At 41.0% G+C, this 144,179-nt stretch overlaps 2 protein-coding genes across 3 annotated transcripts; one reads left to right on the forward strand and one right to left on the reverse strand.

The window, feature by feature from the left end:
* Nucleotides 1–9,641: 9,641 nt before the first annotated feature.
* Nucleotides 9,642–105,933, reverse strand: REPS2 (RALBP1 associated Eps domain containing 2). Of its 2 annotated transcripts, XM_071430471.1 has the most exons (18): nucleotides 105,583–105,927; nucleotides 71,953–72,076; nucleotides 69,556–69,704; nucleotides 67,934–68,057; nucleotides 65,033–65,130; nucleotides 63,220–63,358; nucleotides 61,659–61,722; nucleotides 59,198–59,340; nucleotides 56,029–56,123; nucleotides 52,715–52,784; nucleotides 49,738–49,803; nucleotides 45,413–45,455; nucleotides 42,380–42,516; nucleotides 31,764–31,828; nucleotides 20,232–20,315; nucleotides 17,558–17,703; nucleotides 15,331–15,436; nucleotides 9,642–14,766 (listed from the first exon to the last, which is right to left on the reverse strand). In XM_071430471.1, the coding sequence occupies exons 1-18, from the start codon at nucleotides 105,814–105,816 to the stop codon at nucleotides 14,698–14,700; spliced, it is 1,956 nt and encodes a 651-aa protein (XP_071286572.1). In that variant the 5' UTR covers nucleotides 105,817–105,927; the 3' UTR covers nucleotides 9,642–14,697. The 2 variants fall into 2 exon arrangements, with proteins under 2 accessions (XP_071286572.1, XP_071286573.1); XM_071430472.1 differs by lacking the exon at nucleotides 20,232–20,315 and having other exon boundaries at nucleotides 105,583–105,933.
* Nucleotides 105,934–131,906: 25,973 nt separating this feature from the next.
* RBBP7 (RB binding protein 7, chromatin remodeling factor) lies at nucleotides 131,907–141,789 on the forward strand. Its single transcript, XM_071431123.1, is given in 12 exon segments — nucleotides 131,907–133,102; nucleotides 133,388–133,513; nucleotides 135,303–135,440; nucleotides 135,895–136,056; nucleotides 137,492–137,577; nucleotides 137,890–138,090; nucleotides 138,180–138,232; nucleotides 138,234–138,249; nucleotides 138,821–138,897; nucleotides 139,808–139,865; nucleotides 140,377–140,487; nucleotides 141,274–141,789. Coding segments are annotated over 12 exon segments (1,113 nt in total). The 5' UTR covers nucleotides 131,907–133,086; the 3' UTR covers nucleotides 141,343–141,789.
* The last annotated feature ends 2,390 nt before the right edge of the window (nucleotides 141,790–144,179 follow it).

Raw genomic sequence — 144,179 nt, forward strand, 5'->3', positions numbered from 1 at the left:
CCTGGTGGGCACTGAATATCCTCCAGCCTGGCAGATGCTGCCTGGAGAGCTGTCCTGGGGGTGTTGGGTGCCCCTGCAGCCTGATCTCTCACCTGCACCCCAGACTGCTCACACTGCTCACACCCAAGCTGCTGCTTCTCAACTGAAACACTGAAATATCAGCATTGAGAAAATTAGGTGGTCTTCCACCAGAGGAATCCCAGGCCATTTCCAGCTTTTAGAACTGCCCCCAGACAGACCATGGAAAGCGGGGATAAGACACAGATATTTTTCACATAAGATGCACCCAAGGCAGTGCTGCTGATGTCCCCCACTGCCACTGCTGGGAGCCCTGCACTGTGCTAGCCCATTCTTGGGGTATGCAGGTATTGCTCCCTGTACTGCAGTCTGTGAGCAAATTAAACCCAGGAAAAGCCCCAGCTGAACAGAGGAAAAATAAACATTTTTTCAGGTCAGCTGCTCTAATCTGATCATATTTTGCTCAGCTCCCCAAGCAAGCCAGAGAGATACATGATAGACATAATCTATAATCAAGTGGATCTTTTCTCACCACTAACATGCAGGCATCATCAATTCTACCTTGGCTGGGGCCAGCTGGGTCCAGGTGAAGCCCTACCCTCAGCCAGCCTTGAGTAAATGACCTTTCCCTGTAGCTTGGGGCCTGCAAACCCTGATCCCTGTCCCTGCACTGGCTGGCAGGCTGGGAAGGTACAGGGCAAGCTAACAGGCTCAGGCAGTGCCTGCAGAGAATCCATCCATCCAAACAGTTCATGTTTGGAGTGATGGCTGTGGACACTTTGTGTCCCTGCCAATAGCTGCTTACCACAACCATGAGTTTATGCACCAGCAGCTTTAAACAATAGGAGAGGTCTTTCATGACCTCAGCTAAATCTTTAACCTGAGAAGGGGAGAGCAGCTTTAATTTGCACAAGCACCTGCAGATTCAGATGTTTCTTTCAGTTGTTTTGGGGTTTTTTTTTTAAAAAGCTGGACTTGTCTTCTCTGGATATGAGTTTTTCTTGAGACATTCTGCATTTAATTATCAGCTGGGTTAGGAGGCTTGCAAGCACAGCTGTTATTGCAATATTTCAGTGCTTTGACTTTCAGGCCCAGATGGAGTGAGCTGCACAAAAATGAGGAATCAAGAGTAAAGCAAACTTTCTCAAACTTTCAAAGCAGCTGGATGTGAGACAGGGACTGGGATGGATTAGGAGCACACAGGGCCCAGCTGGGCCGATCAGTCACAGTGCCACCCTGAGGGAACACCGTGCTGGGGACACCCTGAGGGGACACCACGCTGGTGCCACCCTGAGGGGACACCGCGCTGGGGACACCCTGAGGGGACACCGTGCAGATGCCACCTTGAGGGGACACCGTCCTGGGGACACCCTGAGGGGACACCGTGCAGATGCCACCTTGAGGGGACACCGCGCTGGGGACACCCTGAGGGGACACCGCGCTGGGGACACCGTGAGGGGACACCCTGAGGGGACACCGCCTGGTGCCACCCTGCTGGTGCCACCCTGAGGCCACACCCCGCTGTGGCTCCCTGAGTGCCCAGAGGAACAGCTCCTCCTCACCGGGCTGCTCTGAATCTCCCCGCAGCGCTGGGAAAGTGTCACTGTCATAGTGTCTGAAAAATCCCTTTGCCAGGATTTCTTCTCTGGGAAGCTGAGGAGCCTCAGAAAAAAAGGAAAAGAATATTATCTCATTTGCTTCTCCCTGTTTTGCTGCTTTGGGATGTGGTTTGGAGGTTGTTTATCCAACATGTGAGTTGTTTTTACTTAATGACCAATCACAGCCAGCTGGGTTGGGACTCTGAGGTGAGGCCACGAGTTTTTAATTAGTATCTTGTTAAGCCTTCAGTAAGTATCCTTTCTCTATTCTTTAGTATAGTTTTAGTATAGCATAATATCATATCAGCCTTCTAAGAACATGGAGTCAGATTTCTCAATTCCTCCTTCATCCTGGGGACCCTGAAAACACCACAGGTAAGGACTTGGCTCTTCCCTTACTTGCTCAAATAGCCTTAATTCTTTTCCAGGAGCCCATCACAGATAATGGTCTTGTTTGCAGAAGAAGGTGTTTGGCTACTGAGTGCAGACATGGGGACAGCATGGGCTCCTTGTCTTGGCTGTTGATCCTCCCCTCAGCCCTGGCTGCACGAATGGCCTCATTGCAAGCCAAAGGAAGGAATTAGTTTGGGGTAAGACAATGTATTTTTTGCCAGGGTGGTGTTAGCTTGTTTTTGTCCCCTGGTCGGGGTGGCAGCAGGGCTCACGGGGCATTGCCATGGCAGGAAGGGGCAGCTGCAGGGCTGGCAAGGCAGGGGAGCAGTGCTGCTGCAAAGTGGTTTAAGACACAAGAGTGACAGGCCACAGTGAGGTGTGGCTGCCCTCCAGAAGTGCTCTTCTATCCTTAGTGCACAGGGAGCCCAGGCAACTAGTCACCAGAGCTTTAATTCCTAACCAGGTGGAACCAAGGAAGGTTAACTCCACCTCTGATGGCTTCCCCAGACCATGGAAAAGGATCTGAATCCAGATTTACATGTCTCAAGCCCTAATGCCTGGACTCTTTCCTTTCTGGATGCAGGCATCTCAGAGCCAGACTCTTGTCTGCAGTGTCAGTGGCAAAGAATCAAACACCATGACAGCAAAGACAGCCTCTAACACTTTTTCCTCTCATAATTAAACCGATGATTTCCTTATTTTATGAATAAAACTGTAACCCACCCCATTAATACCTACATTTACTAGCAGCTTCCTGTCAGGGGCCCCTGCTGCCTGTCTCACTGTGTGGGACATTGGCTGGCAATGCTCAGCACCTGTCCCCAGTCAGTGTCACCAGTTTAGGTTTCCCAGTTGCCTTCATGCTAATGCTGAATAAAGTCCAGGTCTCTATTTCCTCGTCAACTGGTTACAGATAAGGGGAAATGCATCCTGTCTCTCTTTGAGGGCCAAAGAATCCAGTCCACAAGCTTAAAGGAGGGGATTTCTAGGAAGGCAGGATTTCAGACAGCTTTGTGGGGCTCTCTCTATTGCCGGTGCAAGAAAATAATCTCTTTGGCTGGCTCATCCCATATTAGCTTCCCGATCCATCCCCCCTACTCCTGAGCTAGGGCCATCCATACTTCATTAGTTCACTGAGCCCTGTTGCACCTGCCACATATATGTTATTAGGTCACTGCTGATTAAATAATTCAGCCTCTCTGAAAAATTACAGTCCTCAAAAAAGTGGGTTATGTGCTGAGGCCAATCCTGTTTGCCTCAAGGAAGATCACTGCTCTCCTGCCTCTCCAGGGCACAGAAACAAGAATTCAGTTTCATTAAATATCCCTGGAGAAACACTCAGCTCAATAATTATGATCAGCTGCTGCCTAAACATGAGATACATGCAAGCTACAAATCATAAGCAAAATACAGCAAGGAATGTCTTCTAATTTCTTTCATAGAGCAGGATGTGGTGGTCAATGCAGATGGGATGTTCCCATTTCTAATGGGACAATATTATTTTATCAGAGAATCACACACTGGTCGAGCTTGGAAGGGATCTCTGGAAATCCCCTCAAGCAGGGCCACCTAGACCCGGCTGTCCAGACCCATGTCCAAATGGCTTTTGAATATTTTCAAGAAGGGAATCTCTACAAACCTCTCTGGGCAACCTGAGCTACCCTCATAGTGAAAAAGTGTTTCCTGATGTTCAGAGGGATGTTCTGATGTTCAGAGTGTTTCCTGATGTTCATTGCCTCTAGTCCTGGCACTGGGCACCTAACAGTCCCAAACATTCTGGCAGTCTCCTCTGAGAAGGTAAGCCTTGAAGAAAGTACAGGACACACAGGTTTAGTCCTTTGCAATGGGTTCTTGGAAGTCACAGTTACTGAGCCCCCTAGTACAAGGACCTTTAGGCCATTACTCATACACTGAATACAATGCTTTAGGATGGGAGCAGTGCTGTTGCATGAGTATTGACAGCTGAACACCACTGCTGCCTATTTGCTCTCTCCCAGTATTGACTGCATTTCTTAAAGCTCCAGCTGTTGGAAGCAAGGGATTTAAAAAAGAGTAAGCTTAGCTTTAATTCAAAAAAATCTGTGGTGAAGAATTAAAAAGAGGCCCTGAGTAAAAATTCAGGGGCCAGAAGTCACATTAAGACAATTTCCCATTTAATTTTTAGATGTCTCTGTTTTTAAGCTCATCTCATGGTTTTGAAATCTGGATTCATAAATATCATTCACTGAGGCTTGTCACACCTTGGCCAACACAACATCAGGAAAGTGAAAATCAAACCTATTTTAGATAATTTTTCTTTTCCTACTAATTTCTTACACTCCTGAAGAAATCCTAGAATTTAATCTATTTTTGCCACTTTGTGATGTGTATCAACTTCACAATTTATTCCACCCAGATAAGGAAAAAGACCAGTCTCTCTGAGTAGTGTGGCTACCCTTGACCTGCACAATTACTGCTTTAAACCTAAAGCACTTGCCTACAGCAAACTTATACATACAGCAAACAAGTTCACATCTCCCCTGTGTCACCCACTTCCCATTGCAGTAAAAGATGCATAATAAAACTACTGTCAGAAAGAAACAGCTACAAACACATACATCTAGGTTGAGGATTAACATAAATAACTTGTGCCCTTCTAACAGATGAGGGGATTATATGGTATCCTGTTGTGTAGACAGTGCATATATCAACCTCATTTCTTTTAGACAAAAGCTAAATTTGAGGCCTGAATTATTACTTCTTCCCTAATGATAAAAGACAGCTGCATAAGGCAAAATGTGCAGTGATGTCTGAGCACAAAAATGAGTGCAACTCTCAAAAGGCTTTGCAAAATTCAAAGAGGAGCAATAAATACTCCTGTTTAAGGGAAGTAAAAATTGAGACATCCATTACTTTTATTAGAACTGATTTTGTTATCTCACTCTTCTCCTGCCTTTGATCTCGCTTCTTCGTGAGACTAAAAAATGAGTCTGCTAATGAGACACCTCAGGATGTAAAATTACCTGCAAGATGGTCCTTCTCCTTGGGAGCTTCCCAAGCCCATGCTCAGAGTCACCATTATCAAAAATTCCAGAGCAACTTGTGAGCTTGGGATTCACCTTCTCAGGGGATGCACAAAGGGATGCTGTCACCCGAGGGAGTGGAAACCAATGAGCATAAGGTCAGAGGACAGTTTTTATCCTTCTGAAGAGACACTTTTTATTAGCACTGTTTTTCAGGAAGACACAGACTTTCAGTCATCCAGGGCCTGCCTTTCCAGCTCTCACAGAAATTTTCAATGTAGTTGTCTGAAAAATGCAGTTTCAGAATGTATGTGCTATGGGCATCTGATGGTTTACAAAAATATTATTACTTTAAAATGATGCTTCAGGTTTGATGCAAACCCTGCAAAAAGAGTGAGAGACAGAGATTCACACTGTCTCTTACAAACTTGTATAGTGTTATTTACAAATTCTCAATTCATTAGTATGATCCCACCATTCCAGGATGCCAGCTGATGTTTGCAGGGCTGCCAGATAATGGGGAAAAAAGAAAATAAGAACTATAAACTCCTGAGTGTCATGATGCTGTATTTTACAGAGTCATTGCTTTAGAAATGACATGACAACAAACTGGCTTCAATTTGGCTACCTTACTACTACTACTACAAAAAAGGAGAGAACCAACAAAACCAAGTAGAGATGAAGAAATGTCTGGAAGAAGACAGGCTGAACAGATGGGAATTCCTCTGTCTATACTGGAGTAAAATAATATGAGAGGATTAAAAAAAATACGTATCAAATAAGGAACTGCAAAAGGAAAAGTAAAGCAGAAACTTCTGTAAATATGTCTGTATAGATCTTATACTGCTGAGTGTGCATTACAGGTATTTCAACTTAAGGCAGAGAGAAATAGCTGTGGTCAGAAGTGAAGCAGAAGCTGGCCTAGAGCACATGCTTCAGGTTCCAGGGATGCCAGAAGAAACACCAGCATGTCAGCCAAGGCAGTGGTCACCCAAACTCTATTTACTGAATTGGTTTTGACAACTTTAGGGCTCTTCCTTTTTGCTCTAACACTTTTTAGCACTGCATAATGTCAGAGTGACATCTTGAATGAGATAGGCCAACCTGGAGCTACAGCCCAGTGTGTCCCATGCTACTGTTGCTATTAGTCTCAAATACCATTATTTCTGTAAGTTTTCCCAAATTGTGTCATGCACTCTCAGGTTCCTGTGCTCACTTGGAGCTGAGTGCAGGTTTCCACCAACCATTTCAATATTCAGCTTGCAGAGCTGCAATACCATGTCCATCCAGATGATGTGTGATACACAACCCTTGCTTCATCACCTGCAACCAAAGCCCCTTCCAGAGTCAACTCAATCAGAGCAAAGCCATAAACCCAACCATACATTGGTACAGGAGAACAAAAGCAAGATGAGTCCCCCAGGCTATGGGCTGAAAGCAGGACCAGCCAGTAAGTACCTATGCTTTGCTCAGCCTTCCCAGTTTGTGCTAAATCAAGCAAGTGCCAAATCTAGAAAACAAGGCAGTGAATCAAACTAGAGAAAAGAGTAATGAAGTCCAGCTGAGGACCCAACTCATTAAAATATGAATTAGGTTAAGTTAGATTTATAACTAAGGTGGGGGAAATTAAACTGCATTTTTCTTCCTCAAATTAGAACTTACTCATGGTGATAAAATTCAGAACAGGAGAAAGATGTTGTTAGCTTTCCTCCACCTCAGCCCCTGCTGTCCAGCACTAGGCCTGGAGTCTGCCACACTTGACACAAACACCCATAACTTGTTTATTCTCACTCTGACATTGCTCCAGTGCACTTCACAGCCAGCTCTAACTGGAGCATCGCATAGCTGCAGCAGCAGTTCCAAAAGCTGCACGAATAAATGCATGTGTGTTAATATTTTCTCTAATACAAGTGATTGGGTGAGTGACAGGAGTAAATAGTTTGTAGTAAAACGGGAAGGTCAGTTCCAAATCAGAGCCCCTAAAAGTCTGGGATATCAAAAGTCCTGGGATGCTTGGATCAAAGTTCCTGAGGATTTTTGCAGCAACAAATTCAAAAAGTGCAGCCCTGAAGAAGCAGCTTCTGAGTAATACAACCAGATATTTGGAGAGCAATCAAAGCAACAACATTTTTTTCCCCCTAGGTGGTATGGTACTACATTCTGGAAACATACATTTCCCAAGGAGGCTTTTTAAATCCCAGGAGACATTTTGACTGACAGCTTCAGGTGACTGATGATTCTGGCAGCACTGGCTTCTTTAGCATCCAAACTGAGGCACCCAAAAAGGAGTGCTTTTTCTGTTGGTGGAGAATGGTGCCCCCAGTATGACCCACTGGGAGGGCCAATTGCTTTTGGAAGTGCACACCTCCTTCACCCAAGGTGATTACTCTGAAGGGAAATTGCTGTAAGAACTCATTAATGAAACAGGAAGCCATTATTTCTGACCAAGTATACCGTGTCCTTTACAAACAGCACGAGGCTGGAAAACAAATCCAGGTGAGATCATGTGCTGGCCTTTTCCTCTCAGATAAGAGTGTGAAAACTGCAGTAAACAATGCGTGCTCGGTATTGGTCTGCTCAACACCAGTATCACTGCCTTAACACAACCCAAACCTGTGACAGACAGCACAAACTACTGAATTCCTGAAGTGACCTTGGAAGGGAATAACTCATGTATCAAGTGGCAGCCCTACTCCAAGCATCCTGGCAATGAGTAGTCATCCAGCAGAATATTTTTAAGCATGTTATCCTTTCCTGTGGGCATGGAGCAAAGTGGCAGAGGCACACTGACGTCCCTGCCACCTTAGGAGCATGATTACTTCTCCAGGGTCACGTTTTTTCTCCATCATGGTCCTGCCAGAGCTGACATACTGCCTCCTTCTCCTCCTTCCTCCTCGCTGTGCTCTGGATGCCATTTGCTGTCACAGAGCTATCCTGCTCTGCTCCTGCTCATCTCTGGAGGGCAATGAGGTCCTGCTGGAGGGCCTGTGGCAGTGAGGCATTACCTGCACATCTGCTAGCTGTAAAACCCATGTTTTATTGAAAACCACAGCACACTGATGAGCTCCCTACATGAACTAAGGATGGCATGTAAAAAGATAACATTTCTTGTGGGACCAGCCTAGGCTAAGGAAGCAATCTCCCCCTCTCCCTCCCATCCTCTCTCCCTCCCACAAAAACCAGATTAGATGTAATATATAGCCTTAGTCTTGTCTAGCCCATCACATTTCTGATACATAAAGCATCTTCAAAATGTCCTCAGATATTTTTCCTGTCTCGTGCAATTTAAGCTAACAATCAATAAACATAAACCAATCCAGGATTTAACTGGAAATACTGATTCAGCATGTAGTAGGGGGACTACTCGGCTAACACATCTGGAACATAGCTAATGCCACTCCTTCCAGATGTGTGCCCAAAACGGTGGGTACTGAGGCAATATTGAGGATATGAGAGCCTGCTGCAAGTGGAGCTCACATCCCCAAGGCCTCCTGCTCCAAGATGCACAGGAGGAGCAACGAGACCATGAGGTGAAGGAGCTCTGATTTGGCTATGGGCTACAGATACCTAGGGATTCCATTTCTTTGTTAATTTTCCTTTATTCTGCTTTACTGCAAAATCCATGTAAACATCCCACTGAAGCAGGCACACTTGTAAAGCAGCACTACCTTAAAAAACAGATAAAAAAGGGCTTTTAAAGCTTCTCCTACTTCTTTTCTTTCCCACTTCAACTAAGAACTTTTCTCTGGAGCACGAAGATGCATTTTTAATTTTTAAGAAAGATTATTGGAACCATGAATTTAAATATGTAGAGCCAATCTAGATTTGCATGAAGGCACCCCAGAGTACCATCTAATTGTTAAAACTAAGCATGGAGGAGCCATCTAAATCCATCCCACTGATGACGGAGAATAGCTCCCCACAGGATATTTACAAGTTTTTAACGCCTTGGCCTTGTGCCTCATGTGCACCAGAGACATACTTTTAGGCCAATAAAACATCCCTTGTCATGGCTTAATGCTGGAAGAATTAATTTATCACTCATTATTTCCTCTTTTAAAGCTCTGCTCTTTGGATAGCTGTGACATAATTCTTAGAAATCACACTAGTTAAAGAGCAGAATATGCTGTACCCTCTGGCTCCCTGCCCATAAAGGCCAGCTATTCAAATGGTTTCCTTTTCCTAGCTTAATTTCAGCTCTCACAGCTGACAAGGGGCCAAACCCACTGATCACAGGGATTCTGGGTGTGGAACACCTGGAGTCCTCTTGCAGGTCCTGCCTGGCCACCCTCTGACTAAGGGACTCTTGGAGGCTGGGAATGGTTTTTCCTTCACAGTGGTGAAAAAGTGTCCCTCTTTGGGCTAAATCAGGGAATTATGTCTGAATTCTGACTAAGTAAGACCTGACAAAGCAAACATGAAGTTTTGACTTAACTGGAGCCCAAGTCACTTTAAATAAGTCTCTCTCTGTCTCTATTGTGTAGGTACAATTCCATGTAAGTGATTTAATCTTTCAAAGCTGAAGGTCAGCCATTTCAACATGGTATTTTTTCCACTGGGTCTCACAGTTTCTGGTCTCCTGGCAGATCTGTACCATAAACATCCTAAATAAACCACAAAAGCAAGGCAATTTGAACTCATTGGACACTTTTATTTTAATGTAGCACCCAGCTTCATATCACATACATTTTCCAAAATTAGATGGGCATAGTATAGAACATTATACATTTTGCAGCTTACCATGGGGACAGTCTGCAGCTGTGAAAACAAATTACTTAAATCTGGCTATCTAATTTATAAGTTAAAATTCAAATATATAATAGCCTTGGGGCATTTTTTTAGATTAACAACCATAATGCTTGCAATACAACTTTTTTGCATCAAAAAATCTGTAACAGAGTAAAACATAATGCATATATTCATAGCACATATCAAGATAGCTGAAAAAAGCTTCAAAATACATAATCTCTTTTCAAAGATACTAAATCACTAAGATTTACTTCTTTTCCTGAAAAAAAATATTTTACTCTTTAGCCAATAAAATATGTGGCTTCATGAACCCATGTGTTTTCTTGTCAAAGACTGTGTGTGCTGGAGATTGAAAGGCTGATGGTACTGGAAAATGGACATCCCTCATTCCCCAGCTAGCAACTTTTGCAGATCTCTGCCTTTGGAAGCTCAGCTGAGAGGAAAGCTACCTATGCACCCCCAACAGGCAATTTTCACATTATGCCCATCCTAAATGCTTCCCACGAAGGTTTCCAAATCCCAACCATCCCTTTGTGGTCATTTTACCATGCACAGCCCCATCACCCTATGCTGGCTAGCCTTGGCAGTGTTGTAGGAGCAGAGACTGGTTTGGATTGGAAGTGACCATGAAGATCATCTAGTTCCAACCCCTCCTGCTGTGGACAGGGGCTCCTTTCACTGTTCAGGTTGCTCAAAGCCCCATCCAACCTGGCCCTGAACACCTCAAGGGATGGGCAGCCATAATTTCTCTGGCAACCTCTTGCCGTATCTCACCACCTTCACAGTAAAGAGTTTCTTCATTATATCTAATCCAAACCTGCCTTCTTTCAGTTTGAAGCCATTCCCCCTTGTCCTATCACTACATGCTCTTACAGAAAGTCCCTCTCCAGTTCTCTTGCAGCACCTTTAGGTACTGAAAGGGGCTTTAAGTCTCCTCAGAGGCTTCTCTTTTCCAGGCTGAACAACCTGAACTCAGCCTGTCTTCACAGGAGAGGTGCTCCAGCCCTCTGATCATCAGTCAGGCTGGAACTGTCTGGCTAATAGCCAAACAAATTCCTCTCCCTGATGTAGATACAGAATTTCCAACAGGAAAACTACTGCCATGCAGTCTGAAGATAATATTTTGACTTTAACAGGACATCTAACAATTTACCAGTAACAAGGCTGCCTTGACTAAACACACTTTTGTTACATCACCAAAACTCTCTGGAAGGGGGAACTGAGAACTTTCTGGAAAGAGTTGGTAATGTTTCCACTGCATCCTAGTATAATATTAATAAGTAGGAGAAGGACATTGATCCTTAAGGATTAATGTGTGTTCACAGGTAGTTTGTTTAATAAAGGAATGCCTCAGAAATTGAAACTGTTTGCCTTGCTTAATTACCAGGTCTATTTATTTTGAAAGGCTCAAATAAAAATGGCTTATCTACAAAGGCAATCAGTCACTACACTTAGCTGGGCATTTTTCTTTTTTCACCACAGAATTACCATAGATTGAAACAAATATAGGCATCAGGTGATATGAATGTTAACAGACCCATAAAGAAATGCATGAACAAATGGAATACAGCTGAGTGCACACACACAGACACACTGAGGAAGATCCTTATCTGCTCTGCCTAGCCCTGTTCTGTAGACAAAAATATTTATTTGCCCACTGAAGACTTGAGAAGGGGCACCAGGCTCATGGTCAGCACATGCTCTCAGATGCAAGGATGTGCTCCTGTTCCCACTTAGGCTCTCTTACTGGGCATGTTTTGCTCTGCCCAAGTACCTACAGAAACCACAAGCTGAGGACAGTGAGAACTATGCATGGGAATGTGATCCCACTCCTTCAGCAGGCTGGCAGCTGGGGCAGACAAACCTTAGTTTGCTGTTCTGGGTCAGGGATGTCAGGGGCTTAAAGCTGATCACTCACATGTAGCTCAAGAAAGCACACTGAACATCAAGCCTGTGAGGTCTCACTTTCTGACCAAATGGTTTTGGATGTAGGAGCACTTCCCATCCAAAGTCTGAGAATGTAAAGGCTTCTGCAAGAAATTATGATTTTTCTCTTTTTCTAAAGAAAAAGTAATTTTGAAGAAAATCTGTAATACTGGATTTAGATGTGAATTTTGACCAGCCAGGGTCTGCTAACAGTAGCCATAAGCATGGCTGCATGGAGCAACTGACAGAAGCACTGTCATAGCTCCATGATGCCTTCTCCTCTCCTCAAAATGCTAACAGCTTCCCAAGAACAGACACATTTTTTCATTTTGTGTGGGCTACCATAAATGTTTAACCATTGAGACATACAGAAGAGCAACCTCCTGCTTCATATGTATAACATATCAACACCTCTCCTTGAATATTTCACTTTACTGATGTGTGAAGTGGTGTATCATCATCATAGCTGATATTTCACCAAAAAGAATACAAATCAACTCACATCCTAGTCATTGAAGCTGAGTGGAGTATTTGATTGCAACACTAAAAATGCAGGGATTGTTAAATACTTTCATTTATTAATCCAGTGGTAAAGTAACAGCCAAGCAAGTATTTCATTGTTGGCTAAGCAAGTATCATAATTTCCAATGAATAAAAAAAAAAAATCCTGGACTTTAGAAGGGAGACATTTGAAAAAGACAGTATAAAGGAGACTCTTCAACTCTTCCCTTGAAGAGTGTCTATTCCATTAAGAACTCAGGTGAAATAAATGGGAAATAAATAAAGGTGAAATAAATGTTTTTCAAACATGAAGAAGTCCTCTACTGCCTTAAAAATGCAATGTACACACTTCTTTGTAGTAATTTAAAAGCCTTCCTTTAAAAATTACCCATAAAACAAAAGACAAGTGTGCCATATGATTATTTCCTATGAAATAGTAAGGTCTTATTAACCAAATTACAATGTATGAACTAAAAAGCAAACAGGGCAAGCACTTAACCTCATTAAATCTCAGGAATGACTCAGTAGTATTATGAACAAATGAAATAAATGATGATAAATTCTCAGCAATACCACTATTAGCAAGAGGGCAGTGGCTCTTTTGCAGATTCCCAGAAAAGCCTGCATTCCTCACTTTTGTCACTGACCAAGAATGACCATCTGACCCCAGCTATGCAGCAGCCACATGAGAGAAGTCCCAAATCCAGGAGAACAGCTGTGGCTTGTTGACACAGTGATCTTTAGTTGAATCAAAACTAGTGCATTACAAGAAGAGACTTTCAGTAACAATTCTGCCAATGCTTATTTTCACCTGCAGACTTCTGGATTCCCGTCCCCCTTCCACATTCCATTCAGCAAAGCAGACTGTTTCCTTACCACTTCAAACACTCCCAGTGATGCCTTTCTTATCTCTCAACAAAACTTTTGGCTGCTCTGGTGCCCTCTGATATGCCATGGCAGCCATTCCATGACACACCACAAGGAGAGGTTACCCAGCTGCTTCAAACCTGCTTCTCCTTCCTCTCAGCCCCAGGCCATCCCACAGCTACAGGGAGCAAGCAACACACCCACAAGGGTGACAAGACTGCTGCAAGGTTTCTGCAAGGCAACCACATACACTTAAATCAGGTCAGTGAGACATGTGCAGGGGCAAGTTTAAGGTGGACAACAGTTGGTGACATCCCCTTGCAGTAAAGCACACCATACCCATGGTGGGAGCAGGGCTGACTTTTTTTAGTCTGAAGTCACCCAATCCAAGAGTATTGCCCCAAGAAATACTGCAACATTCATAGCCAGCTTCCACTGTAAGAACTGAGACCAAAGCCACCACTGCATCCAGGAAAAACTCCCTACAGGGTTCAGCTGGCCCTGGATCAAATGCAGGTTAAAGATTAATCTTTGCTTCTTCCTTTAGAAAACAGATGGGCATTAGCAGCTTTCTCCTATCAGCAGCATCTCCACTGACGTGCAAAGGAACCTTAACAAAAGCCTGCTGTAAAAGGCAATTACTTCCATCTCACATTTTATAGCCTCATACATAGCACTTCTGCTATCTTCCCTCTTCTGGAAATACAGTTCTTGTACACATCCTTAAAACAAATCAGCAGCTATTAAGACAACAAAGCAAACTAATACAAATGTACATAGAATGGCTTTTATAAAAATGCCCTGAATGCATTTTTAACCTCTTGTTAGAAATACACTGTTGGTTAAAGGAAAAAAAGAAAAGAAAAAAGCTATACACCAGCCATCTCAAACATGCTAAAAGAATGCAGAGACACTGGTAGTTGCAAGCAAGTGCTCAAATACTGGTGATTAGAAACAGCTCTAGCTCAAAAAGATTTTTTCCTAATTTCCAAAATAATTATATTTTAGTATTTTTTACTGTTCTCTTATATGACTTGAACTAATAAAATACAAGTTCTCTAACATTAAAATACATCCGTGATTGCATAATAAACAGTACTAAGAAAATAATTATTTGACATGTGATTGAGGATAAAGATTCTGTACATCTTGCAAGTTCTATTCCTGTGGCATGTTAAATCCACAGGTACTCTACAATGATACAATCCTACAGGAATCAGTAACGTCCAGAAGCCCATCTCAGAGGATGAGTTTTCAATTTAAGCAAGAACTCAGGAATGCTGTACCTCTTAACTATTGGGGCAGGAGGTGCTGCCAAAATGCATATAAATCAGGAATTCTTTACATAAATAGAATACTCTTAGGTTATTCATTTCAGTGATAAACTCCATTTACACATTAGGCTGGGAAGGGGGAGGAAAGAAGGCAAAGCATCCCCCCACTCGGAAATATTCCATAGTCAGGTATTAGTTTTCTGTACCTTCCTCACCTGCAAAGGCAAAATGTGTGTAACAGGGCAAAGAGAGAGCCAGCAAGGCCAGTGCTCCCCCCTGCCTTGGTAGAGACCCTGCTCAGCTGCACAGAATTCCCCTCCTTGCAAGGCTTCTGGACACTGCTCTGCTCCTGCTCGGCCATGCAGGAAGTCACAGGACGGTGACAGGACGAAGCTGCTCCAGCTGCGTTTCCAAGGCAATGCGCTCCTTGTGAACCTCCTGCAGGAGGAGAGGTGTGTTACAGCTCTGGGGATGCTCACATGCAGCACCCTGCTCCAGGAAAGGGCAGCCAGGCAGGCTCTTGCTGACCTCCCCTGCCAATGTGGGAGCTGGGCTGGACTGCAGCTCCTCCAGGGTCTGCTTCCCCATCGGGGCAGGCTCAGAGGAGTGAACCCCCCCTGAACCTCAGTGCAAAATGTGCCTGAGGAGTACCCATCAAGCCTTCTGGTCTCCATTTAAACAGCAGAGCTCTGCTCTGTCAGAAAGCCTCCAGACAGCAATTCAACTTGAAGGACAAGTTCAGTTTTCTTCTCTTTAGTTACTTTAGACAAACTTCTCTGTCTTTTCCTGTGGCAAAACACAAGTAACAGCGCTGGCCTGCTGAAGATGGAAGCAAGTAAGACCTGACCCAAGGAATGATGGCAATGTGTTCTCATTAAAAGCTTTCATCTCTGTGCTTATTTCAACTACTGTTCTATTTTTTGCTCTGATTTCAATACTGCTGGAGGTGACACAGAACTGATTGCAGGGAGCTTTGTCACTGATTTTCAATGCATTCCTTACCTTCAGCTGCTGCTGGAGCTCACTGTTCAACCTGGCGAGCACAGCATTGGCTTCTTTGTTTTTTCGTATAGCGGTCTGAATAGCCCTTTTCTGCTTGGAAGACTGTCTGCCAGACAGATAAATACAAGACATTTCAATTAAGAGTCTCAGCACTGGCTGATGCCAGAAGAGCAGCCACCCATTCTGCATAGCTCTCTGCACCCTGGACTACATGTCAAAGACAAGGTACAAACTACAGATTTAAGAGAAGAAAAATGTAACACTGAAATAAGATGCCCGAATTGAATGGAATATTTGAAACTTGTTAACCTGAATGACAGAAATATTTTAGGCTGTCTCAATTATTTCAAGATCATTGCATTCTCATTGAGCTCAAGAATGATCCCTGCATAGCTGCTTTTATTGCAGTATCTTTGCATTAGCTGTTTTCAGAGACTTGTAGAATTTAAAGAGTCAGGAGTGGTTAACAGAAAATTCAAAAATCATTCTATACAGACAGAAAGGACATTGGCATGAAAATTCTGTCTCAGAGTTTTGCTGATTCTGATGTTTCTTTACTTCAAAAATTAATACTTTTATTCAAAGCAGTCATTTCCACCAAAACCATCTGACATCACAAACAGGAAGATGACTGATTGACTTCCTCAGCTCTTTTGCTGCTAACATAAAGGATGTACCTTTTTATTTTAAGAACTTATTTTATTAATTAAGAGTTTTTATTGCTTCGTAGGCTGTGGTAACTGATCTGGAGGAAATGACAGCTATGCAGACAGGTATAAAAAGAGACAGCTGTAGATAAGGACCAACCTATTCAAAGCAAAAGAGATAACAACAGCAAAAAAGAAAGAAAATACAGAAAATACTGACTGAATATCCAAGCCCCTTTCCAAGTAAATTATCTTAAAGTTTTACATGAGGAAGAGCTCATGTAAACAAGAGCTCTTTAATGCCAGAATAGATCTAAAACAGATGCCCTATTTAAATATGGTCCAGTGGCACACAGTCCCCATTAGCTCTTCTCTCTTAACAGAGATGATGACACTGATTTTTGCAATAGACTCTCCTCAGCATGGTGACAGGACTTTATGCTGTTATCTTCCAGTGAACTGTCAGTTTTCTGCTTCACTATTTTCCTGCAAACTACTCTCCATAGTCTATAAAGTAATAAATGATAGGAAAAAAAATGAAAGCAGAGCAATATATGTCTGTGGCCATTTTAACATTTTAGGAAAGATAGAGACAAGACAGGATTGAGATGTTAACAAATGCTGTTATCTTTGAACCACTATAGAATATGTACTCCCAAAGCACAAAATAGTACTTTAAGAGCATCCTAGGAGTCTTATTACTTATTCTAATCTCCAATTATGCAGCACAGATTCAGTCTACTGATAAACAGTCTGCCAAGAAACGCTCAATTGATTTGGGCAGCATGATTTTGTTTCAGACTGAATCAGATGTCTTTTGCAAGGCCCTGGGTGATGGTGGGGTATAATGTTTGCACAGTGCTTCATCTGAAGGAGATGCACAAACCCAACAGGGTTTCAAGTGCCTTTGCTTACCACTTGTACAGCCCCTTCTCCATCACTATTAAATACACATAGAGTGAAATATCTGATAAGTCAGCTGACAGCTTTGACAGCTGTATTTACAAGAGCAAACAACACACGTTGGTTTGGCCATTATCAGACCAGTGGTCTGTGGCTCATCTCACACCAGTGACAAGCCCATTTCCAACATGCCTCACAATGAAAAAATATCACAAGGATATGACCAACACCAAGCATTTCATAATTCAGCTTCCTAGGCAGTTTTTGGTTATATCTGTCCACATGAAGGAGCAAATTCCAGAAGACACATGCAAGGCAGAAACACAGACCCTCACATATAAGACAAGTTGTGTTAGACAAGTTGTGTAGGCTTGCTCCTCAGCCATGTCTAGCAGGTACAGAAGTAGGACACCTTTGAAGAGGTTATCTACGTATCAAATACCACTGACAGTCACTACAGGCTTAGTCTGCTTTTGAGAAGACTGAGGTAGATTTCAGAATCTACAGAAGATGTAGATTTCAGAATGCAGACATAGATTTCTGATGTAGATTTCAGAATCTGTATCTTGTGAAGCATTCTCAGAAACAGAACTATTAAGTGCAAAATTATACAAAGAGCAAACCCTGCTACATCAGATCTCATGCTGCACTTTGGCATGCTTGGTACAGGCTTTTACTTTTGGACTGGGAGGTGAGGCTTGACTGCTGGCAGGGAAGAAGTCACATTTATAGTGGGAGAAAGCTCAGGGGTCTCCAGCCCTTGTGCCTCTGTCCGGAGCTTCCTGCGCGCGGGTTTGGAGGGTGGCTGAGCAAGAACAACCTCCTGAAAGGAAAAAGCACAGCAACATTAAGTCAGGCCATATGTGTCCCATCATTCAGCTAGAAAAATACTTGTGTCACATAAATTGCTGACAGCTGGTTAAGATTTCATAATTTAAAGACATACAGAGCTTAATTCCAATTTGGTAATAGCCTCTCAGGTTTCTGACTTTGAAAAAGGAACAATAACTCCTGCAATCCCTTCATGAATGAAAGGGTGTTTTACCTTCATCTGGATGACAGGCTCTTCACAACTGGGCTGTACAGCTTAGTGTGCATTGGGTGGAGGTGGAGGGAGAGGTATAAACACATGTACTACCCCCCAGTTGACCCAAAAGCATTAAAACCAGAGCAAGATTTATTTTTGACTATGCTCAGTTTGAAAGAATCAATAATTAATCACTTGCATCCCAACTTACTGCCTCACATGTCTGGCATGGAGCCTCTCCCTTCTCCCCTCCTCTCTTACATAAAGGAACGCTGAATATAGTTTTGAAATACAAATGCATTACATTATCCATGCAAAATTAACATGTTGAAGTATAAAGGCCAGCTATTTCCCTTGATAAGTTACATCAGAGAAATAGTCTGTGTTTTCTAGGTAAAGCAGTCTTGCATTTTTATGACTTCAGTGGTAAGAAGTGTTTTCATTATTATAAATTAAGACATCCTTTCTTTTGCAATGAGAAGTAGTTTTATCACCGTATAGCTGATTTAAATTATAAATATAAATGTATCCTCTTTAGTGTATTTTATTATTAGATCAATTTCACAAGGGATATAGCTATTACTGCCTCATTTCATGAATGAGAAAGCTAGGACTCAAAAAGTTGAATTGAGACAGGTTTTTTCAGCATCAAAGACAAAACCAATGACCAAATTTCACTATCACACATTTTACTGTGCTAGATTACCTTCACTACTGTGTTTTCACCAAACGTTAATAAAATAAGAAGAAAATAATGACAAAGCAATTACAAGGAAAAAAACCAACACTGTAGTAAGCAGCCTGACTCACAAGAAGAGACTTCTATGAGTGATAGATACAAAATGTAACCAATATAAGACCACGAATCATTCATATCAGAAAGGTTGCCATTATAAAAAGAATTTGAATTATAAGGAAAAAGGTTTAAACATTAAAAAAGAGTTTTGTAATTACTGAAAAAAAAAAATCTAAAAATATTATCAGATGTTCTGATCAGGATGTCAGCATATCATGACTGCACAGATCTCTGGTAATGCCATGCTCTGAAATCCTCTGCACAGGCACAGCTCCCTGCAAGGGTGGAACACGCCCCATACAGCAAGGGGGGAACTTGCCTATGCCTTCCACAACAGTAATACCCAACACACAATGCCAGTCTACTTCAAACCCTACCAAATCCACAGGGTAACTCCCTCTCCCCTTCCAAACACAATAGTATAAGCAATGGTCCAAGCAGATCCCTTGGCAGGGCTCTTTGGCTGGTTTCTGCTGCTGCACCAGGCTTTGGAAGGTGGCTCAGCAGTGCAACAACCACCTGCTTCCCACACCCCACAGCCTGGGGCATCACTGCATTTTAGGGAACCAGGTGGGATGAGAGTGAGCATGAGGTAGGAGCACCACAAAGACTTCATTTCCCTAGCACAGCAAGGAAAGAGCAGGGCCAGGCTGGAAGTAGCATATGATGAGCACAAGCAGAGCAAGGACACTGCCCAGAAAGAACGGTCACATGCAAAAAATGATGACACTGGACCCCCCCATGTTACACTAAGAAGTTGTGCTCCCTAGGCAAGGTACATCCAGCACCTGCCAAAAGTTCTTGGTTGGGCTGAGTAAATGTCTTGCAGGTTCTCCCTGGCTGCAGGAGGGGCCAGAATGGGGAGGATCTGTATTTGCCCTCTATCCAAACCTGTTCTGGCTGGGGCTGGTGGAAGGAGGTGGTCAGAGCATGATGAGGAGAGGGAAAATGCTCAGAGCCACTGCTAAGGCCACTCCATCCCTAAGCAAGGCCCTTTGAACTGTGCTATTTTAATTTCAGTGCTTACTTTTTACAACTGATAGGTCCATACAAAAACATATTAGAAACTGCACATCTTGAGCAAATCTCTCCTAGTCTATGTACATTTAGTGGCAGATCCTGACCTCTGGCAAACAGGTGTTTACATCAAAATCAAATCCTCAATAACTGAAACCAAGAAGTGCATCACAATTTGCAGGAACTACAGTGAGACAGGGCTGGAGTACAATCAAACTCTTTTTTGTTTTCCCTAAGGCTCCACAAGCCCCTATTGATTTGAAATAAATGGAAAGCTGTCACTCTCAAAGCACATGCATCAATGTGTACATACTAAGAGGTTTCTTAATGATTTATGTGAGTTGATACCACATATGATCACAGTTCTCCTCCAGTGTCTTGACCTCCAGAGAAGGTAAACATGTAAAAACATAAACCTAACCCTCTGTTTAATTGCTTTTAAACTTAAAACAACCACATCTGTTGATTAAGGAAAATCACTCCATAATGGTACAATGTGTGCAGATCTCACCTTTTTTGCTGAACTGTTTTCTTCTGCCTGTGATGAGGGTCTGTTCATCTGAGGATGTAATTCAACCTCAGATGGTTGCTCTGTCTGCAACAACAAATCAGTCATTGCTACACCCAGAAAATGACTAGCAGTCACTTAAAATAAAGTCAATGAAAGGAAATGTTACACACAAAAGAAAAGTTACTTTAACAATTCAACAGTAGGGAAAATTGAGATCTAGGGTGACAGCTGAATGGATGACATATGTCTTTTGCAGATTTTTAATGAAACCATATTCTTGCATTTTATTGTGCTGGGAAAATGGGAGAAAAGGTTTTTAGTGAAGCATTAGGAACCATGTCTCTGAATGTAAACAATCTAGTACTCAGAATTTCTTATAGAATTATCATTATGGCCTAAATACAGTGAAAAAATAAGAGAATAGAAAAAAGCTAGAAAGACCTTGGATATGCTCTGTCACCTTATTATCACCTGAAACCAATGAAAATTCACAGGAGTAAGCCTCTGTCTTTGAAGTTTGTGAGGCTGGAGTGACAAAGCCAGTATCATACCAAAAATTCCAACAAAGGTACTGAAAACACAAGTCATAAAAAAGCAGACAAGTCTTCCCTCCTCCCTTCTCACATTTCAAGCAGAAACGCAGCTGAAAACCCACCACCCAGATCTACACATCTGCAAAACAAAACACCTGATTCCCCAAAATATCTGAGAAGCAAATTAAAGCAGAGGATTAATCACTTGCTTTGCCTTTTATGAAAGATTTTTGCACCTTTTGATTTCCTCCACCAGGACAGGGCACAGCACCGGCGAGGGTGGCAGGATTTAGAACTGCCTGTCCCCAGGTGCACAGCAGCAAACATGGCATTGTAAACATGGTGTGGCTGTTTTCTGTCCAGAACTGATGGGCTGGCTCTCCAGGATGGGGAAGGCAGGTAGGAGCAGGAGGTTGAGGCTCTTGGCACTGACAGACAGTCAGACAGACAGCCTCTTCTCCTCTTTCCCAGCTTCTGCCAGGTTGGAGCCAGGCTGGCAATGGCCCCCAGGCAGCAGGGGCAACCTGCCATCCTGCTCCCTCCTCAAATGAGGCTCATTTCTACATAGGTGCAATCCTGTGTTTAAAACCAAGTCCAAGGCAAACCTCAAACTTTTAAGGGGCCAGGATTTTAGCCATAATAACAATTTGTTGCACACCGAAGAACCTAAATCACTGTTGCCAAGAGGTTTCTGCACAGGCCCACCAAGCTCTGCAGCAGTCACAAGTTCCCAAGTGCCTAACTGTAAGTTAAATAAAAACAACAGAAAGCACTGAATTTGGTACATTTAAAAAGGAGGAACTTTTCCATAGCATTTTTATTTCTTCCATAACAGACACAGCAAGAGCTGTACAGAAAGGTGCAGGGGCAATGTGGTTCTGTGGTACTGCTCATTTCCAACCACACAGTATCAAACATTGCACAGAGGAGAAAGTTTTGAAACCAATTTCTTTAAAACACATGTGAAATTCCTCAGGAGAGAGGGACTGAGAAGATTTCTCTCCCACCCTTTTTTGAGTGTGCTACATCTGCAGTGTTACCTGATGGTTAAAAAAAACCCCAAAGAGCCCCTCACACTATAATATTTCCAGTATTTGAATATGAATATCTTAATTTTTTAAAATTTTAATAACTACTGGATACATTTGAATTTTGAAAAGCTTTTTATATATTGAAAGTCTTCCTCTGTAAATGTAGATTTGTGGTCAAATAGAGTGAAATGGAAAAAAGCAATTTTTTTTGTGCATCTATAAAAATCAAAGACCTTTAAAAGTCCATTGAATGTAACAGAATATTTCTTTATCAGCAAGCTGAATAGCCCATAACCTCCCTGATTTCTACAGTAGCTTTTTTTTTTTATATTTGAAAGAAATGAAGGCTCTAAGCACTGCTAACAGTAGCCTGGCAAAGTCCACAAGGGTTTCATGAATGATCTGGGGATGGCAAAGCTCAAATAATGAACAGAACCACACAGTAGGTCTGGACCACATAAATTTGATGACCCATTCATTCATTTAGGGACAGCAAGAGTAAATTCAGCCCTTCAGAGGGATATGTAATACACATACTATAAAGTCCTCATGGTGTAGCTTTGCTGCACAACACGTAAAAGTGCAAGGGTACAGGAAAGAGAGCTTTTAATGACCCTTTAGTGACAGGGAGCACTAAATACCTGCCTTAACCTGGCCAGGCAGGCAGTTTCTGGTGCTCACAGTCTTGTTAGAGTCTACACTAAACCTTGCATCAAAAACAAGAATATATTAACTTATTCCACAGAATGGATAGGAAAAAAAAACAAACCCTGACCAACTCCATGTTATTTATGTATAGATAAAAACTGCAGCTTTGAAGAACCAGTTTGTTCCAACAGCGTAGAAGTAACTGCACAGATTGGTATTTTATGATGCCAGTTTCAAATAATCAGAAAAATTGAAATCATGGTCAGATAAGACGCCTAGAGAGGAAAGAAAATTTAAAAAAAAAAAAAAAAAAAACCAGAACACAGACTTTTGCAGAACCATCCTCTCTTTTTTCCTTTTTTTTTTTTAATGGTCTCATTGCAGGAGAGTACTGTTTTAAACCAAAGGGAACTGGAAAGGAAAAGAAAGGGTAAACCTTGTGTTCTAGTGAAGGCAAATATAAATCACAGTCAAAATGTCAAAAAGGGTAAGATTTCAAAATCTGTGAGAGCAGGACATTTTTTGTAAGCTGGGTGCTGGGATGTGTCTGTCAGGGCCAGCCTGCAGCCCATGCTCAGGGCTGTGGTTCCAGCTGGCTGTGGCTGGGTCACTGGGCTGGCCACATCTCCCTGCTGCCAGGACAGGAGGATTGCAAAGTTCAGCAGCCAGCGGTGCAGGGGCAGGTAAAAATAAAGAAATAGCTACATCTGGCTTAAAAAAAAAAACAAAAAAATCACCCAAAAAAACCCTACCAATCAAAAAAAAAAAAAAAAAACCCAAACAAAAACCAAAAAACCAAAACAAACAAAAAGAAAACCAAACAAACCAAGACCAAAGAAAAAAACAAAAACCCCCAAATAAACAAACAAAAAACAACAAAAAAACCCCCCAAAATCGCCCAGTTCTGGTGATGCAGCTCCTGCATAATGAATAAAGCCAAGCGACTGCCATGTCCCTAAAGTGCCACCTAGCGGCCCCTGGGACAGGCCACTTCTGAGCGCTTGGCACACGCACCATGAAAAGAAGGTTTGGTGCAGCCCACCCAACAAAGCCCTCTCTGGAAGGCTTTGTGAATACATCTGCAAGCTGATGTGTCCCCACATGGTCCCCACACAGATTTTAAAGGAAAAATAACTCTTGCTTTTTCTTTTGGCAGAGGGATTCTTCACAGTTTTCCTTCACTGATTTGGATGTGGGGTATTTGTAGCCTGCTGGTATTGGGCAGAGACCCTGACTCAGCAGTACTCTGGTCCTCTAGTGGAGTACAGGAAAAGGATGTCCTTCAGGAGCAGCTGAGGTGAATTCCCTTTAGTTCTTCATCATTTTAATATCATGCTTAGCATAGTGTGCCCACAACTCGTTCAGAAACATGGCAATAAATTACCTCCCTCCAATCACAGAAACGTCTTAAAATTTTCACACAATTATTTTCGGGTTTAAATTCTTCACCATTGGTTTATTAATTATAAATTATGCAATATGGTCTTCTAAGGGAAACTCCATTTATGGTAGTGCAGAAGTGCTTTGATGAAGGTGTCTCACATCCTCAGAGTGGAGTAAACTAGTGACACTGGGAACACTGCTGTGCTATCTGGTATAGCTGGGAACACATACAGTGTTACAGGAGATGGGCAAAAGTTCTGGTCTTCTGCACTTCTTATAGTGCACTGCAGAGTCTGCAGACCAGGCCTGTGGGTATCTTGATTTTGGGAAGCAGGGTAAGACACCACAGAAAAGAGCGAGAGGGTGTTCTTATTCCAAATCTGCTAAAGAGATTCTCTTTGCAGAGACCAGTCCAGTTATACTAGCAGACAGTATCTCCTGTTTCCTTAGCACAGTCTTGACTTTTCTAGGAATAGCCATACCCTTCTCATTCTTATGGGCAGAAGGTAGACCTGGCCAACAAAGTTTCTGTGCAATGGCCAAAGATAGAGCCCAACCTGCAGCCTATGGCCAACACTGAGCATTAGAACAAATAATTCGTCATTGTTAAGAAGAGTATTAAGAGTTGCAAATGCTCATTATTTCATGGCATGATCCCTGAGCAGCTATTGATAATCTTCTCACCGCTCCATGTGACAATACTTAACAGTTCCTTTCTACAAGAATATGTAATGCTCACTCAAGCACTGAGTGCCTCGAGAGCCTCAGATGAAAGATTTTCATAAATGTATGAGAACACAGTATTTTAACAACTGGTTCTTCACTTACATTTCCAGTTCTTTTGCTTTGCAATATTGGATTATATATAGATTACACACCCACTTTTCAAGACAATCCGTTACTGATCTTCCAGAACAGAAGATCTACACCAAGTTTTTGTAATTCCAGTCACCTGATAGGAATTCCTACCTTTTTTCAAGAGGTCAAGTCTACATATTCAATCATTGCCACAATTCAATTTCACCCACACTTGTGCTCCAGGCTAACTTTACACATGGAAATAGTCCCGTTGTAGTCACTGGCACTACTCGCAGAAATGAAATTCTCTTTGTGCATTCATTGGAGTAGCCCATAATCATTACCTATATAGTGCCACTGCTTAGCTTTGCAAAAAAGTATTGAGAACAGCTTATCTGTAAGGAAAAGTAGGCTACTAAATATGCTTAACACTCTGCATGTGCCCATTGCAATCTTCTATCATCTTTGCGTAAGTTCATTTAAGAGGTACTTTGCTCCTTTCTAAACACTCGTATTTTTGTGCTTAAAGCCAATTTCTGGGAAGTCGAGACATCTCAATTCCAGTTTCTGTGAGTCTCCTGCATCCCACACTGAATCATCAATTCTTTTTATTGCTTATTACAAAAACTGAAAATGGTAAAACAGAAAAAAAAAAACCACAGGGATGCAAATGCAACAAGCTGCCAGGGTCTGAGTGTGCTGCCTGCTTTCTCAGCACTGTGCAGCCCTGAAGTTTTGATAAGCTTTTTCTTTCCCTGAGCTATCTGAGGGCTGGTGATAAGGTTGTGGAGAAAGGCAGTAAATACAAACAAATTGCTGCAATGTTCAGCTCATTCACAAGGAAAGAATAGGACCCAGATGGAAGCATTAACAATCTGTTTTAATACTTCAACTTCCACAAAACCAGATTAACGTAAGCTAGAAAGGATATGTGCATTCCACTAGAGATACAGGCATTGGGTTCTTAGCTTCTTTCTTTGTTGTTATGATAAATGTGAAGCCAAATTAAAAAATTGTTACAACACATTTTAATTAAGATACTCGCCTTCTTCCACTCTTCCAGAAACCTCTTTAGAAAGGATTTTACAGCATCCATCAACTACTCCTCAAATTCAATTTTAACTGTGCTACTTTCCACCACTTCTTAAATCACAATTTATTTTGTCTGGCTGTCTTAGATTTAATATATAATTTTCATGAGAGGAAGATAATCCATTTGTATTATATTAAAGTGGCAGATGGCAAAATCTTTCATGTTATAGAAGACTTTCAGTTTCATTACTGTTACATGCCTCTTCAGTACCTATTGCACGGCTTATACAACATATGTTCTTCTGCAGCCAAAACCAAGGAGATAATAAAAAAAAACCCCAACCTTTCTTTGCACAGTGGTTGTAAATGCAAGCTAAAAAATATTCCTTTCATTAAATATAAAATAGTTATTTGGGAGAGTATAAAATTGTATAAAATCATGCATAAAACTGCATGGTGACAAAAGCAAAATATTCATTTTTTTGCAGGGGCAATTTTTATTTATGTAACAGAAAAGTTCCTTCCTGAAAAATTCAAGGTGTCCCGCCAGCACTTGAAAGTCCTCATGTAATTTTGCAGAATAAAGGAATTCCTGAGTATTTTCTCCAAACAACCTTGTAAGCAAGTCCAACCTCATCCTCCATGTATCTCTGCTGTAGCCAAAGACACTGGTGTGGGGGGGACACCTGGACCATCTCCCAGCATGGAGCCTGCACGTGGCCATCCTGCCCTGGAGGCCCAGAGGTCTCAGCAGGATGGATGGGAGTCCTTCCCCACCTCTTGGCCTCAGCATGGGCACATGTAATTGATGGTTAAAAATCCAGCCTGAGCCACATTCGTGGCTCTCCACGGATTCAGCAGAATGTGGAGACATGTTAGTAGAGACAACTTTTTGAAATGGGTCCCAGTTTTCACTTGCAATTCTGGATGATGAATGGCCAAAAAGCTTCAAGGAGCTATGAAGTATCAAGTAACATTTGGAGAGCAGAACATTTCATATGTTAAAAAGAGTACTATCTTTGCTTTCCAACACCACCAGGGGCTGTGACTGGGCAGGGTGACCCACCCATCACCCCTTGCAGTGCTTCATTTCCAGGATTTCACCAAATCAATAACATCTAAAGGTTACAATGGCCACTAAACTGACAGCTGAATTCTGAGCTCATGTAACACAGGGAGATTTTAATCTTCAGAGCTGCACTGTATTCAGGGTACTTCAGTTTGGTAATGTTAACAGCTGCCTACCTACTCTACTTCACTTGAATGCTTTGCCTTCACCCATAATTTTTTCAGTGCCTGTCAAAATTGCCAGCATGGAATCAGTGGGAAAAACACATCCCAAGGTCTCCAGAAATAAAAGTGCAGCACAAACCACTGAAACCACTGTGAATTTACAAAATCAACAGGCTTAAAATTGTGACTCTGGGAAAAGAGACCAGGAACATCAGTTTTTTCAGCCAAGATACACAGAGTTTTCTTCCAGTCCCACTGTTTTCAAATTCCCTTATACAGCACAAGCAGGACTCAAGATACGCCTTCATTGTTGGACAGGAAGATACTGAAATACAGTAATTTAAATACAGGAAAACTGATCTAATTGGGCAACATTGCAGATAGTTAGCTGATGTTGGCTAAAATCCTAAAGTTATATTTGCTTTTCAGTGTTCATCCATAATTCCTATTAAGATAAATATGTTACAAAATCTCCCAGAGAAAGCAGCTGTGGTAAATGACTTCTGTAGGCTTAAAAGCCAACAGTAATAAAATATTACTTTGTTTTCCATTAGAAAAATAACAACAGGGGCTTATATGAACTGTGCATACATGTTTGGCTCCAGTTATTCATGAACACCCAAAGTTATTTTCTATCTGAAATCTGTGTCACTGCAAATCAGCTGCATAGCTATTGTCTTCCTAACGTGATTCCTGCACCTCCATGTTACACAAATTTTCTCTGCACAGCCCTGGATCTGCACAACAGTTTTGGGGCCACCTTTATGCCATTTCTCCTTGATGACTTAAGTTTACTATCAAGTTAGGAACACAGGATGACTTACCAAGCTGCTGAAACCCATTCTCTACAAGCCCAGAAAAAAACCACAGTAGTTATCTCCAAAAGCTGCAGGTTATCTGTTCTATATACTACAGCATGGCATGGGAAATAAGCAGAAGTAAGGCACTGCCAGTATCCTAAGTCTACAGCAGCGTGTAGGATATGAAATATTTATGGCAAATAAAGTTGGGAAACCGATATGGATAAAATTATCCTTAAAACCAAGAAGCTACTGCAGACTTGCTAAATGTGAGATGTGCTACTAGAGATCACAGAAGATGTCAGTGAAGTTACACACAGCCCTAAGCACAAAAGGAAAACACTTCAAAATAACATATCCAAAAAAAACCCTCTTATCTATGTGTAAGTGCTTTTCCATACATAATCTTTCCAAGAACTCTTTACAAAATTGAGGAAAAACTTGAATGACTTTTCACAGGAAAGCAATATGAATTGATGAATCTAATAATAAGAGTTCATTCTGCAACCCACAATGTCTTACTGTAAACATCAATTCAAAATGGCTTGGGGTGCAGAGAGCTTTGGGCTAAAAGATCATGAACTGAAAATAATGAGGTATCCACACTATTTAAACTGGCCTTTTGTCCATCTTTATTTACTCAGGTTACGTACAGTCACCATAGGGACCTCAGACAGAAGCATCATGGCATCAGAGAAGTGTCTGGTGAAAGCTCTCAGGAAACCTTAAGCACAGCTTATGGACTGATACAAAGTCAATAAAATGCTGACTTTGGCAATGGAGACATCCTGAGAAGGAACTACCATAGCCTTGTAGAGGCCATCAAGCAAAAAGAAACACAGAGTTAAATCCACCAGCTTGAACAGCTGTCGTAGAAGTAAAAAGAGATGCAGCCACCACCTGTAAAGGTGCCTGCCCAGCAGAGTGTGGAACAGCATGGGCTGGCAGCAGCAAGCTGAGCAGAGAAGCCAGCCCTGCTGCTATTTGCCATAAACTGGCCAGATCCTCACAGCATCCCGAGACTCAAGCCTGCCACAATAATCCTGTGCATGCCCTGAGCTGTGAAGTCAAGGCCACAACAGCATCAGCTGCATCACCCTGTGCTCTGCTCACCCAGTGATACAGTCCTTGTCCCTTGTAATACAGCTGGACTGTGGAAGCAGAGTTGGATGTGGACATAATGTAGGAAGTTTGTGATATGAGTAGAGATGTTTGGCACACTCTGAATAACCAGTGATTCAGTAACTCACCAAGGTTGATTATCTTGGAGGTTCTGACAGGAAAAATAATGTTTTCCTAAAGGCTGAAATAAATTCTACTAAAAAGCACTTCAACATAGGAGCAAAGTCAAGGTGCCATATTTTGCTTTCTATATTCTGGACTTGTGATCCACTGAAATGTAACACCTACCCCTGGGTACCTCTCTTTTATGCACTTTGGTCTTTACATCCCATGAGCCCTTTAATCTCACTCTGAAGAGCCAGCTGGTTCAATCTGCTTCTCAGTCAACCATAGAAAACCATAGACCTCAGAAAAAAATTATTTCCCTCTCCTCCTCCATCAACTGATTTCCAAAGCTGAGCCAAAATAATCATAACATGAGCCTACTTTAAGGTGCACAGCCACCTGAAATATGTATGGTTTGCTTCACTTCCAAGCTACATTTGTCATTAACAGTGCTTAACTGCAGGAGTACAGCAAAATGACACTAAAGTATGATTTTCAATAACATTGTTGAAAAATTAGTTAAAACAGAAATTTAAGGAGAGTTTGGTAAATCTTGAAATAAGAAAAAGCTGAATATGCAGTTTCAGCCTTATGGCTTTTCTTCAGGTCTAGATCCTGTCTCAGCTTTGAAAGCAGATCCCTTCCTCCAACTTCTCTGTCGTCTTTAAATCAAGGGCCCCACTGGACTATGGTAATCCATATGCTCACTATTGCTTATATGCTATTTGCAAAGGTCAGCTCAGCTGAATTATGACCCCATCACACACATTTCCCTACTCGCTGTTACCTGTATCAGACAAAGGCATCCTTGGGGAAAAAATAAACAATGTGATGAACATGAAGTGTATTATGTTTTCAAGAACTGGTTTTAGATACACTTTTGAGACACATAAGTACAACAGTATTTCAATGTTTGATCCAATATCTTTAAATATCATCAGAATTAAATTAAGTAAATGTAAGTGATGCATGTTAGCAAAGCATCAGCTGCATATTCATTACTGAGCAGACAGAGAAACCACTCTTTTTTTTTTCCTTTTAAAAATCAGACCTTTGTAATGGAGAGGACTGGATCAAAAATTCCACATGACAATCTTTTTGTGTTTATCATTTTAAGAAGGTCCTGTATTCTGCATGTCCCAGTGTAAGATGAGCACTTGGTTCAGTATTTGGTTAGGAAGCTGCTGGACATGCAGAAACAAATTAAGTTGTCACTTCCCTGCTAAGGAAACGCAACCTGATCACTGGACAAGAAAATGGACAATTAACAGAACCTTGCTTGAAACCAACAGTTTTGTTCTCTGAGAACAGGATTTGCTGTCTTTAGTGCTTTTCCCAATGGCAGCAAGAGGGCTTGCACTGCACTATGGGAAGCTGCAGCAGTGGCAGGAGGGCTGGCATAGGTTTCAGCAGCAACTGCTGCAGGCACACGACTGGGAGGTAGGGAGCTGTGCTTTGGATCTGGGATTGGGAGGTAGGGAGCTGTGCTGTGGAATCTGGGATTGGGAGGTAGGGAGCTGTGCTGGGGATCTGGGATTGGGAGGTAGGGAGCTGTGCTGTGGATCTGGGATTGGGAGGTAGGGAGCTGTGCTGGGGATCTGGGATTGGGAGGTAGGGAGCTGTGCTGTGGGATCTGGGATTGGGAGGTAGGGAGCTGTGCTGGGGATCTGGGATTGGGAGGTAGGGAGCTGTGCTGTGGATCTGGGATTGGGAGGCAGGGAGCTGTGCTGTGGATCTGGAGAAGCCAGAGGGAAAGACTGCTCTGCTCTCTCTTTGTGTCAGACAAAGCAGGAATGTGATGGGAGCACCAAGGGGTGTGTGCTGGTAGCAGCATGGCTAATGCCATCCTGACTGGCATTAGGAAACATGCAAGCTCAAACCAGAGTGTTCTACAGTCCTCAAGGCAGAAACTGCACTCAGTGCTAGCAAGGGATGGGGAGAAGGAGAGCACAACGAGCTGCTGATGGAGCTGTGTGTGGCAACAAGCCTCTAATCATTTCTATCATAAGCACTGTGCAGTAAGAGGTGTTCAACAGCACACTGTTAAGGGTAAGCTCAAGTGATGACCATTATGGCCTACAGAAGGTATCTCACCAGCTTTTGGTAGGTAAGGGCTGTCAGCTCCCCTGTGGATTTGTTTCCTATCATACACTTCATCTAAAGGAGTAATACATGAAGCATATTGTGCCTAAGACTTAGCATAGCCAACAGCACAGAAAAATATTGTGATCCTCCATGATTTCCTGAAAGGCAAAGAATTACCTTGATGCAGACATGCATGATTATGTCAATTTGTGTTGTGCTGTAGTTCTGTCATGTTCTAAAAAACAAAACCCAAAAACTCACCCAAAATGCAAAATAAAACCACACCACTAATGGTTTGAAACTTAACAACATAACTGACATGGCATTCACTTCCTTTCAGCATTATTTTTTTAAGCCCATGGGTGCAACACACACTTCCATGCCACAGTTCCCTTAGCAGATGCTCTCAGCTTTGAAGCTCAAGAAGCAAATAGCAACAGCAGGTATCAAACCCATGCCTTCAGGCATGAAACTCATTATAGTAGACTAACTTTGCTAGCCTTTCATTTACAGTTAGGTAAATAAAAGTTAGTGGGTACATGCAAGCTCCACTGCAAAGAGGTTTAATTAGTCTTTAATTTGACACTGCAACACACTGGCCAGACAGACACAGGAAGGAGGACATGGGACTGCAAACTGCAGATTTTCATTAACTTGGAAGCAGGAACAACTGCTGTGTCCAAGCCAACTGGTGCTAACCACTGCAATGGTAACATAAATAAACAAGTAACACACAGCAAAGAACTAAAGCTTTGTCCATACCTGAGATACAGAAGGTCGAGGGGGTAGTGCAGGTGGTGGTGGAGGCAGCCAGCCAGACCTCACAGCTGAACAGTGGGAAAAGAAGAAGATGATGATAAAAAACCCCATCCAAACCAAACTACTGTAATTTAATTCCAAATAAACCCAGAATTAATTCCCAGGATAAGTGGAAATTCCTCCTAGTGAAAAGGCAGTACACAAACAAAGCCCAGACTTGATCTTTATTGAGCAAAATCTTGTTTGAAATAACCTCATGAGTAGTGAATGAGTAGTGATTTAATTGCTGTAAACCCCCAAATGTTATGATAAAAAGCAGAGAAAGAAGCCAGTCAGCCACAAGCCCCATAGGTAAAGCAATCCAATTCCAGTTAAAGAAAACCAGAAACAGGGTCTACTTGTTCTTTGGACTTTGCTCTTTGTCATTAAAAATATTGCCCTTCTTAAAAGTGACACTTTAGCACCCTATGTAGACACTAGCATTCACTCTGGATAAAACATACTCCCTGACAGAGTACAGCCTTAAAAAGAAAACATCTGCCACAGAATTCATAGCACAGAAGCCTAAATGAACCAAAAAGTAATCAATTTCTTTGGTTTTATATTTTGTATTTGCATACTAGTACTCCATAGAGTTATTTCAAAGGGAGAAGGAAGGCAAATCCCAATGGTTTTATCAAGCCCCTATGAGACAACATAATGTCAGCTTTGAGTTTGAGCCAGCAAAAGGGAGGGTAATCATCATGGAAGTGTATGTTGTAATTTTTAGTTTCCTTAAAATACCTAAAACCCATTTGGGACAAAACTACAGGATAGATGACAGCTTCCAAAGGCAGCTGTGAGGAGGCAGAGAGGAGGACTAGGCTGGCCCAGAGACACCAACCAGCACTAACTGGGTTACTCTCCCCAAGCTCCTGTTGCACTGAATGCTCAGCACTTGCTCTGGCAAGGACACCAGACAGTCCATCTTGCACTGGTGTATTTTTGTGTAACAAAAAACCTCCAACAGTATTCAACTTAGAAATGATCTTTACCACAATAATGCTAAGCAATTACATTTATACACTTTCTATTTCCATACATATTTTAAAAAGACCACAAAGATCATTAAGAGCTGTCTTATAGCTTAGCCATTTACATATTTTATACACCAAATCTAAAAATGTCTATTTACAGCTCCAGAGACTTATAATACACTGGTGGGATTTTCCATTTTCTCCTTTATCATCTCCTGTATCTTATAAAATGAAGCCTAATATGGCACACAATACCAAAGAGAGAATTAAAACAACTAAAACAGAACTGAAGTTATGCCAGGGAACCACTAACACACCTACAGGTGTAAGAGAGATTTGAAAAAACAGTCATCAGGATCTTTCTCTTGTATTTAATTAGTTGTGTTTATAAGACCATTGCAATAACAGCATGATGTAGTAACTACATTTTCCATCTCTCCCATGCAAGTGATCTTTAGAAAGGAAGAAACATTCCTTTCCTTTAATCTGAACTTCAGGTTGTTACTTCATTTATCTGGGCACTGGCAGTGGCTTTGGCTTGTTACAATATTTGAAAACAACACCCAGCTCAGACACCACATGCTGGAAAAGCATCTCCTGAAGTCATTGGACATACTGCGAAACTCCATGAGTCTCTTGGGATTTGGCCCACAAAATTCCAAAGGGAAAAGTAATTGTTCCATAAAATAGTCCAATGAAAAAAACCACATCACCACACAAAAAAAGCCACCACACAAAACCTTCTTTAGCTTTCAAAATGCAACATATATGAATCTAGCATTAAAGAAGTTAGATGCTTACAACATGTGCATTTGACCCAGTTTCCTCTTTTTAATCCTAAAAATTCTAGCTTAAGCTACTCATGAAATATTCATAGAATTCCTGCTGTTGCAGAAGATCTTTGGCCTGTTGTTAGAGGGAAATCATGCTTATGTGAGCACAATTACCAGCAAAAGTTAGCTGACTTTGGAGGACTCATAACAACTTACAAAAAAAGCCCCAAGCTTCAGCCTTCTCTGGTGTCACTACCCTAAAAGAGGGCAGTAAGAACAGACACTCGTGGGTTTTCATGTGCTTTGGAGGTGACTTGTACTCTCCAGCTATTCCAGAATAGCCTGGAATAGGGCTCTTCTCTCCTTCCTGGGACAGTGCCTGGCACAGACCAGCTCTTGCTGTCAGAGGTGGCAGCACCACTTACCTCAGAGCAAACACAAAAACAGGGGAAGGTCTGTTTCCAAAATAAAAGCAAGTACCCTGGGGCCAAGCAGCAAACAGAAAAATAGACAAATGTGCTTTCAGGTGCACACTTTAAGAGATTGGAGAAGCTGATGTCCCTGGTCTTTGAACACAAGACTTCACCCTGTGCAGAAGCCCAGGGAGCTGGATGGGCCTTGCACAGCTCCTCTTGCTATTGAGCAACTTGCTGGCATTCAAACCAGGCTGAGCCACAGAATTGTGGAACAGTCTGGGCTGGAAAGGACCTTAGAGTCAATCAAACCCCCCTGTCACAAGCAGGGACATCAGACTGCTCAAAGCCCCATCATAAAAGGCAAACCCTACAGAGAGCACTGTGGAAAGCCCATGCAGGTACCAGTAAAAAAGATTTAAGTATCCATATCACATGTATTCTGACAGCATTTTCATGCACTAGTCACTCCCACAAAGATAGTGTTCTCAGTTCAAAAATCATGGCTCTCTACTCAGCATGTTTACATTTTAAGACGGATTATCTGCATGGAAACCTTCCAAGACCACTCTTCTGCCCTATTTTGGCAACAACAAAGGTCTGACAGTACTAACATGACACCACACCAGATTAAAAAAACAGGTTTTCCAATCTGAAGGTAGATTAATATTTTAAAACAAACAGCAGGCTGCAATTGTATACCCTGAGAACTGGTCATGCCATCTTATCTGACCACTCTGCCTCCAGCCTCCCTAGCAGACAACACTCAGCACTGAGTCATTATCTGTGGCAGTGAAAAATGACAATCCTAGCAACAACTCAGATAAGTCCTTTACTTATTTGATGTAGGAAGAGAAGAAGAAGGAAAAATAGGAGTTGTAACAGCTCACACAAACCTATGGAAGTAGGTCTTTAAGTCACCAGATACAGCAGCAGTGGAGAATCCCAAACTAGGATGAACGAGCCCATGGGATTCTTTAGAGCAATATAAGAGCAAGGTGCTGTACTTCTCTTATCCAATGACAGTCACTTAAGCTCTTGGTTTTCAGTATTGAAGGAAAAAACTGCCATAATACACTGAGCTTCTGGATGCTTGCTATTTTTGAAAATTAATATTGGAACAGCAGCATATAAAACTACATTTCCTGAAATATTTCCATGTCAGATATTTCCTATTAATTCCCTACATGTGGATGACATCTTGGCATTTTTCAAGTGGATGCTACAGTACTGTTGGATCAAAGGAGAGCCTGGTTGCATGGTAGATTTCCATCAGTTTATGCTGCTTCAGAGTCCTGAGCTCCCAGAGCAGGTTTAATGAAACACCAACCAATTAATTTTATCAGGAAGCAAAGGGAGTAATACACTGCAATCAGCTCAAAAAGATAAGCTAACAGAATGAATTATTCTTCTACTACTATTCAATTCCCAACTACCTAAGGCTTTCCTCAGGAAAGCCAGCATTTTCACCCTTCCACTATTCTGGAGAGGTTTTTGAGATACTTTTCCTGCTTCTGTTGCCAAAGGCAGAGCACAGAGAAGTTCTGTGTCTAAGCTGGTTTCTGTTTACCTCCTTCTTCCTGAACTTCTATTCTTGTTCAGTGAAATTAGTACTTGGTTATCCCCTAACACTAACACCATTCTTTGCACAAATTCATTTATTTACATTCCTGACAGCAGCATTAGGAAGTGATTGTGAAATAACCATTTCTCAAGAGATCTGATTTATTAATTCTCACTGCTATGTCTAAAAAAAAAAAAAAAAAACATACCAAAAAACCCAAGCCAAAAAAACTGCAAAGCTGTAGCCAGGAATATAAATTTAATAAAGGATTATAGTAAGGTGGTTGTGAAATACCACTGATCCAAGGATCTGTTTCAATAATTCTTGCTAATGTCTCCTCAGAATGTAATAGCATTGCAAAAAACCCCCCTGTTTTAGACTCCTGACATTAACTTTGTTACCAGGTTTGTAGAAATGCTGTAGAAAGCATTGCCAGTGGCAGAATGACCTCTCTTCTCACAGTTAGTTTTGGGAACCTGCTCAGCCAGCAGTTTCTTGTGTCACAGCAAATGATGCACACAACTGATGTTAGAGACACACACTCTTGTGACAAGTCTGTTTCATGTGCTAACCATACAGAATGTTATTTGTACCTTGAGTGAGTGGAAAATTATCCATGTACTTTCCAAATAATTAGGAAGAGATAAAGCCAGGTCTTAAGTAATTAATGTTTTTGCACTGTGAACTCACAGGTGTGACCATTTAGGACATTGTGTGCTAACGTATCTGATGGGTCACTTCCAAATGAAACGAGCAAAATATTTTTTTGTAAATATTCTGTAGTTCTGAAATTCTGTAAATATTCTGAAATTCTGTAAAACAGATTTTTTTTAAACATCTATTTTCTGGTTTACATCATATATCCACAACATCTGTATTTTTACCTCCCTGTCCCTCATTTTCCTTAAACCATTTAATTTTCTAGTTACTGTTTTCTCTACCCTTTCCTTTTCAGTGTGTTTCTATCTGGGGACTATTTCTCCCTCCTCCCTTAAACAAAACTATCCAAGATTTTGTTCTGTCTCACTTCACGTTTAGCTTCATTCTCCACCCACAGGGAGGCACAGTCCCTCCACCTACCTCCTGCAGATCCATGTTGCCAGAGCTTCTCCCTTCTGGAGACCTGGGGGGCAGAGCTGGGGCTCCAGCACTGGCCATCTGTGACCACTTCCAAGGTGGACACTCTCAGAACAGGCACATGGGAGGCAGGAGGAGCAGGGGGCTGCCAGGGATCACCCCTCTGGTCCCTCCTGCAGCTCACAGACTTCTTGGGGACATCTCCAGGGTCTTCCCCACAAGGGAGGCACCCTGACCCCTGTTCCACATGAGACACAGCAGATCCTATCTTGTTGAACCTATAAAGCTGTTCCATGATGGATGAGCATTTTTTCACAGAACAGAGTAACCCCCATGGGATCATGAAAAAGGTCAGTGGGGCTGGTAGGGCTAGTCAAGAGCATTTCAACCTTCACAATTTTCTGTAGAAGAGTTTTTGGATTAAAATTTAATTTTTAACAACCTGCAACAGGATGAAAATAGACTGCAAATCATTCCTCAATCCCTGAAAGAGCTAAGCTTAGATAAATGGGAAAATATAATTTTTTAAAAGTTCAATTCATTCACATAAATTGTAAAAATAGCAGCTACACTTGAAAGGCTGGTAAGAATCACCCCAGTAAATTGTCCAGACTCAGCCCTCAGATATATATATAAAAATCTAAAAATGCAAAAATATGTTACCCCATCAGAAACCTATAATGCAATAACTATTCATCCATATATATCCTCACTATTTTCTCCATCTTATTTAACCTTGTGTTCCTGTCCAGTTGGGCAAAGAAGTTACACAGTTGTAAACATATAAATCCTTCATAAGAAATTCTAAAAGGGTGACAGGCACAAAACTCTTCCATTCAAATCAGAAGGAAGATATGAATATTTTATTCAGAATAAGCTCAGTTCAGTAATCAAATATATTCTGAAAGGGAATGGGACTAGAAAAAACCAACAGCTCCAGTACCAGATCAGGGCCTGAGTCACAAAAAAAATTAAAATTTTCTGAATCAAGAAAGTATTTTTGCAGCATTTATTTAAAAAATGTATTTCATAGAGAAAAATACAAATAGCAGCTCAATTTTTGTTCTCTGTGCTCTATGTATAGGACATTTTTAATTTAAATTTGTCACAACTCATACAACCATTTACTCACATGACTCTACACTTCTCACTTGATTAAGCTTGCAATATTAGAGCTCTTGTGCACTATGCAAACAATAATTTGTGAAATGTCGTATTTGGTGAGGGTATTTGCCATTATATTTTCTCTAAAATAAAATTCCTTCAAAAGTAAATTTTCATCTTCCTAATTTAATGTTTAATGGTCTGATTAATAAACAAAACACAGTAACATGCAAGACAGTACAGCATTACAGCACAAACAAAATCCCAAGAAAATAGCTGGATTTTACTAAATCAAGACTAATGTAAAAGCAATGAGAAGAGGGAGTCCTGAAAATTAATTACTTAATTAAATTCAGCCTTGAAAAAATAACATTACTTTTCTAAGTTCCCCCTTGTCACCCTGGCTTTCAAATAAATTTTTTAAGAAATCTGTACTTTTGGTAATACAAAAACATAACTTCACCACCCGTTACTAGCTTGTCTCTAGCAACTACATCTTTCAGACAGCTAACCTCACTGGGCACAGACATTTCCTAGCAAATACAATTAAGGATAAAAGAATACAGAAGATAATACAGTAATCATGCTTATCTAGGTTAATTTTTGTAGATTTTTTTGTATTCAGTTTCATGTACACAAAAGGGAAAGTCACTTGCATTTGGCTCACTAAGCTAAAAAGACAATCTAGCTGAAAAGATATTCCTAAAAACAACTGGGACAACAGTATCATGGTAACTGTTTGGGCTTGTTTGTATCAAAACATCTATGACACCACAGCAACAATAATTTTAATTCTCAAAATCCTCTTTCCTACACAGCTATGAACTGTTTCATTTTACATGTAGACTTAAAACCGTTCAGAAATACAAAGAATTCGACTTAGGCAAATATAAAAAAGCTAAGATATCTCAATATACATTTAAGTATTCACAAATCCCACACCTGGCAAACAAAACCCACCAAATCTGTAAGCTAAAGGAAAGGATGTACTAATTGAATGGAAGTCTGATGAAGTAAAGAAGTAATGAAAAGTCTTCTTCTAAGGTATGAAAAAGAGGGTAAAGTGCAATGCTGAACAGTCTTCCTTTAGCACTAATGAAAATGAGAGGGTGCAGGAAGACAATTGTACTGACAGAGTCTTAATGACACAAGTACCACTTCAGACTGCTTGGGAAACACCCATGTGAAGGAATACAGGAGTGATGTGGGGACACACTTATATCACTGATGGGAATGCTGATGCACACCAATAAATTCTATTCCCTTGTTCCCTTCCTGTGAACACCAAATTAGAACAAACAGGACGTTTTCTTGTCTGGCAGCCATCACTAGCCCAGCAATGCCAAGTACCATTTACAGATCTGACTGTAGTCAGGAAAATATAATTTGTGACAGAAAATACTGCACTTGCATAAAATGTTTGCTGTGTTTCCACCTGATCAAGTGTGGAACTTAACATCTTACATTTTAAAAGGGAGAAAAAAAGCCCAGATACTAGCCCCTTGTTGCTGGCTGGAACCAGCACCCCAGAAACAGAGAATCCAAGCTACAGTGAGTGTTTCCTTAGAAGCCTACGTCAAAAATGGTGCCTGCATTCCACGTGTCCTTCACCACAGGAACAGCCACAGCAGGAGGTGAGTTTCCAAAGCAAATGAGTGACGAAAACCTCCAGTCAAAAATTCATTTGTAAATAGTTATATGGCTGTTTTGTTCAATCTGCTTCCAGATAACACAAAACTACACTGTTTATGACAAGCTTGTTTTTTCATCAAAGCAAATTCTCTTTTCCTAACAAATATCCTTTGTTCAACAGAACTGTTAATTAAAAGTAGTTATGCAACTCAGAAATGAAACTAAATGGGAAATAAAATGTATTTCAGAGGGAGCTGTATGAATCTAACAAGACTCAGACTGTTGTCACTGCCCAGAAGTAAATTCTTTATTGGCTGTCATGGGTAGCAAACAGAACTGAACAAAACATCAGAAGACAATGCATGCATTTTCAGGTTTTAACACTCAAACTGAGACTTGCCCCAGCCCTGGAGCTCCCTCAAGGCAGACTCTAGCTTACTGCTGCTGTTGAGGCTAGAAGGTGCTGGGGCTCTGCTGCAGGATCTCTGGGCTCTGAGCTGCCCCAGTTTTGGCCCCCTCAATACCCAGGTCTTACTCTGGGAGCTCTTGGCTTGTGTCTGACTGGAGACTGGGCTAGGGGAGAAATGAAGAAGTAAACTAGGTCATGTATGCATTTAAAATGACATTTTTGTTTCTACTTAAAACCTGCTGTTGTCCTTCCAGGAATGCATGAACTAGCCAAGTATTTTCTTAACATGAACACAGGCCAAATGCCAGAGATTACACATTCAACAAAAAGAAATACATTGAGAATGTAGCAGCACAGGATTTTTCTCAGATGCTAACATAAAGACTACATGAATAAAAACAAAAACAGAAGAGATTTCTGTCTCTTAACAGAAATTCATTTGGATATTTCAGAAAGGTGTGCCTTTCAATAAGTTCTCATGCTTTTTTATGTCTGTCCTGGGTAACACTTGTTGCAGCAACCCAGAGAAGTGCAGCTATGAAGTATGAATGAAGGTCTCTTCTTCCAGTCCAGTTACCCCATAATGCAATAATTTTAAAGCACATTTTTATGACTAATCCATTGCTGGATATCCCAGCCATCACAGACAAATATTCTGTGTGTATACAGGCCAGGAGAAAGGCATAAGATGATTACAAACATTATATAGCAAGAGTAAATGAAGAACAAAAACCAACCAAACAAAAAAATCCAGTGCCTACAACAGGGATTCACCACAGTCTTTAACTGAATTTACTTGAAATATTTTTCTTTTTCTGACCTTTAAAATGGAAATAAACAAAACAAATTCTTCAAACACAGATGGTTTTACAATTAAAGAAATGATACTTATAGATCAACATGACCTATGTGGAACTGAAAACAAAACTCAGTACTAATGAGCGTTCCTTTGTGGGTCTGGAAGCAGATTATCCACCAATCTCCCCTAACTACATTTATTTCTGAACTAGAATTAGTAGGACAAAAACTAATGCACTGCAATAGGATTATTCTAGTCAAGCTGAATATACACAAACAGAATATCCTAAGTTGGAAAAGACCCACCAGGATTATCAAATCCAACTCCTGGCCCTGCACAGGACACTGCAACAGTCACACCATGTTCCTGAGGGCATTGTCCCCATGCTTCTCAAACTCAGGCCACTTCCCTGGGGAGCCTGTTCCAGTACCCAGCCACCCTCTGGGTGAAGAAACTTTTCCTGATACCCAACCTAAACCTCCCCTGATACAACTTCAGGCCATTCCCTTGGGTCCTGTCATATATTGTGGTACTCAAAACTGCACACGGTTTGTTAACTTCCTCAAAAGAAACCACTTTGTGACTTTCAAAATTAACTATTTAATTAACATCAAAAACAAGATGTTTATTTTCATTCACAGAACGACTTCTTCAAGAATTTACATTCTTCTTTCATTTGTGTTCCAAGCAAAATTTAAACCCAAGTTTATTTCCTTCCAATTTCCTTCCAGTTATAGTTGTTATCTGGATTCCAAGAAGATGTGCTGCAGTAGAAAATATGAACTTGGCTCTGTTTGTGGTTTTATTTTGATGTATAACAAAATCAAAATTAGAGGCACCAGATCCCTCAACAGGAACAAAAAAAATAAAGAATTACTGCTCTGTGTAAGGCAAAAAAAAAAAACGTTTATTCCTATTGAGTTTCAGGGATCAGCACACATAGCAGAACTCTTGAATTCCCTCTAGTGTTTGCACAAAAAAGTCCCATATAGCAAGAGGTAAAACTCTTTTCTACTCCAAGAACCACATTAGAGAGCCCAGTTAAACATTCCTTGACACAGTCAAACCTTGCCTTTCTTCTGAAGCATAAGCATGATGTGTTTAAGCTGGTCCTTGAGTCAGATGATTGGTGTGCAGCACACAAACCTCTGGTGTGCTTCAAGGACACTGCTGAAGCACAGCCACGCTGGGTGACTGCTGCCCTGAACAAACAGCTCCTCTTCCCACTTCAAGGCAAGAGGCACACTCAAAGGGTAATGTGCTGAAAAGCCATTTTCTTTCAGTTCACCCCAGCTACTAGTCTACATTTTCTCTCTCTCCCCTTTTGACATGCACTCATGTCAAAAGAAATTACCCTTTTTTCTAAACTCAGAGTGGCTTCTGATTGTTCTCACACATATGTTAGGCTAACATCAAAAATGTTTGCTTTCTTTCTCCCAATTTAAACATTAAGGGTTTTCTTCCTGCTTCTGAACTACAAAAAAATAAATAGTAATAAAAATCAATTATACTCTAGTTACTGATGAGACTTGTCTAAACAGCCAGACTAGTTATAAACAGTCAGTGATGACAGACTACCATATGTTAAGCTTCCCATTACTGTGCCAGAAAACATTATAATCACCTTAATTATAGAAACAGTGATTTTTCCCCTCAGTGGCAATGTAACACAAGCAAGTGCACAAGCAGAACTCCTGTTCTGCAGTGCTTTACTGTCTGCAGCAAAGGCCAGCACATGCACATACTGCCAGGCATTTCTGCAAACACATCAAGTTGCCAAGCACGCAGCTAACCTGAATGGTCTCAGAAGGAGCAAAGAAAGCCAACTTTACCTTGTGTGTTTTGCTGAAATATTTTGTTCAGATCCAAAGAGGAAGCTCTGGAATGTGATTTTTGTGGCCTTGGAGGTGGAGTAGGGGGCTCTTCTCCCTTTTTCATGGCATCTTCTATTGATGTGCTAGAATAAGACCTAAGGAAAAACATGTTGGGGAAAAGCAGAAAATATTTTATTTCAAAAATTAATTTTAAACAACTGTAGTGAATAGTACCTAAAATTACACTGACCAGAAGTCAGGTTCATGGTGGAAATTCCTTGCCCTAATGACTAAGAGCTCCTCTTATAACAACACAGATTTATTTGGCAACAGAGGGAGCTAAGCATGTGGAGAAAGGAATGAGTCATGCTTACAGGGCTAGTATTTTTTAAGGCTTTTTGTAACACAGCTTGAGGCCTTCTTATGTAACTTTGCCAGCAGGATAATTGTAGCAACTATTCTGAATAAACCAAAGTAAAATTCCCCACATACACCCCTTGGAGTTTCTGTTGCCTTTTCCAACTGCTAAGGTAGTGTTTATACAGGTATAGATTCAACCCATCTCTTGCAAGTATGCATTTCATAATTTGTGATATTCTCACTAGTAGAATAAATTTTTAACTATTAAAATAAATTTTCCATAGGAAAGAGTCACCAAATTGCACAAAATCCAGAAAAAGTGAATGGCTCCAAAGTGACTACAACTAGTCAAATACATGGCTCAGTACCTCTTTCCAGGCCCTCCCACAGCACATTAATCCCAACGTGATGTGATGGATTTGCTGAGAATTTTGATTTTGCCAAATACTGTTCAATTTTTTCAGCTGTTGTAGTTACAAGTTTAGAAAAACCAAGACCAAGCAAGACCAAGACTCTCTTGAGATGAGATGTTAGACTTACTGTCATACTGCATGTCAGGGCAGGACCACAAGCTAATGACAAATGGACCATTCTTTTTTTTTGCCAAACAGGTTTCTAATATCCAGTGCCAGCTGTCCAATTAAGAGCATATTGAGCAACATCCTATTACCCTCACTCTCCAGGTCCAAGTTTGTCCATTTATGAGCCACTTTACACAACTACTCATAAAAAGCTAATGGAGATTCTCTGTCTCCCTGCTTTACCTCCTACAACTTTGCAAGACTCCTAGGTTTTTCCACTCCATGATGAATTCCACATAAAATCATCACTTTTACTCCTTTTAATGCAACATCTTAATTCAAGTCCCATTCAACATCTTCTTTAGGGAGATGTTTATCAGGATTTGATATTCCTGGTCCCCTTGTTTTCTGATCTAGCTCCTCAACTTTTCTCCTACTCAGTCCTTCCTTTGCTTTTTCTAGAACTACTCTTTTTTTTTTTTCTCCATAAATGAACAAATTTCTAACCTAACTTATGTATCTCCCCAGCTGGGGTTATGTGTCATCATCGAAGAATAATAATACTATGCATAACATTTGGATTGTTACAATGAGAAGCACCATCCTCTTTCCAAGTCAATAACTCACAGTTAGTAAACAGTACATGCACATAGATGGCTTTCCCAGCAGCCATACAATTTTTCTTAAAGGAGCCTGAATCACTGATTACTCCACCCTCTTGTTCTGGTTCTGCCAGAGACAAGACTTCCTGATTTACTTCTTTCTCTAATAGGACTGTCAGAGTCCTCCTCACCCTCTGAATCAGAATTTTTACGACCCACCAGAGGAGCCACCAACAATTTCTACTTGTTCATTATCACCACCAAGTTTACCAGATTTACCTTCCACACCACAAATTCTTTCACTGTTTTTATTTGTTTTCTCAGTTACTGAATATATTCCAATCTGGTTTTGAAGCCCATTAATACACAATTTTTCCTAACATCCCAATCATTCTTTAAAGAGAAAAATAGATCTCTCTAGGGTATTTCATCCCATTTCCAAAAAGCACATCAGGTCTGAGTTAAAGGATGTGCTCAAGCACCTTTAGTCTCAACTTCTGCATTGAAGCACTGACATACAGTCAGATGTGAGACAGCCACATGTAACAGAGCAGTCACATTCAAGTGACTTTTTCTGAGCTTGTTTAAGCATTTAGTGTTCTATGTATTTGTGCATATTTTTTGCATATTTGCAATTTAGTAACACAGCAAGAAAATGTAAAACTCTGCAGAAACTAAAAAGCTTTGGCTAGCAGCAGAAAACAGCACACAAGGCAGTTCAGCCTTCCTGAATGTAGGTCCTAAGAACAGAGGGTTTCAATCTTTAATCACCATGCTTATAGCTGATCCTCTCTTACTAGCAGGCTTTGACAAGACTGTAAGCAGACAGCTTCTGATTATATTTCATTATCCAAGCAAAAAAATCCCAAGCAGAGCCCTCTAACTAGCACCAAAAATAAAAAGTTTAATGTGAATTAACAATATGGCTACACACCAGTAGGTGACAACCAACCCAAGATGTAATCCATTTATACACAGTGTTTTCTGGCACAGGTTTCCCTTTCCTTTCAAGCACCCAAATTCAGCAGGTGTCATTTCTAGCACACAACAGTCCTGAAGTCCTTCCATCACACACCAACCAACCACAGCCAAACATGGATGCCAATAAAAGAATTCACTCACCCACAGCCGAGAGCTGAGCCACTACTGCTATTTCTGCAGTGCCTCCCTCCATGTGAACGTGCAGTGCCTCCCTCCATCTGAAACCACCGTGCAGGTTGCAAGAGCATGGAACTGCTGAGGATGTTCCCTGCAATGGGGTGGTCCCAGCTCTCCTGCCACAGCGCCCCTGGGGCTGGGCTGGAGGCAGTCACCCCCTGACAAGGCAGCAGGGCTGGGCAGATAGGCAAAACTTCCAGCACCTTATGACCAGAGATCATGGGGCCTTAGTGCAGTATTCATGTAGGGTCTATAGCTTACAGATTCTTTCTGGTAAATCTGTCTGATCTGAGCTGTACTTACAGCACAACACCAATTAAAAAAAAAAAAATCCAACACCAGTTCTGATGCCTGGTATCTAACACCAGAGGAACATATGCCTTTTCCTGAAATAGCAGTGAAAGCAGTACCTGGATCGTGGTCTGGCTCTGAGTGCATTAGGTTCTTGAGCAGCTGGAATAGAAAAGAAAAAAGAACTGCTAAAACATCATATTTGAAATAAATGTCTTTAGCTTCAGAATCAGTGTCCTTTAAACACGTGAGTGTTGCAAATGTGGATGTAAGAGTATACTCATCTCACATGAGCAATGGGGATTGATTTCACTTCTCCTTCCCCTTTGTTTTTGTAGTGTGTGAATATCCTAAGAATTCAAAAGTCAACATGTAGTGAGAGCTTTACCTTTTCAATTTGGTTACCAGAATACAGGAAGAGGAATAGGTCTGGTAGCTCTGACCTGTAGTCATGGATGTAGTTGTGATACAGTAACGTAAGGAACAACATAAACTTTTTATAGAAAACATCTTGTTCTTAGTCCAGAACTCTTAATCTATAACTTGTCTGCTTCCAAAAACACAAAGGTGTATGTCCTTCCTAAATACTTTAACTAATTAGCATAAATGTACATCACCCATTACAAAATACTAACATGTCATGTTGAGACTGTTTTGACCTTGGGAACAAAAGGTATATGAATGAAAGAAAGCTTTTAAGTCTAAATGTTGATCAAACATATTTCCATTAATGTAAAAATGGGTTTCTGTTATTTGGATGAATTCCAAATATCCTGCCACATGCAGGTTTTATGTGATAGGAAAACAACAGTGCTGAATTATCATCTCTAGGTAATTCCTTGAGGCTGTTCCTTGCTTTACATTGTCTTTTCTGTTACTCTCCTTACTAGAATCAGATTATTTTGAGAAAACATATCTGCATGATTACTTTCAAATTCATCCCACTGAGATATCCTTAAGGTATTACAGCAGCATCAATGAACCCAGTGCACATACAAAGTGAATCCTTGTCTATTTCTCAGTCTACTAATCAAGGTACAACACTCAAGAGAAACAAAGTAGGTTGGGGAAAAAAATAATTGTCAGAATTTATAGCTCCCTTCAGATATATGCCTACTTTCAAGTCAGACATTTATCACCAGCTACTACAGAGCATTTATCATCAGCTACCACAGAGCACTACCTGAGAATACAATGGATCCTCCAAACCACAGAGCAGGAGCTGCTTGTGGCAGCAGCTGGCAAATACTGAGCTTTTAATGGCTTGCACTGTACTACTGCACAGACCATCCATTGGAGGCTTTAGGCTCACAGAAAACAAGTAGCAGCATATGGCACATGTACAGCCACACAATAGCTTTTCATAAAAGAAACTGCTTTTAGGATCATGAAGAGCTAGTTGGTGTTTTGGATAGAATAAACCCCACTGCAGCTGGCAGTGACCACTTAAAAACCAAGTTCCAGTAGATTGTCATCACCAAACTGGTTCACAGCCATTCCAGATTTCTCTGCAACAAACTCTTCCTAGCAACTAAAGATGGGAGAGGGAATTAATATTAAAATATGCAGTGGTGATAATCCTCCTCCCTCTCTCTGTGTCAAACTCCCAGAGAATACAACTTCAGACACTGCTTCCCTACAGCCAAATGACCCAATTTTCCAATGCTGAAATTGCTGATTATTAAATTACATGCACAATTATTAAATATGCCACTTAGAAATAGGAAGTATAAATCCTTTCTAAGCTAGACCATGTTTAAGACTCTTCAAATTTTCCTTTTCTTCTGGAGACTGTAATTCTATTCTGGAAAGCTTTTCAAATAAAAAACCCGCAGGTAAAACTGACATTCAAACTCTCCAAGGACATCCTGTTGAGGTAAACAGGAAAGCACACAAGGAAGAGAGAATTCCAAAATGACTACTAATAAAAAATGATAGCAATAGAATGCCACTACCAAGGATTTTCTTTTTAAGCTTTTGAAAAAGTAGGAAATTCAAGGCTACAATTACAGAATACCCAGACTTTGCTTTTCTTTCAAAAGAAGTAGCATAATACAAAAATTACTATGAAGCAGGTAGTTCATTATTAGGACATACAAACAATTGTGGCAGGATTTCCAAGAAACGTGCAGCTATTTTGGTACAGTCAGTGTGTGCACACTTCATGTCTGAGGCGCAGGTTTATACACGTACATGACAAAATCATTCAAGATGATACAGAACTATTTATCCAGTTCATGAGTGTTCCATATTTTTACTGCTATGGTTACAGAAGCCTAACTTTCGTGAAATGGATAAGTTAAACCTGTTGAGTAAATTATTTACATTGATTATTCAAAAGTTTGTACAATTCCTGGAGTAGCAGAGCCTGACAGACTGAGCAGCTTGGTCTGCAGTAATTACAGAGGGTGTGAAGTTCCTAGTTTGGGTATTGAGCTGCTCCTGCAGCCCTCTTGCAAGACAACTTCATTTAAACAGTTTGAAGGATACTGATTTGATAACTTTTAACTGTAGCCTAACATCTTACACTCAACAGCTGCCTCCTTATTTTACAGGCTTAAGATCAGGTAGAAAAATTGTGCTGAAAAAGGTGAAAGGCTAAAAAAAAAACCAAAGCATTCCCCACAAGTTAACATCAACAACTCATCTCTTATTGGTCATCTAAGGAGAAAAGTACAATTTAAATGCTTGGAAATTTGGCCCTTAATCCTTTAAAAGGCTAAGGTCAACAATGATCCTGCACTTAGGAGTCTAAATAAACTGGCCAGATATTCAGAATGCTGAGCATATGAAGTTCGTACTGATTTCAAATTTCCAGACCTTCTGATGGAAAACTTTCACAGACTATCATCTTTCCTGAGTTTACATAAACAGCCTAAATGAATAACCAAAGAAGCATGTAGAATTTCTCCCACTTCATCCCAAATGAGTTTTCATGCTGGAGGTTAATGATTACAATGACCTTTCAGAATGGTGACTGATTCTGAAACAACTACTCAATTACTGTGCTGCATCTACTCAACTGGATAGATAAACATTTTTACTTTTCACACCAGTTGTAGCATGCAACCTGAGAATGTGCTGGCTCAAATCCTCAATGAGCAGCACAGCAAGAGTGGAACCCTGCAGGGACAGGAGCCACGATGATGGAGTGAAATTCAGCCACTGTGCCCCTTGGTATACAAACACAGCAACACTGTTGGAGAGCACAGCGGCATGGGGAAGACTCCCTGACCAGGAGATGAAAGATACAGGGGAAGAAGATGTGCAGGTGACAGTAAGTTTTTTTCCTAAATGTATTAAAGACAGAATTGCTGAACTGAAAGTAAAACTCCCCTGTGCTCCTGGGCAAAACCAGGGGAAGGAGAACAGAATGGAAGGTCATGCAACCACCTTCTCCTTTCCCTGAGAGGGATGTGCAAGAGTGTCTGTGAGTGTAAAGGAGAAGCAGCAATCTTTTGAGAATAGAAGCTCAAGATAGCAAATCTGGCAGCTTCCAAGTGTTTGGGAAGAAGCCAGGAAAAAAAGATTTGGGAAATGAGGCATGCAGCTGTTGAGCAGCCATGAATAAATCGAGCTATAAGACAAAACTGCTGTGACAGACATGTGGGGTCCATTTTCTTAATCAAGGATATCTTCATGAGAAAAAACACTCATGCAAAAGGAAGAGAAAGCAAGATTTTAGCTTGACTGGGACCAGGGAGGGCTTACAAACATTCTTACCACTGTAGAAAGAGATTAACAAAGAGGAAGGCAAGGGAGGTCTGATGAACTGAACTGAATGCAGGGGAAGTTTTGGGAGCAAATAAGTAATTTTGACATATGCTGTTCCAAAAATAACATTTTCCAGAATGACAGGAACAAGAAGTGTACTTTGGAGCTAGAGGGAGAAAAATCAGGAGTGGTTTCAACAAAGAAACAAGCCCTGAATCAAAAGCTTGCAGCAGTGTCTTAAGTGCCTCAAGGTCGGTGTTTCCAAAGGCTCTCTGTCCTGTAACTCCTTGACACAAAATAGGAAAGCTGAGCTTTCACAAAGCAACAGGCAATTTCAGAATAGTTACCGAAACATTACATAGTTATTCTATACTTTACATGAATTTTTATCAAGAGGTACAATATTCACACTCTTGCATCTTGTTGGTAGCACAGAAGAACTTCAGAATCTTTAAAACAGCTTAAAACATTTTCCACACAGGAAGAACCAATACACTAACAATGAGGGAAAGAAAGCAAGAAAACCTTTTGACAACCTGAGAAGGTAATTAATATTTACCTTACAAATAGTGGTCATTAAGAGGTAAAAGCTAATATCAGTAGGAAAGTAGTACAAGAGCAAAAACTTCTTTCAAAAATTAATCAAGTTACACTAATTTAGGCTTACTGTGATATAGAAATACTTGATCAAAATTCTCATGCAAGTAACACATGGCAATTTTTTCCTTACCTGCTTTCACAGTCAAGTGCTGAAATTCCTTTGGTATAGTTTTGAGAGTAGTGCTTACTTTAACAGCTTAAGGAAAAAAAAAAGAAAAGATAATTAATTTAAGTATGTGTGAGTAAAACTTAGAAGTATCAGGTCTGAGAAAGGAACACCTAAACTGGTATTAGACCTCTTATAATGCCAAACATATTTGAAAAGTAGACAAATACCCTCAGAAAACTGAAGTACTCAAACAAGTAACAATTTCCAAGAGCACAAAAGTCAAGACCAGAAAGAAAGACCTATGCTCAAGTTCCCAAATAATCTCAAATTCTGATAATTTGTGGAGTTGAGTGCTCATTCCCCTTCATATCCTTTCTAATGGAGTTTTTAATGCACCATGGTGTGTTTTGATGAACTGTGACAGTGTTAAAGGACCACTTGGAATGAAATCTCTCCTGCTCTAGGATGAGCCTGCTTTAGCAAGGAGGTTGAACCAGATGTCCCTTCCAACCTGACCTGCTCTATGATCTGCCTTTATCTACCAAAACATGTGGGAAAAGTTTTGGGCCTTGTAACCCAGTTCAGTTTACATTACCTTCCAAATTTAACTACATTATAAACCAAAGTGAAGTTAATTTATTTGGATACTTTTGAAAATGCAGGAAAATTTGCTTCTACTGCCCTGAACTGCAGGTTCTTGACTTCTGGGGAGATCCCCTCAGTTAGGAGAGTGATTTGTTCACATGTTTGTCAGAATAGTAATAAAAGGTAGAACAAAAGTATTTGTTCTTTGGCTGAAAAGGTAGCAATCTGTGTCATAAATACAGCATATCTGCAGCCCTGAAGGAGGACTGCATGTCTCAAAACAGGTTCCCATGTGACTTAACATGTCAGCTACAAAAATCACAGCACAACTTTGTCATCTGAACAGGGAAAAAATATTCCCTTAGTAAGAAGTAAATCTTCCCTAGATAATGCACAGCAATAACCTTCAAGGTTCAAGTCCTTCTCTGGTTCATTATACATTTTACAACAAAACAAACCTTGTCAACAAAACACTGATTTCTTGGAATATGCTGACGTGTCAAAATGTTTTACAAACACACGTCAACCCTTGACAAACTTTCTTTGAAAAGGGGACACTGGGAATCTGTCAAACTCAGTCTCACCTGGCTGTTTGGCTGGGCCCAGAGAGTGGTGGTGAATGGTGTTGCATCCAGCTGGCAGCCGGGCACCAGTGGTGTCCCTCAGGGCTCTGTGCTGGGGCCAGTTCTGTTCAATATTTTTATTGATGACATGGATGAGGGTTTAGAGTCTTTCATTAGCAAATTTGCAGATGACACTAAGCTGGGAGTGTGTGCTGATCTGTTAGAGGGACAGAGGGCTTTGCAGAGGGACTTGGAACGGTTGGATGGATGGGCAGAATCTAATGGGATGAAGTTCAGTAAGTCCAAGTGCCGAGTTCTGCACTTTGGCCACAATAACCCCTGCAGTGTTACAGGCTGGGGATGGTGTGGCTGGACAGTGCTCAGGAGGAAAGGGACCTGGGCATGCTGGTTGACAGTCGGCTGAACATGAGCCAGCAGTGTGCCCAGGTGGCCAAGAAGGCCAATGGCATCCTGGCCTGTGTCAGGAATAGTGTGGCCAGCAGGAGCAGGGAGGTCATTCTTCCCCTGTACTGGGAACTGGTGAGGTCACACCTTGAGTATTGCGTCCAGTTCTGGGCCCCTCAGTTTAGGAGGGACATTGAGATGCTTGAGCGTGTCCAAAGGAGAGCAACGAGGCTGGTGAGGGGCTTGGAACACAAACCACATGAAGAACGACTGAGGGAGCTGGGGTTGTTCAGCCTGGAGAAAAGGAGACTCAGAGGTGACCTTATCACTCTCTGCAACTTCCTGAAGGGTGGCTGTGGTGAGCTGGGGTCGGTCTCTTTCTCCGGGCAACAACAGACAGAACAAGAGGACACAGTCTCAAACTGCGCCAAGGGAGATACAGGCTAGAATTAAGGAGGAAGTTTTTCACAGAGAGAGTGGTCAAATACTGGAATCATCTACCCAGGGAGGTGGTGGAGTCACCATCCCTTGATGTGTTTAAAAAAAGACTGGATGTGGCACTTGGTGCCATGATCTAGTTGAGGTGTTAGAACATGGGTTGGACTCGATGATCTTAAAGGTCTCTTCCAACCTAGAAATTCTGTGATTCTGTGATTCACCTGAGTGTGGAAGGTGAATCAGGAATGTGGACTACCTGGTCTCACAGTTCTGATGCAACCTTAATGTGTGGACATCTGGGAGGCCAAGATATTTTTTATTTTAATTCATACATAATCTGCAGCTCTGAGAATCAGGCAACAGAATACCCACAACTGTTTTGTTTCTACAACAGAGGGACAGCAAGTAAGAATTGGGAAAAGGGAATATAAAAGGGAATGAATGGCTGTGTGATGATCCAATTCTGGAAGCCAGAAAAGCTACTGCAGTAAAAAAGAGAAAGATCGCTTCAATTTCACATGACTTGCTGCTGATGGATGTCTATTGAAATGAATGAATTGATGAATTTTTTCAGTCCATTTTGACTAAAACTTTTGTTTTGCAAGAAAATACAGGGATTATTTTTTTCAAATAGGAGTAAAAACTGATTTGAAAAACTGATTTTTTCTTTCAAAAAAGGAAATTGAAAATTTGGCACAATGCAATCTTTACTCTTAAAAAATTCCTGATAACAATTAAAATTTTGTTTAAGTAAGAAGCACAACATTAATTACCTTAGGGCTAGACATATTTCAGAAGGTGTATTTCAAATCACTCACATATGATAGAACTAATTTTGAAGCAAACCCCTCCATTTATTTGTCCTCATCTCAGCTGTGGTGAGCTTTCTCTTTAAATCTTTAGCAACACACAGCCAGTTTAGAAAGTAAACACACCCAGCAAACATAGGGGCTTACTAAAAACACATAATTTAATCCCTAATGGAAAAAAGTTATTTATTTGAATACCTTGTTTGTCATCTTTCTTTCCATCCTGTAATAGGGTAGAGTTATCAGGTACCTCTTCAGTTGATGACTTCTAAAGACAGAAGATTTGTTCCACAGTCAAATATTTAAGAATACAGATCAACACAAATAATGGTGACACTTGCTCTTGCACCACAATTTTTGTTAGATACAGAAGAATAGAAAACCTACAGAAAGACAGTATAACTCTACTTTTCAAGGTACAGCAGTTTCCACACCAGAAATTAGTTTAAGGAGCACTTCAGCAGTGAACAACTGAAGGAGGTAAGGACTTCACAACTGAAGGTTTGTAAGGAGAGACTTCTCCCAACAGAGCCATATTAACACCTGTGTAAGGATAGATGAAAGCTTCTTCAGTCTCCATGAAAAAAGTCTCTCTAACCAGAACTCCAGCTGTATTGCAGAGCCTGATGGTTATGCTTTAAAGGCTCCTGGTTATGCTTTAAAAGCTCCAGCTGATGTGGCTGATGCTTGAACTACTCTTTTCTTTCAACTTGCAGTCATAGTGATGGGAAAAGCAAATATCATTAGCAAGTCTGTTGGAGGCCCATTCAAGCCTTTGATAGGAAAACAGGGAATTTCTCCCCAGTCTTATTCCTTGATTTTCTGTTATTTCAGCAGCAACTTATAAGCATTTATTGTTCTTGGAGCTTCTGCTGGAACAAATTCTACCTCTATTATCTGTAAGAACAAGAATACTCTCTGCAACCAAATATTCAAGTAAACATCAGAAACCCTAAACTTCTCTAAATATTAAGTGATGCTGGTTTTTGCCCAGGGAGTATGGAAGAGGTTTGACCTGAAAATGTCCTGAAATAAATTTGGCCTAAACAAATGAATTGAGAAACCTAGATTTCATAGGCATTTTTAAAAGACCACAAAAATCTCAACTCGATTCAGAAAGGAAAACTCCACAGTAAAAGTCAGTGAGATTTGTCTTATAAAGTTTCTGAGGAATGGAATACCCTAGTACTTCTGGGAAAGCAACACAGCAAAAATATGGCTTGAGGACTCTGAAAATGTATGAACAAAACATTTCACACCCATAGCTAGCCCTGACACTCAAGTGAAGAACATGAGACCACAGACCTAACTTTAATTGATGGAATGACTTTCAGAGATTTCAATGAACTGTGAGCATGACATTTCTGAGGGATCCCAGAGGAACCCCAGCCAGTCATTTTATGCATGTTTTAACTTTAGGATTTTGGCAGAGAGAAAACTTGCAGAAAAGAACCAAAGGTGAGTGGGAGACAAAAAACTTGAGGAAAAAAAAAAAAAAACAAACTGTGAAGACAAAACTTCCTTGGTAAACAGAAATCAGTCACCCATGGCACTACCAATCATAATATCAGCAGCCTTGGTGTGTTTTTCAAGTTTAATAAAGCCTAGCATGCAGGTGATGTGTCTCCTGCCATTATTTTCTTTATGAATGCATTCAGAAACTGCTTCTATTTTATTGCAGTATTGTAATTCAGCAGTCACAGTAAAAACAGGCATCTGAAATGAAATTAAATAGCCTGAATGGATGATAAGTGGAAATTTAAAAAGACATGGAGGTAATGCATAACAGATTGCATTGATAATATAATATTTTTAATGTAGTGATCAAGTATCTAAAGCATAATTACTCCAGTAGCCAAGATACAAAAGAAATGGCAACTGAATTGCTGCACTTCCCACTGAGGGAGATGAATGGAAGATGAATTACTGACCTTCCAAATGATATTCATTCAGTGTATTAATTCTAAATGTAAAAACATAAGTTGAACAAAGAAAAAAATCAAGTCAAAATGATTCTCAAATCACTTTTGAGGAGATTTTAAAGTTCATTAATCTTGGACAATGTAAGATGAAGCTTTTAAATTATGTATATGAAAGATAAATAATCATATATTTGTTTACATTTCAACTATAATTTAATTCTATATTTTATCTGTATCTTCTTTTATATTATAGGTTGCAAGCCACCCAAAATAAGGTCATAAGCAAGGGATTAGGTGATTCTGGTAAAGGACCTGCCCATGCTGCCAACATACCAGCACCCTGCACTACCAGATCTGCAGTGCTGCTTTCGAAACCCAGTGTGGCTGCTGTGCTTTGGGCAAGCTGCTGTAGGATGAGCAACACCTCCCAGGGACACAACATGTATTTTAACAGGTGCAGAAGATACACTGGGTGCTCAACCTGCTGGCTGCAGCACTGCCCTAAGTGAACACTGTACTCCAGAGAAGCTTAGGAGATTGTTTAGTGGTACCACTACCAAGAGGGATTTGATGAGGGAGCAGCTGGGTTCTGACCCAGGGACTCCCCAGAGCAAGGCACTGGGAGGAAATAGCTGGAGAACAGCCTTGCTGAGCTGCCATGACACACCATTATTTTTAAATTTGGAAGAGTGTCAGAAGGGCTGGTTCTTGCAGTCAGTCTGCCACTTGATTTACTACCTTAACACTAAACCTTTAAATCCCACAGCACATGCATTGAGAGTTGCAATATTCAGGCACAACTCAGTAGCCATGATTAGTTCAGCTCTATAGGGTCTTTAAAAGTTTAGGATTTTAACCTCAGTGTTAAACTCTTCTCCTCAATTCAGTTTAGCTTGCAGCAGACTTCACGGCATCATACAATGGCTGGGTTTGGAAGGGAGCTCTGTAGATCTAGATCTAGATCTAGCTCTGGAGATTCCATCCAAACAAACCTACTGTGTGCAGCTGTGGGCCCCACACTACAAGAAAGGACACTGGCATTTGTTCAAAGGAGGGCAATGGAGCTGGTGGAGGGCCCAGAGCACAGGAGTGCCTGAGGGGGCTGGGGTTGTTTATTCTGGAGAAAAGGATGCTCAGGGATGACTTTACTGCTCTGTACAACCATCTGTAAGAAGGCAGTGCTGGGCTAACAGTTGGAATTGAAGATCTTGGAAGTCTTTTCCAAACTACATGATTTTATGATTTTAGGTCTGTGCTGAAGCCTCATATTTTCAACCAATTCAGACTGAGCAGATACTTTACCTGAACACGGCCCATGTATCCCACTGCTCCTCCTGCAGCCACCCTGCAGGACACCAGCAGGCAGAGCCTGTTTCTCTGAAGATTCCAGCATCTCACAAGTTCCTTAGTGACTACTGTGAACTCTGCTATGTGGAAATACCTCTTGAAAAGCCTGTCAGCCCTTTCCATGCACAGAAAAAATGGCTGAGCTGGGGTTTTGAGATGGCTTAGTAAGAGGTTTAGAGATTCCTAAAGTCCTCTCAGAGACTCACAGTCTGCAAGGTAAGGACCCAGCTGACACCCTCTCACCTCTGCCCGACTGAAGTCCCGAGTCTGCTGACTGCTTGGCAAGGGCTCAGAATAAGAATCAAACAGTGCACAGTCACGCACGGGCTTCAAACAAGCTGCAGGGAAAAGAAAAAGAAAAGAAAAAAGTAAAAAAAAATCCAAACCAACAAAAAAAAAACAACCCAAAGCCAAACACAGAGACACACCAAGTCTTTGGTTAATACATACTTCTTAGAAACCTGATCTAGCATAATTTTGCTCTTCATTTCTACATCTCAGACCTAATCCATAAGATATGGATGACAAACACCATAAAGAAAATCTTTCTATTATTTTCTATGCATCTTAAGTAAGTCAGTGTCCTGAAAGGGATAGTTTGTATAATTTCTGTTGTAGAAATAATGGTGAAATTTGGAAGAAATGTTTTCTTCTCCCAATCTAGTATCAACTATCTTATAGTTTATATCTTATTCTCTTAGCAATGTTAAAGGTACTTACGTTACCTTCAGCTGAAATTTTGACTTTTTGAGTACTGAAAAGTATAGTAGAATCTACAGTATACTCTAAAATTGAAGGCCAGCAGAAAGCAAAGCACTAAACACTGTGGATGCTGTAGTATATACCACCTTCAACTAAACAACATTGAGAGCAGGGGAAAAAAAAAAAAGGAAAAAAATCACATCTAACTTCTCAAAGGAATATTCACAACAAGCTAATTTCTATCCCACAAGCTCAGGTCCTTCTGCTGGTATCATTCTGGGATTAGCTCCTCTGAGATAAATCTGTCTTATGAGCTGGAAAACATCTTTTTTTAAAGATCAATATATTAAAACGCAGAACAACCACATTTCTAGTTTTTGTCTAGCATTTATTTGATCTCAATAAATTAATCTCTTGGAAACCTGTCTTAATTTGCAGTACAGTAGGTTACACACAGGGCAAATAGCTTTTGAGATTTTGCAAATTAGTTTTAATAAAAAGTTTCCAAAAAAAGCTGGTGGGTCAAATTGTCAATGGAGCTGTGCCAGGAGAGCATTTGGACCAGTTGTACTTGTAGTTTATGGTACAAGCCATAAAACTAGCAAGATTAATGCATTCTTAAATGCTTTTTTGCTGCAAGTCATTTTATTTGAAGCTTTAACAGCGCTCTTATCAGATGCAAATACTTCAATTGAACCAAGTTATGCCTCATTCTGAAACTAATACAGCAACATAATGAAAAACTGTATTCTTCTTTGGCGTCCTAAGAAGCCAAAAAATTTGAAAAAAAGGTCTAAATTTTACAGAAATCAAATTATGAAAACATGAATACGCAAGATTTCTCTTAAAAATTGCTTTTGACATTTTAGGTAACTGTATGAGGAACTTACATTCTTTTCAATGCTTTTATTTCAGAAGTAATACAACCAGGGCTCTAAGCTTTTCTGTGATTCACAGTTTCACAGTGTGTTGAGATGTTCTGCTTTTCATTAATGCAAGCCTTTCAAAAGACAGATTTATGAATCCTCACCAGATAGCAGAATGAGCACGAGATATTTTCAGAGCCTCAGATTAACCAGAATTAGTTCATTAGCTGGGGTATTTAAAGGACCCACAAGAAATAATTAGTTCTTTCACCTCTTCCATGTAGATTTGCTTGAAATGCTTGGTCTCATGCAATAGCATGAAACAATAATCATCTAAGAAAATAGTAGAACTAAGTGGTGAAAGGAGCAAATAGGGAAAAAGAGGACTTCCAGGGAACAGCTGCAGCTTACCATGCTATTTCTCCCATTGACATAATGATTCCCTGCTACTAGAGATAGTTATTTCCAAAAAGGTTCAATGTGAAGACACAACAAAAAGAACCTGCATGGATGAGTTTACAAACCAATTTATCATGAACCAGGCATGAAAGTAGTGGTGAACAAAGTGGTTTTCCTGGAGGGAAAAGGGTAGTTGTAATTATGACAGGGAACGTAATCAGAGAGACTAAAATGATGAAGACTTGGAAGTGCATGTTTTCCAGGAGCTTATTGCTTTGGATATGAATATAGTGGATTATAGGGAACATGACTCCACCAGAAATTATTTCACAAATCTGATACAGGGTCAACATTTAATTTTCCTAACTGCAGCTTGATTTGTTCTTTTCCTGCCTTTTAATATATTCAGTGTCATGAAATTTAATGGAGATTTTATTAGGTCTTAAATATTATCCCTTAGCACTTTAATTATCATCTGTGATTAATCCTCCTTGCCCTCAAGAGTCATGCACATTTTTAGATGTAACAGTATATAGTTCAACATTCATTTATAATTAAAAGAGACATAACTGAAGAGAACAAATGAAAGTGCAGGTCTTTCACTGCACATTGTTACTGAAGTATGTTGTATTTTGGATTAATTAATCTTTGTGCTACACAAATTGTTGTAATCCTGTCATTAATGCAAACTACCCATAGAAGAACCTGTGGATTACATAGAATAAATTACAAAAAAATTCAACCTTTGAAATAACCAGTATCTCCATCTAAAAAAATACACTAGCATATTAAGTTCTAATGCAGTCCAGTATAATTTTTAACAAATCTTCAAGATATAGATACTTTAAGGAAAAATCATCAAAATAATTAAAAGCTATATCATAGACTCATAGAATGGTTTGAATTGGGAGAGATTTTAAAGATTACCTAGTTCCAACCTCCCTTACCATGGGCAGGGACACCTTCCACCAGACCAGGTTGCTCTAGGCCTTATCCAACCTGGCCTTGAACACTTTCAGGGGTGGAGCATCCACAGCTACTCTGGGCTACCCGTACCAGTAACTCACTGCCCTCACAGTAAACAATCTCTTCCTAAAATATAATATAAACCTGTTCTCTTTCAGTTTAAAGCTGCTGCTGATTCCCTTTGCTTTACAGGCATTCAACTGCCTCCTCATCTGTCCTGACACCTGAAGCACGATGGAGCAAAGGAGGAGACATTAAGAGGCAGGTAACTGTTCCACTTTGCATCCCTATCTCTATGCTTTGATATATGACTTCAGCAATCACCTCATAAGCACAATTAAAAACACACGCCTTAAAGGCAGCTGGAGAATCATTACAGAGCACAGAAGGCCATTCCAGGATGGAAAGTGAACCTGTCTTTCACACACACTGGATTTCTGAGATGGCTGCAGGGACATGGCTTGCCCCAGGAGCTTTACCTGCTTGAAGGTACTCGGGCAGCAGTGTCTCTGGCAGTGTCTCAGGCAGCTGGTAGCCATTCTTCCTTGCAACCACAAGGTGGAAAGCGGCACAAAACTCCGGGAGTGTCAGTGCCCCATCACAATCCACATCACTCAGCTCCCTGTGGGTAAAACAGGCACACGTTTTCCAAGGTGTTACCTCAGGGAAACGTGTGCCATCACGTGGGAGACAAAAATGCAGCTCTGAGAAGGGATATTTTAACACAAGACAAGTATCTCTGCCATGGTCACTTGATCCTGACTTGCACATTTGTCTTGGGGAAGATGAAGCAAGCTGATTTTCTAAAACTGACTTGCCACTTTTTTCTTTTTCAGTAAAGTACATTTCTTTAATACATCATGCCATTGAATATGATGGTATGTGTATATTAGAATGTGAAATACATAATCTATACTTATAGAATCATAGAGGGGTTTGGGTTAGGAGAGACCTCAAAGATCATTCCAACTAATTCCATTAGATCATTCCAGATCTAATTCCAACTCCCCTGCCATGGGCAGGGAACCTTCCTCTAGACCAGGCTACACAAAGCCCCATCCAGCCTGGCCAGGAACACTTGCAGGGATGGGAAGTCCACAACCTCTCTAGGCAATCTGTTCTAAGGCCTCATGACCCTTACAGTAAAGTCCTTCCTAATATCTAATCTAAACCTGCCCTCCTTTAGCTTACAGCCCTTTCCCCTTGTCCTATCACTACAGGCCCTTGTGAAAAGTCCCTCTCCAGCTCTCCTGTGGACCCTGCTAGGTACTGGAAAGCTGCTGGAAGATCTCCCAGACCCATTTCTTCAGGCAGAACAGCCCCAAGTCTCTCAGCCTGTTTTCATAGGAGAGGTGCTCCAGCTCTGTGATCAGCTTAGTGGACCTTCTCTGGACTTGCTCTATCAGCTCCATGTTTTTCTCATGCTGGGGAGCCCAGAGCTGGATGCAGCACTTCAGATGGGGTCCTTGCCAGAGCAGAGCAGAGGTGCAGAATCCTTCCCTTGCCCTGCTGGTCACACCTCTTTTGATGCAGCCCAGGATGTAGTTTGCCATCTGAGCAGCAATTAATTGCACATTGTTCCAAGGGTGGAATTAACCTTCCAATATTAGGAAGCATTTTGGCTAATCCACGCAGGATCTTAAAACAGTTCAAGCAGAAAAAGTTAAATATGGACTTTAGCAATGGTTACTTAGCACCACTGACTAACCTTTAAAAAGGGGGGAAATTAATGCTCTTGACAAGTTTAAATATTGTTGTTAACTTCTCACTAAGTGGTTCTCTCTTAATCTAGCACACTTCACAAACGCTAAAATTAAACTTCAGAAATTCAAGAATTCAATTTTATAAATTAACTCTTTGCAAATATTGAGTAATATTTTATCTTGGGCACATGGTCTAAAATAAACATATAATTCCTTACTCTTTGAAAGTCTTTCTCAGACTATTGAGGTTACAGTGACAAGAACTGAAACATCCCATGTGTTTAACACAGCAACACAACCTGATAAATCACATTGCCACAAAATTACAAGCATCTACTAGAAAGGCATACTTTTCTTGAAATTCCGCACAGAGAACAACTTGTGTCAGCAATAAAAATAAAATCTGATTTGCTAACATATTAGGTTAATCCATTCTTTTTAAGTAATCTTAAATTTAAATTCCAATATTCACTTCCCCCAGCACTATGTTTCTTCAGTTGTTTTTTTTTTTATTTTCACAACTGACAATCCGCTTTGAAAAGATTCCAGACATATCCTTTGACCCTGACAGATGTTTAGGCTCTTGCAAGCTTTTCTTCTCATCTCTCTTCATAAAAGCATATATAAAAACAAAATCACTATCAGCATTTCTGATCCATGTTTAAAACTGTTTGTTCCTCCTATCCAACAAGCAATGATGACATCAAATTACAAAGCACCATGTTGTTGATGAAAATATAATAGAATCCTTGTCAAATTTTATCACATACAGTTCCATCCACAATTGTTTCACAATAAGCTCATTAAAAGTAAGAGCACTGGTTCATTAGAAAAGCACTAATGAATTATGTAGTTGTTTAATTAGGCCTCCTCTGACAGAACAGAGACAGAAACATAAAACCAACAACACATCTAAAACATTCCAGAGGTGCTTCTCCTCTGTGTCATTTCATGAAAAATGCCAGTTCTTTGATGCTGCTTACAATACACTTAAGAACAGCTCTCAGCTAATTGGGGTTCAAACCTTCCCAGTCCTGCTGAGTAGGTGAACATCTCTCCAGAAAACAAGTGTGTCAGGAAGACCAATGACCACCCTGCTGCTTGGGCCTCAAAGTGATTCTGGAGATAAGAGCAATAATTATAATTGAAGACACTTTTAAAATTCAACAAGAACTCTTGAATTAAGCATCTTTTTAAAAAGTGTGATAGGCATCCCCAGCAATATTACAGTACTCACCAGATGTGAGAAAGTTCTGGGATGGGCAGCTTTGATTTTGTGAAGAAATTCTTTGCTACAGAACCTGTTGGGAAAGCATGTCTCATCAACCACTGGGAATTAATTCTCCAAATTCTTGCCTTTTACCAGGTCTGCCATGCCAGAAGCAGACAGTGAATTTATGTCCGAGAGATGCTCAGATTAATCAGATGCTCCTATAGATGCTGGACCATTTGTCTCCCTCTGAGTAAATGACAGAGAAAGCCAGACAGAGCTGTTGACCTTATTTCTCCATTCCTTCCATATGGGCAAAATAAATAAAGGGAAACCTACTTTAGTGCTAGTAACTCTAACCTGCATAACAAGTATGTCACCAATGACTTAGTAACAGACACAAACGGCCCTGGTTCACCCAGAAGTCATGTGCACAGCAGTACAGTGCTTTGACATCTGCACTGCTCTCCCAGTGTTCTGCTTCAACCATGACTTTTCCCTGCAGTGAAAATTTTACACAGGGAAAAAAAAAAAGAAAAGAAAAAAGAAACTGCTGAAGATTCAGCTATCACACAGCTCCTGTCCTGCTGCAGGCATCCTCACTCACCCTGCCATAGCAGCCCTTCTCATACTTCTAGTTAATCAACACACTTCTTCACCATCTCATATACATAGGCTGTCAGGGGTACCCTGGAAGCCCTTCCTGGGTACAGGCTACAAATCATAAGGAAACAAAGCACAGACTTCAGGGACAAAAATCCTCTTCCCCTTGGGCAACCACTGGGGAAAGAACCAACACTGAACACTCATTTGTTCTTTGAAGCAAATTGCATGAAGGAGACTTAACTGAGATGAAGAACTGCTGAAGCAATAATTTCAGTTAGCAGCAGGTCATTTCTTTAAACTTTTAGCTGGATCAAGGCCTCCTGAACCCCAGTGACACAGCAGGGCTCATTACAACTGCCTCAGTTTAAAACCTGTGACATATTCTTTGCCAGACCAACTGTCTGTATGTGGCAAAGTCTCCTTTCACAAGCAGCCTGGACCTTCTATTCAGGATGGAAATCTGAGTATGAGCAGAGCCAACTCAGTATGCCCTTAACAATACCTCTGTCATGTGTGTGCTCCCCAGGATTGTTTCCTAATTACCTAGAGGTCAAAATCTCAGTCCCCCAGAACCATAAACCCTCAGGCTTGACTGCCCAGGGCAGTTAACTGCACGCTTCACTGTCATCACATGGACACTGCCACAGTTCTGCTGGATAAGCCAGCACAACCCTCAGGGATTTTTCAACTCAATATACACTGCAGGTGTGATCCACAAATACATCAAATGCAGAGAGCTCATTTTAATTTTTACCAAATTGACAACACTTCTCCCTTAGATGTAATTATTTTCCTAAAATCAGGATATTGAGGAAAAAATGTAAGGGCCACAATATTGATTTGAATAGTCTGCCTTTAAAAGAAAACATAACCAGCTCTTACAAATGCGCTGCAGAAACAAAAAAGAATTTATTTACTTAACACTTTTCACCTCCCAGCCTGGTCCCCCTCTTCAGTGTGCACAGTGTTTGGTAAAAATTACCTGAAATGAAGGCGTTGAGGTCGGGCTGCAGGGACCTGAACTGGTTAATGTAGTAATCTCGCTGCTCCTCCGTTATCCTCCAAGGGTCATCTGAGTACTGGCTGCTGCTGTCCTGCTGCTCCCGCTCCACTGAAAGAGACTGAAGGGAGGGACACTGGCACCAGCCACAGGGAGGGCACCACAAGGCCACTGGGAACCTCAAGAAACCAGACTCTCACTCTTCTATGTAGAACAGACAAATTTTCAGAAGACAAAAAGCAGAAATGGCCACACTGATGACCATCCCACTACTTACCTGGGAAAATTGAGGCTATTATTAGGTATCTTCACCCCTGCAATTAAAGGAAGCTTTACATGACCAGTGGTCAAAGGAAATCTGGCTACTGCTGACCACTAAAAGTCCAAGTCATACTTAATTACCTCTAGATTCATTTTGGGGGTCCTTTTTGTCTGCAATGCATTACAGCCCTGAACTGCACACTGAACACCTCAACTGGATGGAACCAGTAAAGGCCCTAAAGCTGCATTTATGCAGCTTTGTGCACGAAAATTTTTGTTTGTTATGAAGCTACATATTTAATCCAGGAATGGTGCTGTAACAATGGAAATATTCCACTTCTGGGCCCTTTGCTCACCCCAGTAACTCAGCACTCATTATGCTAAGTCAGGGAGACACACAAGCCCCTAGAGACCCCCTCAAACTTCTACCACTTCCCAAGGTTTAAGCAAAAATCTGCCTTTGGGTAAAGGAATATTCTGGAGGAGAAAAGTATTCAACCCAATTATTTCTTTGCTCTGTCTTTGCTCTCTGATTAACTTTTTTAAGGGAGGCCTGTACCTTTTGCAGGTTGGATGGAGGTATCTACAAGAGGGCTGCGAGTACAGCTGGTGTCTTTGTTAAAATGGAATAAATGAGTATTCAATATTTAAGCCTGCATAACAACAGCTTTAAAAAGGGAGGGCAAGAATGAACAACAATCAGCTGTGAAACCCTTTCTCTGACATACCTGTCTATTTCCCAAGAATCAAATGCAAAACACCAGTTCTGAAATACATCAAAAGATCCCTGAAACAGGCAACATCATAAAGCTGTAAATTAATTTTCATTTCAAAGTGCTACACAAATGCACCCAATTTCATTTCAAGTTAGCACAAATTATGTGACACTACCTGTAGATCTCTTTTGGAGGCTCGGGTGACATTTTATTGTGGGTGTGAGGTGCTAAGCACTCAGGAAAAGGTAGAGTCTCTGAGACTTTCTTTTTTAGGAAAACCTCTCGCTTCAGAGAGCTTTGCCCTTCCTTAGGGCAAACTAATTGTTTGCATAATAAATGCACAGCAGGCATACTGGAACACAGGAAAGATCTGCTTTTACAACCAGCAGGAAAATATAAGACCCATTTTCATAAAAACAAACAAATGCCCAGAAATTAATATGTTCTGTTTAAGGTGAAATTTAACCAACTGGGGTGGAAAACCAAAATAAGCAGAATGTTGGCCATAAATACTGTGCATGTGTTACAGATAGCAATCTAAATCAAGAAGGAATCTCTGTGAAATCTCAGGTACTTTCAATGAAAATTTTTTACTTTGACTTACCTATAGCAATTTAATTAATTTCTTTGTTTATTGTAATTTCTCCATCCCATCAGCTTTTTTTCCTCATATACCAAAAAAAGCACACTTCAGTCTCTAGTCTAAAAACACCACAGGGAACACTTTTCACTTTCAAAGTGAGAATTTTCTGCCTTTTTTTAAAATTTCTCTATTGTTTTGTTACTAGTATTACTGAAGAAAATATGCAATTCATTACCCGGTTAGGAGTTGAACAAGTGAGTGCAGATTTGGCTCCATAATTCCCTGAAGATGGTCCATCTTGCTGGTGAGTAGAGTGTCTGACTTCATAAGGAGCTACAACAGACATTTAAAATTAAATATATATATATGTCAGGATAATAAAAGAATGCTGCTAAGCTAAAGGAAATAATTAAATACCACAAGATCAAGAATGTATAAATGTGAACTTTGTATCTGAGCATCAAAGTCCATTTGGTCAAGCACCTACCAAGTGAACCCACTATCACAGTATCAAAGTCCATTTTGTCTTATGCAACAAAATTCCAGCCACATGCTTGTTTTTCCCTTTGCACCATTCTTCAGACATTACTGAGACATTGTCACTTATGTACTGCTAGACAACAGAAATCACTGTTCATCGTGTTTAAATATACATTTATACAGCCTGCCCATACATTTATACATTTTATATACTTATAGCCACATTTAGCACCAGAACTATTTTAAGTAAGAAGAAATAATTCACTTGGTCTATAAAAAATACGCTTTGACAATGCTATCAAATAGCAAACCATTACTTCTCAATATAGTCTTCCTCTCCCTTCCCTAATTTCTGTTGAAATCAAAATACACGACTCACCACTTTGTGCTATTTGGAGAAAAGTGAAGGAAAGTAACAATTTCTTCTTCTTTTGCTAAAATAAGTCACTTAAGCTCCACTGCAGCAAATATAGTAAGCAGTGACACAACAACATATTTAGGAACAATGTTTTAAAAATAGGGCAAACGTGCAAACAAAGAGGCAAGTCACTTACAAACCCTTACACAGCTGAGAACTGCTGCCAGCCTATTTCAAATTTACCATTACAAAGTCTGCATCAGATAATCAGAACCTTAAAGACTTGTGAGGAAAAAGGAGTCCAAGAAATCTTAAAACTTTTGATCTCAGGAAGAGCTTAAAATTATGCCAGTAGCCCCCTTGTTTTCCTAAGGGGTCTTATCCTGTATTGTTATCTATTTTTATTCCTGTACAAGTCACTGCTAATTTCAAATTAAAAAAAAAAAAAAAAAAAAAAGGAAGGAAGGTGAAAGGTGGGAAACATTTAGATGCCCTCAGAGGGGAGATTTAAGCATGAAGTTTCATGTCTACATGCTTGCTAGCATGAAAAACTTTCAGAACTGTAAAATGTACCCAGTCATGGCTGCAGTGCAAAGGGCTGTCCCTGAGGACACCCTGTCCAGTTTCAGGGTCAGATGTGCAGCCCAGCCCAGCCCAGCCAGCCCAGGGCAGGGGCACAAGCACCTCCTCCACATGCACTACACACAGCTGCCCTTTGGAGTGCTCTTAAGAAAACTGGAAGAGTTTTAATCTTAAAGGCCAGGAAGAACCAGCAGGTCTTGCATTAGGCCTGGCATTTGGTACAGCATGGGTCAAAATGTTAACTGCTCACTGCCATTGAAAATACATTTGGATGAAGTATCCCCAGTGGGATTAAAATAGGACTGATTCCTTTTCTGGAAAATAGGAAAAATTGCTTTCTGAAAAAAAGTCATTGTTCTGCACCTCTAAGATTTTATTACCCTAGAAATTCAAACAGTTAAATAATTAATTTTGGAAGATGTTGACAGCTGGACTGGATGCTGCTGTCCCTGGTCACTTTGTGTAGCTGCTGAGTCCATGAGAAATTTCACAGAAGTTAAATTTGCAATCAAATTCAGAAGGAAAAAAAAAAAAAAAAAAAACAAAAACCAACACCCAAAATATTCCCTCACAGCACTGACAGATCTGGGACAGAGTGCCAGAAAAGAGCAGAGCACCCAACAGGCACACGGTCAGCCAGTCCTGACAGACTCTCCCTGCCCAGCTCTCCACAGCACGGGCTCTCTGCCACTCTTCTTCACTGGGGCAGAACATGCATTGTACCAGAGAGCAACTGCACTAGTGTGCTTCTTTCAGAATTAATCCCACCTCTGAACAAGCTGCAGTTTACCTACACAGCAGGGGAATGCCTGTGACTCAGTGCTGGTACAATTTTCAGGTGGAGGCCACTTTATAGCATCAAACACATTCTTATCACAGCTGTACTGAGTTTCAACATGTTGAATAGCTCTTTTGTCACTCATTTGTAAATAAGGACAAAAGGTGAAGGACTAGCATGCTTCAATCTTCACTCACTGCAAACACACTAATGTAAAGCAGGAGAGATGATGGTATACACCAATGCCTCCTATTGCCATTAACTTGGTCACCACATGTTGCAATTACAAGAGCACAGGTGCTTTACTATAAGAGGAACCTGTAAAGCCATAGTTAAACTGGCTTCTGCCCCAATAGCCTCTTATTAAAGTCTAAATGTTTTCCTACCTACTCTAATGGCACTAAAATGAGGGACAGAATAACCTATGCAGTGTCTAGTTTTTGTCTGAATTGCTGAAGTTACACTGTGGGACTGCCTCTACACTCTCATCCTATTATTATTTCTGTTACAAAACCAGAGATTATGATATCCATTCCTGCAAAGGATGGTTCACTTCCAATCTGAAAATTAATATCCATCTACTGAAATCAGGAGCAGGCTTTTCTTGCCCTCTAATGAAACCAAAACCATCATGCACTCTGACAATCCTTGCAGGCTCTCTGCCACTGGGGTATATTGCAGAGCTTTGTCAGAGATTAGGCATTAGCATTTGTGAGCAGTCAGACATAAATCTAATTTAATAGAAAGTGAATAGGAAGACAGGATTGAACAGTCAAAATATATTGATCAAATGATTTTTCAAAACATGAGTCTAATTGAATTTTAAAATCATTAGGCTGATTGTCACTAGCATTTAGAATTGGATACTTCTGATAAGGAGAAAAAACAAAAAGGAAAAAAGTATTTGAATACAATGTGCATTGCCATTTCTATCCTACCTCCATGCTGCTGTTCCAGCCCACTTCTTGCTTTACCATATCCATAACTTAGGGGTATTCTCTGGTAGGTAGATGGAGAAGCAGGAGGTGAGCAAATTGGAGACATTGGAGGGGACTTGGGTTCCTATTTCAAAAACACACCAACACAAAACACAATCCTGAGACAAAAAATTGTAAGAAACAACCAAGTAATGCTGCAAAGTGGTCCAAGTGTATACAAAATGATGGACAAAGAAGAAAAAAAAAACACTGCAGGCCCTTTATTTCCAAGAAAAGGCTTAAAACGGACAAGACAGGATTTGGTACTGAGCCTTCGAGGGATAAAGCATGGCAGTGCTGTAACAAAGCTTTACAATGATCAGCTCAATGTGTTTACTTCCAAAGATGCCTGAAGTAGTATCTGTAGAAGGCTCAATGTGAGTGGATAGTTTTGAATTTACATAGTGGGAGCGCATTCTTTGTGAGAGATCATTTTTCATAATAAAAAAAAATTTACAAAAAATTAAAATACATCTCTGGATCAGTATTTTAAACACTGTGGATCTGTAAGTATCACTGGGTAACTATCCTAAAGCTTCCTCTTTCCTTTGATTTACTGAGATTGCTTGAGAAAAGGATGTAAGCCTGGAAGGTTTTACTGACAAAAGAGGAAAATATAACGCAACACAGATAATCCAGATGGAGCCAGGGGTTTGAGGGCAGTGTTCTGCTTGGGTGTCAGTACACAGAGGAGAGGCATAGATGCTCTTCTTCCTGATCCTGTTATTCCACCTGTGTATCTTGTCATCAGCTCCCTCCTGCTGGCTGACCTCGGGCTGGGAACGCCGTTACTGGCGCCAGCGCAGCCCGTGATAAACGTGGGCACATGCTTGGGAAGATAAAAGTGCTTCCACCAGGCACTTACAACATGACCTGATACAGTACCAGAGGAGAAGGTGTCAAGCCTGGGGAAAATTATGCAAATCAGTTTTTATGAAAATTATGCAGCGCTGTGAAGCTTCTCGTATCTGAACAACTGCTCTCTACTCTCCTAAATATAGGTAACAGGAATGTCCCTTGGATGCTTCATTAAACTGGCATGTTTCACTCAGGAAAAAAGAAAAGCAGATGTCTTCTGGACTATTTCTTGAGGAGATAAAAATGAAAGAAAACTTGGGGGCCTTACCCACCCAAAAATAGTGGCTCAGGATTGAATACCTTGTCTCCAACTGAGTATTTCTAGAGTGACTGAGGACCATTACTCCACTGCCATACTGCCATGGGAAATCACTAACTTTCCTGTTCTCTTTCATAGAGAGATTTCTATTTGCTGCTTTTTCCACTTCCTCTTTGAGAAACAGTGCTGGATTAAGTAGGAGGAAAACACTGAAAGAACTTACACAGAATATTACAGGGCTGACAGCTTTATACAAGCTCATACAGAGAATTTTCTTCAGGGAAGCAACTGGGATGCATCAAAACCAGAAGACAGGCACGATGGGGATTATTTGCACATCAGGAGTTCATCTCCTGTCTAGTGTTGGAAAATTGAGTAAGCCCCTGTGAGTGTAATCATTTACAGAACTGGACCTAAAAGGAGAATGCATAATGACATGTTGGCCTGAAGGAGACAAGGCTGTTACCTGTTGGTCCCCTTCATCTGTTCTTTTGTAGGAATTTTTTTCCAAAGTTGCATGTGAAACCTGAAATTTAACTCCATGGAATTCTGCTGGAGTCCCATAACGCACTTCAGTGTCATTTTTCAGCGCCATAAATCGTGGTAGAGGCAATTCTGTATTAAAAGAGAGAAAAATTCAATTGAGACTACAGAACAAAAGAAGCACTTTAAGCAGTATCATCTTGTAAAACCAATGAAAAGTTTATCTATAAAAGACTGCTAGTTATATTTTGTAACATTTTTAAGTGTGGGACTCCTTTGATTATTTTGTGTTTTAATAAAAATATGAATGTTACACAAAGCTACATTCACTAGCTTAATATATAATCTCTTCATGCAAAGAGAAAGAAATAAGCCTTGTGCATGTTATTAAAGCAAGCAGCAAACTCATTTCCTGCCTTCAAAACCTTGCCTGTAATGAAAATAATAGTTTCCCACAGAAACTGTGGGACAGATAAATTAATCAGTCAGGATCACAGTATCCTCAATGCTGCCATCATAAAAGGAACAGATCAAAAATGGTAGGGTTCAGAGATCACACCAAGGCCTAGAGAGACAGCTGTGTTAAAAAGTCCCATGCTGCATCTGCTGTGCTGAGCAAGAGACTGACACTTTGGCACTCTTTAAGACAATTCCCCATTATTTTGCAGAAACACCATTTATTTTTGTGCACAGTCACTCTAAAAGATCAATAAAATTAAAATTAACAGAATGCTCAATACCAAGCAAAGCCATTTGTCCATCACCTCTGTAATCTTTTACACCTACAGTTACAACCATGAGAAAAATAAATGAATTGAAATTTGATACATGTTACTCACTTCTAAAGGTGCTCATATATATTTTCTAGAGAAAATTTAATTAGCACTGGAATAAGTTTTATTGAAATTTTACTGAAACAGTAAGTAAGCAAGATATCAATACAAGGACTGCAAGTACCTGTTTTCACTCAAAGTTGTGGATTATTTACATATGCTGGACTGGTAAAACATATAGAGTAAATCTCAGCCCAGGTTTTTAATTTAGTTTTTTGGGAGTTTTGTTGTTTGGGGTTTTTTGTTTGGTTGTTGTTTTTTTTTTTTTTCTTTTTAATTAACATCTTTAAAAAGGACAGCAATGCAAGAGAGAGTGCACAAGGTGTTTGTAAGGAAAACTGACAGGCAAATCCAGGCCACTCCTCTTCACCCTTGGTTCAAACTCCTGTTCCAGCAAGGCACTGAACTGTGCCAGCTGCACCTGACCCCCTGCACCTGGCCAGGAGCTCTGCACCACGGGAGCTCAGCTCACACAGGTCATCATGTGCTTGCCATTCTGGCCTCCCCTCCCTGGGATGGGGCAGACCTGGGAACCCCCTCCCTGTGCCCTGCAACGCACATGAATTTGACATTTCATTGCCCTTATCAGGGAGAGCAGAGCAGAGCAGAGCTGGGAGCAGTGACCTGACTGCAGAGTTGTGGGGAGGTGCTGCCTTTCCAGCCCTCTCTCTGATCTTGCAGCTGGCTGCATTGCTCCTCCAGGGGGATGGTGCAAGCACAGCCTCAGGGCATGGCTTGAACGCCCACCCAGGATATGGGAGCTAAGGGGTCCAGCCTGTTCCAGCTCCAGCAAAAAGCCCTGTGTTTTGAAGCCCAAGCCCTGTGTTTTGAAGCCCAAGCCCTGCTGAGGCAGAGTGCACATCACTGAAGCAAGAACACTTAGTTCCTTCCAAGTTGCTATCAAGGTTTCACAGCTGAAAGGGACCTGCTTTCTCTCTTTATTGCTTGAGTTAGATAAGATTTTTTCAAGAAGCTTTCTTCTTCACCAAAAATGGTACACTTAATATGACTGTCAACTCACTGGGAAAAATAAAGTTTTAAAATACATCTAATATACATTTTCACACCTATTCACAGTAAGCACTATGATTTTATCTTCTCTACCCATTTATTTGGCAGGATTATTTGCAAAAGCAGACAAATGTTACAATCTGCCCTGCACAGAGGGACTCCCTGACCTGCCCACATGCCCCACAATGTGCCTCCACCAAAGCAGCTATCAGCTCTCACTCTGGACAGCTGTCAAGATTAGAGGCTGAAGGTGAGAGAGAAATGCATCTCCCACACTGATCATCTGTCATTCCTGCTGCTCCTTTGCAATGCCTTTTCCAGAGGGAGATGTCATCTCAGATCTCCCATATCTGTAATTCCCTGCAATTTTCCACCACTCACCTGGAGCATGTAACATTACCTTCCACTCTTTCTCTGCTTCTTAAAATTGTTCAGAGAAACATAAGAAGAAAGAGTTTACCACCATGGAGAGCTGACAAGCATTAAAGAAAGGGAGAAACAAGTGCATAGCACTGCAAGCAAAATTTGCTACTTACCATTCTTAATGCTCTCAATCCGTACTGGGAACCCTGACTGTGCTGCTGCAATTAACTTCAAAGCAATATAAAATTGAGCAGGACCAAAATAACCCACACGCTTGGCTCCACAAACTTCTGTAATCTGAGAGAGAAGACACACATTGTCAGTTAAATGAATTTCACTCTTCCAGATGTCAACATCTCCACATAAACAAAGAAAAAACTTTAAAAACACAAAATGCTTGTTGTACTTGAAGTTTTCTACTACATGTATTTGTTTCAACTCAGAACATTAGTACACCAGGGACAGGTTGGTAGTTGTTACACTTTTCAGAAGCACTGCTGGTTAACACTTCTATCCTACAACAAGTTATGGATTTTCATACTATGTAAGATTTTAACAGCAGGAGAAATTAGAAGTTCTTAAGCATCCTGTCCAGTAAAACATTTCCACCATGAAAATTATACTTACTATTAGCCCTAACAACAACAATTCAGATAATCACCGTAACTGGAACATAAACACAACAAAAGATCCCAGCACACCACTTCTGCAAACGATTTTTTGTGTGAAAAATAAACATGGTCTTAGCACTGAAGTTTAAATTCTATGTATACTTCATTACTTGCTTCACTCTGCCACTTTCATGAAGCAAAGAGCACCATGTTCACACACTCAGACAATGCCAAAACAAACAGCAGGTATCAGCAGGTTTTAAGCATAGGTGCCAATTCTCCCATGCCTGGAGCTCCCAGATGTTCACAAACCAATCTCAGACAAGCACTGGGGTTAGAATTAAACTCCATTTGCCCCAGACATAATAGGAAACTTCAAATTGTTTTCATGAAAATACACCTAGATTAGCAATGTCTACTGGCTGGCGAGGTGCAGCCTCTGTGACAGTCCTCCAGGGGCAACTGTTGCTTCTGGAAAGTCATGTCTATGGATTGGCTCCCAAGCTACAAGAGCATGACAGAAAGTATTAAGTTGCATATAAGCAAACAGCACAAATGAAAAGTCTATTTTTTCTGATTTATTTTTATATGTATATATACATATACATACATAGTGGAAAAATGACAGGCCAAAAAATTAATGAAAAAATCAAATCTTTTGGAATGGTAATTCTTACTAATCAAAGACAACTGTTTTCAAACAAATGCCTTCTTCTCTGGATTTGAGAGTTTCTCTCAAAACTGCTTTGACCAAATGAGCTCCAGCTACTTGCTCTTCCTACAAGTTTCAGTCTTGGTCACAAGACACATCAAACAGGTTTTTTTCCTCCTACTGTTTGATGGAAAAGAGAGAATGACAAATGCTTCTGGCTAATTTAAACTGTCCTTATACAGACACTCATTCTCTTTCCTCTACTTTTTTCTCTACTACTGTGTCCTTTTTTATTCTGCCCTTCCCTCTATCACTGGCCTTGCTTCTTTTATTTTCCACTGGGAAAGCAAAGCACTTGGGATGTGCCTGAGATGGATGGCTGGGCACACCTTTGGTGCTCTTTCTGAACTCCAAAGCAGGGTTCTTCCCTTGGTCCTGGATGCTCCCAATTCACCCAGTCCCACTGCCCACACCACCAACTCCTGCACAGTCCTCCCCCAGCCAGCAGCCCTGGTGCAGTGGTGTGGAGCACAGATGACTGGACTGGACTGTGGAGCAGGAATGTGCACAGCAGCTCACTTCAGACTGCTCCTCATGGGCAAAACCTCAGACATGCCAGGATCTGGCAGCTCTGGGGACAATGCTGCTGTGGCAGGTATATGAGAAGCCACCAGCTTATCCAACAGCCTGGGGAGGAGCAGATGGAGAAGGGGCACAACCAACCTGAAATTCAATCTGGGTTCACAGCTCTGGTCTGTTATGGGAGATGTTTGTATAAAACATGCCAGGGCTGAACAGGGCAGTTGGAGAAAGCTGGGCACCCACCACAGCCAGGCCCTCCCATGGAGGCTGTGGGTGCTCAGCTCAGCGTGGCCCAGGGGCAGTGCCTGGCATGGCTCCTGCTGGGGGGCACAAAGTCCCTGGCTGTGCCTACAGGGTATACCCCAGAGGGACTTTTCTCCTCCTGGCCTCTTTTCCTGCCATGGCTACACTTCCTGCCCTGCCTATGCTTGCTGACATGGAACAACAGTGTCACCATGATGTGTCTCCTCTCACTGGCTGCTGGAAAAAGGCAATACTGAGCAGCTGGGACTTTCACAGAGATGCTACTACCTTCCTGAGTTCATTTTCCATAAATTTTCTATACTTTGAAAAATTAAGGTTGCTGAATGCTGCAAATGCTCTACTTGCTTCGATATGAAAACATGAATATTTTATTCTGAACAAGCAGACTACAAATTTTTATCAAGGTCATCTCACCCCTCAAAAATACACTGATGTTTATCATGTACACACTTATAGCCAATGAACCAGAAACTGCCTCTCTGTAATTTTGCTTTTTGATAACAACAGAAATAAATTTCATAGACACAAGCTTCTGTTATTTGTGCAACCAGACTCTGAATTTTTGTTAATGGTCCAGAGCAGAAGATGGAAGCTGACAGAGTAGTGAAATTTATTACACAATTAATTGTGGGTATTTATACGGATTAATTGCAGGTACAGGCATTTACTCACATCAGGTTCCTTGTCCAGTTAAAGGAGAGAGTCTTGGCTTCCTTCCAGCCAGCATTTCACACTATCTGCATCAGAACCCTGCTTGGAGGTCCCAACAGAGCAGCCCCTCTCTCCAGCAACCACAGAAGTTGGTAGCAGATTAGCCTTTATCCAAAAGTAAATCCTCAGAACATGCTGCCTGCTCAAATTTCCACAGCAGCTTAAATTGAACACTGCATTATTTTTTTGTTTCCTGGTTTTACCTTTCACAGGGTCAGTGCACATAGCTTTTGATGGGCAGATTACACTCATATGCAATTCTGAAATTAAGCTAGTTTGTGTGATATACTATTAGGAGCCTACCAAGGTCCATCCAAGTTAAAGGCACCGCATATTAATGTGATATGGTAATTTTTCATTTAAATCCTTGAATCTGTTGTCAGTTTGGGCTGCATGCTTCTTAGCAAGCCAACAAGAAGAGAACTGGTATTTTCTGCTTGTGCATTGCTAAACAGACACGTGTATAAATCAAAACAACTCGGATGCCTTGATACTTCAAAGGATTTTAATGCAAAACTGTTGACTGTCCATTTATATAACATTTTTTCCTTTAATTCTCCAGTGGAAAACTGTAATCCTCCAGTCACAGCAAAATATTGAAGAGAAGTGTAATGAAGAATGTATTGGAAATAATTTTTCATGGTGGTGGGTTACAAATGTTACTTGCCAAATCTAACCTCAGGACAACAAACAGAGTTAGTCCAAAACCACACAGAATCACAGAATGGCTGGGTTGGAAGTGACCTCTGGAGATCTGTGAGTCCAATCTCCTTGCTCAGAAGATCAGGATCATCTTGATTGAGCTGATTGTACAGGATTGAACACAGGAAGGTTCCAAAAATGCCCAGAGAAGGAGAATGTGCCATTCTCACAGTAAAGAAATTTTCCTCATATTCAGAAGGAACTTCCTGTGTTTTACTTTGTGCCTGTTGCCCCTTGTCCTGTTGCTAGGCACCAGCAAGAAGCCCAACTCCATCCTCTTGACACCTCCCTTCAGATACTTACAGAACATTGATAAAATCCCCTCTCCATCTTCCTCAGGCTAAACAAGTCTGGCCCCTCAGTCCCCTCCTAAGAGATGCTCCAGTCCCCTGGTCATCTTTGGAGCAGTGATGCTTGAACTTTAACCACTTGGATCCATCCATACTATCTGGACCCCTAACCCATGGGATTCCTCCAAGCAGATCCTTGGAGAGGCCAAACTTAGCTCTCCTGAAATCCAGGGCTGGGATCCAACTTTTTGCCCTGTATCCTCAAAACAGGTTCTTGAACTCCATCATGTCATGGTCACTGCAGCCAAGGCTGCCCCAACCTTCACATCCCGAACCAGTCCTTCTTTCTTCATTAGCACAAGGTGTGGCACCACACCTCTCCATGCTGGCTCCTCCCCTACCTGTATCAAAAACTGATCACCAGTGCTCTGCAGGACCCTCCTGAACTATGTGCCCAGCTGTGTTGTCTTTCCAGAAGATACCAAAGTGGTTGAAGAAGGTGGTGAAGGCTTATGATCATGAGGGTACTTCCAGCTGTCTGTAGAAGGCTTCATCGACTCCTTCTCCTGATCAGGTGGCCTGCAGCAATATTCCAGTCACGGAAAATTGCCCTGTTCAATGGTTTGTGAGGCAAGAACACTGCTGAGTAAACAATGGGTATTCAGCAGGTAGCCTTAGCACTCTTGTTCTGTAGAGGAATCACACCACATTCTCTACCAAGCACCATAAGAAGGGGAGAAAGAGCAAGATCTATAAGCCTGCACGCATTCTGACAGGTAAGAAGTTTTTCTAGGGTTGCAAAAATAAATAATTTTTAGTAGTATTAAAAAACAAATCTCCAATTCATAAACATTAAAATTTGAAATGAGCTATGAGCTCTTCAGAAGTGTTGCTGTTTGAAACCACTGTGCTCCATGCAAACTTCTATTAGAAAAGCTCTACATCTTCAGGTACTGGAACACAGAGCAGATTTTTGTATTTTTTATCCACTCACTGCTCTGCTCTATTAGCTGACAGCAAGTGTTATTTTTATAATTGCTCCTTGAAGACATCCCATATGAAGCAGCTTTTCCCAGTCCAATCTGACATTTTTCCAGCTCTCCCCAGTTCTCTCCAAACAAGTTTCCACTGCAGTCTCCAAGAGCGCTGACCTCACAAACACACTGGGCAGGTCTAATTTAGATTGCAAGGACTAAACTTCAGAAACTGAATATGAGCCAAGAGCTGAAGTTTGTTTTTAGTAAGTAGAAAAAGGAGTATAATCAGAAATAATTATACCTTAATCCTATGGACAGGCTGAAATGGTCATCCTGGAGCCTCAAGGCAAAGGTAGACCTGGCACTTTTGCTTTTTCATTTAGCTGCCCTGGCACCCTCTGTATCAAGCTGGCACACAATTTTTGTCTGTTCTCTGTCACCCTGCTGATACCTGCCACATAGATGGTCACTGCTTGTCATTTGTGGGCACATCCAGCCTCACGAAGGCTCTCACAACTCTGTGTGGGCTGTGGGATCCTGTGAGAGCACATGTGAGCTAAATGAGTCACCTCACCGGGAGAGAAGAAGAAGGTGACCATCACTGGCTCCTATGTTAAAGGAAATTTTCTCGCTACAATTTCCATCTCAGTGCAATCCCAGAATGCACATCTCCTTTTACTTGTCCTTGCTCAATCTATAATGAGGCAGAAATATTTTCCAGTTTATCAAGTGCCTCTGAATTTTAGGGAAGGTGTTGAAAAGCTTTTGCCATGACCCAATGCACACCTCACCCAGCACTCTCCTGAGGACAACCAACTGGGATGCTACAGCTCAGACCTGAACTACAGAGTGACCTCAGGCTCCCTTCTGGGTCAGCCAGCTGCTTATAATAGTTTCAAAGACAAATATTTGCAGCAGTGGCTTATCAACAGCTTATCTCAAAATTGTGTCACGCATCTGACCCACTTTACCCTTTCTTTTTTTTTTTCCTTTAATTTGTGTTTACAGACTCTTTGATCTGCTTATTACAGACAAGTTTTGCTACATTCTTAAACAGGTATTTCTCTCTCAATAGATCATTGTTCAGACATTTGTAATACTACTTGGAGCTCAGGGCTACATATCTATTTCTTCAATATTTAAAGCAAAGTAAGAAACAACGCATCAAGGATTACTGACTGGGAAGGCATTAGGAATATGCTGGAGCATTACATTCCCAGATGTACATAGGAAGAGGCTCTGCCATGGATTGGTTCTTTACCTTTGCTCCAAAGTATCAGTGGTATTTCTGTAACTATTTATTTTATTCTGTCATTTCGTCTTTTAAAAACAAATGTTTTATCTGAGACTTTTTTAAACATCACCTGAAATGCTTACTAAAAATCAAGCTATTTTAAACAAGCAGGGTTCCAATGTTTAAAACAAAATTTAAAACAGCTTAGTTTATGGCACAGAAGACAACACATACATAGTATATTTTTAAAGAGCTAACTATAATACATTCTCATGGTTTAAGCTCTGCATGATCATCACTTTACATTTAAGAACACCATAATTTTAAATTGCAAGGCAAGCAACAGATAAAGTGCAAAAGCTTCACAACTTCACATAGCAAATACAGTGCTAAAAGCAGCAGAGAGCAACCCCCTGAGTTAGGCAAAAACCTGCTGACAGCACCATCGGGGTTTCCCTAAACTCCCTCCTCCTGGTATGACCCAGAATCATCCACATCTGCCTGCACTAGTGCTCCATCACACCCCTGCATATCTGGGGGGAAAGCACTTCACTCTGGGAACAGGGAAACACTTTTCCATCAGCTCCAAGCTGAACATTTTACGCCAACACTGAGAACCACAAGGGTCACAATTCAGCGCCCGTTGTCTGCGACACCGCTGACAGAACTGAACAAACACAAAACCAGGTTCAAACAACTCCAAGTCTGACAATGAAGCTTAGCAGAACCATTTTATGCACTGGAAAATGCTGATTCCTTAGCAGAGGTTAAAAATAAGCCCAACCTGTAACACAACTGGTTTCAATCTTTAAAGAGCCTGTGGGCAGGAGCAGGGCTGGAGCAGGGCAGTGACATTTGCTCACTGCAAGGCTCTGTCCAGTCCTCTCTCTTGGGTAACAGTGAGCTCTGGATGCCTAAGGAAACCCAAACATGTGAATCATGCAGTACTTCTCTTCAAGTGGGAAGACTGGTAATGCCAGCATACCACAAGTCACAAAATATTGATCTGAATTATACAGCTATGAGGACATGTAAGTCAGCACTGATAAGCAAAAGATATCAATTATTAAGGAGTGTTGACAAGAAAAAGTCTGCCAGAGAATAAAGGCTGCTGATGCATGCTAATACTTATAGCCTCTGAAATATACCTGAAAGAAATGCCATCTCCCATGCTCAACCTTTCCTCTTTAATACACAAAGGCTACTCAACCATCTACCTGCATGTAATGTGGAAAAGCTGGACACTTTCATCTCATGTCAGTCTCACAGGGGAGTTTAAGAAGCCCCATTCCTGAAAAATATCTGACAATCATCACACCAAGTAAATTATTTTTGTGATAACAGTGCCTACAGCCTTAGGTGAGAGGTTGTTACACACATTTGCTGATACTTCATTCTGTCTTTGATAGGAAAGCCAAGCGCCACCTTCACCAAACACATACCTTTAGGAGTATGTTAAAAGCTTACAGAGGTGGAAGAGATGAAGCAAATTATTTTCAAAACCTCCTTGCCTTTTTTTTCCTCACTATTTTGAAAATGAATGCTACAAGAACAGCATTCATGCATTAAAGTTGTTCTGTGTTTCATATTCCCTGTCTGTATCAAATTTGTATTAACAAGCTCGATAAATACAGCATATGTCAATAAACATGTGTAGGAGTACAAGTAAAATTTTAGTAATGCTTGGAACATAAAAATAAATTCTGAGAACAGGTTACTCCAGCTTAAAGAACTTGGCACAAAGATGCCAACAATCAGTACAGATTTTTTTTGTTTAAATCCATTTATTCACTGAACTGCTTCACATTCTTTGTAGATAATCACTTTGCATCTAGATAGGGCAACACAGATACTTAGCAGGTCACTCTCTGAAATGCTGCATGCAGAATCCTGCCAAAAATCACTGTTAAAATCTGAAAACCCACAGAAATTTGCAAAGTAAACCGAATTGAGTTATAGATGCTTTATCTGCTTTTCAAATCTTGACTGTGGAAGCAAGGGAGTAAGAGCAAGTACAATGGCAAGCACGGAGCTGTCACACTGCCTCATCCAAACAAGTAAATTGCAGAAAATTTCCACAAGGGTTATCCAAATTTCTTCTGAGGCAAGTCCCTGCCAAGAGCATTTGATTCTCTTGGACATGAGTTTCATAAAGATCATCCTACAGATGGTTAACACTATATATTTTATACATTGCAAATATGGTAAAGGCACTAGTCATCCCAGGATTTCTGTTCATTTTCCTGCTCACCTCCTCTCTTTCAAGAGCATATCTATGGACATAACACAGAGAAGGTCCAGGACATGACAGAATAGAACCTACACTCTCCAATTCTTGTGCACTCAGCAGAGACATTATCCTGAACTCCCCTTACCCACAAGCAACTGACATTGCAAGAGCTTGAGGGAGGCAGGATGTAACTATCCACACTGAAATTTGGCCAGGGCTGGAACCAGGCCAACCAAAACATCCATCTGTTCCTAAAACTTTCATTTTCTGAAGGTTGAACGAAAATAGTATCTAAATCTTAGTGAGAGTGAATGGGGAGCTGCTTTTTAGCTCAAGTGGAAATGCCATGTTTTGCACAGGAGCTGCACCCATATCCTTTGGGAATGGAACTACAGGATGATCATGGGAAAATTAAAGAACAACACTACTTTTGCCACACAAAATCCTTGTGGTTTGGGCATTTTAGACTACTTCAGCAACAAAGTTGCTTATTATTTCAAGTAATACTTTACACAAGCAGCATATCTGTTAGTATTTTCATCTTCAGAGTACATTTTCACTGACTTAAAAATATGGCACTCATTTATAAGCTTGAGTTCACTACTAGTCCAATATATTTCAAATGCATTTTTTTAAAAATCTATTCAAACTGCTGTGTGTCTATACATATGCAAAATTGAAATTACACATAACTTGAAACTCAGCCTAAAAAATCAAACCTTTGAAGGAAAGGTTTCTGCAATCTGTCCAAGCCTTTTTTTACAAAAGGAAAAATTGTCTCTTCATTGCTGCAGTTCAGATATGGATTAAAACACCTACCATGAGGGATTTTTTAAAAAAACCCTGAAAACACTCACATTTTATAATGGAACTTGAAAGCATTTAAAATGCTGGACTCTTCAAGTATGCACAAAAGCACATAAATGAATCTTTTAGTTTGTCATTCATAAAGAGAATCCTTATCCTACGTTTGTTAAATTTCAGTCTCTTAACAGCGTACCACACACTGAGAAATAACAGATTTTTCTGAAGAAAAAAATAAATCTTCGTTGGTTGGGTTGATGCCTTATCTCTTGTTGGAGTACAAATTCAGCTGGGGTATTACTCATACAAAACAAATGTGTATTACAGAAAATTCCATAAGGTGTTGCTAGACAGGATTTAATTTACCCTTTGAAAAAGCAAACATCAACTCTTTGTTGCAACTTACTCTTCAATAAATGAGTAACATATGAAGCTCTGCAATACAACTCCGTTTTGTTCTCATGTTAAAACATCATCATAAAAAGTTTGAGTATAAGTAACAGTCTGTGAAATCACTGCCCCACCACCCATAAAGAAGCTTGCCAAACTCACCTAAGGTGCAAAGAGTATCTTGAAAAAGGCTGGAAAAGCTTAGCATTAAGGAGATAACATCTCCTGTGGACACACCATAATGTGTTAGGAACAATCAAAACATCTTCTCAAATTCAGAGACCCTTTTAGCACCTAAGGAAAAACAATGGAGACTACTGCTAGATAAATGCTGAAGTCAAGAATAGTGAGGAAAAATGGGCAGAAAGGCTTGTAATCTTTTTTGTAAAAGTAAAAAAATCAACTGTTATCAGAAATTTCTTTCAACAGTTCTACTGTTAAACTCAAGCCAAGGCTACCCAAAATATGTGCCTTCACAGTCAAATTTTTCTTTTCCTAATCTGTCCAAGTAACTGCATTGCTCTAAGTGAACCCCAGAAAACAAAGTTGTTTTAAGTCACCACCAAGAGGTCTAGAGGACTGCCTACAGACAGTACTGCAGCGTGCTCCTGCTGCCTCTACAACAGCTGCCTTATTATTTCCACATTTCTTTGTAACTACAAGGAAATACTTCAGGAGTTTCACTCTCAGATGCTATGCCAGGATAACTTTACAAGCTGTTCCATTTGTAGGCGTTCTCACAGCTGAAAGCATACCAAGAGTGACCGACAGCAAATCTCATGACAATTGCCCTTATCTTCTCATATCCAGGCAAAAATATTTCTCTACTTATCTTGGAAGGTGAGCAGCCTTTTCTTCTTAGCAATCATTTTCTTACTTGTTGATGGGACACAACTCCTCCAGCCACCACTGCAGTCTTGATGAACCCAGTCACAAACTAGATCTAAATAAATTCTTCATCTCTGATCATATTTAAACAAGGCACCTCACTCAATTCCCCTCTGCACAGGGACAAAACACCTGGATGTTGAGCCTCGTGGGCCATGGTTTAATCGTGCAAGACAAACTGTTGTGAGGGTTGTAGATGTTTGTAGATGACAAAAGATCAAACACAGAGGACACCTAATGTTGTTTAGAAAGATTACAGAAAAATAGCCAGTGTTTAGCTTTTTTACATTTTAGTGACAACTTACATCATTGCAGTACAAGACCTGTGAAGAAATTCAAAATCTTTTGAAATTTCAGGATAAACATTATTTTTCTGCTGTTTGAGTTCAAATACACAGAATATTACCCAAATAATGAGGTACTTTGAAAAACTAAAAAGCCATAGGCAGAAGTCACTGGCAGAGGCAGTAGTCAAACTCCCTTTCAGCAGTCATCATCACTTAACTCACTTTGCCAAGCTCTTTTGGCCTCAAGCAGCAGTAGCACCACTGACTACAAGTGCATTGATCTGTTCTTCAGGTTTCCTTCCACAAACCTTTACAAAATCCTAGTCCAAAGCTCAAGAGACTTCCACTTCTCATTCCCACACTGCCAGCACTGTGTGCCTTCCAGAATGCCCCAGCAGCTCAGGGCACCACAGGCAGCCAGGCTGTACCCAAAAGTGCCCAGCTGCAGACCTTCCACTTCCATGAGCTCATATCCCTTTGTGAGGGCCTTCAGAGGAGGCTGGAAAACCCCTCCCTTGGGAGATGTGCTGACAAAGGCTTAGAGCAGGCTCATTTTGCTCTAAAAAACTGGCAATTGAGTCAGGTTTCCCATGACTTTTGGGACAAACGCTTTAAAATGCAGGAGGAGTAAACCAGCTTCCATAATTAGTGAAAGAAATAAAAGCAGAGGTAATGACCCTAAACTGAGCTGAGACTCAGACTGGATATGCATCTTGGAAATATTCTCAGACCCCCCAAAAATATAGTGACCCAAACCCAACCAGTGACACACAGCAGAGCTGGCCAAAACAAATACAGCAGTGAAGTTATCAGCTCCAGGTTTCTGGACTGAACTTTTGAAAGCCTGGCAGATGGATCAAAGCTGGATGGCCTCTCCCACGCAAGACTCTTCAACAGCAAGATTTTTCTGCAAGACAAAACTCTAGCAGATCCCTCTGGATCTATTTGTTTTCAATGGGCCTTGGTTCCAATAAAGAAATGGAATAAAGCTTTTCTTATACATTTTTCTCTAACATGATTTATAACACCAGATTTTTTCACTCCAGCCAGTGCAATACAGATGAGTGTTTAAACATTCAGTTCAGCAACACCTTTATACCTGTTTTCATTACATTTCCTCCCTACTCTTTAATTGCTTAAAACAACTCTAAGACCCAAACAACACAATATGCAAAAATAAATAATACACCACTTAAGAACACCGTCTTGCAAAATCTTCCACAGCACTACAGAAAGAGATAATTGTCCAAAATTACACTTTAGCAACATGGTTTTAAAGATTCAGACACTATTTAAAAAACTACTCTTCTTTTAACCAATGTGGTTACAAAAATTAAATTAAATTAAAATTAAATTTGTGGTTACAAAAATTAAATCTGTACATTAGAAAAGGAGACCAAAAGTCTTACAGAGTGTTTTAAATTATGCCTTTTCCAAAACCCCAGAGGGAGCAAGTGATGAAGCTTGTTTTCCAAGTCTTCATGGCAGAGTGAAGATTTCTGCAGTTTAAAATTAATTGACATGTTATTAGGAGCATTGCACTCAATTGAAATGGGCATAATACACTGACAAAGAGGTAAGTCAGGAGTGAAATTCTGTAAAAGGATTTTCTAACTACCAGGTCAGTGGCAATTTGTGTGGAACAGCTCAGGCTGGTTCACTCTGGAAAGGCAAAAGTCACTTAATGGTGCAGCCTATTTCTCAGCTATCAGAGATGCTGCATGATCCATCACATGCTGCAGCCATTCCTGCTCAACTTCTCTCTCCTGTTCTATAAAGATACTGATAGCCTAACATGCACTTGTAAAAGACTGTCAAATATTGCTTTGGACTTCTAAGGCATCAATAATTCTCCACACAGGGTATCTGTGCACCAAACCAAGGAACTCAATCTTGGACAGCTGAGGGGAGCAACCCAATGGCAGAGGTTTGTGATAGGTGTGCAAATCCCTGTTTCATTTCTCCATTCTTGGCACAACTTTCAACAAAAATTTATGGCTCAAAATAGCAAATTAATAAGGGAGAAATTAAAACATTGTGCAAAGAAAAGACTGCTGATTTATTCGATTCTGAAGAGATGGGTAAAATGGAGAGAGATCTGTGACCAATGTTGCATGCTGATTTCAGCTCTCCAAAGGCACTAATGATCACTGCAGGAAATGTACTACTATCTGCAAAGCAAGAAACAAAGGTCCAGTCAAATCTTAGTGATTTAATGAGGATATGAGTATACCTCTTTGTGATCCAGGTCTCATTTGACACAGAATTCAAAACACTCTGTGAATTCTGTATCAAATTAAATCTGGATCACAAAGAGCTGTACTGAAATCTATTTGTGATTGACACAAAGTACATCAGCTAGCACTTTAACCCTGCAAGAAATCCTTCTACAATCAAATGGGACAATTCACAAATGGAGCATAACCCAAAAACAGGGCAATAAGTCTGCATTTGCCATCAGAAGACAGTTCTGTGCTTGTCTTCTGTTGTGCTGTGTATTCAGTATTTACAATCTGCTCTAAATAACTATTCTATTAAGCAATTATTTTGCATTGGCCCATCATTCAAGAAAAAGAAGCTCAGCAGAGATGCACTGGGAAAGAGCAACTGTGCACCAGTTCCACTCATGGCTGTGGCTAGAACACCTTCCCCAGCTCTCAGCACAGTTGTGTGTGCAAGAGGAGCTCAAGGTATTTGAAATGCAAAACTATTCAGTTTCTCATTTCTTTGGTCTTAATACAACAATTAACATTATGCTTATTTTAATGCACCTCCATTATTGAGGAGAAAACACAGCAGGCAAAGCATTTAAGAATATTAGATGTAAGGCTTTTATGACTTTCATAGGACTTTCTGGCATTAATCTAGAAAAACAAAAGGACATCTGTACACATTACTACATATCCGAATAAAAAGTTATTTGCAAAAGCTTGCCACATGCAGCTTTTCTAAATATCTGTTCATTTTTAGCATTACTTTGCTTCAGTATTGAAAATTAAGCCTATGCACCAGGACAGTGAATGAACTAGTTAGCAATCATTTTTCCTTTCAATTGCTTTATTTTCTTTCTTGTTCTTTAATACTGGGAAGTTTTATATTTAGGCAGAAGTCTCCAGGCAAATTATTGCTTAAAGTAAATGAAAACTAAATACCAGAACCCAAGGCTGTGTTGCACAATTCTTAAAGGCAGCAGCCTATCTTCCTTCTCCTAGCCCTCTGCCCTATACTTTGCACAATTCCTGCACTAAATGCTAGAGGAGTCTTGCAGCACAAATAGTTTATCATGCAATTAAACCCCACAACATATTCACAAAAGAAGCCAAAGTACAGCAGCTCAAAAGAAAAAAAACAAACTGCAGAGGATTTTAATGAAATTATATTTTACTAAGCACGTAGTCTTTGAATAACTGAGCTAGAAATTCTTTCCTTCTAAATTTCTCTCTCAAATTCACATTAAAACAACCCCATGGAAATTCACTAGGAAAGCTGAAGGGTTGAAAACCCCTGCATTTCTTAACTGCTACGTTAGTTTGAAGCCCAACTGAGAACAAGCAGAAGTACTTAATAAATACATACTCTTTCTCCTGTTTTCCTTGACTAAACCATTTAAACTCCTCAGAGTGCAGGAACTGCTTAAGCTTCTAATTCCTTAGTGCCTTTGCACAGGAATCTGTTGGCTTAGTAGACTTACAACAACCACTTTGTTAGGCATGAGAAGCAAGATAAGAAGGGAAGTCCTATTCCCAACACTGCCCTTCACTCTGGTCCCACCTAACAAATACTGCTCTACCTCCCCAGCTGCTGCCCAGCACGACTGGCACAGAAAGTGCTGCCACTTTGGGATATCTCAAGTTTTATTTTACACTGGGAAATTAAATTTCAGATGTTCCTATTACTGACAACTTACTGAAAGTAAGTTTAAATGGAAGAGGAAAATATTTGAATACAACAGTAAACACATTATTGCCACATTTCTTCACTTGTCATTTTTCAACTATGGTTTAGTTTTATTTTGCTGATGAAACCAGGTCTACAGTCAGAAAGCAGGAATGGTTTTTCCCTTTGTAAATAGTTAAAATAGATATAGATTACATTTCATCCTTGGTTTTGAGGGTAGGCTGACAGGGAGAGAAGGGCTGATGCAAGATACTGAGAGTTTTTGGGGCAAGAGGGAGGTGTTAGAAGTTGCTAGGGCTTGCACAGGGGCAGGGGGAAAATGCCAGTTTTACATCTACTCTCCTGGTGACCCATCCACCAAGAAAATAAAAAAGCACCTCCATTGATGATCTGCTTCTTACCACATTTGTGGGCTCACTGCTGATGAGCATGAATGGAAGTTTTTTCTTTCTTCAAGTCCTTAGCCATAATAACTTTCTAAGTTGCTCTACAGAATCTGTACTGAGGAGTTTTAACCTCTAATAAAATTGTTTTAAGCAGAAAAAAATCAAACTATTTACCCACAAGCACTTTTTCTCTAGAAACAAATCATTTTGCAATACTATCTGAAAGACTCTTTGGTTTTATATAAAAGTGAAACATCAAGATAAAGTTACTTTTAAAATAACTTATGGTACGACAGTATTTCTGAACGAAAACAACTTGCCTACTCTAACTAGCAGCAAGAAATTAAAAGCAGCACTGTCCATTGTACATTTTTAAAAATGTAAACTTCCTAATTCTCAATAAAATTTCTGGTAAGTAAAAATTCTTAAAATATTTGGGAAAAAAAAAAAGCCTTTTCTCAACATGTATGGCAGATACACTGCATTTACTCACTATGATTTCAAAACCTGATTTGGGATTGATGTCACAAATAATTCTGTCTCTCAGCACTGTACTTACCTTACTGGCACAAAGAGTGTATTTAATACTGACACATAAACTACAGCTTTGAGGAATTTTATGCCTTTAGATTCAGGTGATCTTGAGGTACATGCAAAACCAGGATGATTGTAACTCTGACAAAAAACAAACTGTGCTACTTTTTTCTCTCAACTAGACCCTTAGAACTATATAAATTGACGGATAATCTGTATGTTCCTATGCAAACAATTACAGAAAAACTGTGACAATTGCAAATGTCACAATGCATTATGCAGGAAAAAGCATTCAAAATGCCACATAAATAATACAGTTAGTAACACCAATTAAAAAAATATTTTTCAGAAAGATAGCCTTATTCTTAAAATAGCCATGCCCTTTTAAAATGCTTACCTGTATGTTTCATCCTTCCAGATTCAGAAATACAGAAAACCTTTTGTTCACGATGAACAAGTCATGCAAAAATGACTCAATTAAACTACAGTTTATAACAGAATTTATTTGTATTCTGTACCTTTCTTTTTAATGTCACAATATTTGGGCACCATACCCAGGCTCTTATTGTTTTAAATCCCTCAGAACTGCTTTCAGAATAATAATTCCCACAATACTGAAAATGTTTGGCACTATACTTGAATGTCAAAAGGAATTAATTCAAACTGAAAGAATACAAAACCTTTTGTCCTTTTAAACAAGAACTTTTAATGAGGTATATAATTGCACATCAACAGTACAAATTTAATTCAGATTGCATAAGAATACCAGATTTATTTTTTCCCTTCTTGCTAAAAAAGCTGGAGGTACTTCCACAGAGTATGAACTTTAAAAACCTTGACACTCCCCAGAGGAAACTGATTTTCTACAAAAACTTTGGGAAGTGCTCACCTTGGATTCCTGAGCAAGACATTTATAGTCCATTTGGGTCCCAGCTACAACACAGCCCACAGACAAGGGTGCAGCATATGGAAACCCAACACACTGAACGAGTCCACATCGGATGAAACTTTGAGAATAGGCAGAACAAAATGGAAGGTAACAAAAAACAAATTCTAGAGTTTAACATTTCTCCTAAGTCTCTTTATTAAGCATTCTGCAATGAAATTGTTTACATAGTAATTGCTGATTTTCTGTAAGTCTTGACAGATATATGAGATGGCAACCATCCAACTTATTTTGCTCCCAAGAGCTTCATATATGACTTGTTTTTAAAGGAATTAATAAGAAACATTTCCGACTCAACAAGGAATTTACTGTGAATTCATTCCCTTCCTGAGGGATGACTTTGGGGGGGGGGGGGGGGGGGGGGGAGGTTTAAACCTAATTTTGGGATTGTTTGCTCAGTTTGGTGCCAGTATTTCCAGTTGAGGGTCCTTTGAACACTGGGTGCTGTTATGAGGCTTTTATTTTCTGGTCCACAGCCAATGCTGGTTTCAGGAACAAGAAGTGTACACGATCACACAAGGAAGCCACTAACAGTAATATGCTTTTAAAACTAGAACTTAAAGGAAAGAACACAGACACAGGTGAACACACTATACAACACAATCCACCATTTCAACACATGTGTAGAAACTCCAACCCTGACTTGCTGGAAACTAATATGCCTTTATGAACTTCAAAATCTTCATGAACTCTTTATGGATTAGCCCACTGGGGCAAGGAGACAGTTTGGGGCAGGCAGTGACACAATTCAGTGATGGACAGTAAAGATCCTGCAGTTGGTTGATGCATTGTGACTGTCCTGAGGGCCAACTGGTTCTGATCAGCAGAATTGGCAGTACAGCCTCATCCACAGGGAGGACCTCTCATGGCACTGCAGCTCCCCGGGGCCTTTGAAACCATTCCAGTGTGCCTCAGGCACGAGGGACTCCCCACCCGAACCCAGAGGAGAGCCACAGTGGAGTTCCCACTTCTCTGAAGAATCACTCCCATATGGGCTTTATTCTTACATCCAATGGGACCATTTGCACTGGTTTCTGTCTTACTAGAAAATGCTACCTCAAGATTCTTGATGAAAAACTTTCTCTGCTTGCACTTTCCTAAGACATCCTGCAGAAATGTCTAAATGTAAATGTCAGTTTGCAGCACTAAACTAAAAGGAGGCATGGTAGCAGTAGGCTTGAAAAAGGAGAGGAATAATCTGTTCTTTACACCAGATACAAACAACATCAGGCTTAGAAACAACCTTGAACCCAAAGATAAGGCAACAGTAGAGTCCATTACCTATAAAACTTGCAGAATTAGCACCAAGGAAATTGCTCAATGCATGGCAATGGGATTTTGCTATGGGCATGAAAGGCTATTTAGGGATGGTCCAAGGTCCTTTCCATGCTTGTAGATTATTCAGCCTCCTGTAAAGATGTGGCTGATGTTATCACACCATACAATACTCTCTCCAACACTTTTCAGAACTCATAAGCTTTGGTGTCCATTTGGTTTGAAAGAAGGGCAGAGGTGTCAAGAAAATAATTTCCCAGACCATGATTTTCACAGGTCTTATCAAGCACTGCTGATGCAGCTCAGCTCCTTCTCTGTGCTGACACAGCCATCAGGTGTCACAAGCTGTTTCTGAACCAGTTAATGTTTCTGCTACCACTGGCCCATGAAAAGTGCTATGCTGTGCTTATGTTGCCACTTGACTTCTTCCTATGAAAAGGCAGTGTGGAAGGCCAGGAGCAAGGGATGGCAACCCAGGGGCAACTTAGGACACAAGTCCTGAGACCTGAAAGGCAAGACTGTGTCCACTGGTCCGTACCTCAGCAGCCATTTCAAGAAAAAAGTACAGAAAGATCACTGATTTTCAATGACACCTAACATCTACAAAAACCTCAAACACACTTTTACTGATTATCCTTGGTTTTATTCCCTGTCATACTTTGAAAACTGAAAACTACAAAGTCTGGTCTTACTGGGCAGCCTTTATTATTAATGATCAAACCCTGTTGGTTTTGTACACTAAAGGGGTCCTTGACCATTCCAGATTCACTGGTCTTCCTCCCTACCAGCTTCTTGCTCCAGAAGCAGCAGAGTCAGTAATGAAGTGAAGAGCAGAGGAATATCCAGACCCAGCTGAGCAGGGCTACAGGGATGAAGGTGTGCATTGCCCATTGCTTGTATCCTGCTTCTCAGAGGAAGCTCAGTCCTGGCATTTTCAGAAAATGCAAAAACATCTCTCTAGACTGAGGAAGCTGGTTAAACACAAGCATACACCCTCTGAAATTATTTTGCATTCCAAAAAGTCTTTCAAACAAACCACTTTATACAACTCAAGATCTAAAAACACATTTACAAAGTCAAAAGGTACACAGTCAAGGTAAGTTTGGTTCATAAATAGATAACCTTATATAGTTTTTCCAGGATTTAGTATCAGCAAGAACACTTCTGCCATGAAATGAATGGTGGAGTTTGTTATTTTTTAAATTCCACTGAGCATAGTTGTGCTGGTTTTATACAAAAAAGTACTTTCCTGCAATGTTTATACTTAAACATTTCTATAACAAAAATTCAAAAGTAAGAAAATGTTCCTTCCAAGTAAAGAAAAACCGACAGCACAGGAATAGGAAGAAATTAAGTCTATTACTAATTTTTACTCATAATAAAAACCCCTGGATTTTTTTTAAAGATAAATAAATTTGTAAGTACTTTCAGAAGGTTCCAAAATCCTCTTAATTAAGGATGAAATAGAGATGGAGATAATTAATGCGATAGATATATCACAAGAGAAATGTTTTGTAATAAGACAATCTTGCTGCAAAGGAGACTTAAGCAAGCAGAAGAATTTCCTGCACACCAGCACAACTAGGGCAGTTCTCTCACCACAGGCAGTGAAACCTGCAGTGAAATCAATGCTAAATGACCAGGCTACTTAGACATAGCAGAAGAAATTAATGCCTCCTCACACAAATGAGTGAGGAATGACCAAATGGCAATGATGTTGGGTATTTAATATAAAAATAGCCATCAAATGCAATATGCTTAGCTGGCCCACTGTGTGTGAGGGGCTCATTTCCTTGTTGTGCCAAGGATAATCTACCTGTTCATCTCAATCCCCAATATGAGACATCACTTGGGGTCATTGGGAACCTGGGCCGAAATACAATTTAAAAAAAAATAAGGAGGTGGGGAGGAGTGGGGAAAGGAAGAGATATTCTCTCCAGCTCCCAGGCAGATGGCAGTCACAAAGGCTGGAAACACTGGGAGAAAGAACTGGCACAAAAGGAACAAGAACAGTGCTGGGGCACGTTGTCTTCAGCTTCATGGGGAGTTAGAGAGAATTTATAGGACAGAGAGCTCCCAAAGCCCTACAGTGATCAAATGGGGGTGCAGGTGCAGGTCATCCTGCAAAGCACTCCATGGGCAAGGTGTGCCTGCAAACAGAACTCCTGGCAAGGCCTCAGGGGACAAGACTAAACCTCTCAGTGGCTGTGGCCTATTACATAACAGAATATATGAGAATCCATCTCCACCAATGTCCAAGCACTTGCATTTTTCTTAATGCCAGAAAACTAAGGAAACCAAGGAAGTGATAGGATTCAGCTCTAGTTTCAAGGAAATCTTCTCAAGTAATGCATTTTAGCAAGGCATACAATTAAAAAAAGCCCTATGTAAAGCTGACAAAAAGAACAAGAACACATCCCTTCCGTTTCTCATCCCTCTATTTATTTATTTCCTGGCAGATGCAGCGAAGTGCTGAACCAGCAGCTCTCTTGGCTGGTGGAAGTCGCCAGCTGGAAACTCAGGGAACAAAGAGCAGTGCAGGTGGAGCCTTGTGGGAAGAGACGGGGGAGCAGAGAGGGGCACAATAAAAGCAACACAGAGCAGATAGGGAGACACTCGCCTGTCCCTTTGCTCTTCTCCACTCACTACTACACTGGGGTTTAAAATGCTATTTTACAGTAATTTTTAACCTCATGCCCTCAACACTCTTTAGAATCATAGAATCGTTTAGGTTGGAAAAGACCCTAATTGAGTCCAGCTGTTAATCCAGCACTGCTCCAGAGACAGTGACTTGACTTCCCTGGGCAGCCAACATCGTTCAAGGAGTTGTCTTTGAGCAGCAGAACCAATAAACCCCAACCTTCTCTAGACCCTGGTCTTGAGGTGACATCCCTATAGGGACTGGGCTCATTTCCTTTTGGAACGTTCCTCTCAGCAGCAAAATTAATAGGCTTTTCTTTCACCAGATGACTTAAGTCTTCCATATAACTCTTAGGTACTCTTCAAAGTCTCTCAATCTTGTTGAATTTTGTTTAAATAGTTAACAAATTCAGAAGTTATTACAGGGCTGAATTTATAGCATCATTGCACAAGCATCACCTCTTTCGAAAACCAGACCAAAGAAACCTCAGCCCAGGACATAGGAAATTGACAAATTTTAGATTACAGTAAGAAAGGTGAAGTAGAATAAGTAGTAATACTTTTTTTTTTTTTTTTTCTGAAAGCACACAGCTATGTAGGAAATGGCAAAACCTTTCAGGAATATAGGTTTGTGGTTAGTCATATAGTGATAACAAACAGACCATTAGTTGACAGGTCATTGCTAGCAGGAGATAAAATTTTGAATTGAATAAAGAACAGGGTGACATGCTAAGCCAGCCCCTAATGTGAAACCAGATGAGGGATGCCTTTCCTGCAGTATACATTACACATTCAGAAACTCAAAGGTGTCTTCAGCCATTTGAACATTCAATGGTTAATGAGACTGATGAGTGTTCACACAAGGCTATAAATAGCCTTCATATTCTCCTTGCAACCTTGGTAATAAATGAGCCACTGCTGCTACAGAGGGGTAAACTGAATATTCTATTGCAAACAAGTACTTCTAGCACTGTGCTTGCAGCAGTTCTAGATAGACCACAAGAAAAGGGGAACTCAACAGAGGGCAAGACTATCATTAAAAGCATTGACAGACAATTCTAACAGAATAGAAACATCAGCAGCAGATCAAAAGAAACATTTTTTATTACATAGTACTAAAAGCCATTTAAAGTTAAACATTTTTTAGGTGTTAAGTTTGGGAAGTGGTCCACTACGGCAATGTGTATTACCTTATGATTCAAACACACCTTTTTTATTGGAACTACACAACTCCATTATGCTCTTTCACTATAAAACTATAGCCCTGGCCACCTTAGAGCAATGGTGAAATGTTTTTGAAATAGCTTAATATTCTTCTACAAAGGGAAATTTCTGTACAATGTTTCTTGCAAGACATGTTGTCTTGAAAGTGTAATCAGGAAGCACAGCAGAATTTCAGGTATTTAAAGTTGGCCCAAATAATTTCACTGCTCCAAATGAAGTCTTTATCTGTAGAGTCCCATATGACCCAAGCCACTCGATGAGACAGTGCTGGGAAAACTGCAGAAATGCTTTTCTGGGCCAATGCCAATTTGACCATAGGATGATCCTGCAACTCTCAATTTAGGGCCCTAAATATTACCAGAATTCTCCATATGGCTGGGAATCAGGAACACATAAAACTAGATAGTACTACTCATCCACTTTCTTAAATGTATTTCACACCTACAGCTCCTGACACATCACTCCTCCTTCTTTTCATTAAAATGTGAAACACCTATGTTTTGAAACTTAACTTGGCCAACTTACTAGAAGGACTATAAAAGTACTACGGTGCTCAACTATTAATTAGATGGTTACTAATATTTGCACTTACATATTGCCAAATAATTTAAAGTATAAAATTTAAACTATATAGTAGCTGTAAAAGAAAAAAAAAAGAAAAAATATTCACAAATCTCTTTTACTTTTGCCCTTCTGGAAGTTTCCCTCACTTAAGGTCCATCCTTCTATACCTGAACAGAAGACCTTCCTTCCATTTCCAGAGTAATCTCTTTTGTTGCAGGATTTAAATTCAGTAGTTATACTGAATACAGAGTGCCTTGCTAGACTTAACTAAAGCTTTACCTCTTGCACACTTCCCCTGCAATCAAATATATGCATAGTAAGTAATGCAATCTAAAAACAGCTAATGAGTATTTCCTATGGAAAAATACTCCTTTGGAGAATATACTCCTCAAGGACAGTCCTGATTTAGACTAGATCAAATAAAAGATGTAATTACTATAATACAGCTGTGGGTGGAGGAGGGGGAGGAGAGAGGGAGAAAGAAAATAAGGGACTGATAACTTGATGTAAATAACACTAAGAATTATTTTCCTGCTGACATCAGTACTGCCCAATGCTGCTCTTTCTTTTTCTGACACATTTGCTCTGGCCAGTGAACCTGGAACCTGTCAGGCTGTGAGGTAGCAGGTGCTGTAACATCATCAACTCCAGGCTCCCCATCCTGGTTCCTTCCTCTCACAACACTCACAATATGTTTTGACAGACATGATTTCACAGCTGTATTATTTTAGAGGTATACTGTATTTCCAGAATGACAATATAGTGCTGTTTTTAAAAAGAAGTCCATGATTGAGCGAGGGTAGCAGCAGGGTACAATACAATTGCAAAAACCCCAAGCATACTATTTGTTACAGGGGTGCATCTCCATCATACATCAGGCACAGAAAACAGAAAGCTGAGGCTCTCCTCATTCCTAACCCTGGCAGCACCTTGTGGAAAACTCAACCTAAAAACTGGCTAAGATTTTGGCTCCAAAACTGAGGTCTTTTGGGGGAATTTTGAGGGGTTATTTGTTTTGGGTTTGGTCCTTCTCTTGCTGTTGCCAGGCTTTCCAAGAGATTACCCACAGACTCTGTAGGAAGCTTCAGATCTCAGCAGAGTTTTAAACCTTATGTTATCTCTCTTTAAAGGTTACTGGGTTCTAGCCTGTTTCATCTTCCTTCTGCAGCAGATATTTATATTTATAACCTGCTCATCACCACGATACTTAAAGCAGCTAATAAAAACCAGAAACAAGCAGCTTCCTGGACCCTGCCTTTTATTACTAAACAACAGAGAGCAGCTGTTAACAAAATAATTGGGTTTTATTTATTTTTGCCGTCTGATCTCCTCCCAAACCAGAGAAGACCCAACAAACACTGGCCACCAGGATGACTCCTTCAGGCTCCTTCAATCTCTTTCACATCCACTGCTTGCAATGACATTCAGTGCTGTCCTGCTTCTACTCATCTCCCTCAGCCTCAGATAAGGTCTTTGTTTATACATTCTTAAAAGGGAAAACTTGTTTCAGCCTATTTATTCTTTATGCTTCCAACCAGCACCATAAGGGATCTCCTGCCAATACCAGAAGCACAAAAAGCTGCTGGGATGCAGAACTTCACAGGTACCAAACCCAGAAAGGAACCCAGCCAGTAACCCAGACCTCAGCCCACCATGACCTGCAGAAATATACTGCCTACTTTGGAAGAGGCTTGTTTCTCCTTCTCATGCTTCTTAAAAAGGGTATTACTGTATATAAGGTCCAAAGGAAAATTTGTTTCCATTAATACTTAAGTCAGAGTTTACAGAAGAGCCTGAACGCAGTTTCTCCTATTAGTTACATCCAAGCTAAATAGGAGAACACTTCTAGCAGCTACAATTTTATCTAGGTCTTCTACAACCTTCAGCAAGAATAGAGAAAAAGCTCATTCTTCAGAGGTTTAAACATTTGTTTCTTGCTTATCAGAATGAGTAATGGACAATGCTGCATGGCAGATCTGACAGCTGCTATCTCCCTCATCCTGAAAGCAGTGGCAGAAAGCATTTAAAGTTGCAAAAACCACTGCAGTTAATATCCAGGAAGTAGCAAACACCACATGAAAAAGGTGAGAAATCCTCACCAGCTAGATGGTAGCCACCAGATTCAGTCATCTTGAACCAGATTAAATGAAAATACTGCAACATCTTGCATCTCTTCCTGGGGAAAAAAAAATAAAACAAACCAAACCAATTCCAATGAACCGGATTGCAATAAATCTTTCCAATTTCTACCAGGAAATGAAATGGGTTCTTTCCAGGTCACCTTAACACAAAGGTACCAGAGAGCCCCATGGAAGCTGTTGTTTTGATGTTTCACACCTTTGTGGTTCCCCAGCAGCTGACATCTCTGAGGCACCACAGTCTCCCCTCTGAACATGCTGCCTGGCCACCACCACTTCTATCTGTAAGGGCAGAATTAGTGTAAGGAACAGAAAGGAACTAGAGGTGATGCACATGAACACCTTCTTTCCCAAAATTCATGTGTTTAAGGTGTCACAATGCTTCAACACCCAAGCACTCCAAAACAAAGTGTTTTGATTTAATTGAACAAATTACAAAGATTTTAAACCTTTCCAAAGCAACTTCTCTTGCAGACATCATTAAATTTTCCCTAGAAGACAGGAAGAAATTCTGGCATTTCCCATAAAAATGCAGTTCTGGGTTTTGTTCCGCTTTCAGACAAAATGAGACTTAACTAATACAGAAGTAAACAGAAATTCTGCGACACATGATGCCTTTTTGCCACAAACAAATCTCTTCCAGCCATATCTCCCACTCCATCTTTTTTTTTTTCCAAATGAGCTTCTTTCTTCCATAGTTACTGTTATGTGATTTTTTGGACTGGCTGCCCCAATAAAATCTTGATGCTTCTTGTACCCCTCCTGTTTTATCATATTTGACATGTTTCCTGAGTTCACTTCCCTACTGCTTACAACTACAACAGGTCCTTTTAAAGGCAATGCAGCAAACACACAAAACATTACCTTCTACAGTTGTGCAATGATCTTAATCAATAACATTTATTAAAACCCTTCTTTAGTTGACAGTTATGGACTACTTTTATAAGACTGAAGAGTTGCCACAAGTTTTCTTAAGTGAAGGTGTACCCTTGTTGCTAATTCCATTGCACATGGTATCTGCTGAAGACACTTCCTGCCCTTCCTTGATCTTATATCCTATTTACCTCTAGTTGGAATCAACACATCTTTTGGAAAAGCAGGTTAATTTTTTTCTCTTCCACACCACTAAACAAAACACTAAAATTATCACTATTTCACCCAACATGCTTGCACCTTATGTGCAGAAATGCTTCCTTCTGTCAGTAAGAATCTACTTGTTTGTGTCCAAACCAAGGGCTTGTCCTTGATTCAGCAAAAGAGCACAGGATTTCAAAACAGCAACACTAGAGTCAAAGACAACACTGTCTCCAGTGCCTGTGCACAGTATGGCAGCATTTATGGCACATTTTCTACCACAATTTGTATTTGCAATTCTATCTGTACACAGTAAAGAAAAGCAGCCTATGGCTATTAAAATACACAGATGTTCTTATTTAAAAAAAATAAATACACACAGAATCACACAATTGAGTTTTGGCCTCCCTCCCCTTTTATTCTTATTTTTGGCATTTGGGATCTCAAAGTACTTCACCTTTTACTGCTCCACTGCTGTTACTGTTCACAACAAAATTATTCTGACTCTCTTTGTTAGCCCACAGCAGTCACCCTGTTTTGCAAATGATTAGACACATTGTTTTGTTCCGAATACCATCATCTTGGCTTCCATAGGACATCATTGTGTAAATTATGCCAGAAGTAAATAATGCATGAAATGTGAAATGTTGCCTATGCCAAAGCTGATCTAATGTTTCTCGGTGTGGAAAGAGACTTTAAGAAAAAGAAAGGATTTTTAAAAAAGTACATTCATTTGAAAGGCTCACGCCAAAAAAACACTTGAAATTTATAATCATAATGCTACAGACATTTGCTATTGGAAGTAGAATTCAGCTTCATGACTCATATCAGAGTGAGCAAGCAGACGCCATAGACCATGTTCAGACAGTTTGAATTCAAGCTCAGCCAAGTGTTTCCCATTAGTTGACACTAAACTTTCAGTGCCACCAAGCCAGTGGGAATTATGAGGGCCAAATCCAGCACTTTATTATGGCTCAGCCCAAAGGAGCATCTCCCCAGACAGTGAAGGGGACCAACCCAGTCCTGCATATTCAGACTGGGGGACTACACAGGTGCAGGGCTAAAAATACTAGAGCCAATATTTGCAGCTTTTTTGGATGGGGGAAAGACTACGGGGCAGAAAAAAATCCTACAGACATAAAAAGTAAAGCAGAAGAAAACACTGAAGATGTGCTCTGGTAGTCAAGCTATCAAAAGCTACTCAAGACCCCCCTTTTTTTGCAGTGCTGAACATGGGGCACTGCTGTAGCTCTGCTCAGCAATGTGTGCTCCTTGTGAAGGCCTGCATGGCACAAGAGAGGATTGAACAGGCAGCCACTGTGTAACCTCAGAGTGGTTCTCAGCAGCCTGCTCCAGTCCAGAGAGTGCCAGGGTACAGAGGAGCACCTTCAACCCCTCTGCAAATGTTCCACCCAATCTGGAACAACTGACAGCATCAGGTGTCTGTACTTCAGTGTTTGCAGGGCAGGTTTATGGGAAAAATAAGCTATTAAAACATTATTTAAATCCAAAGAGGTAAGACCCTAATTTCACAATTATCTAGATAAAGACCTGTCTTGTTAGTTGGTCATCATTAAAACAAGACTCTTATGTTTAAAAAAAATTACTGTAACATTTTTGCTCTTACCACAAAGTAATAATTTTAAATATATTTGAGGAACCACATCACCTAATAAAGATCTTAATTCTTATTTTATAATAAGAATTTATTTAATTATTTTATAATTAAATTAATTAATTTAATTATTTATTTTATAATAAGAATTAATTTAATTCTTAATTATAATAAGAAATTTGCTCCATTATAATTGTTAATAAGAGACACACCTACTTGTGTGGGTATGTAAGACATATGCAAAGTTAAATTTAGCTGAAAACTGGAATTCGTTAAAAATACAATGTCTTCATCTGCTAAAAAACCAAAAGCTACACATTTCTCATATATACAAAGATTTGGAACTTTATAAACACGTTTTGCCTTTTAAATACTTCAATAAATGAAGTAAATCTAATTTGCAGTTAATGATTTAGTTGATGATTTTTGGTCACTATCTCCTACTAGGTCACAGAACTAATGAATCTCATCCCACCACAACTTTCCGCCTCGTCATCATATCTAAAAAGCAGGAATAAAAAATAAAAATGAAATTTAAAAAAAAAAGATAAACAAAAATAAGTTATTCCCTACAGAGTTCTCAGTTTTATGTAGTGTCACCCAATAATGCTGCTGAAGACCATGGACAAAGAAAATATTCCCTCTGTTCAGGAAGAGGGGATTACTATATGCCCATAGTTGATTTTCTACTCCAGCAACCTTTTCTAGTTAATTATCCACTAACTCAGCTGTTAAACTGTTTGACTGTCTCAAAAGTTAAACTAGCACATATGGCTCATTCATGCTTTATTTTACCATACTGTTGGTATGTTTAGATGTTAATACATCAAAGAATCTTGCTTTACAAATATTATATCAGATGTATTTCTCAAATCATAGTATTTTAAATTTAAATAGGTCATTCATCTTGATTCCTTGCTTAAGAAATGTTTTTTCCATCTTTGTTAATCCATTTTTCAGCTCAGCTAAATTCATATTTTCAGACTTGATACCTCTTTCACAGGGGGTGTGTGAGCCAGATTCAGCCACTGAAGTGAATTGTGTTCAACATCTCCTTTGCAAAACACACTGTGGCAACATCATCAATCTGTGTATAAACATCACAGTACTGACAGCAGAGTGCTGTAGATATACACAAGACTAAAAGAGGTTGTACTCAACTGTTTGGTGAACCCCACTGCACTTATGTAAGTACCATGACAAAACCACTTACTGAAAACATAAAAATGAAAACCATTCTTCATTGTCCCCACTTCCTACTGCAGCAACCTCTCATGAAGAAAGTTAACTCTTTTTCACCCCAGTGGATCTTTTTCTCTCATCCCTTTTGTATTATTTGAAATCACTGGACAGCAAAGCATTATTTTCTTGGCATATTCAATAATTAATGGACACTTGGCTGTTATGAGGGTTAATTACTGAAGGCTGCAGGCCCTGACCAGACTAATTCTGACCATCCCACTGGATGTCTGTGACAAGCAGGTCCAAGAGTCTGTTTTACAGTGTGATTTGAAACACACTTGGAAGGAATGGCTTCTACAAATCATCAACTGTGTATGTCAACACTGAGGCACTCAAAACTACTAATCTTGTAAGCAGAGACTATGAAGTGATAGTTTACATCATAAAAAATAGTTTCAGGATGTATTAAGATCACCATTTTATATTTTTTAATGGAACAGATCAGCAAGATAACTCCAGGTGAAGTTTTACCCTTTAGTTTGTTACAATTTAGAAATTTTCTCAGTAACAATACCACTGTAGCTTTTACATCTGGGTTTTTTATTTTCCTACTTACATAAATACAAGTTTGCTTGTGATTCTAGAAAGGCAATGACAACTTAGGAGATTGTGGTCAGAAACACTGACACTGCAATGTCAGTTTCCCTTTCCTCCCCTCGCTGCACTGCTTACATGGTGATGTACCATGCTTTTTCCTGACTCAAAGACGTCAGTAGGATGCAACTTCTCTCTAACACCACTTTTTGATGGATCAACTGTTCACTCAGCAAAATCACACAGCCAGCACAAACATAATGCCACGTTCTGTCAACAGCTGCAACAGAGGGAACTTTATTTTTGTAAAGTAACATTGAGTCCAGACTTTCCTCACTCAAACAGCTCGCATTGTAGCTGCCACAGTTCTTTTTCCTTTCTGCCTGTTCGAAGCAGACTGTTAGTTCCACCCCAGCTATCGTGCAGGTAATAATTTATACTTAGGGAATTAGGAAAAACAAATTTCAGAAAGCCAATCCTTCCAGGCATTTTTCCAAAGAAATATCAACTTAACCATTTTTTTTTAGTCTATTCACACTTCTGCTTTTTGAACATAATACAGTTAAAGTGTAGAGTTGTAGCTATAGAGACGAGGGACAATAAACACAAGTTAACTCACGAAGTCTGTGGAAGAAAAGCACGACCGTTTGTCTGTGTTCCCTATTCACAGTGCTGGAAGGACAGTCCCAGCTAAAAAATGCAGTGCCTGTACAGCTCTAGCATCACACAATTAGTACTTGTCATCCTTGGAGCTCAAAATAACACAGTGTGTTCATTTGCAGAGGAAAGAATGCATTTTCTTAAGAAAATTGGATCTCTGTACTGATAGTGCCAAGCCAACAAATAAGATTAAGGTTTATAAAAGTGAGAATTAAAGATACTGTCAGACAACCAAGTGAGAATTAATCAAATAAGTTGGAAACTAATGAAAAGAAACATGCATTTTAGTGTAAATCTTGAGACCAATTCTGCTCAATTTCTTAAGACAAAATATTCATAGACAATACTAATGTCGACAGCAAAACTAGCACAAGGTACCTCTCCTTTGCTTATCAGAGGGCAGTGACTCTGTAAGGCATTATTTTATCCAAGATGCCTGCAGACATCAGCCCATTGTTAGCTGGCACCCACAACAGACACACTTGGGGTGCCAGACTCAAGCAGCAGAGGCTCTATGTACTTGCTGGTGGCCAGCTTCAAAACAGGGTCACAAATCAACTGCCCCAATGAGACAGGGCAAACCAGACACTGTCAGCACCTGGCACAGCTGTCAGTGTGCAGTACTGACATCCAGTGCATTCAGGGAGCATAATCCAACAGATCTTCCAAGGAATAGGCCCAAACCCCCAGAGAGTTTGCCCACATGGCCACACAGACCTGCTTTAGTCATCCACTGATGACCAACAGTGGTGCCTCCTGCCTTCCTCCCTCACCTCTGCCTGCTGCTTCCCCTTGTTAGAAGGGTTACTGATACTGATCTATGTAACAAAGCATGCTGCAGGATCACCAATTTTTTGAGGGCCCAATGAGTCCAAAACATTTACTTTTTTTTTACAAATTCAGGTTTTTTCCCTTTGATAGGAGCTTAAAGCATAGAGAACACCATTTTCAACCTCATCAACACATATGCATTCATATAAATCCAGCAGATGCTGTTGAATGTCTTCTAATTCTGACAGCCTGTGTAAGTGCCTGGTGCATGACCAGTCTGCTCCTTCTCCTTCAACATAAATATTGTAAAAAATAAAAACAACCCAGGGCAGACCTTTCAGGCAAATAATTACAAACATTTTGCAGAGTTACTTTAAATGCCCCTGGTAAAAGATCTGTCATAGGCTTTGTTCGAGTCTAAATACAATCTTAATAGCTCTGTCCTTAACCAAACAATATGCCTAGCCAAAGACTTTCAGTACACTGGGGAGGTATGATTATACAGTCCACAGAAGCCATGCTGTTCTGCCCCTGTCATGCCCTTCTCTGTCCTATGAAGTGTCTGACATTTTTAATTTTAGTGCTAACTGCAACCTTTTTTCCAGAACTGAAATAACTTGCTGAGTTCATTGTTCGATCCTGTCTGTAAGTAAAGCAAAATCAGTACAAGCTCTGCTGAACCCTACTGCCCAGCAGAATTGCTGCTTTTAATGAGCCTGGGTGTAATGAATCTGTGTTCAATCACTTCATTCTTAGCAAGACCCAGCACTCTCGGGTGCACGCCATCTGCTCCGACTGACCCGGCTGCTCTTGGATTTTTTCCATCTATTCCAGCATTTCCTCTTCTACCACATGCTCTGGCATTCCCTACCTGCTCTCTGTTACCTAGCCTATTTCATCCATGCAACTTCTTGGATTAAGCCAACTAACCTTTAAACCAAACCAGACCCTTGCCTGTTTGCTGTCTGAGAGCACCCACCACTGCTTTTCCCCTAGGAACTGACATCCCAAAGGGCACTACTCCAGCCAGGATGCACCCACTGATTTTTGTCTTAACAGCAAACCCTGCCATTACAGGTAAGAAGTGGAGGGAGATTTCCTGTGATGCTTGTGAGCATCATCCTGATGAGTTATAAATCTCAATCAAAGAGTATAAGGAAAAACTCCTTCTTTCTCAAAGATTTATCCCACTTATTACACAAGTACAACTGAAGACAACAGCACATGTTTGAGACTGCCACAGCACTAAATGTCAGTTCTGGAAGCATCCTGATTTGTAAAACCACTCCTCAATGAATGCCTTGAGAATAAAAAGCTGCAAATTGCACATTGCTTACAAAACCATCCATAACTGTCTCTTGCAATAGCCCATGCAAGGCCAGAGAATTGTGTTAGTACCTTCTGGACTGTGCTGGCTCTGCTTAGTAGAAATCCAGAATTGGTTTCCAAACCAAATCTCCCCATTTCTGACATGAATAAACTCAGCATGACCATTTCTCAGTCGGCCAGTAGGGATGCTGCCTGTATACAAAGCAGTAAAGTGACAGATGGGGATTTTAAAAAGCATTAAAAAACCCCGAAAAATGTTCATACTCAAAAACTATTTCAAAGAAAGCATGTTATCTTAACCCAAATGAGCTGGCTTGGCCTAAAATAGGCGTTCCCTGTACTAGCAGAAAATGTACACCAGGAATCTCTGTGTATTGCTCCCCTAACTGATAGAACGGTAGGATTTTTTAAAGAGAAAATATTAAATTGCATTTTTGGAATATAGTAAGACAAAACATCAGAAAAATATCTCAATTAACATTGCAGGGTTTTCCCTATTAAAACATCCCCATTTGCAATCTGTTCTTTTTAACTCATTCCATTAATTCATTTTTCCTGAAGTCTCAGTAAATGTAAGAATACCTGACAGGGGTGAGTTCTGAGGACAGGCACACCAGCAGTAGAGCAGAATGCCACTGTGATTAGTGCCCTATAAACAAGAGGGGGAGGGAAGGAAGGAAAAAGAAACGCAGACCCAGATCCCACAGGCCTTATTATCTGAATATTCCTGAAGCAAATTACAGGCTTCTTTGCCAGTAATGCTCTCACCACAGCATAAATATACCTGGAAATAATCTAAAATAGTTTAAAAAAATCCTTGAATGTCAAAACCAAGCAACCAACAAATCCAAAAACAAAACCCCCCAAAACAAAACCAAAATCAATACCTCACCATTTCCAGGCTTAAATCACACATTAGTACCAAAATGACCCTGAAAACAAACTATGGTAATAAAATAACAACAAATTTCACTTATATGATCGGGTAAGAAACCACATAGCTAAAATATGAGTTTTTTTCCATACTTCTTTGAAAAATTAAGTGGCTATTTAGATAAGCCTTTTTATTTGAAATTAAATGTCCTGTTCTTCCTCTTTGCAAACAGAGGAAATAGGAAGAACACTCCTGGTGCTGTATCTATGCGAAATCTCTACTTTCACTACTCCCTTCACCTGCAAGACCAAGGTCACACTGTGGCTCGATACAAGGTAGCAATATAGTGCTTGGTAAGATTTTTGTTTAACTGATCTGGTAAAGAGCACAAATACGAAGAAAAATATCCTTGAAACACCACAATTTTCATTCAGAATCTCCTGCTCAATTCGAATTTCTATAACCCATTAAGAGATGAGCTGCCAGCTATCAGGACAGCAGTGGAGCTCAGTACCTTTGGGCAGTGCCTAGGTACACGACCTCCACTTCATCATAACTTTTTCCTGCTTGATCAGTAAAAGCTATTGAAGAACAAAATTCCTGGAAATAAAAGTTAAATTAATAAATAAATAAACAATCGGGAATCTCCTATCTCTGTTCAGGAAGTATGAGGTAACTACAGTGTGTTAGTTAAATTACTAATCCGCAGGTGGGGAAGACTCAAGTCCGGTTCCTCCCTGTTCCTGGAAACTGGCTGGCGCAAGCTTTCTGCCACCCCGGACAAGCTTTCCTCAAAAAGCAGGAGGGCTCTGCCCCACAGCCCCTGTTGGGGACCACTTTGGGCCTCTGCTGCTCTGACGGGGGAGAGCTCCGCACTTCGCACCTTCTATTCGCGCTCAAGAACTGACATAAAACACCGCAACATCATTTTACCCGCGGAGTTTTTATCCGCTGAAACAACATTTAGGAAAAAACCCTCAGTGGTAAACCAGAAATTTAGCACATGGCACGTCGTTTCATACAACTGCTTTTATGACTTTCGGAGCCCTTTTGAGAAAGGCGACGGCACCACCGACCTGACAGGGAGAGCCCGCCCGGAGCCCGCGGGAGCGCAGCCCGGCACAAGGCGGCACCGAGGGGCACGGCCGGCCCTCAGAACCCCTCAGAACAGCGGAGCGCTGCGCCGGCACTGCCAGCGCCTGTGTGGAGGAGGCAAGCGGGCACGGAGCAGCCCCAGCATCGCCGCACGGACCGGACCGGCCCCGCTCCGCTCTGCCCCGCCGCCGACGGGGCTGTGCCTCGTCCCGGCCCCGCGGGCAGCGCAGGGCACCGGCCCGCCCGCAGCCCCCAACTTCCCGGCGGAGGCAGCGCCAGCCCCTCGCCCGAAGGGCTGCGGGAGCGGGTCCCGTCCCGCACCCCCCAAACCGCCCGCGCCCCGCAGCTCCGGGGGGAGCCGGACCGGAGAGCCCCGGACCCACCTGGTGCAGCGTGTCCGGGGGCAGCTGGGAGGCCCGGAACAGCTCGCCCACGCTGCTCCCCCCGGCGGCCGCCTCTGGGGGCGGGCAGCACCGCGAGAAGAGCTCGGAGTAGCGCTGCTGCTCGGTCTCGCTCAGGGGCAGCAGCAGACCCCCGGTGCCGGCGGCGGCGGCAGCGGCGGCGGCAGCAGCAGCAGCGGCGGCGGGGCCGGAGCCCCCCGCCGGCCCCTGCTCCATGGCGGGGCGGCGCAGGCAGAGCCGCTCGGGCGGGCAGCGGGTGCCGCGCCGCCGGGGAGCGGGGGGACGGCCGGGGGGACGGGCGGTGGGGCGGGAGGTGTGGCGGGGCCGGGGGCGGCGCCGCGCTGCGGCGGCGAAGGTGCAGTCCCCGCCCGGTGAGCGCCGCGCCGGCTCCGCAGTGCCCCGGCCGGCCCCGCCTCTGCCCTCCCGCGGCCCCTCCGGCTGCCGCCTGCGCCGCCGGCCTCCCGCTCCTGCCCCGCTGCGACGGCCCTCGCGGCGCTCAGCAGCACACGGGCTTCTCCGCAGATCGTGCGGTCACGGAATGGCTTGGATTGGAAGGGACCTTAAAGAACGTCTGGTTCCCACCTCCCTGCCGTGGGCAGGGATACCTCCCGCTGAACCAGGCTGCTCAGTGTCCCATCCAGCGTGGCCTTGGACTCTGCCAGGGACGGGGCATCCCTCACACCAGGAGCGTTTTCAAGTACCACCTGCTGCTGAACGTGCCTCGTGGGCACCACAGAAAAGAATGGCATCATTCGATACCCTGCAGTGAGTCCTAATCGATTAGCCATGACGGTTCGATAGAGAAGCATCTCACCGTGTTCTCCCTCTAGTTTTTGCTTAACGTGAAGGGCAAAGAGCCCCTTGTTCATGGAGACGAGATTCCTCTTTATTACTCCTTTGTCAGCAGTGGCACTGTAAATGTTCCCTTTACGGGTCGAGCAACACCTCAAAAGTTTGGCAGGTCACCAGTGAGGTGAGAGGGCTGGGGACATCTCAGCCAGGAGGTTGTTTGTGTGTCTCATACTGTTTTTTGCAGCCTTTCTTCCCAGCAGTTCTTTAGGGAATTTCAAGGAATAAGCTAATGACAGATTATTACAAGGTGATCCTTGTAAATATCTGTGACCCACAGAGGAGGCAACAAGTTCTCTTCACAGCAGCTTTGGTGCATAGACATGTCCTGGCCCAGGAGAAATCAGACTGCCTCCTGTTTGTTTCTATCATGTACCATTAGCAATGTCAGGCCAGCTGTGTTAGCTGTGTTCCTGAATGCAAAACATTTTGCATTCAGGAAGTCAATGTGGTTTAATTTTTATATGCTTCTTTACTATTAATTCAGGAAAAAAAATCCAAATGTAATAGTCTTACATAACATTTTTACTAAAAATGAGTTCAATTTATGGTCTGTAAAGTAAAAAATAAAATTGCTAGCTTGTCACTTCTGTTCTTGTAAACCAAACATTGTTACCTCTTTTTAAAATCTTTTTTAAGCTACTTTTATTATCTTCACACCACGTATCTGTTCCTCCTTCTCACTTGCACAAAACATGCAAACTCTTAATTCCTCTAATCCAAATTGAAGATCTGTTCCCCTTCTCAGTGTCTGGAAAGCTGAATGGGTTGTTAGATTACAGCTATTAGCAGGTGAATAATTGATACATGTGTTTAAGGATAGAGTTTTATGGAGAAATCTTTTCTCTTTTAGGGACAGGGATTGTCATGGTATTTTCTCATTTTAAAACATATTGTTATGCAGGACAGCAAGATAATTTCAGCAACTGAATCCTGTAGCCCAACTTAAAGTGGCAAATACCTGTAGTAGCTAAAAAAAATTAAGCAAGTCCTTTTGATAAGGCTCTGCAGAGCAGGGAGTGAATGACCCCCTGACTGCAAGGAACATCACCTGGAGAGTCCTGAGATGTCACTGGCCTTTTCCTGTATCTCCAGCCAGGTACAAGGTGCTGCTCTGAGGAAATGGTGCCAGCCATGTGGAGAGGATGTAGGACCATACCTAACTATTGCCATATTTAACTATATGACTCATGATAAAATATCTTCAACCTAGCTTATGGAAGAACAGCTGGCTTCCACATGAACTTGAACAAGAGAGATGTTATCCTGACAAGCAAAAGAAAACACTGTGAATAGTTTGTGCTAATTGCTTTTTTCTGTGCCTGAAAATGCTCCTTTGTATCTGACCATCTCAATACATATCTCATCATAACGAGTACACACTTTGCCAACACTCTAGCAGACACCTTTTGATCTTGGTTGATGTATTAGCCAATTCTTCAAAGTTAATCTAAGGTGGAACCTGGCAGGAAGATTTTGGAAACACGCACTGTCCAGAACACAATAGTCTGTTTCACCAGCCACACCTCTTACTGCCAACACACACAGCTGCTTTTTTTTTTCTCCTTTGGACATTTTTCTCTTCTTCCTTGACCTTTAAAACTTGCATTCCTCTCTCCGTACAGCCCACTCTCATCAGAAGTTACACAGTGGCTGTGTTCACAACCAGTCTACCCCAGTGTTGTTATTTCCAACATGTTGTCTCCAGGACATGAAAGAAGAGAGCCACCCTAAGCTGAGGGGGGAGGCCAGGAGCTCCATGCCTCTCATGCCCACAAGGTGTGTGTGAGCCCAGAGGTGCACCTGGTGTGAGCTGACCACCCCTGATCCCCTTTGGGAAATACAGGGGATGGGTGCTCAGGTATCTGCCTGCTCCCTGCAGGTGTTCTGCTCTCAGCAGTGCCAACCACACCAATTTATTCTGCTGCACCCTCTCCTTATGGGGAGTTCCAACCCACCCCATGTGCCAGAGCCGCTTTCTGTACAGTCCAGTGCGCCCTGTGCAATGACATTTATGGCCTTTGTGTGCCTTAAAGTTCTTGTGAGGGTACATTAGTTCAGACTAAGAGGCACTTAATGATAACAAAAGCCATACAAATATCTTAGGAAGAGATACTCAGCCTTCCTGTTTACATGGAAGTCATGACATCACTACAGGTTAAAAAGCTTCCCTACAACTAAGAAATGCTTCATGTCAGTATCAGAATCTGAACAATCCAAGTATTTTTTGCTGGAAAAAATAGTAATATAAACTGAATTGAAATCTGACTTATCAAACTATGGCTTAGATCTGTGTGTGGTCCTCCTTTCCTCCCTCCCCACCCAACTAGTAATGCAATTACTTACTCTGAAGTCAGCCAGCAGCAGTCCTGCAAACAATTCTGTGATCACGTGTGGGAGGGAGACAGAGGTCATAGTAAAAAAAACCCAACCAAAACAAATACTACTTCCAAAGATGTGCTAATGGAAATAACAGTAATATGGATGATAGGTATATTTTTGTTCAGGATATAAATTGGTATAAATTGTCATGATATAAAACATAACCTCCAGTAAAAAAATTCTCCCAATATTTTAGTATTTAAGAGATCCTGGGAATTTTTATTTGAGCAGTACAACCAAACACAAGTCACTCAAATTCCTCTTTATTACTCCTTTGTCAACAGTGTCAAATTCATGTGTTATTTCACAAATCTTAGGGTTGAGATCATGTCAGACTTGTCCGGGCTCAAAAGGCATGAGATCTGCATTCCAGCTGACAATGGAAACACTCCATATATCGCCAAGTAAAGCTTTGGAAACTCATGCAAATGGTTGGCTGGAAAACTGTGATTTAGCTTTTCCCAAACCAGCTCAAGTTAATCTCACCCACTATTCCTCATAACAATTCTTTTTATTTACTTTCTTTGCAAAATCAAAGAAGACTTTGATGGCAAGCAACTGGTGGGGCATGTTTCCTGACCTTGGTATCAGACATGCTTGGAATATACTTGCCAAGCCTGCTGTTTGGTGTATAGATTCAGCATGCAAATACTTATATTCTTCTTTGCATTGTTGCTTACATGAAGAGATCCTCTTTCTAAGAAAAACAAGAGAAATGCTTAATGAACTGTACAATTTGATTCCCTATTCTCCAGCTTGTTAACACTTTTAATGCATGAAAAAGACTAAGAAATAATAACTGTTTTCTACTCTGACCAATTCATTGTTTTCAAAAATTAGATGACATCATAAATTTCACATTGTGGAAGATGCAATTCCTGGCAGGTTGTTTGTTTTCTGTAAGAAACTGAGTACATAATGGAGAATTAGAGTTTGTGTCACAAAATATTTTATAAATATCCATATATTAATTAGTTGGGAGGAGAGGAGGGAAGGAGGGGAAGAGGACCACACACAGATCTAAGCCATACTTTCATAAGTCAAATTTCAATCCAGTTTACATAACTGACATTATTTTTTCTAGCAAACAATAAATACTTGAATTGTTTTGATTTACTGGTATGTAAAGTTTCTTGGTTCCAGGAAAGTTTTGTAACTTAAAATGATATTACAACTAGTTGTGTTTAGAGAGTCTTTTTATAAAGTCCTTTTATGAAGATTAATGCATATAGTACGAGCTTTAGTTGCAGAATGCAAAGCCTATGCACGCATCTTTGTAAGAGCAAGGTCAAAAAAGTACAGTGCTTTTCAGGAAAGCACAGCCACATTTCCATTGATTTCCACCACAGTGCCTCCAGTTTACTTCTTTTAAAATAATGGCTTCATGTGAAATTGAAAAACAATTTAGGTGCATGTTTGTTTTTAGTTTAGTTTTAGTTTTGAAATATCCACTTACTTTTGTATTCTGCAGAAGCAAAAGGTCACTCAACAAACCAAGCACTAAAACATGTAGTTCCTCTATCATTTGTCCTTCAACTTAGGAAATTCACAAAGCCTTCAGCCACTACTTGAACACCAGGTTTCACCCAAAACACAAACCTTACTTTGCAGGGTGATCATTCCCAAAGGTCCTATCATCAGACACTTGAATGCCTGAACCAAGAAATGCTGCCAGGGGAAAATCTATATAATCCTGTAAGTCCCACACAGAAAAAAAAAAAAAAAAGTAAATAAATAAAGTAAAATAAGAACTTATTAATGTCTTCTCCCATAAACACAAGATAAAATGTACAGCTTGCAATATATTCTGAAAGTTAGCTCTATTCTCATGGACAAGGAGAGCAACACGTTAGGAGGAAGGGGCTGTTGTAAGAACACAGGTGATAATTAAAGAAAATCTCTTAGTGCTTTGTGTGGCAGCTCATGTACCATTGCTTGTTTCTTTTAACTACCCACTACTGGTAACCACACTCCTAAGTGGAAAATGATCACAGAAATGCACAGAGACATTAATCACTGCAATGAAGCCATTAATGCAAAGCAAAATGCATATTTTCCATTTGAAGAAATAGCAAGTAAAAAAAAGTCACTGTACATTTACTCATCTGTGTGTCCTACAGCTAATGTGCCACTCAAAATTTCACCTTCAGACTTGGAAACAAACTCTAGTAAATGTTCTGTTATCAAATAACCTATTGAACATAAAGGGTTTTCAGTACTGCTACTGCAGTCTCAAGTTTCCTATGTAGTTTTGACCTAAATATGTTCCCTTTCAGGCAAATAGTATATGCCCTTATGCCATTTTCCTGGTTACATTTTAACATAGCAAGTGGTCCACCTTATCCTTCAGTTAATTCATGAACTCAATATAAACCATAAACAAATCAGCTGCAATTCACTCTGGCTTCTGCTGTTAGTACCGACAGTGGAGATAAACCAACAATAAATTCTATTTATGACTAATTTTCCCAGACCAAAACCAGCTACAACAGCGCCGTTGCAGCTGCAGAAAGTATCGAGGGAGGCCTTTCAGCAGGAGTGTGCACTGTGCTGTAGAGCTTGTAACCTGCACATGGCAAAGCTTTTCATTCAGCATCAGCCTGAGAAGGGCTGTACTGTCACTGCATGGCTCTTTATGCCAAAGGCACGGTAACAGCAGCCAGTGCTGCAATGTGATAGCAGCTCCAGCTCCCAAATCCCGCGTGCCAAGACGGAGAAAGCCACAGTGGTTCATATTCCCCAGCAGCCAGAGCTGCATCTCCCTCACCTGCAGCACCATGCCCTGGCCTCCCTCCTCCTCAGAAGCTCTCACAAGGTGGGGTTTGTGGGAGCTGGGCAGCTGTGCCTGGTGCAGGGCAGCGGGGCAGGGCTCAGGAGCATGGATGGGATGGTGGAACGGCCCCAAGATGTGCCAGCCACAGCCCTGCTGCAGAACCACTCTGACACTGTCACGTAGGAACCTCCTTTCCCTTCTCCCTCCCCTCTAAGTTCACAACAGATACTTGGGATATTGTTTTCAAAGATAAGAAACCTGAGAGACCTGAGTGGTGTTAGTTTGGATCAGGCTTTTTTTCTCAGCAGCACAGGAGATCTTCTCATTCTCTAGTAAAGCCCTCCCATAGCAGGGACAGTCAGAGCCCCTGAGGCCACAAGCAGGAGATACACAGGAAAAATAACACAGACCATAGCTGGCCTCTCAGTGTCACTGCCAGCCCAAACATCACCAGCTGCTCATGGTCAGCAGCCAGCAAGCAGGGGAAGGTAGCACAGAGGTAATTGAGTGCCTCTCCCCCATGTGGAAGGCTGAGCTGCAGAGTTGAATACAAGAGGTCCCACAAGGATTACACAGCTTCACCTGGGCCACAGTGAAGACAGAGCACAAATGGTTTATGGCACGGTCACAGGAACAGCTTTCCCCTGGGAGCCTCTTGAAGAATAGAGCATGATGGTCTCCTCAAATCTGTCTTCAAACTATGTCTCCTGCTCACAGACCCCAGGAAGGAATAGGGGTGGCTAACTCACTCTTCACAGGGTACTGCCAGCTTGCTTCTTAGCTCTGGACCAACTTCACTGAATGTATTCTTAATTTCCAGTAATGTGAGAAAAGAAATGGCTTCTATTCTTTGCAATATATTTAAAGTCTTTCACAGATTTGATATTGAGGTATCTAAAGCCACAATTTAAAATAGGAATAGAATCAGGCCTGAAATAAAGGCTAGTCTGTGCATATGCACTTTTTGTGCTATTGAGCCAATATCAAGTCAGCTATTATAAAAATCATATATTTTTAGTTACATGTGTTCGTATTGCCAGTATTTGATTGGCAAAGACTAAATATTGTTAGAGTACTATTTGTTTTGTCATACATCATTTTTTCAGTGTAAAAATTCCAGGCAGTTGACAGCTGACATATTATTATTCAGTACAGAGATGAGATATTGAATCTCATCATGGTAAAGAAAGGTGTGTGCAAGAAAGAGAAATTAGTCTTGTGATTGAGGAGTGAGACTCAGTGAGACTCAGTGAGACTCAGAAAAGTGTGGTACTGCTCCTACCTTTGCTACATTTGCTGTGCAACCCTGCAGATTCTTGAGTAGTAGTAAAGTGAAACATTTTCCAATCATACTGCAGTCTTGTGAGATACAGGCAATCTCCTGTGAGATATAGTCAATCTCTTGTGAGATTATTGGGCATTGAGATGAAGGGTGAAGGGCATCAAATATAAAAAAAAAGAAAAAAACTGGAAAAAAAGAAAGACATCTCTGCATAGGCAGAGTTTAAGCTCTCTTCACTGGTTCAACCTGCCTCCTGTCTGAGCATTGGCACTGAAGAGCTCAGGTTTGCATGCATGGGTCTGCCTGGACATATCCTGTGTCTCCCCTTGTCATGAAGCACTGCAGGACAAAGCAATAGATGCAGCCTTTCCTGTTTACTACTCTGGGTGTGGTACATCAACTGCTCCTGGCCCTAATATTAGAAAAACAATTGGAATTGGGCCACAGGATGTGTAGCTACTCTCTCATGCTTGCTCAGTTAGATGTTTACAAATATTTCCTACAATACCATTCCAATTCTGCTCATAACTAATATTTCAATCCCTTCTGTTCAGGTGCAGGAACACTGCAGTGAAATTCAGGATTAGTTCTGTCCTGGAAAAGCACAGCTAGAGACAAAAGGTTTTACAAAAGATTGCCATTCTACATTAAAACTTCCACAGATGTCTGGTGGTTTTGCTTTATCAAGCTATTAAAAGTGTCCATGTCTTGTTGCCTTGCAGAAACCTCAAAGGGGATCTGCTGAAGCCACAGGTGAAGCATTTCAAACTAGGATGGCTCAAAAGCAAAGCCCTTGCTCCTGGAATCCCTGGGTTTGTAGTGAATATGTACCCTCCTTCCTAGCAAGCAGAAAAGCATTTTTGAACAGTTGTATTTCTGAACACTGTTGTACTTTGCACTTAGTTTAAAGAATAAACATTTGGCAAGACTTGCCTTCTCTAAAACTGTGCATATTTAAAGGCAGGAATATTTCTCATGTGTTGATTATAATTTGATGAACATGCCATGTAGTTAATTTGAGGGAGTTAGAATTGTTCAGATATCCTGGTTTGGGTTTTTTGGTTTTGGTTTTTGGGGTGTTTGGTTTTTTGTTGGTTAGTTGGTTTTTTGGTGGGAAGGTTGTGGGGGTTTTTTTGCTAAGTTTTGGGTTTGGGTTTTGTTTGTTTGGTTTTTTTTGTCTTTCAAGGTAAATAAAATACAGTGTTATGAATAAGATGCAGGTTTATGTTCTTATATAGTTACAAAAGAGTCTACTTATTTCTAGAAGAGAGTAGCTGTCAATGCTATATTTATACTGTCAGTATTGTATTTATTAACTAGCAATATCAGAATAAACCAATATGAATAATTTCATAAAATATGAATATCTACAGTCAAAACCAGAGTATGGATGGGATGGGGGGGAATTGCAGAGGGAGGGAAATTTTACTGTGCTTTGTAGCATAACTGAGTGTTTCTGGTGGTAACTCTTGGTACCCAAACACAGTCAGGTAATCCTGTACCCTGAGAGCAAGATCTTTTTGTACATGTTTACCTTTAAGATCCATGAAAGAATACTGAATTTACACAGGACTGGACACAGCTGCTAAATTAAGCATGTGCTGGTTAATGGCCTAAAAATTTACTGTAAGAGAGCTATCACTGCAATAGATTCATAATAAATGACCATGCCAGATGAGGCCTGATCTCAGTAGGATTTTCTATTTTGGTGAATTGTCGTTGAGGCTTTCATGGAACAGAGCATCCTGAGCAGGCACATAAATGAAAGTCATCATCTAAAAAGTCAAACAACTTTTCCAGTTATAAGAAATGGGATGGAAAGAAAATTAAATACAAACAAAAGGGAAAGCTAAAAAGAATAGCTAAGCAGGATGACTGGGTGTAAGTTCTGCAAAATCCTTCAATATTTAAAAAATGTATAGGAATTAAAAAAACATGTAGGCAATTATCAGCTTTCAGACACATATATTTCTTCTAAGATATCCACATTAAAAACATTTCAGCAAGGAGAGAAAAGATTATGGTATTGCAGGGTAATATCAAAGATGCTTGAAATTCACAATAGAAAACCAGTCCTTCTGGGACATTCAGTGAACAGATGTTCAGAGAGTCTGCTGCTTGCAGTAGTTACAAATCAAAACCCTGTGATAAATATTATAGATGCTGAAGTCTGCAAGAAGGACAGATTCTCCTTTCTGGATTTTTTAATGTCAGCTCTAGTAATCTTTGATCTTATAGATTCAGAAAAATCCAATTATCTTATCCTGAGAAAACGTATCAGAGATATGAAAATGGAAAGTAATTTAATTATCAGCATTCCTAATGTAAAAAAAAATAAAAATCAAGCCAAACCAACCAACTTTTTTAGTTAAAAAAGGCCAGGACAGAACTTTTTTAGTTAAAAAAAGTTCTTCTCTTCTGAAGGCTTGACAATGTCAGCATTAGATTTTATTTGCAGCAATCACTCAAGCCAGTGCATGGCAATCTCATAACATTATTGAAATATTTTCTAATTCCTTAGTAGAACTTTCAGGGGTTTTTTTCTTGCTTTCTGCAGTTCTGTGGTTACTGATGGAAAAGAATCAGCTTGTTGATCCCTCTTGCCTTTCCTGAAGTTCTGTCCTGGCCAGATATGTATTGCTCAAATTCCAAAAGCACTTGCTTGTAGCTTCTCTGGATCATCTGTGAAATTCAGCTTTCTATGCTACAGGGAGAGAAAGCACTGTAGCTGCCACAGCAGCTAGTAGCCAAACCCTTTATTATCTGCTAAATGAATACTGAGAAAAATCTTCATGCTCAGGAGGAAGAAAGTAGCATGCAGTTGGCAAGGCAGCTATATTAAACCAGATACCAATCTCAGCAGAACCAGAATTAATTAAGAGTAATTGAAATCTACTTCCACACTGAAGAGAGCAATTTTTTAATGAATATATATTTTCTTATCTTTATGTTCAAACCTTTAAGATTATGATCACATTTTTAAATGTTACTTTGGTTTGATAACTGAAAAATATATCTGATGATTGATGTCATTGTATTAGGATTGTTCTAGATAAAATGTCTTATAAAAAAAATATTGAGTTTAAGAAATAAAATGCCCCACAATTAGGAAATATCACAAGCAAGAAGCCTACACAATGTTATTTTTAGCCTTTTATGGGCACAAAAGCTGAAAAGTGAAAGGTAAAATAAGTTCCTTAATTTTCAGCCATACTTGCTAAATAGTGATGGCATTTACCAGATTATCTGCAACGTGGTAGATGTGGCCTCACTCTGTACAAATATTCACAGGCACAGATTATGCAGTCTGGTCTGACTTCTAAGGGTATGGTGAATTTTTAGCCATATTTCATAATACAGCTTGCTTCTACTTCTGCAGTACTAAAACATCACCAAGAAAAAAATTATCTTTTCTTTTGCAACACTTTTACACATCTGTGCAAATTTAAGTAACTATGTAGCCAATGAGGCAAGAATAAGGTCCATGGCTGCTGGAGGGAATTCTACTCTTTAATTGAATGAGCCCACGTGGATCTCAGCTCTGAAATCAGATGAAATGCAGACTGTTGTGTTTACCTGTGGCCCTGCTGACTGTATTGGTTTCCTCAGGAGTAAAGATCCCTATCACCCTACTGCACTAATGACAGGGCTGGTCTGTAACAAAATTCCTCACAGTGAGGAACAGTCACATGTTAAGAGAAAAGGGAATACAGAGGGGAAAAAAGCTCAGCTGCTTCCTTTTTTTCAATACTGTTCAAGATATTAATTGCTGAACATGAAGCACCTAAAAATATCTGAATATTGATTTCCTCACGGTGCTGATGTTATCAGTTGTGCTCCTTTCTCTCCAGTGTCATCTGTTTGCCCAATTCTGTTGGTCTTTTACTTCTGCTACTTAACAGCAAAAGCTGAGGATATTACTGCCTCCCAGTAATAGTTGGTAAACAGATGCTTTTCAAAGCAACAGCTGCACTTTCACAAAAAAACTTTAATTTTCTTTTACAATTTTACAATGAGATGAAGCAGCTGGAATGCTTTGGAGACAAAGGAGCTCATGAATAATTCACTTGACACCTTTATACTGAAGGATGGGTGTCTTCATTAAATAAAATTGCCTCCTGTCAAGGGCAGCTAGAGGGTCTGGGGAGGAAGGCAATGTTGTTTCCATTTGAGACCCCAGAGAATGATGATTGACAGCAAGGTGGAATTCATTGTCAATATAATTTTTTTAAACTTTTTGTTTATTATTACCCTTTAAATAATTTCAATACAAAAATCACTTGAGTTCAGTACTCTGGAAAATAATGCAAAGTAAAAAAAAAAATCAGCAGGTTTATAGATTACAAATGCTTGTGGCCAGTGAAAAAGAACAGATTATACCTATTTACACATATGGCTAAAATTGCATACTGCAGCATACAAGGTGTTTTATCCATTTTTTAATATGAGGTGGTGCTGGACACCCTCCTAAGTGTTCCTGAGGGGTGCCTGGGGTTCCCCCCCAGAGCTGGCTCAGCAGGGCCAGCCTCCTGGGGTGGTTCTGCACCTTATCTGTGGGTTGCAAGCACCTGCTGGAGCATGGTTTTGTTAGGATCTAGCCAGATCCTTGGCATTCTTCCTCACACACACATCTGAGGCAGAGCATAAGCTGCAGGCACATCCTTGTGCTGTCTCACTGGCAGCATCATAAGAGATGCCACTGTGGTTAATTGCTGCAGAGTAAGAGTGCCAATCTGGCTCTGGATGTGGATGGAAGCATGGAGTCTTTCTCTGTTGGTAGAGAAGGCTGCAGGGATCTGAAGCAAGGCTAGAGCCTGCAGCTCTTCTCCAAAATACCTGCCTGCTCAGATCCAGTAACAGCTCAGCTTTCAAGCAAGCCCCTAAACCTCACACAGCACGTAAGTGTTACTGTTGGCAGGTGTGAGGGAGCAGGCAAATGTCTTAATCAGGTGCTAAACATTGCATTTAATAAATTGCACAGACAGAAAAGCTGGGACAGGGCTTACAGCTGAGAAGATACTGAATAACCAGCAGAAGGGGCACAGGCCTTCAGTCAGGGTGTCTCAAGAGGGAGATATGTGGAGGAAGCCATATCAAGGTATTTAAAATGTTTTGGGGAGCTGGTCTAGAAATAACAGTGAACTACCTCCTTCCAACCAGGGAACCTGCAAACAAGACTGGAGTAAAAAAGAGGGAGAATTTACAGGCTAGTTCTGCAGAGGGATTCCATGTGTGCAGAACTACTACTACAGAATCAAGAATGTTTGTTCATGTTAGTGTATTACTCAGTAGAAAAGCTGAATATACTAATGCAGGAAAATGCACTGTTATTCCACACACCATTTGAGAATAATCTTGTGTCAGTAGAGTCCCCTGGGCTAATCCATGTTAAGAAATACTTTCTGATTTCCAGTCACCCCTGTGTAGAGAGCTTGACCACTAGAAGTACTGAGGATGTGTCCATACTGCAATCAGTGTGTGACTGCAGCCTGCAGAGACACTCCAGAGTGAACTCATGGGCAGGTGGTTTGGAGAAAGATGCTGCAGCATCTCAGGGTGGCCAGCACACCGAATGTTTATCTGAATTTTTAAATGAGCTTTGGGGCCTTTACTGACCTATGTGTATCATCTCCTATTGTCTCTTTAGCTAGTCTCAAGCTACCTTCAGTACATCTCCTTAGGTTATACCTCTGTCTCTGCCTTAGGGAAGAGATGCCATGAGATTTGTGACCTGACCATGACCTCGCAGCTGGTGAAGGAAAGGTGAGTACTCTGAGTATCACTAAAAATCTCCCACTAATGTTTTTTTACACATTTCCACCCTCAACTGTGTGTATTTGTGAACACTGCAAATAGCTGCAGCCTTCTAGACAAAACTACTCTATTAAAAAGATAAATTTACTGTCTACCCCAGCTAGATACAAGAAGCACAGCTGATGCCACTGGGAAGGTTTTGACCAGCTTTAATGAGAGCTCTTCTACTTGCAGGTACTTTTTGATGACAGTGCATCACTGCTATTTTGAGTCAGCCCGAGTCTGGTGCACTGTGAAGAATTTTGTTCTCAGTGATTCAGCTGCAGTGCTGTTAGCAGCATTAGCATGGACAGTGCTGCCAGCAGAAACCTCAGGAGCAAGGATAACTGGCATGATACTGAGAGCAATACAAAGCTGTTGACAAATACAGCTCTTAGTACCACTGACTGTGCTAAGCAAGGATGGAAAGCCTCCTGCAGCTTGCTTGGTACAAGCACAAGTGCAAAGTCATTTCTTGGGCTTTCAGATTGTCTGGCTGAAGCAAGGAACACTATGGGAGGCTGCTGAGTGATGCTGGCTGGCTATGATCCCATGCTAAAAATACAGTGGAAGATAACTGCTGGTCTTTTCAGAGTTTTTCTCCTCAGTTTTCTGTGGCTTTTATGCTGTGCATAAACAGTGCTGAATAGGAAACAGAGCACCTCATTTTTTCACTGAACCTCCAAGCTTCTTTAGTCTGGTACTCTTTTTTGCTCCTAGCTGCATTTCTGTGAAGGTGTTTCACAGTCCTAGCATGCTAGCAATTACAATTTATTAAATTCTAGTGAGAACTTTACACATTCTTTTACCTCTCATTGAGGACAACTGACAATTTAGGGACAAAAACATAACATCTGTTAAATTTTAGATCAGTGAACTTCTAGCCTTTCATTCTTCATGCAGAATTTCTAATTCAGTATTTTGAAAGCTGCATTTCAAGGCAAAAATCAAATAGTATCTCCTTTTTCATATGGTGGAAAAGAGAAACTTCTCAGTAAACTATCTCCTGAGTGACTAATTGCCATACTTCTGGAACTGATGTACGTGAGCATCATCTCTATTCTGAACATCCTTATCACCATTTCCAAGGGGTTTGTAAAGGATCACAAAAAGCTGTGGTACAGAAATTACTGGGATGGCAGATTAGAATTCCAAGGCTTGTGTGCTTTTTCATTTTAGAAGCAGTTGCAGTGATTTTAGAGGCTGCCAATCCTTACTTCTCTCACTGCCCAGACCCGGTTACATTTTCCAAATCTCTTACAAGTAACATTTATGTGATTCTAAGCCAATATCATATGAAATCTAGCAGCTCAGGATCAGCTGCCTCACAGTAATTTGGGTTCTGTTACTAAACTACTAGATTTCACAGTAAAGTGGCTAAAGGATCATTTTGCTCTACTGATTCCAAAAGGGAGGACATTGAAAATGTGGCTGTGTTCACCTCTGGCAGGAGAACAACAAAGAGTTGGTCAATAACAATTTATATTTTTGCAGCTATTTCTTCACTGAATGTGTTTCCAAGACCTAAGCTACAATTCTGCAAGACCAAAGGGAATAAATGCAGAGTTAAACTCTGCAGCTGATCACCAAGTTAGTTACTGCACAAACATTTTCTAAGTGCTGTGTAATTTTAGTGACTCCTAATTGCTTGCAAGCCACTTAAATAAATCTAGTCAAATAAACCAAACCTTTCTAAGAATCATAAAAGAAAAACTGCTCCCTTTGGCTCCACAGTCCTCATTATGTGGCTAGATGCATTTGTTGAGACAGAGCTCCACTAGACTGATTCAAGCCAGGAGAACAAATCCCATATTCCAGATGACAAAACATTTTCCATCAGGTTATCTTTCAGAGGTAAATCTCTTATATTGGCAATTCCTGTCTTGTGACTAAAATTTATTGCAATTTGAACTGAATACTCTTTATTTTCAGAGACAATCAATGCCAGTTTGAAATAGTCAATAACCAGTAATAACTGAGAAACTGTCAAACCCTAGTGTGCCTAATCTTAGGAGAAAATAATGAAGTATAGATTTTAAAAGGTCTTTACTAAAATTTCTTCATTTCTTCATGTGCACTAACAATGGAGAACTTGGGAAAATGCATGAAAGGTTCCATTTTATTCTGCAGCTGACCTAACACAGCACATCTGCACCCCTGAGTATATGCAGCAAGAAGAAACAGCTTGAAATATGTATTTGCAAGGCTTACATTAGTCATCATTAAAATGTTTTTGTACCCTGAGTGACCTGCTGAAAGAACTGAGTTTGAATGCTTGGTTTGGGGGGAGGGGGAATTTCAATTTTGACAATAAAAAGTATAATTTTTTCATATAAGCTTTGTATTTTCATATAAGCTGTGACACACCCACCCACCATTTTCTTTGGGATATTAGGAGGAATACTGGTTAGAAAGCAGGAGTAGTAGCCTGGGGTCAAAGGCAGGTATCCAGGCATGTAAAAAGATGTTCAGTTGACTTCACTGCAGAGTGATAATTAGTTACACTCAAATGATGTCCCTTGAGGTAATGCACTTGAGAGCAAATCTGGCATGCAGCTCAAAGTTTTCTGGGGCCATAGCCTCGGATCCTCAGCCAAATATGCTCAGATGTATTGCAAGTTTCTTTACAGTAAAAGGTGGAAAAGCTTTTCTTGCCATTAGAGTGTATAAAGGTAGGTAACAGAAATACTGGAACTGGTCAGGGTGGAAATCCACAACAGCATGGGAAGAAACAATGGAGCAAAGCTGCAGCACAGTGGAAGAGCCATTCCTCTCCCTGTTATCTCAGCATTGAGACAGACCATAGTCATAAAGATATGTGAAATGAAGAAGCAAACAGAACAGGAGCAATCTTATTGAATATTTATGAAGGATAAAATAAACAAGGTTGTTCAGCGAAAATATTGTCCCATAATAACAGCTGACGCCTAGAGAGTTTAAAAACCTGTCCAGACCCATTTGTTGTCTCCCATAGAGAGGAACCCAAGAGATGTAGTGAGGACCTGAAAGCTATTTGCTGCTGCCTTCCATGGCATACTGGTGATCCTGGCAAAACTGGTCAGGCATGCACATGTCTTAGTGCTTGTAAGTATGTGGGCATGAGAGTGTGAGTGGGTAAAATCAACTTACTTAGGGAATGGTAAATTAAAATCATGTTCTACTCACCCATGGTCTTGTACTGCCTTTTGTTGCACTAACAACCTATGAGGACTATGTATCTCCAGTTATGTAATACTTTGCTGGGGACATGCTCCTTTCTTGAGCTGAATGGATCAGAAATTCTCATTCTGTTCTCACAACACTTCCTTGAGAAATTTCTGGTTTGGGAAATTGTGGGCAAATGGAATTCTCCAATATATATACACCAAGTCAAACTTAATTAATGGTTTTGAAAGTGAAATTGGACAACTTTGGATGGAAATATATGGCATGATTGCTTATGGCTCTGGTAACTCTGTTAAAGTCTTCCAAATCAATATCCTGAATTGGTGTGGTCAGTGCAGATGCTATTATCATACAGCTGTGTAGAGCAAAATGGCCCAGAAATTCTCTGACAGTTCACCCTTCAGCAAACAAACAGGCCATCACAAGAAACAGAGTGAACAGTATGTTTTAGCTATGAGAGATGTGTTTTTTCCACATTTCTTTGCTTGTTCTTTCCATATCTGCTTTGTTTCGGGGAGAAAATTACAATTTTGGTGCAAAGCAATGTGCACATGCACACAAACCCAGATATTTCCTGCCATCAAAAAAGTTTAGAAATAGAGCCAATAGCCCACTTGCACAGAACTCCACAGCACTTGCTGGTGTAAAGCTTAGTTAGACATGGCTTCACCCAGCTGATGGCACAAATATATGGTGCTTCCAGCCCTCACTTACCCATGAGAAAATTAGTTTGCAGAATGCTGTAAGCCCTCTGCCTATTTCAGCATTACTCTATGCAATAAGCCAAATGTTAGTTGCTATGCGTTATATTCATTAATTTTCATGGAGTTTCTTATTTTGCTTTTCTCTTTGCTTGGCAGCAACACATATGCCAAAAAAGGTTTGGTTTTTGTTCTCTTTTAACACAAGTTCTCTATGCTAGTAAGAATTTCTGAAGTGAACATGATCCTGTTAGCAGAAAGGGACAAAGACCCATTGGTAGTCTGTGTTTTATGCTGTAAGATCACTTAGTAGGCATTATCAAGGTCCTGCTGCATTCTAAACACAAATAAATGAGAATCCTGAATAAAACTTTGGCCTCCTGTATGGCACCAACTCCCAAACCAGTTCTGTTGCCCAACATTTGCAAGATTTCAGTGGCAGCAGCTGATTTCTTACTTTCCTCTGAGACAGTAGCTACTTTGGCACTTCTTCAGGCTTCCTGTTAAGGTGCTGTTATCCCAGAAAAACAAGGGGCAAGCTGATGTCTGAAAAAAACCCAGGCATCATGGCATATTATTACATGCTGTCTTACCTCACTCAGAACAGGTCTTTACACAGACCTGATTTTGCATTGTTATGTGAACAACACATAAATTCCATTATCAGTTACTTGGAAAAATGCTACTTAAATACAATGTATTTCAAGGATTCTATTATATTAAAATAGCTTTATTGTCTTCATGGCACACTTTTGAGTCTTAAGAATGAATTACAAGTGTTACCTGACTCTCATAACATGGGGTTTAGTATTCTTTTATCCCTTCTTTGGAGGTGGGTTCTGTGCTTTCAATTTTGGCATTACCTTTTTTCCCCCCTTGCTACTAAGTGCCCATGTTGCTACTTATCTGTATTATATTACAAAAGCTTTGTTAAATAAATGTGCCTGGGATTTGTGCGGAAAGGGGGGAAATTTATTATCCTTAATTCTTGTAGCAGTTCAGTCCCAATGAAACTGGGATTGCTCTGTGTCCACACTCTCTGACCACCATCTCCTACACACTTAAGCCTTAAGAGACACAAATGCCTTTCTACAGGAGAGGCTGTGGGTAGCTGTACCAGTCCAAGGAGAAGTCTGAGGGAAGAACCAGGTTTCACTTCCCTGGGGCCCTCCTTTTCCCTGTGGCTGATTGTGAGAATGTGCTACATTGCCCCTTAACAACCTGTGGTAAATTCTTCCCTTCCCTTTCTCTAAGTGTATGGAGACAGGAGTGTTTCCACATTTCAGCCCACTTCAATTTCTTGTGTTCCACGTTACCAGACTATTTCTCTTCTGAACTCTTCTGTGGGATCTGAAAGCATGCTAGGCCTTAATAAAACACATACAAGATCAACAGTATACTGCCCCTAGATATTTCCACTGCTGAGCCAAGTAAGTGGAGAGAAGAGACTGATGAATGACTCCATGGCCACACATGGGAAAGTGGGAAAAGTGTTTCCAAATGTTCTGTTAAAACCTGTAACATATTTTTTAAAACTTTCACATTTCAAGTCAAAATCCCCTGAGACATAATTTCTGACCTTCAGTATCTTTAACTCTGTGTTCCCATATGTGCCACTGCCAAAATGCTGAGTAGGCATTTGAGATTTACTTTTAGTACATCATTTTAGCTTACAAGATGCTTACTGTGAATCCAGAAACTTTGTTCTGAAATTGGTGCAATTTCACTGCAAATACTAAACACAGCATATAATGCTACCTAAGCAAATGCCACTGAGGCATTACAGATGATCAGATACCAACATGTTTAAGAAATATATGCAAAGAGCACTTGAAAGTCTACCAAAAAGTTATATTCCTTTCAACAAAAAATATCAAAGAAACAAAGTGCTTTATGTCTAACACTAGCATGTACCATGAATAAAAGTGGATCTGTAGAGTAAAAAAAATTGTTTTTGAGGACCTTGACTCCATGCTAAATATATTTTATGGGGGTGTTAATAATTTTAGATTTTCTTTTGTCTGACCCCCTCATTGGCAGATGGAAGATATTTCTGATTTAGTTTCTCTCATGAAGGATTCAGTGAGCAGTGCTCTGTCTGCAGTGTAAACTGAAGTGCACTAAGTGGGGGCAATCACAAGATTTGCTTCCAAGTTCACTGCTGCTCCAAACTAAAATGTTAATATTAACCCCACAAGACTTGCAGTCAGGGTTCTAAAACAACTCCTTTGAGAGGTAACCAAATTAAAACAAAAAACCCCCAACCTGGTTTTATCTGAAAAGTTATCTATCCCTTTTTCTTACTTGCTTATTTCATCCAGACACAGCTCTTCCCCAAGTATTCACAAAGCCACACTGTCTCTTTCAAATTCAAATTTCAATTCTCTTTCTATATTTTCTTTGCTGCCAGGGAGGTTGCAACCATGAGAACTGCTTATTTTGCTCACCAATAATTGCCACCTTGCACTGCCCTGTCTTCCTGTATCCAACTGTCTTGTTATCAGAATCCAAGAGAAGGACTGATCTTCAGGTCAAAGTCTGGCATCTCCCCTCAGTGTCTGCAGAGCTGTGACAGAATGAGGTGCTGCCCTGTGCCTGTGGCAGGGAGATGTTACAGCAGCACATCACTAATAACAGAGCCATTCTGCCATCCAACCTAGTGCATCTGCGTCACTCCTCCATCAAGAAATGAGGTTATTCACACCCTCCTTAACCTCCCATGTGCAATGGTTTTTAAAGTAAGACAGAGCCAAAAATTACGTTTCACACAGAAATATGTTGTCATGTAATCTATACTTGTCTCTCTAAGCTTCAGCAAGAAAACAGGTCCTTCCTAAGAAACAGGGCAGAGATGTTATCTTAACAGTTATCACTGCTCTACTCTTCCCCCACTGCACCTCACAGCAGAGAATCATGGAAAAACAAACCAATAAAGCTAAACACTAGCATTCTGGGCATAGGGCTAGAAACCTGAGCTAGGACTAGCAGTCAGCAGTTCTGATTTCCTAAATTACTTTGGCCAAGTTGCTTAGGCCCTGTTTACATTAGATTTCCAGCTGTATGGAGTAATAGTTAAAATATGAAAGAATAGATTTTTCTAAAGCCCCTGGTGCTAGGGATTTCCTCAGTTGATGGATGCTTAGCCTCAGATACCTTTTAAAGAGGCTCTCTGCAGTATCTCAAATCACAAGATGCTTTTAAAATTCAGGTTTTATTTAATTTGATCCAGTTGTGCTGTCTCTCAGCAAAGCAGCAATTTTGTTAAACCCTTTTCCTTTAAAGAAACCTCTTTGAAGACTATTTTAAATGTATGTCAAATAAGGTCTCAATGGTGTCCCATGACAATGTGAGTTCCTGTACTCGTATTTAGCTCAGTTGTCTCCCACCAAAGTCCTAATTATATATCCTGCTTATACCAGTAACTAAGAAGAACTTTTAAAGCTTTCCTCCCATGTCAGCAAATGAAAGCGTGTGAATGGAGTTTTCACCTTCTGTCTCAGGTTCTAAATCTGCAGAAGACAGACAAGTGGCACAGAGACAATACTCTTAGCTGGGTGGTTCACAGAACTGAACACTCCAGACTTAGCACTGAACCAGCATTAGAGTGCTACAGTTATTGACTTTCATGGCCCATGGTGCAATCTCACAACTGGTGCAAACTAATCTGAAACCAGAACCTGAATGAACCAACCCTGTTCTTGCCCATGGCCATGACCTCCCCTTGGTGCTAAGCTTAAAACCAGGAAGACATGCAATGAGAATGCTCAGTCTGATCATCTGGCTGAAAATCAACTCTGAAAAAAAACAAAAAGTCAGCTACCCTGGGGATCTGATTCAGCTCCCCACTGACCTTGTGAATGTTAGCGCTGGGCAGAGCAGAAGAGTGGTGAGCAAGAGGGGAGACCATAATATTATTATGATCTTACACTGGCTTAAACTGTTCATAAAAATATCCTCTGAAATGTTTAGCAAGATGGCTTTAGCAGCATTGAACTGGTCACAGGGAATATAAGAATGTGTTAAGTACTGGCATGATAGGGCTATGCCACTATCCCTGTTTCTCTCATTTCTGAACCTGCAGCTAAACCACTTCAGCTGAGTCACCAGCGAGCAACTAGCAGAAACAACAGCAATGTTTATTTGCTTGGGTACCCACCAATTTTAGAACTGACTGCAGAAATGCAAACAGGCATCAACCTGGTCTCAGCAGATGTGTCTGCCTGTTCCTTCTTCCCTTACATGATGCCCACACTGTGAATCCACAGTTCCTCTGGCCCCAGCCTCTGCCTCCCGAAGCAAAAAGCTGCATAGATGTCTGGTGTGACACCTGTCCATTAATGCACACTCTGTGCAGGACTGTGGTTCTTGGTATTTCAAACCTTGGAAAGAAGACAATATAAAAATCAAAATCTCTAGAGCTTCCTAAGACTGCATGTGAGGGTGTTCTGCCATAATGACTGAGTAAATCAAACAGCATAAACAAAAACCTTCATTACCACAAAAACAGGATCAGTGAGCTGAAACAGCTTGGCATGGTTCCTGTATCAGTGGATTCACCTCTAAGATATCCCAAACCTTGAAGATAATGCCATTATTAATTGCTTCAAATCTCAAAAGAGTAAGAGTTAAGAATACAGAGAGAAACCATATGGTGACCTCAGAGAAGCCTCTGAAAAAGAAGGCCAGGGAGCTCAGGTGGGGAGAGGCATTCTCAAAGATTAGAAGGCAAGAGCAGAGATCACTTTCCTTCACTGAATACTCGCAGAGGCTTTTAAGCCCTAGAGTGGAAGCTGAAGAGGAAATGGATTATAATAAACAACTCCCTTTCACCTTCTTTGGCATGAAAGGCTGAGACTTTCCTGTGCTTTGGCACATCATTGAGAGCAGCAGTTTGCCTCGACTCCTTTCATATAACTGAAAACAGCAGTGTCTGGATTACAGTCTCCTCTGATTCCCATGACCCAGACACAATCTTGGAACTCCCAATTCGTGCTCCCCAAGTTCCTCCAAGATCACAAAGAGGGAGGCCAAGGCAACAAGCAACAAGGAACTCCATTAAGCCAAGTGCTGGAAGCTTCAGAAGTCAGAATTCTCCTTCCATTTTATTGAAAATCTCCCTGTTGGCATTAATTTAAGCATTTTTACTTCTAGGAAAATAGATTGTTTGTTGTAAAAATTTGCATATCTGCTACATCTATCAGAAAGCCAAAGTATTTTCTGCTGAGCAAAATATTCTCTGCCGTTTCTTTTAATATCCCTACAGGTCTGCAACTCCACATATGGGCAATAACCTGTCCAGGCCAGAGGCTGCAGAGCTACAGCAGATTAAACAATGAAAACACATATTGGAAATATAAAGCATGCAAAACAGCACATATTGCAGCACTGTTTCATAAGATGACATGTTAAAAACTACTATTCCCCTGCTCTTCTGTAATTCAACCAGTTTCAGTACTCTGTGCAAAATTAATAAAAGTGTACCAAGCCAGTTATATAAACATTGATATCTATTTCTCAAATAATCTACCTGCTATTCTACATGGAATTATTAAAAAAAAATCCAAACCCATAGAAAATGCTAAATAAATGTCACAGAGCACAGAAATAGCCCAGCAAGCCCAGTTGAGGGAATATTACCCATGTCCATGCAAGCAACAAAAAAAGTGTTTAGCAGGATTGGATTAGTCTTAGCTCAGTGCAGTGCTACTTTGGGAGGTGAAGGAGAGACTTGTCATATGAGAACAAGCTTGGTTTGTTTCTTACAGAATAAACATATTCCACTTCAAAGGTAAAACACTCTATATTCCTGAATACTGAGAGTCCACAAGCCTGCTATAGGATTTCCTCTCATTTGCAGCATGAAATTCAATAAAATCTACAGCAGTCAGCTGAAAGTGTGACAAACAGTGCTAGTTACCCAAACCCTGCAGCTCATGAGTTCCCACTGCAGCATCCCAGTGGTGGGAGCAATGCCACCTAGAAGGTGCAAGAGGAGTTTTTTCTACAATGCTGGATATAGTCCAGTGAGTCATGCTTTCCCCTAAGTACTGACATTGCCATAAATGCTCTTTATTCAATGCAAAGCAAGAGCTGCCAATTGCACATGGCTGTGCAGCACACAGATGTTGCACATCAGGATAAAACACAGTCACAGCTATTTAGAGGTGAACTATCAGAGACGTGCTGCCATTAGACAAATCCCAACCTGCATCACAGAGAACATGTCCAAGACATAGCTACAGCTCAAGATCTTTTGTGACAGCAGGATATTGGTTAGGTGTGATTGATACTGGAGAGATGATAATTGCTGGATAAATAAAAAGAAATATTGGATGAGCAGTGGGGAAAATAAACATGGTCACATTTCAAGAAATTCTGAGTGAATTAAAATGAAGTGTGCTTTTATTGTAAACATGTTTTAATAAAATTATGCATTATTCCAAACAGGCTACTGTGACTATGCAATGACAGCAAATATGTTAGAATACAGTAAGTGCTGAGGCTGCTATTTTACTTTTCCAATGGGCAATTTTGAGTTTTTGTGCAAACTTGTTTTACCCTACACAATTTTCTGACTGAGATGGTCATTCACAGTAATACCTAACTTGCTGAGTTATGCTAAGAACTTCCATCACTTCTGCATGATGTATAAGAGAAAGAAGCAACAGCAAGCCAGCTAATTCTTTGCAGAATAATATATCAGCATACCTGTCTTCAAGCTAAAATTAACAAGTGAATATAATTCTTTATAAATATATCTGCAATTTGAAGCATGATGCAGCACATACAATTGAGGATGCAGGAGATGGTGGCTTTTTACTGAAATTAAGATGCAGTATTGGATGCTTAGGTTTGAAAGAAGTATTAGCTTAATAAAAAAAAACTGCTTATGATTCAAGTCACTCTTTCACTTCAGAACTAATTTGTGGTGCATTTTACACATCCTGCAAATGATGAACAACAGCCTTGCATAATTGCTTTCCTTACAAAGTGTGGGGATCAAAGGATACATTTTAGATGTGTGGCCACAGATATGACCATGCCAATGAATTGCAAATAACCAACATAAGAGTTGATGATGTGCTGTCTTTGATAGATATAGTGTTATAAACTGTCTCTTCCATGATAAATCTCAATGGGAGAAGAGCACCTAATAACAGGATTTTTGGTGCACAGATTTAAATGAAGAGAAAATGTGGTTGTGTGCAAGTGTAATTGTTAACAAGGAGAAGAGAGCTGTGCTGGTCACTTACCAACCATTTTGACATCTTGATGTAGCAGGTTTTTTTTCACCAAAGCTAGTTCTAGTTCTGGAATCTATTACAATCCAGCTTGATTTCCAGATCCTAAACAGAGTCAGCAAAAACTTGTGGAGGGCTGGGGAGCAATTCTTCACTAATAGTTCAGCCAAGCCCTACATGATATCATTGAAGAACAATTTTGTCCATCGTTTTTAAAAACCAATTCACATTTCCCCTATCATATTCCAGGTAAGCTGTGGCCACAAATACTGCTGTTTACAGCAAAATCACAAAAAGCATCACAGCCAAATGCTTATACGTGCTTCATCTGTCAAGGGGCCACGCAATCATCCTTCTGGGAGAGCTAACAGAGGTCACTTAAAGCCAGGAAACCTGACAGAGATTTCCTTTATCCATTATCTGAAGTTTAAGTGATCAACGCTCTGTAACAACACACAGGCTCTGAAAGGTTCAGTCCTCACTCTGAAAACGTTTTAGGAAGGCCTCAGCACTTCCTAGGAGTCGACACATTCCTGGCAGCAAACACCAAAGCATGGAGTAAGCAGTGCCAAAGGGAAGCTGGTGCCACATCTGGCAGGACAAGGCCCTGTGTCTGTGTTAACTCGTGCACTCCTATGGAGCTGACTGCTGTACAGCTTCCTGCAATTCTCATTTTAAATAAGTAAGCCATCCACAGGTGTGATTCCAATCTGTGCGGGTTAAGGCAAAGGTTAATCTATACTTATTTAACATCACCAAAAGATTTCTATTTTTTACCACTCTGGTCAGAAAAGTAATGGTTTATTAGGGAAAGCTTCCAGTTGGAGGAGCTGGCTGCCTTCCTCAATCTTATTCCCTGATTCCCGTGCTGCAACCTTTGGCTGCTGTTAAGAGCCTCGGAGTCGCCTGCCTTTGCTAGACATAAACATTTTCCAGAACTGGATTCCTTGTTTGAAAAACTGGTTCAAGACCCTAGAAGGCTCAGTCCATGAAGAGTGTCCTCACAGAGGGGAAATTAAAATGAAATGCCAGCTATTATATAGCTGTTTCCCTCTCTCTCCTGCCACCATCCATAGCTAAGCACAGTGAGCTGCACTTCAGAGTTGATTTCCTTCCCTTCTGGGACTCCATGCATATGAGCCTTGGTGATACAGGATTCATCTCTGTGAGTTTAACACTGAAGCAAGGATTCATCTTAAGACTGTAATTTACAACATGGCAAGAAAACACATGCTATTTGGAGACAAAAAGTTCCTTTGAATGTCTAAGGGCATTTGGGAGAATCTAACCTGATTCTTAACTGCCTCTATTTCCATTATTGTTCTGGAAAGTGTTATTAGCTGCCAGAAAGATCTACCCTGGTTAAGGCAAGCGTTCATTTAAGTTGAATTGAAAGCAGTTAAATTAAATCATAGAATCATAGAATGGTTTGAGTTGGAAGGGACCTTAAAGATCATGTGTTACAATGCCCCTGGGCAGGGCAGGGACACATTCTACTAGACCAGGTTGCTCAGAGCTCCATCCAACAGCCCTTAAACAATCTTTTGTCCACTGATAGCTGAGAGATCAGCAAGGCTGAGCAGGCATGGTGGCAAGGCTGTCTGTTTGATTTGGATGGTGGTAAGGCTGTATGTTTGATTTGTACATGGCTGCTTAAACAAAGCCATGCCACTTGTCAGGGTATGAGATACCACCACTGACCCCATTAGGGAGAGATAGAATTTAAAACTGGTAACCCTGACTGATCCTGTGTGTTTGACAGTTCAGTAATGCAGTCAGTGCCTTCCATGCTAAAACTGCAACTAAAAATAGCTAAAACATACGTTTCTTCTAGAAAACTAAGCAACATTCATCCCCATTGCTGAAAAAACAGTAACTATTCAGCTGTGGCCACTGCAACCATTTTTACTTACAGATTTATTTACCTGGTCTAGTGGAGTGCACCCCTACCCAACAGGGTAGTTGGAATGAGCTGATCTTTAAGGACCCTTTAAGAACCCAAACCAGTCTATGATTCAATAATTGTAAAATTTCTCATTGCGAAGGGGGATCAATATCCACGTTTTTAGGGCGATTTAGGCTCATTAGGTTAAGACTTAATAGAGGTGTCCTCAGTGGCGCTGCTTTACCTACAGCCCCACCTCGCGGCCACAGCTGAGCACAGCGGCCAGAGCGCAGCACAGCGGCCCCGCCTTCCCCCGGTCCGGCCTCCGCCTTCCCCCGGCCCGGGCCCCACCTCCGCCTTCCCCCGGCCCCGCCTCCGCCTTCCCCCGGCCCCGCCTCCGCCTTCCCCCGGCCCGGGCCCCACCTCCGCCTTCCCCCGGCCCCGCCTCCGCCTTCCCCCGGCCCCGCCTCCGCCTTCCCCCGGCCCGGGCCCCACCTCCGCCTTCCCCCGGCCCGGCCTCCGCCTTCCCCCGGCCCGGGCCCCACCTCCGCCTTCCCCCGGCCCCACCTCCGCCTTCCCCCGGCCCCTCCTCCGCCTTCCCCCGGGCCCTCCTCCGCCTGCCCCCGGCCCCACCTCCGCCTTCCCCCGACCCCTCCTCCGCCTTCCCCCGGTCCGGGCCCCTGCTCCGCCTGCCCCCGGCCTGGCCCGGCCTCCGCCTTCCCCCGGCCCCTCCTCCGCCTTCCCCCGGGCCCTCCTCCGCCTTCCCCCGGCCCCACCTCCGCCTTCCCCCGACCCCTCCTCCGCCTTCCCCCGGCCCGGGCCCCACCTCCGCCTACCCCCGGCCCGGGCCCCACCTCCGCCTACCCCCGGCCCGGCCCCTCCTCCGCCTTACCCCGGCCCCTCCTCCGCCTTCCCTCGGCCCCTCCTCCGCCTTCCCTCGGCCCCGCCTCTGCTTACCCCCGGCCCGGCCTCCGCCTTCCCCCGGCCCCTCCTCCGCCTTACCCCCTCCGCCTTCCCCCGGCCACTCCTCCGCCTTCCCTCGGCCCCGCCTCCGCCTTCCCCCGGCCCCGCCTCCGCCTTCCCCCGGCCCCGCCTCCGCCTTCCCCCGTCCCCGCCTCCGCCTTCCCCCGTCCCCGCCTCCGCCTTCCCCCGGCCCCTCCTCCGCCTTCCCCCGGCCCCGCCTCGCCTTCCCCGGTCCCTTCCCTCCCGCCCCGCCCCGCCCTAGCCCGGCAGTCCTTTCAGGGCCGGGGGTCCTGTCTGCGGCGCCCTCGCCACCTGCGCACCCTCGCCTCTTCTCCCTTCCTCCCGCCTTTCCAGGGGCTCCTGTGCGCGCTCTTTCCCTCCTTCCCTCCCTCCCCGCCTCCTCCGTTTCCCCCTGCCGCTTCGCTCCCTCCTGGCGCCGCGTGTCTCCCGACATGGCGAGCACGGACGGTAGGAGCCCCCGTCCCTCGCCCTCTGCCCGGCCGGGCGGTGGGTGTGAGGGTGCGAGTGCCCGGGGATGTAAGCGGGGCTGCGGCGCTCCGGGATTCCTCCCCGAGGAGCTTCCGCGGGAGGTCGGAGCAGGGATGGCCGGCTGCAGTTCCCGTCCCGCCCGCCGCCCCCGAGGGTCCTGCGGGACCCCCGCTCCTGTCCCGTGCCCGCCCCGGTAGAATCCCGGCCGGTGCTGCAGCCCCATTCAGCCCCTCCACCCTAGGTTCATCCCTTCCCTTCCTGCAGTGCTGGAGGACGCGGTGGAGGAGCGTGTCATCAGCGAAGAGTACAAGATCTGGAAGAAAAAGCTCCCCTTCTTGTACGACCTGGTGATGACACACGCCCTGGAGTGGCCCGGCCTCACGGTGCAGTGACTGCCTGAGGTCAGCAGGTGAGGGACGGGAAGGTGCCGGGGAGGCGCTCGGCTCCTTTCCTGTTAACCAACCGTGTGTGCTGAGTACCTTGAGGATAAAACCCATGCGAGACGAGAGCAATTTGGGTTAGACTTCTCTTTGTTATCTTGTAGCTCTTTATTTTGCTTTCAGGAAAAAGGTCACAAGTTGATACTTCACCGACGTCTAGATTAGCCTAGCAGAAGGTGTTGTGAGGTGTGAACACAGAAATCTTTCTCAGTTCATTTCTAAATAAGAGATCTAGTGCTCATCTATAGTTAATTCTGATCGAGAAATCTATCTACTAAATTAGCTCATTCATAAAGAATGATTTTCCTCATGTGCTCTGTATATATTGTTCCATCAAGCTATAGTATCTATAGTACAGTATAGGTTTGATATCTTTTAAGACTGGACTTCAGAGAATATTCTAAAACTGGTTCTTTGCATCCTGGTTTTGTCCCTGGTTCATTGTTGAATTAATGTGTTTAAATTTCCCATTCTTCCATATCCCCCTGAAAAAAATTGTGGGTTCAGTTTATTTTCTTAAAGAATCATGAAGATGGGGATAGAACCTGTTCATGTGCCAACTACTACAGAACTTAAATTGTTGCAGTAACAACTCAGAGCTCCACTGAGGTAGTGGACAAGGACTGGTGTAATGGGGATTTTAGGTAGATATTAAAATACCCTGTGTGTAAGCTTCATGCAGTTATCAGAGGATGGTCTCTTTCTTCTGTTAAGTTCCACTTTACATATGGGATGTTTTACATGTTGGTTAGGTGATCACTTCATTTGGGTACCAGAATGTCTGGGGATGATGTTGAGAGATGTGAGCTAAATAGTCATGGCATGGAGAAAATGCAGTGGGGATTTGAGGGTGTGGAGCCCTTATGAGGAACACTTCTGCTTGCCTCATATTTTGCAGATTGACTTAATATTCAGTTTAAAACCTGGTATTTCCAATTATCCTCTGTCAAAATATGTAAGCCATTTAAGGCAAGGACTGCCTCTTTGTATGGCATCTGACATGATGGGACAGCTGTTCCTGATGCAAGTAAGTGCATGTGCATTGTGTTTCTTGTTTGGCTTTGTATTTTCCCCCCCCCTCTACATTTGGAAAGGGTGTAGTAATACCTGTGGTAGTTTATGATTGCCCAAATGATTCTGGATTGCTTGGATTCAGGAAACATAATTTGTTGCATTCAAGAATGCAGAGGTTGCTTGATTTTTACTGCTCACATTTGTCCTTTCAGAGATGAATGGCACCATCCATCCAGCTGTTCACTTTTAACTAAATGTTGCATTTAGCCACCAGAAGAGAAATTTGATTCAAGTTCAGATAACTGGTAAAAGCTCCTAAGAGAAGTAACTAAAATAGGTTGCCATTTGTCTCCTCAGTATTTATGTTTTATGGAAAGAGTATTGATTGTTTCCTAAATCAATACTGTGAGACTCTAGGGAAATTAGACCAAAGTAGGAATTGGTGTCTCCTTTAACTGCTGTGCAAAATGTAACTGTCCCTTTCAAGCCACAGTGGCAATGTTTACTGCCTTGCATTGTCACTCGAGCCTTGCTGGTTGTGTCTTTGGTTGGCTCATGACAGAGTCCAGTTTGCTTTATTACACAAAGCTTTGCACCAAAGGGGATGATTTCTTAGAGAGTGCTTCTTTTCTAGCTCCCTGAAGCCTTCAGGGTTGTTGATGCAAGCTACAGAACTTCTGGAACTGAGCACATAATTTTATTCCAACATTTATTATTCTAAACAGGCCAGAAGGATTATGCTCTGCACTGGCTGATTTTGGGAACACACATGTCTGATGAACAGAATCACCTGGTTGTTGCCAGAGTCCAGATTCCCAACAATTATCAGTTTGATTCTTTGAAGTCTGACAGTGAGAAAGGAGGTGTGTATGCAGCATTCTTAGGTTCTGTTTGAGCAGTATCATTACTGCTTTCAGTTGTTCTGATAATGATGTTCTAACTTTCTATTAAATACAAAAGTGGACAAATACTTAGCAGTCCACACTAATGCTTGACAATTAGAAAGAAGAAACTTTTTGTTTCAGAAGAGCTTCGACAACATTGATATGCAATCCCTACTAGAATGCTTACCAGCTCTCAGTTGTGGTGAAAACTGGTACACATCTACCTCAAATAAAAACTAAAGCTCTGAAAGAGGATTCTAAATATCAGAAGTGTTAATGGTATTGTGTTACATGTGTGAGTCTTTCCTAGTCTTTGCTTGGGTTTAATAAGGTGCTACCACTGTTTCTTGGAGTAGGGAAGATGCTGTGAAATGCTGTTTCAGTAGTCTGAAATAATGGATGGGATAAACTAACATTTTTCTGACAACTGTAGAACTTGGTGGCTTTGGATCTGTGACTGGCAAAATTGAGATGGAGATTAAAATTAACCATGAGGGTGAAGTGAACCGTGCCCGTTACATGCCGCATCGTCGCGACAAAAACACCTCTGCTGATGTGCTGGTGTTTGACTACACTAAACATCCTTCAAAACCAGGTGGGTCAGGCTCCTTGGAGCTAAGCAAAATGCCTTTTGTCACAGAGGGGTAAACTTGTGTTTAACTGTGATTGGGACAGAGTTGCTGGGCTCTGGAACCCAAAGGTTCTTATCTTCAGTGACTTTAACTTCTTGATTATGCTCATTTTCATAAAAGAATCTTGGTAGTAACAGAACTCTCTGAAGAGGTTCATGTATGAAATATAATTATTGCAACAGAAACAAAGTTCTTGGGTGATAATGATGCTTCTATGAATTGGTGTGCAAGGACATGCTAAATGAATGGAATTTTCTATCTTTCAGACCAAGTGGAGAGTGTAATCATGAACTTGGATTAAGAGGACACCGGAAGGAAGGCTATGGCTTATCATGGAACTCAAATTTGAGTGGACATCTTCTCAGTGCATCAGATGATCATGTAAAAAACCACATCTTTTCCCCTGTAAAAAAAGCTCAACTCCTAATTTATGCTGTAGTAGAAAATTGGAGAAAATCTGTCCTAGTGCAGCTGTGTATTGTTATGTGGGGAAGCTCTCACATATTGTAATTACATTTCTAAAGGCTGTAGTTGGTTTTAGACTGTTATCAACCACAAGTTCTTTTTAAGGTTCTTGATGTAAGAACAGAATGGTTTTATAGTTGTCTTCTGGAAAAAAACCTTTAAACTGGATTAGGTCAAGACCATAAATTAATAAGACTCTCAGAGATCAATAAATAATAGCTTATAAATTCCTTTGTGAACTTTAAAGTGTAAATTGCTTTTGTGACCTTCTAAATAATCCTTGGGCCTTGAACTTGCAGAAGGCTGATTGATAACTTAGCTCTCATTTATGCCATAATAAGTGCTCTTTTTCAAAAGCAAAGAATTGCTTCAGGAGTGTTGTCTCTTTATATGTAGAGTGTGATTGTTTATTTATTTGAAAGATGATACAATCAGAGTCTGCATTTCAATAGAATGTGGCTTATTTACAGATGGTGTGTTTATGGGATGTAAATGCTGGACCCAAAGAGGGCAAGATTGTTGATGATTTTTGGGTAAGGTCTGCTGTGTCCTGCTGATGCCCCTTTTCAACCTAGAAATGAAACAAAACACACTTTTGAGATGATATTGGTATGGGAGGTAATATAAAAGGGGATCTTTATTGGAGGCCTCCGGGGCAGTTTTGGAAGAATGTCCACAAAAGCCCACTCTCCATGGGGGTGCATACAATTTTATAAGTTTGTCAATTATGCTAATTTACTAAAAAAGCACCAATTAGGAGGACAAGTGCTGATGCAATTACCCCTCAGGTCAAACCCCTTCTTTGGAGCACCCCCCTTGGTACTGGCTGTACTTTGTGAAAATGTGCCTCCACGAGCTGTTTTCAACCTTGGTAGCCAGGGAGAACCAATATAGGATAGGGGCCCTTGGAATATGTTTTGTCTTTCTGCCTAGGGAAACAGCATGGGAAACTAACCACTAATACAATAGGCTACAAATGTATTTGTAAAGAATACAGAGAATATATAAAAGAAAAAAAGGTAAAACCAAAACAGAATCACTGCCACTGGACCTAGTCTACAGCACTTGGATAAAAAAAGGGTCTGAATTTTGGAGTGATTTCATGTAGCTCTTTATGGCAATCAGCTACAGTGATGGTGCAGATTCACTGAAATCTACATGCCACTTAGTGTGTTCACATCACTTGAAAAGAAGATGTAACTAATCTGTATGTCAGCATGTCAGCTTCATGGTGCAAGCTGTTCATGTACAACAGACAGAAAATACTGAAGGTTTTGGAATGAATTCTGTACCTTCAGAGTTGAGTTTAGTAATAAAAGCTGTAGTGACAGAGAACTTCCTATAAAAACTTAAGTTTGTTTGTTTTCCCTCTTTCCTCCCTGCCCCAAGCCCTTCACTGCCACAGCTGGGGCACAAGATCTAATGCCATGTCCAAGCCGAGTCACTCAGTAGATGCTCACGCAGCCGAGGTCAACTGCCTGTCCTTCAATGCCTACAGCGAGTTCATTCTGGCAACTGGCTCTGCTGACAAGGTTTTCACTTGTGTGTACTTTACATTCCTGAGCACTGCAGATGAAAGCCATTATAGTAAAGCCAATTTCTTGTTGCTTGTGTCTCCCAGACGGTGGCTCTGTGGGATCTTTGAAACTTAAAGCTGAAACTCCATTCTTTTGATGGATGAGATTTTTCAGGTGGGTAAACTACTTACAACTTGTAGAAAAAAACCAAAGAAGAGTACTGACTTGGACAAGAATATGTAGATTTGCGTTCTTGCAACACAAATAAATCTGTTGAATCAAAATTCACTATGTTGAGTTTGACAATTACAAACAGTACCATGTAGTTTATTTCTGCTCTTCCCCACTTTGAAGCAAGTAATCAACAACTTACTGCTAAAAAGATACTGGGTGCCACAAGTACCTTAAATACAAGTAGAAGGTTTCTCTAAAATAAAGTGCTATGGAGAGGACTTGGGTTCAAGCCTAATTCTGTGAACTTTGCCTATTTAATTAAGTGCAAGTAACAGGGATTTTTAGACAGATTTCATGAAATATTGTAAATCTGTAACAGTGAAATAATGTTGTCTGTTCAGTATGAGAAATCTTAAAGACTAAAGCAGTTTATTTGAGCTGCTGAATGTCCTCTGTGCTGGAAGAAACTGATTTACAGAGTATAGTTAAAAATTAGTGGCCAGGGTGCTGGTTATTCAGGATATGCTTTGGAAATCAGTAGCTGCTCCCTGAAGTTGTTTCCTTTCAATAGGTTTACTGGTCTCCTCATAATGAAACCATTCTTGCTTCAAGTGGTACCGATCGTCGCCTGAACGTGTGGGATCTGAGGTGAGGAACAATTCCTGTCTCTTAGTCTATGTGAACAGATGGTTAAAAAAAAGGCTGCAGGCCTGCATTATTTGGCAGGTTTGATTTGTGCTGTTCTCTAGCTTTTCTTGCCTACCTCAGGTCTGGTCTTCTGGGTATAAATAGAAACAGCACAGTACATGTAAAGTTACTTCTCCATCAGGGTTTCTTGCTAATAGCATTGTTTTCTGTTGTCCACTTGTTGCCTAGATTCAAAAGACAAAACTTGCAACAGTGTTAAAGTGGTAGGATAAAAAGCAGTTCTTTAATGAAAGCTTTCAGGTGCACAAATATGGCTGTAAGTGTATGTGTGAAAAAGAATTTTCTGCAATTTTAAAAAGGTTAATTAATTAGTTTATCTAGCAGGTATATCCAATAGGAGATCAATTGGCTCAGTAAAATATCCTTGGGTCCTTTGGAGTTGGTCTAAGAGTTTCTTTGCCCTATTTCTTGTTATGTCGCTCAACTTCTGGTGGAAAACAAGATGTCCTTGTCAGAAATTCTGTTCTTAAGAATAAGACTAAACAGAATTTCAGAAATGTGTTAGAAAGGTTTAGCTAATTATTCTAAATGTGAGTGAGGGCAGGAAATGTACTAGAAATCATACAACTATATATTAAAAATCTACAAAGCTACAAATATGAAAAAGGCTAAAAATCTTTGGGCATCACATCAGTAAGTGATTTTTGCCTCCATGTGCTTCACAAGTTAAGATTCCATTTCAGTAATGACAGTGCCAAGCAGTTGATGTTTTATACCTGGTGCTTTTAGATATTTCACAGTGAGAAACACAAATTGCAAATATGGGAAACAAAGGCCAGGAGCTGCTCAGTTAAGCTGACAGAGAATGCAACTGTCATTTTAATAAAAAGTATAAACTACTTTCTTGCAGTAAAACTGGGGAAGAGCAGTCTGCAGAAGATGCAGAAGATGGGCCTCCTGAGCTGCTGGTACCCTTTTGTTCAGGTTTCAGTGCTGACATGCTGTGTGGCAGTGGGATGTCTTGTCACTGTGCTGCTAAAACTGCAGCTGTTCATAAATCTTTTCACCTCCTGAGTTTCCAGTCCAGTGCTTTAATTTGCTGTAGGCTTCCTCTCTTCAGTTCTGAAGGTTTCCCCATGTCTTGTGTGACTCTGTAAGTGCTCTTAGAGATAATCAGAATGAAATGTGGCTGGATTTCACAGCCCAGCCCTCTGTGAAGAGAGACCATTTTGAGGATGTCAGTTGTTGCTGTAGTAATAGGAACTGTTATCTCAAATGCTGTCCCAGCAACTGCATCTGTGTCCATAAGCAGCAAATGGAAGCACTTGAACACCTTCCTTATGTCTGTTGGGAATCTCTAGTAGCAGGGTTTTCTTTGGATAGTTGTTAGCATGATGAATTTATCTTGAGAATCCTGGGTTTAAACAGATTTATCTAGAGTTGAAATGGCTTACTGAAGCTTGTGGGGTTTTTTAACAGTTTATTCATGGAGGACACACTGCCAAAATTTCAGACTTCTGTTGGAATCCTAATGAGCCTTGGGTAATCTGTTCTGTATCAGAGGACAACATAACGCAGATATGGCAGATGGTGAGTGTCACAACAGCTCTTGAATTACTCTAAAGCTTGTTGTATAAATGAAACTGAGAAGGCTTGTTCTTCTTGGGGCAGCCTGTGCCTTCAAGGACTGAAAGTTGTCTGTGCCATATACTTCTTGATCTAATCAGAAAGTGTAAGACTTTAAAAAGAAAACCAAGACTAAACCAACTTGAATAAAAGCAACTGCTAGTTAATTCTTGATTCCAAGTTCTAGGTACTAATTGACATTAAGATTTATTCTTAACAAAGCAGTTGCAAATTTATATCCAGTATTAGCCAAGACTTACTCTTGCCCCTCCTCCCTCATATATTGGCTGTAAAGCAGGATGCCTTTTAAATCCCCAGTTATTTCATATTACTTTACATTACAGGAAATTGATCAGCTATCTTAGAAATGTGGAATAAAGTAATTTGGGAATAAACTGAGTTAAAAAACTCTTAACAGACTAAAATGTGTGTCACTGGTCAGGCTTCTTTTTTTAGTACCTGTGGTTGAAATAATTCCAAATAAAATGTTCATAATAGGGCTAGTGGTTAAGTGGCTACTGCTTTTGCTGTTGAAATGGAGCAGTGCAAGAAGGCAGCTGCCAACATGTAGCCACTGTGTACACATTTCTAAATTTGGCAACCCTTTAAGAAAGGGCAGGAAGAAAATTCCATCAAGGAGGGGATGATGGTTGTGCCACCTTGGTGTTATAGAGGGGTTTTTCTGTATGAAGTGTAGAAGATTGTTTAAAAACAATTGTGTGTATCACTTGTAATGTTTTGTGTCTTCAGGCAGAAAACATTTACAGTGATGAAGAACCAGATATAACAGCAGCTGAACTGGAAGCTCAAGGAATGTAACTTTTCTTCTTTAAGGAACTACTGGGAATGACATAGTAATGTAATTTGACTACAGTATACATAAAATAAAGCCCTTAAAGAAATGTGCAAAGAACCCCACAATCACTGGGCAGAAGCATTGCATCAAAACAGGAATATTCCTAATTGGATTAAGGAAAAAGCTTGTATAATCAAGTTGTCATGGGATACCCTTGGTTCTGTGGGCACTTTGAGCTGTTGTATACTGTACAGCAGTTAACTTTAGAGAAAATAAGAATGACTTAATATCTGTGTCTATTTTTTAAAATAAACTGTGTGTGTGTTCATGTAAATTAGTCAAATCCTCACTCTTCACACATAGAAACTGTATAAAAATACCCTTTTGTATTAATATGTAAAAAGAGCTTTTCACTTTTACACACCACTTTTAGATTGGTTTTGCATAAATAAAATCTATTTTTAAAAGTGTTTGGTGTGTTTAATGTCCACTGGCATAACTTAAATGCCTTCTTGCATTCAGTAATGGAATAGAATTTAATTGCTGCCTGGTGATAAAGTTATGTATTTTTTAGTTTATAACTTAGCCCACAGTTAAAAATCTGGGAAGATTAGAGTTGTCCTCATGCAAAAAAAAACCAGTGGAATTCATAAGTTGACTTCTTCACAAAGGGCATGGGTATAGAAGGAGGTTTAGGGAATCCATGGGGAGAGCCAGTAGATCTCTGTGAAGTTCAAGTACAAATCTTGAGCAGACTCAAGTAACTTCTTTGTGTTTGGGTGATTAGTGGTTGGATTTTGTCTGTAGAAGTTGGTGTGCTGGGAGGGGTTTTTTGGGTGGTGATAAAAGCACTGTCCTTTATAATTTTCCTAAGTGCCAAGGTGCCAGTGCCCTCTGAGTGAATTGGTGTCAGGTTAGAGTCTGTGTCTGGTTAGAGCCTTCCTGTTGCATTTTTAACTTAAGGGAGGCAATTGGGTAGTTGTCTAAAATACATCAGTGTCTGAACAAATAATAGACAAACACACAGTTTGCTTCTAAACCTTGGATTGACTGAAAAGCTCAAGAATTTTGCCTGTATAGAAGTGAAATGTCTTCATATTTATCATAGATCTACAGATGATGGATAATGTTGGAAGCTGTCAGACAAGTCTAAGTGGTGTTTATAGCTCTTAGCTACTTCAGACCTTAATGAAATTAATTGCTGGCTGTCCTGATCTTTCTGCTCAAGCTGAAAAAAAAAAAAAAGATGACAGTGGTGACTGATACTGACATGGTGATGCCTTGCTCTCCTCTCCACTGGAGCTGTAAGAAGTTAGCAGACAACTGGGCTCAAGCTGTGTATCTGAAGCTGCCTGTGCTGGCCTGGCTGGGATGGAGTGCTTGTCCATGTGAGCAGTGCTGGGCTGCTGGGAACTGTGGTTTGGATTTATGGCTGGAATGCTGCTGGTAAGGCAGCTGTGCTTTGGTGCTTGCTGGGCAGTGCTCGCACACTGTGGGGAAGGGGCACAGGCTGGGGAGGAGACACAGCTGAGACAGCTGACCCCAATGGCCAAAGGGATATTCCTTACTGTAGGCCATGCTCAGCAATAAAAGGGGAGGAGGAAGGTGAAGAGGGCCTTTCCTGGTGGCCATTGCTTGGATGGTGGGAGGGCAGTGACCTGTGGCAGGGAGGGGGCAAGTGGTTTTACTCTCCCTCATCCACTTCTGAAATTCCTCCAGCTGTACCCAGGAGATTTTCTTCCTGTTGTCTTTCCCACCCTGCTGGGGAAGCTCAAGTGACAGCACATGATAAGCATTAAACACTGAATTCAGAGGTGGTTTATGGTCAGGCCCTGCATTCTTTTGGCAATCATTCTGACACACACAGCTCTTGAAAAGCAGGAAATGAAGATGTCAACAGCCCAGCTTTCTGGAAAAACAGAAACACTTCCCTGAGATCATGGTGGTGGCTCCTCTTGGTACAGATAGAGCAGTGCTCTTTGACATGACCCCTCCCTGCTGCTGGTCCTCTTCAGTGCTCACTTCAAGGAGACCTCCTGGATGCTTGGCACCAACATGTAGAGCACAGCTCATCCCTAGAATTGGTGCTTCCAGCTTTGTGTGTGAAATGTGGTTTGGGTTGTTCAACCAGCACTGTGGCAGTGGTCTTTTATTGCTCATAAAGCCAAGGGCCACTACTGTTGTGCATCACACATTTTTGCATCACCAACTCCTCTGAAGATAAACTTAACAGAAGTATTTGTGAGGAGCTGCAAGGCATTAAGTGTAACTGATGCTGAAATATTTTGGAACACTGATATCTATATAACAAAAAACCTGAGAGTGTGTGTAACATTCCTACATTTTACTTCAGTGTGGCAAAAAGCAAGTTTGGGTTTTTCCTTTACCCTGTAGGAAGAACTGTATTTGCTTTTATTGTAAAATGCAAGACCCTTGAGAACCTTAACTGTGTGATAACAGGTAATTTTTGCTATGTAGCTGCACAGTTTATGCCATTATCCATACTATACTTTGTCTTCCATGTGTAAGCAATGCCTCTTCAGCACTGAAAAGCTGAAGAAAGCTGTGTAAACTCTGTACAGGGAGCAAGTATTTAAGTCAAACACCCAGTTTGACCTACTGCTTTATGGCCACTGAGATGTTTGGTGGGGTAGTCTTTATAATTCTTTCAACATCAACTTTTGTCTTGTGAATTTTAAACCCAAAGCTTTCCCCAGTTTAAGCAGAATCAAACATGGATAACAATATTTTGAGACTATTCTAACTATTCTTCCCATTTAAAATGCAATGGGTAAAACATCAACAGTGCATAAAATCCATACTCTGGAGAAAAGGGTTAGGAAAAGAGTAACCACCCAGC

Source organism: Agelaius tricolor, unplaced genomic scaffold, assembly GCF_023055355.1.
Source record: "Agelaius tricolor isolate 1412-34295 unplaced genomic scaffold, bAgeTri1.0.p SCAF_7, whole genome shotgun sequence".
NCBI classification, from domain to species: Eukaryota; Metazoa; Chordata; class Aves; order Passeriformes; family Icteridae; genus Agelaius; species Agelaius tricolor.

Coding starts and splice junctions, on each gene's coding strand:
- REPS2 (XM_071430471.1), bottom strand. CDS start 105,816: ATGGAGCAGGGGCCGGCGGGGGGCTCCGGCCCCGCCGCCGCTGCTGCT. Junction 61,723..63,219: donor CCTCAACGCCTTCATTTCAG/GTAATTTTTACC, acceptor CTTTCCCAACAG/GTTCTGTAGCAAAGAATTTC. Junction 17,704..20,231: donor AAAACAGTTCAGCAAAAAAG/GTGAGATCTGCA, acceptor TTTTCCTTTCAG/GAGGTTGTTCTTGCTCAGCC.